The 102016-nt window shown below is 42.1% G+C and overlaps 1 protein-coding gene across 1 annotated transcript; it reads right to left on the reverse strand.

Annotated features, from left to right (window-relative positions):
- Positions 1–12277: 12277 nt before the first annotated feature.
- UMODL1 (uromodulin like 1) lies at positions 12278–78548 on the reverse strand. The gene is made up of 22 exons (XM_048865842.2): positions 78171–78548; positions 73574–73816; positions 64513–64674; positions 63994–64109; positions 62293–62485; positions 60844–60984; positions 58237–58491; positions 55642–55754; positions 52523–52742; positions 46961–47098; positions 45592–46365; positions 40121–40378; positions 39509–39621; positions 31123–31336; positions 28957–29094; positions 26726–27183; positions 25229–25371; positions 23850–24086; positions 22065–22224; positions 17597–17681; positions 16147–16348; positions 12278–15040 (listed from the first exon to the last, which is right to left on the reverse strand). The coding sequence occupies exons 1-21, from the start codon at positions 78265–78267 to the stop codon at positions 16167–16169; spliced, it is 4440 nt and encodes a 1479-aa protein (XP_048721799.2). The 5' UTR covers positions 78268–78548; the 3' UTR covers positions 12278–15040; positions 16147–16166.
- Positions 78549–102016: the final 23468 nt, after the last annotated feature.

A 102016-nucleotide genomic window follows, 5' to 3' on the forward strand; every position in this document is an offset into this window, starting at 1 on the left:
TTGATTAAATGTGTGACTGAATTCCTTGGGGTAGAATTGTATGTCTCCTGCTCTGTTTTACCCGCATTCTGTCATATATTTCATGTTATGGCAGTCTCAGCTGATGACCCAGCACATGTTCATTTTAAGAACACTTTCACTGCAGATTTGACAAAACTCAAAGAAGGTACCAATGTGAGATTTCTAAAGACAGCTACAGCACTCGACCCAAGGTTTAAGAATCTGAAGTGCCTTCTAAAATCGGAGAGGGACAAGGTGTGGAGCATGCTTTCAGAAGTCTTAAAAGAGCAACACTCCAATGCAGAAACTATAGAACCCGAACCACCAAAATAGAAAATCAACCTTCTGCTGGTGGCATCTGACTCAGACACTGAAAATGGACATGTGTCAGTCTGCACTGCTTTGGATCATTATCGAGCAGAACCTGTCATCAGCATGGACACATGTCCTCTGGAATGGTGGTTGAAGCATGAAGGGACATATGAATCTTTAGCACATCTGGCACATAAATATCTTGTGATGCTGGCTACAACAGTGCCATGCGAATGCCTCTTGTCACTTTCAGGTGACATTTTAAACAAGAAGCAGGAAGCATTAGCTCCAGCAAATGTAAACAAACTTGTTTATCTGAGCAGTTAGCTGAACAAGAAGTAGGTCTGAGTGAATTTGTAGGCTCTAAAGTTTTACATTGTTTTATTTTTGAATGCAGTTATTTTTGTACATAATTCTATATTTGTAAGTTCAACTTTCATGATAAAGAGATTGCACTACAGTACTTGTGTTAGGTGAGTTGAAAAATGCTATTTATTTTGTTTTTTACAGTGTAAATATTTGTAATAAAAAATAATATAAAGTGACCACTGTGCACTTTGCATTCTGTGTTGTAATTGAAATCAATATATTTGAAAATGTAGAAAACATCCAAAAATATTTAAATACCTGGTATTATATTATTGTTTAACAGCTTAATCACAATTAATTTTTTTAATCACTTGACAGCTCTAATTAGGATCAATTTCATCAGGCTCCGCCAACTTGAATTCATCTAACTTATCTAAATATTCTTTAACTTGTTCTCTCTATATTGTGGCTTGTTCTTTCCCCCTTGTTGTTAATATTAATTGTATTGAGTATTTGGTCACCATTAACTATTTTAGTGAAGTCTGAAGCAAAATAGTCATTAAACACCTGAGTCATATTGATGTCATCAGGTATTGGCTCTCTTTCCCTGCCAAGTAGAGGGCCTACACTTTCCTTAGTCTTTCTCTTGCTCCTAATGTATTTAAAGAATCTCTTATTACCTTTTATGTGCCTTGCTACGCATAACTCCTTTTTTGCCTTAGCCTTTCTGATTTTGTACTTATATGCTTGTGTTATTCATTGTATTCCTCCTTAGCAATTCGTCCATTCTCCTGGGTATTGTTAATATGTCACAAAGAACAGTTTTACACCCCACACATACACTTAGAGAAATAGGGAGGGGGTTTCTGGTAAAGCCCTACCTAAAGTTTGGAAGTGCTCTCAAAAGTCACTGCCGTTGATATGGGGCCATATTCTCTGGTACATTGGGACAGCTTTGTGCTGATCTCTGTGCACAGCTTCCCTCAAGCCAATTAATTGGTCTGGTAGAGTATTCTCTCTGCTTAGACTATTTCCAAATATGAAATATAAGAGTAGTTCCCAGAATTACACTTGCTACTTAGCTCCCCTGCCAATTTTCATAGGTTCCCCACATTTTCCTGTTTTTCCCAATGTGTTTTTTTCTTCCATTCTGTTATACAAAAGACCCATGCTGCCAGGGGAAATGGTGAAACTGTGTGTATACACAGGGCTGTCAAATGCACCAAGTAAACAATCTCAGAATTAGAAAATTCATTTTACTTCTCATCTCCTCCAATTCTGATACTCTTAAGTGCTACTTGTAGCAAGAGTAGGCAAAAAGATCATCAAACAGAAGTGATTTTTAAATTGATGCTGTCCCTTGACAGATCAGATTGAGAGGGATAATGAATGAGAGGTTATTTTTCTCTGTAAATTAATAAAGCCTTACTCAGTAAGTAGGAGAAAGGTGAAAACCATTCTGCTGGTAAATGTTCACCACTGCATCTCTGGCACAATATAGACAGGGCTGGTAGAGCATTGTTGATGCCCTATGCAATGTTCAATAGCCTGTGGGGAAATGCACGAAACTTGAACCTGGGTACGCAGGGTTCTGGGTGGGCAGCACTTCCACACCACCACAGGGCAGCCTTGGTCAGTGCACCATATATCCTGTGAGATCAGTCACTGTGGGAAGTGCCACCCACAGCAGAGATGACTAGCAGCTCCTCTCACAACTTCCAAGTGACCCAGACCTACCATTTAAGTCTGGAGGGAGCACAAGCAAATTGTCTGTGCAACAGGGCAGATCTCCGACCTGCTGCTGAGACAGACCCTGCCTCATCTCTGGTTTCTGTTTCCTTGCTTGTTCCTGGGTATTGACTCAAGATTGACTGTTGGCTCCAGTTCCTGGCAATTGACCAGGGCTAGACCCATGGCTCTGGCCCCGGCTATTGACTCCACTTTGATCTTCTCCCACCCAACCGTCTATGTCTCTAACCTCTGCACCTGACCACTCATGCTCTGGTCCCTGACAGCATTGGAAAGATTCATATTCTGACAGCATTCCTGCCTACAATACCTATGTTATTTCCAGAAGTGATAAACTTCATGGCCATGGAAATATTTTATCTAGAAGAGGAGCACTTCTTTGGAGAAAAAAAAGAGGACAGGGTGATCTACTAAAAGTACTCACACTGCTACTTTTCTCCATAATATATCAGGTTATGTTGCATCACTTCAATTCAGGGCTTCCCGATGTGCAGTTCCTTATCACACCCAGGGGATTTCTTCACCCACCACGATTATTTTTAAAAACCCACTTACCAGGCAGTGCCATCTAATTACCTTACGTGCCTCAATACTTATGTTGGCTTCATCACTACAGTTGCTGAGCATCAGCTGATAAGAAGAAAGTAATGTGGGTATTACAAGTACCAGGGATTTATCACTGTCTCTAGAACATTTACATTTCCCATCTCCATTTTTTCCTTATCCATCTCCAAATGTTCTACCTACTTCCCACCCCTTTTTCCTTCCATTAGCACAGCTGGCAGCCTGCAGAGCATTGGTCATGAGAAGTAGTTTTATTAACTGTATAAAACTTTTTCTGTCTCTGTTTCTCCTTTTCTTTGGTTTTGAAAACGTTTCAGAGTGAAGTTCATGTTCATGAAAGATGCTGGACTGACAGCTCTGCTACTGTAGCTCCTCTGTGCACTCTACAGATGTCCATCTATTGAACAGGCAGGCACAGTTTAAGCTTCCCCACATTACCCTTCCTAGGTACCTGAGAAGCCAGCAGTCTAAGGGTATGTCTACACTACGGAATAAGGTCGAATATATAGAAGTCGGTTTTTTAGAAATCTGTTTTATATATTCGAGTGTGTGTGTACTCACAGAAAATGCTCTAAGTGCATTAAGTGCATTAACTCGGCGGAGCGCTTCCACAGTACCGAGGCTAGAGTCGACTTCCGGAGCATTGCACTGTGGGTAGCTATCCCACAGTTCCCGCAGTCTCCGCTGCCCATTGGAATTCTGGGTTGAGATCCCAATGCCTGATGGGGCTAAAACATTGTCGCGGGTGGTTCTGGGTACATATCGTCAGGCCCCCGTTCCCTCCCTCCCTCCGTGAAAGGAAGGGCAGACAATCGTTTCGCGCCTTTTTTCCTGAGTTACCTGTGCAGACGCCATACCATGGCAAGCATGGAGCCCACTCAGGTAACCGTCACCCTATGACTCCTGGGTGCTGGCAGACGCGGTTCGGCATTGCTACACAGTAGCAGCAACCCCTTGCCTTGTGGCAGCAGACGGTACAGTACGACTGGTAGCCGTCATCATCATGTCCGAGGTGCTCCTGGCCACGTCGGCTGGGAGCACCTGGACAGACATGGGCGCAGGGACTAAATTTGGAGTGACTTGACCAGGTCATTCTCTTTAGTCCTGCAGTCAGTCCTAGTGAACCGTCTTATGGTGAGCAGGCAGGCAATACGGATTGCTAGCAGTCGTACTGCACCATCTTCTGCCAGGCAGGCAAGAGATGAGGATTGCTAGCAGTCGTATTGTACCATCTTCTGCCAGGCAGGCAAGAGATGAGGATTGCTAGCAGTTGTATTGTACCATCTTCTGCCAGGCAGGCAAGAGATGAGGATTGCTAGCAGTTGTATTGTACCATCTTCTGCCAGGCAGCCATGAGATGTGGATGGCATGCAGTCCTTCTGCACTGTCTGCTGCCAGCCAAAGATGTAAAAGATAGATGGAGTGGATCAAAACAAGAAATAGACCAGATTTGTTTTGTACTCATTTGCTTCCCCCCCTCCCCTGTCTAGGGGACTCATTCCTCTAGGTCACACTGAAGTCACTCACAGAGAAGGTGCAGCGAGGTAAATCTAGCCATGTATCAATCAGAGGCCAGGCTAACCTCCTTGTTCCAATAAGAACAATAACTTAGGTGCACCATTTCTTATTGGAACCCTCCGTGAAGTCCTGCCTGAAATACTCCTTGATGTAAAGACACCCCCTTTGTTTTAGCTCCCTGAAGCCAACCCTGTAAGTCGTGTCGTCAGTCGCCCCTCCCTCCGTCAGAGCAATGGCAGACAATCGTTCCGCGCCTTTTTTCTGTGCAGACGCCATACCAAGGCAAGCATGGAGGCCGCTCAGCTCACTTTGGCTATTAGGAGCACATTAAACACCACACGCATTATCCAGCAGTATATGCAGCACCGGAGCCTGGCAAAGCGATACCGGGCGAGGAGGCGACGTCAGCACGGTCACGTGAGTGATCAGGACATGGACACAGATTTCTCTGAAAGCATGGGCCCTGCCAATGCATGCATCATGGTGCTAATGGGGCAGGTTCATGCTGTGGAATGCCGATTCTGGGCTCGGGAAACAAGCACAGACTGGTGGGACCGCATAGTGTTGCAGGTCTGGGATGATTCCCAGTGGCTGCGAAACTTTCGCATGCGTAGGGGCACTTTCATGGAACTTTGTGACTTGCTTTCCCCTGCCCTGAAGCGCGTGAATACCAAGATGAGAGCAGCCCTCACAGTTGAGAAGCGAGTGGCGATAGCCCTGTGGAAGCTTGCAACGCCAGACAGCTACCGGTCAGTTGGGAATCAATTTGGAGTGGGCAAATCTACTGTGGGGGCTGCTGTGGTGCAAGTAGCCCACGCAATCAAAGATCTGCTGATATCAAGGGTAGTGACCCTGGGAAATGTGCAGGTCATAGTGGATGGCTTTGCTGCAATGGGATTCTCTAACTGTGGTGGGGCCATACACTAAAGCCATATCCCTATCTTGGCATGGGAGCACCAAGCCGCCGAGTACATAAACCGCAAGGGGTACTTTTCAATAGTGCTGCAAGCTCTGGTGGATCACAAGGGACATTTCACCAACATCAACGTGGGATGGCCGGGAAAGGTACATGACGCTCGCATCTTCAGGAACTCTGGTCTGTTTCAAAAGCTGCAGGAAGGGACTTTATTCCCAGACCAGAAAATAACTGTTGGGGATGTTGAAATGCCTATATGTATCCTTGGGGACCCAGCCTACCCCTTAATGCCATGGCTCATGAAGCCGTACACAGGCAGCCTGGATAGTAGTCAGGAGATGTTCAACTACAGGCTGAGCAAGTGCAGAATGGTGGTAGAATGTGCATTTGGACGTTTAAAGGCGCGCTGACGCAGTTTACTGACTCGCTTAGACCTCAGCGAAACCAATATTCCCACTGTTATTACTGCTTGCTGTGTGCTCCACAATATCTGTGAGAGTAAGGGGGAGACGTTTATGGTGGGGTGGGAGGTTGAGGCAAATCGCCTGGCTTCTGGTTACGCGCAGCCAGACACCAGGGCGGTTAGAAGAGCACAGGAGGGCGTGGTATGCATCAGAGAAGCTTTGAAAACCAGTTTCATGACTGGCCAGGCTACGGTGTGAAAGTTCTGTTTGTTTCTCCTTGATGAAACCCCCCGCCCCTTGGTTCACTCTCCTTCCCTGTAAGCTAACCACCCGCCCCTCCTCCCGTCAATCACCGCTTGCAGAGGCAATAAAGTCATTGTTGCTTCACATTCATGCATTCTTTATTCATTCATCACACAAATAGGGGGATGACTACCAAGGTAGCCCAGGAGGGGTGGTGGAGGAGGAAAGGAAAATGCCACACAGCACTTTAAGCACAGCACTTTAAAAGTTTACAACTTTAAAATTTATTGAATGACAGCCTTCTTTTTTTTTGGGCAATCCTCTGTGGTGGGGTGGCTGGTTGGCCGGAGGCCCCCCCACCGCGTTCTTGGGCGTCTGGGTGTGGAGGCTATGGAACTTGGGGAGGAGGGCGGTTGGTTACTCAGGGGCTGCAGTGGCAGTCTGTGCTCCAGCTGCCTTTGCTGCAGCTCAACCATACACTGGAGCATACTGGTTTGGTCTGCCAGCAGCCTCAGCATTGAATCCTGCCTCCTCTCATCACGCTGCCGCCACATTTGAGCTTCAGCCCTCTCTTCAGCCCGCCACTTACTCTCTTCAGCCCGCCACTTACTCTCTTCAGCCCGCCACCTCTCCTCCCGGTCATTTTGTGCTTTCCTGCACTCTGATATTATTTGCCTCCACACATTCGTCTGTGCTCTGTCAGTGTGGGAGGACAGCATGAGCTCGGAGAACATTTCATCGCGAGTGTGTTTTTTTTTCTTTCTAAGCTTCACTAGCCTCTGGGAAGGAGAAGATCCTGTGATCATTGAAACACATGCAACTGGTGGAGAAAAAAAAAAGGGACAGCGGTATTTAAAAAGACACATTTTATAAAACAGTGGCTACACTCTTTCAGGGTAATCCTTGCTGTTAACATTACATACATAGCACATGTGCTTTAGTTACAAGGTCGCATTTTGCCTCCCCCCACCGCGTGGCTACCCCCTCAACCCTCCCCCCTCCCTGTGGCTAACAGCGGGGAACATTTCTGTTTAGCCACAGGCAAACAGCCCAGCAGGAATGGGCTCCTCTGAGTGTCCCCTGAAGAAAAGCACTCTATTTCAACCAGGTGACCATGAATTATATCTCACTCTCCTGAGGATAACACAGAGAGATAAAGAACGGATGTTGTTTGAATGCCAGCAAACATACACTGCAATGCTTTGTTCTACAATGATTCCCGAGTACATGTTACTGGCCTGGAGTGGTAAAGTGTCCTACCATTAAGGACACAATAAGGCTGCCCTCCCCAGAAACCTTTTGCAAAGGCTTTAGGAGTACATCTAGGAGAACCGCGAATGCCAGGGCAAAGTAGTCCTTTCACATGCTTGCTTTTAAACCATGTATAGTATTTTAAAAGGTACATTCACCAGAGGTCCCTTCTCCGCCTGCTGGGTCCAGGAGGCAGCCTTGGGTGGGTTCGGGGGGTACTGGCTCCAGGTCCAGGGTGAGAAACAGTTCCTGGCTGTCGGGAAAACCGGTTTCTCCACTTGCTTGCTGTGAGCTATCTACAACCTCATCATCATCATCTTCTTTGTCCCCAAAACCTGCTTCCGTATTGCCTCCATCTCCATTGAAGGAGTCAAACAACACAGCTGGGGTAGTGGTGGCTGAACCCCCTAAAATGGCATGCAGCTCATCATAGAAGCGGCATGTTTGGGGCTCTGACCCGGAGCGGCCGTTCGCCTCTCTGGTTTTCCGGTAGGCTTGCCTCAGCTCCTTCAGTTTCATGCGGCACTGCTTCGGGTCCCTGTTATGGCCTCTGTCCTTCATGCCCTGGGAGATTTTGACAAAGGTTTTGGCATTTCGAAAACTGGAACGGAGTTCTGATAGCACGGATTCCTCTCCCCAAACAGCGATCAGATCCCGTACCTCCCGTTCGGTCCATGCTGGAGCTCTTTTGCGATTCTGGGACTCCATCATGGTCACCTGTGCTGATGAGCTCTGCATGGTCACCTGCAGCTTGCCACGCTGGCCAAACAGGAAATGAGATTTAAAAGTTCACGGTTCTTTTCCTGTCTACCTGGCCAGTGCATCTGAGTTGAGAGTGCTGTCCAGAGCGGTCACAATGGAGCACTCTGGGATAGCTCCCGGAGGCCAATACCATCGAATTGTGTCCACAGTACCCCAAATTCGAGCCGGCAACGTCGATTTAAGTTCTAATCCACTTGTCAGGGGTGGAGTAAGGAAATCAATTTTAAGAGCCCTTTAAGTCGAAATAAAGGGCTTCATTGTGTGGACGGGTGCAGGTTTACATCGATTTAACGCTGCTAAATTCGACCTAAAGTCCTAGTGTAGACCAGGGCTAAGAGGGTAAGTCAGTCTCCATTCCTATCTAATTCATTGCCTTTCTGCTGAGACTTCTAGTAAAGGAGCCAGAAGGTGCTTTCCGAGATAGGTTGATCTGTTCACTAGGCACGTGAACCTAAAAGGTTCTAATTACGTTCCACTCCCACTGACTCCATAGGAGTTTAAGGTGCTTAGCACCTGATAGGATCAGGCCTTAGGAACTAGAGTGACACCACTAACTCATTTCACAGTGGAGCTGATTGAATAATGAAGAACAGATTTACAAATATGTGTGAATAAATGAGCCAACATTTTGTCCTCCTGCTATTTGTGGGTTCACATCATTCGTTACTTGCATATATTCAGATGATTGCTTGTTTCAAATCCCAAAGTTTTCAGGAATTTTAGCACAAATTATTAGTTTGAAAATTCATACTACAAGTGTATTATTGGCTCCTTGTCATTCATTATCCTCCTGTTTTAAAGATTCAGTCATCCAATCAGGGCGCAGAAATAATGCCATGTGACTTTTACCATCACTAGAAGTTATGACTGAGAAGGCATTTACGTGAAAAGCACCCAGATTTCTGAGACACTCAGCTTTCTGTTGGATGGGCAAGGAACTAAAGGGTGCATCAGATGGGAAAGCCCCGATGTTTTCAATAGACTGGCCACTTTGCACAACACGGCAACCTGATAAGTCCTGATACGAAACATATGACAGCCAGAGGGAAGGGAGTTGGAAGTTGGCCACGGAGACCTACTGAGAGCATGAGCACAGAGAGGAGGAATGAGGAGGTCCTGTTATGATCATGACAAAAGAGGAAGTAGAAGAAGAGTGTCTATAAAGGAGAAGGGTTGGTAAGTGCTGTTCCTCTTCGTTGAGTGTGCGATTTGGTTTTATGGCTGAGTACAGCCCTCACAGACAGATCCCCTGCATAATACAATTGTCTGTACAACCAAACCAACCATTAGGTGGCTCTTTTACTCTAAGCTTGTGACGAGAATGTATTTTGCATCCTTTGTTTAATGTTTTAAGATCAATTACAGTAAAACTTTTTGAGTCTCTCTACTTTGTTTTCCTTCCCAGCAAAGAAGGGAATTTTCCAGACAGACATTTAAAAAACAGCTCAAATCTCATATTTTCATTGACAGGTCTGTTTTTTATTATTTCAACTATTCTCTATGCCCACAAGGTTGGCAATAACTTCTTGTCCTTAGAATACACTATTAATGTGCATATGCAAAATGGCACACTGATTGTACATCAAAACTTGCTATGTCCATCATTTCCAATAAAAATGGACTATTTAGACATACATACAGCTGACTCAAATATTTTCCTAGGACAAAATTTAAGATGTCAAATCAAAACTCCTCAGTGTTATTTCTATATGGGTTTCCGCCATAGTTCTAATAGGCCTCATAGAATGCCCTACTAACAGGAAAAAAAAGGTGGACAAAATCCAAACTGCATCAAAGAGGCAGCTAGCAGCTCTGCTTTTTGCAGGAGCTGTTCTTGAACAGAAACTGATATTAGTTCTGACTTGTATGGCAGTGAAGTGGATAATTGACCATAGGGATCTAAGATGAGACCATCAATTTCACTGCATCACTGGGTAACACCTGGATTTAAGTTGACAAAGACAAAAGGGCAGTGCAGGAACCTACTGTAACACCCCACTTAATTTCCCAACCAAATAGTCGTATGTGCCATAGCACAAGAGGGAGATTGAAGAAGAAGAAGAAGAAGAATGCATTGACAAGAGATCAAATACTAACAATTGAAATTTAGTGAAGATTAAAAAGTGTTGTGCAAAGAGACAGTAGAAGTCATGACCTCCCGGCAGTGCGGGGGATGCAGTTGGGCCCAACTGTTGTGCGGGAATGGAAAGGAGGTGGGAGGGTCCTTATGCCTTTCCCTGCCCTTGGACACTCAGGGCCTGATCCAGTGACACCAAAGCAGAGTGACACTGATTTCAATAGTCTTTGGATGAGCCTTTTACAGAGCAGCAGGGAAAACTATCTGGCCCTACAGCTTTTTCAGCGGGTGTATTAAAATAATTACACATAGGTGAGAGAAACCCAGTGATGACTTGATAGGAGATGGACTGATGGACAAGGAGCTGCCCGTGTCTCTATCATATCCAGTCTACTAATAAAGAAGAGTAGGGCAAAGTGAACCCCTTTAGCTGGTTGAAAAGAATCTATAAAAAAGCCTGCAGAGACTTTTGAGGCTTCTCGCCTTGCAAATCTCAGCATGGATGATTTTGGGAACTTGCTGTAACTTCTGCCTCAAAAACTCCACCTGCCCTCAGGACTCAGTCGGTTGGCAAGAGAGTGGAGGAAGATGAGACATATTTCCACTCTGCCATACCATTGGTTGATCCACACATTCAGCGAAGCACCTACTGCCAGACTACAGTGCAAGGGTATTATTGAATCTGCTTGTCAGTAGACAATCCACTTGTGACCCACTTGATCCAACCTGGCAGAGTGGATGCATGGGGCTTTATAGGGATGTCCTGAGGCACATTAGTTCTACAAAGGGTGATATGTGGGGTCTCTACCGAGAGTCAGTAGCCCACTGCTTGTTATGATCATTGCAAAATTTATTTATGGGTAATATTTAAGGAGTTATAGATCTATACTGAATATTACATTCTCAAAACCTTTGGAGCGGAGCCAGGTAATGAGGAGGTACAGTCAGAGGGTAACAGACACTTATCTCGCTGTCTGGTCAGTGTGTGTATTGTCCACTTCACAATGGGGGTCTATTTGACTACTGAGCCACAAGCTAATCAAGACTGTGAAATCTACAAGAGATGGCAAAATCCACAGGAAGGAGCAATCAGCAGGAGGGTGTCCAGTTTATGAACAAAGATCAAAGGATTGTTTTGCTATACCTGGGGTAGCAAAAGAGACACCCAGGATCCTTTACCTAGGATACAAGTGGGCAAAATGTTTCATCTCATGTAGGAGGGATCACAGCCAGGCCCGGCTGTGAAGACTTTGGGTGAGCTTTGCCCTATAAGACATGAAAGTGCCTAGTTAAATAAGTCTAGGTTCTAGAATACATGTTATGACTTTATTTTATATGTAACCATTTGTTTCCAATACTTATACTTGCTACTGCTTGAATCTCTATTCTTTGTTAAATACACTTACATACGTCCATAGCGAATTGAAGTATAAGTGCTGTGTGGTAAGCAGAGCAGTGATTGAGGTGAAACTAGTAAGCTGGGCTGTACTGCTTCTCTGGGAGCAGAACATCTGTGAATCCTGTGAGTGTCCAGTGGACCTGGAGCTGGACACTCGAGAGAGAAGCTGAGAAGGTTCAAGGTTGGAGCGTGCCTGTTGCTACCTGTAAAGAGAGAGCGGCGCCTGCAGAGGCCTAGTGGGGAGGGCTTGCGTTGCCCGTGGCTGGTGGCATTGGGAAACTGACCCCTGGCAGTCATAGACAAGCTTTCCTCACACTCAGGGCAGGTGGTAATGAAGTGCCTCACAACCCTGGGTACCCTCAGGATGCGTCACAACTCTACCTCACTGTCTTTGACTCTGTGAAAATCCTAACACATAAAACAAAGGTTTTGTGCCTCTCTCATATAGTATTGAAGATATACCCCCTTCAGAAGTCTGGGCATGTAATAATTTGCAATTGCAATACGTATTTGCATTATATCACAAGTCACATATTTTGGCTTGATACTCATTAAACTGATGTTTGAGCAGCTGTTCAGAAACAGTCAGGAAGAAGTTGGTTCAATAAAAAGATATTACCTCACCCACCCTGTGTCCCTGATACCCTGGGACCTACACGACTGCAGGTAGACTGCATACAACTTACATTGCCACATTCACTCAACACACTGCTTCAGGACATTCTGCAATTCTTAATTTGTGACCAAGTCATTACATTAAAAAAAACCAGAAATAAGCTTAGCCCTTGCATTTATTAAGTCATCAAAACAGGCTACATAATATCTGATTTGTGTCTGTTCACAACAATAGTTTCCATTCAGCATGCTAAATATCAAATGCAAGTTATCCCATTTCATTAAAAACTGTGGGCTAGATCCTCCACAGCTGTAAATCAGCATAGCTCCACTGAAGTCAAAAGCTGATGCTCTGGCCCTGAAATTTGAGAGCAGTTTAGGATGCGAATACTACAAACTTTAAAAAATATTTATATTAAAATAGTTTCCTCTTTCACTATGTGCCCAAGGCAAATACAGTGTGATGCTCAGAGCAAATTTACTAAGAATAAAGAAACTTCTATAAGATGAAAAGTTAGTGGTACGTTCATCAAACTAAGATTCCAAAACATTGCATCTTCACTGCCCCATCATCAGCCAAGGCAGTGTTTTAAACTAGGATCTAACTTGCTGTTGAAACTGATACACAGACGACAATTCAGTAATTGAATTACTGTAGGTGCTACAGTAGGTGCTAACTATATATGGAAAACAATCTGTTCCACCTTGCATTTTGCTGTGAGGCTGGGAGTTCCTTTCCTAGACCTGAGGAACAGCTCAGTGTGGCTCGAAAGCATGTCTCTCTCACCAATAGACAGAGGTCCAATTAAAGATATTACCTCAACCACCTTGTCTCTCTACAATTCACTCATGATTTATGGAATGATGATACAAAGGAGATTTGCATGCTTTGTAAGACATCTTGGGTCAAAAGCAGAGATAATTTACTTTAAGTGATCCTTAGATTTTAGAACCAGAATGGGAGCATTATGATCATCTAGTCTGGCATCTGGCATAACACAGGTCATAGAACCTCACCCTGTAATCTCTGCATGGAGCAAACATTGGATTCAGAATTCATTGGATTCATTGTGACTATGTCCACCATAATCGATCAAAGCAAATGTGTGACACAGGTACCGTTAACTAAAATCACTCCACAAGTAACATTTCTTAAACAATCCAAATGCAAAGTTACCATCATTATTAGTTACAAGTTATTATGCTGCATCTCTCTCCATGTTGTGGAAACATCTGTAAAGTCAGGGATTGAGGCCGTTGAGGGAAGATCATGTCATGATGGCTCCTGAAGAAGTCACTTGCCATGGAGAAGGGATTGGACTAAAGCATTTGAGAGACATATTGTACCTCTGCACAAATGCCCTAGCCTTCTACAGGTGACCCAAGATCCCGCTCATTTCCCCACTATTCTTAGGTCTCCTGGGGTTTGGAAGGCCAAGGTGTTTGCCAGCACTTTGCAGGGAAATCATCATGCTTTCCACAAGATGGGTAGCAGGAACTTGCAACTTGCAACTTGATGATTACTATACGCTGGCTAGCATACATATATATGATGTTGATAATACTACCCACCATCTATGTTCCAAGCATTTAAGTACACATATTATTAAGGATGAACATAGCAGTTATATATCCCAAACAGGCTTGTACCTAATCCTGTTCACTTATGCTAAGGATTCCATAACACTTTACATTAGCTGCAGTAAGCTTTGGCTAACTAGATAGGAAAACTGTCAGTATCAGGACATATATTGTTTCCTCATAGCAACAAACCTATTCGTCCTAACACAGATTTATGAGATGTCCTCATGCCCCTTAGTACCTGGAATGCATGCACCCAGAACAAAGGTAAGAGTGAATCATAACCTGGAATGCATGGGTTCAGAAAGAAAAAAAATAGAGGCATACACCAGGGTATCAGAAACAAGCAAGGTTAATTGAATCCAGTTTCAGGTGATGTACATAGTATCTTTTACTGGTAAACAAGTAGGAATGTACCTTCACAGAGCACACCTTCTGTGTAAGGTGAATGCACAGGACTGCTCTTCAGAGTCTGACATCTTATAGAATCTTTTTTCTGTATGACATTAATAACCTGACTTACTTTGGCTATTTGGTCTCTTGAGTATATTTCATAACAAACCAAAATGTGGTCAAGCAATTGATTATACAGTTTATCAAACTCATCACATTTCTTGGCCCAGTGCTTATTTTTCCTTACACGGGGATGATCTAAGCCTTTCTTTTTTAAGTTTCCTTCTCCACCTTAGAAAATAGGGGGTTTCAGTGCAGCAGGAAAGAAATCAATCCAATGCAGGAGAGCATGAGATAACAACAACAGAAGAAAATACAGTGATCAAAATGTTTAAAAGGATATTTCCTAATTGACCATGAAAACAAAAATGGAAGAGCTGAACTGCAAGTGGCCGAGAGAGATTTTTAAGCAGGAGAATCTTGGACATAGCTGGAACTGGAACAACTGAGCTGGGAGAGAAAAGAGAGAAGTTCTATTCATAAATATTTTGAAGAGAGAAAATAGTGGTACACTTGCTGTGAAATGGGAATAAGAGGAGCGGTATGCTGTTTCTTGGCCTTGGGTCCCAGTTTATCCAGCTGAGAACTGAACTGCTGCCTCATACAATGGAGTACCCAATCAAATATCCTGCAATTGTACTACATGTAGAAGATCACAGCCACTTAAAATGCAGCTCTACCATATAGTTTTTGTGTTGTAATTAGACTGCTTTGGTGAGTAACAGACAGCAAAAAAGAGATCAGGAGGAATATAATCATATTTTGTAGAGATTGTTAACTTTGGGGATTCAATGTTGCAACAGATCATGAGAGATATGAGAGATAATGGGAGCAAAATGATGTGCGAAGAAAAACCATTGCTATCTGTGTGTTGAGACGAGTTCCAGCTAGAAGACAAGAACAGAGAAATCATGCTGGAGAGGTGGGATCAGTAGTCTTCAGAAAAAGTTAATATATAAGTGGCAAAGAACTGTTTAGTTGTCTTAGCTTCCAGAAGGGAGCTATTAGACAGTGTACTGCTGAGAGTATACTAGGCTGTTTATATATACATATTATGAATCTGAATCACATTTACACCAAGGCCTTGTTACACTTGCCAGAGGCCTTGGTGTAAATGAGAATCAAGCCCTATAATTGATGGAGTTCAGCAACAGAATATGGCACACAGAGAATCTCAGGCCACGCCCCCTTTCCTGCTAGGGTGACCAGATATCCCAATTTTATAGGGGTAGTCTCAATATTCGCGCCTTTGTCTTATATAGGTTCCAGAGGAACAGCCGTGTTAGTCTGTATTCGCAAAAAGAAAAGGAGTACTTGTGGCACCTTAGAGACTAACCAATTTATTTGAGCATGCATCTGATGAAGTGAGCTGTAGCTCACGAAAGCTCATGCTCAAATAAATTGGTTAGTCTCTAAGGTGCCACAAGTACTCCTTTTCTTTTTGTCTTATATAGGTGCCTATTACCCCCCACCCCCGTCCTGATTTTTCACACTGTCACCCTGTTTCCTCCCCCCAAGCCTGCACCTTAATCCAATCACAGGGAGGCAACCAAAGGACCCCACTCCCCAGCTGGAGCACCGGAGCGGGGCAAGCCCCAGACCCTGCTTCCCAGCTGGAGCTCGAGGGCCGGATTAAAATGTCTGGAGGGCTGGATGTGGCCCCCGGGCCGTAGTTTGCCCACCCCTGTGCTATGAGGCCATGTAAGAAGATAAGGGGAAGCAACACACCTGTCCCCAGTACAGCCATGTAGGACCTACTTGGATCATGACTCTGGTGCAGGAAGGAAACACAGGAGCTGCATGCTCCATACTCCCCTTGATCCACAGTTGCAAGGGGATGGGAAGTTTCCTATTGGCTATCTAATTACTGTCCACATCACTAAACTAAAAAATGCTTCAAGTTATTGAAGACAAATTTGTAAGCATTTCACAGTTTCCATTTTAGGAAGGGCTGAGCGGTTTAAAACTTGATTGATCACGGTTTAGTACTTACATGTGATAAATTGGAAATATTTAATCATAGAACACTTGGTAGTTAAAGTTGTCAGACTTGATTTTGAAGTTGTATCTCCCCGTCTTTCGTTGGTATTGGAAAACCAAAAGGGCCGCCGCTCCCAGCACAAAAACAAACACAGCAATGACAATAAGGATGATGAACCCTACTCCTAGCACAGGTGCCTTCTCACTTTTGGCATCTAGAGAAAGAACAAGGGAAAGGTTTGAATCCCTGGAATCTGTTCATACATTAAGAAGCCAACTGAGTGTTACAATCTTGCATGCAATTTAGGATGCATCAAGTAGCCCAACGCAGTGGTAAGAGCACGGGACTCTGATACATTGATTCGGTCCTCTTGGAAGGGTTATTCTCATGGCAATGTCTGTGAGTTAGAGCAAATCCTGACTTTAGATACTTGTGCAGAACCACTACTGACTGTGATAGGATAAATGTACTCAAATTGGTATGGAGGATGTGGCTCTAGGCATTTTCTGTTAAAATAATAATAGTGATATATACATTTCTGAGCTACTGCCCTAGCTTCAGCATAACCCTGTAGGCAGAATGTTCTTTGATTTTAGTCCTGTCGTTCATGTGCAGTAATTAAGCATATTTGTAAAATGAATATGTTTACATCATGTGAGATACAATTCATATTACTGGGGGGCAAGTACTAGTTAATGCCATGACGGGCAATAACTGCACTTAAAAAGAACATTCAGCGTCATGTTCAGATGGGGTGTAGAGTAGTGAGCAAGGTCTAGCTTGTACACCAACTCCTCCCTGCTTCCCCCCCCCCCCCCCACCCCCGGCACTCAGTCTCCATTTGATTGACTTTTGGCCACCCCACCCATTTCTAAGGGATCTAATTAGCCAAGGAACCAGAAGAGGTGTAAATTAGACTGATCTCCACCCTAGTTTACACCTTATTCCAGTTCTTCAATATGTAAATTGTGCCAACTTTTCCTCCTTTACAGCATCAATAAAGTGGGTGGAAGGGAGCATAACAGACCTAACTTATATCACCTTACATAGCACATCTCTGAATTTGACCCTCAGGGCTTAACATATTGTGCTCTAGAAGGAATCTAGTCGAAGCACTGTACAAAAGCTGATTGCAGTATAAGACTTGAGCAGACTCAGAACATTGCCGTTCAAATGCCCATTACTCTGTGCAATTAATTCCACCTCCTCACTAGCACAAAAAGAGTTGCACAGAACATGCCCCCACCCCCACCAGTGTATGACCATTGCTGCATCGCAACAAGCAGAGACTGGCCCATAAGATACCAGTCATTGCTACCCAGCTTCAACTGACCATCCCATTTCTCAGCCAAGGGGGTTTATGCCGTACAAGGAAGGTTTTCAAGTTCACCCATCAGTAAAACAGAATCTGTTAAATAATTAGCTTGGGTAACTTTTTTGTAGCCATCTACTCATTACTCACCAGTGGCTCTGCACAAAGGCCCCCAGGATGATCTGTGTGTGGCAATAATTTCACCACTTTTCAGGGATCGAATATCTCGGCAGCTCTGTAACAATTACAAAACCCTGATCATTTATAATATAAACTTATGTAATATATATGAAGTCTTGTAATGACTCCTCTAAAGAACGAGGAATTTTTGCTGATTTAGTGAAGGCAGTACCCAGGACCAGAGCTTTTTTTTATTTCCCAACGCTAACCTTTGGTACATTATAACAAACCGAAAAAGATCAGGGAACAGTACCGGGAAAAAGTATCCGCTTATCAGAACACTGAAAAGAAACCTCTGTGAACAGACCCTTGGGACAAAGCTAGTTGTGTTGAGTCTATTTAAAAAAAAAAGGCTACAGGAGAATGTCTACCAAAATTTTCTTTAAGCAATACAGTGTGTGTACGACTAAGTTTTCTCCAGCACTCTTAGGGCATGTAAGAAGGATCTGCAAAATAAGCCAAAGCACACTACACGGCCTTCAGCATCCTTTCTTAACAGCGTTCCTCATTATATTATTATTAACGAGTATTATTATTATTATTATTATGAATCATAATAATTTGTATTGTGTTGCCACCTGAAGGCCTCAGTCAGGATCAGTGCTCCATTGTGTTTACATGTAATAAGACGATCCCTCTCCTGAAAAGTTTACAGTTTAGTTTGAAGCAAGATGCAACCTGTGAACTTAATAAACAAAAAGGAAGAAATGGACAGTAGGGGTAAGTAAGGGCTTGTTTACATGGGACAGTTTTACCAGTTATACTGGTACAACTAGATCACTATAGTTATACTGGCATAACTCCACTTATTGGTACGCTTATTCCAGTATAACAGTAGCTTTCTCCTGCCTACCTTGAAACCTTTCCAAAGCCACATAAATGAAACAAACAAACACCAAAAAGCCACTCTTGTTCTAGAATTAGAGTATCCACATGGGTTGTTGTACAGGAATAACTACATCAGTTTAAATTCACATCTTAGCAACAGGTATAACTTTCCTGTGTAGACAAGCCCTAAAATAAGAACATGTGGTTACATAGGTAGCTATTGTGCAATTTCATGGTTCCAAATCATTGTAATATTTTTTGTTCCGATTTGTTATTGTGCTGCTGGCTGTGCCTGATGTTACTGTCCTGACTTTGTCCTACAACGTTTTTCTCCCAAACTACTCTTTTCTGTTCCAGATTTAAGAGAGCCAAGACTCATCTACCAAAAAACTGGGGAGCGACAAGGACAGATGAAAGAACAGGTGAGTTCCAATCTTTTGGGCAATAATCCAGGCCTCAGATCAGCTCTGAAGCGAGCAAATGTTTATGGAGGCAGAAGGTAGGTCAAGTTTGAGGCTATAGTGAGCCTTCACTTTCATGCTTCCCTAACTCGTGCTCTCACTTAAGTCATGTTGTATTAGATGACGTCTTGCTATCCAGCCCACATAAGGAGCAGCACTGGAATAGGGCAGGGACCAATCCTGGACTCAGAGTCACAGTTGAATCCTTGCTTTTCCCTTGCTCCATGGGGCGCTTACCCTTTTCCTGTCATAGCTCTATTCCCCTGGGTGCCAGCTGACGCATGGTGGGGGAAGAGCCCAGGCTTCACATGCTCCCCGCCCACCTGCTTGTGGCAGCTGCTCTTCCTCGCTGCACAGGGCCTGGAGATATGGAGCCCAACAGAGGAGAAAGAGGGCTCCTTATTCCCCTCACTCCCGTGGAGGGACATGCAGCCAGGCTGACAAATAATCCCACAATAAAGCAGATTGGAGCGCAGGACTGGGTCTCCAATAGTAGTGAGCTGTAGCTCACGAAAGCTCATGCTCAAATAAATTGGTTAGTCTCTAAGGTGCCACAAGTCCTCCTTTTCTTTTTGCGAATACAGACTAACACGGCTGTTACTCTGAAACCTGTCAATTTCCCAGTGGCTCTTTGTGACCCTTCATCCACCCTCACTCTGGCATTCCGAGTGGTTCCCAGTGCCCTAAGCACTCTCTGGGCATCCCCAGTGGTTTTCAAGTGCCTGTCACATCACTGTTCTACTTTCTTGAGGGCTTCACTCCCCCAACAACTCCTCTGGTTTCCCAAAAGTTCCTCTCACTGGATTTGCCGGATGTCTTCTAGTGCCTTCTGTGCTTATCATTTTAATTTAAATCCAATAAAAATATACTAAACTCACTACATTTTCATACGGGATACATTTTGTTTGGGATAAGGGATGATACAGTTTTCCTCTTTAAATTAATAAAGTTTCTAAATCCTAGAAGAAAGATGTAAAAGGGGTCCAAGTGATTAATTGCTGTATCGTGCTAGACATTAATTTAGAATCAGCTACAAACTGGGGCCTAATTTTGATCTCACTTGCAAACCAGGAGCAACTCCAGTGAATTCAACGAAATTACATCAGCATAAAACCAGTGTAAATGAGATCAGAATATGGTCCTCAATTAACATACTCTCTACCCCAATCTATATAATTAAAGATGTTAAAATCAGATCTATCACTATTCCTTGTAGCTTCTACTAGACCCTTGCTCAGCGCATTGATGTTAACTTTTACTCTTTGTTTGTAGTCCTTTAGCCAATTTTCTATGCGTGCGATAGTGCTCATATTCAAGCCAATGTAAACTAAATATGCAAGTAATATTTTGAGAGGCATTGGACTGAATGCTTTGCTAAATCAAGATACATTACATCTACTGCATTCTTTTTATGCATTAACTCTGCAATGGGATTAAGAAAAAAACAGCCATACCAATTAGAGATGGAGACATTCTATTAGGTCATCTAGTACATCCATACCCAGTACTTTAAACTGGACCTGTCTGTGTCTCAGTTCATTAGATTGCCTGTTATACTAAACACAGGATATTACAGAAACAAAGAAGCTGAAGACAGAAGAAAGCTAGTTCATCTTCTAGTCCATCCATCGTTGGCCAATGCAGGATTGTTCTCTACACTGCATTTTTAAGGCTTTGCCCAGCCTAGTTTGTCTGGCATTACCTGTGCTTTATAAAGGCACACAGTGCTAAAGACATTGGGTTGAGAATTGGGAGACCTGGTTCTATTTCAGGCTCTGCTGCTGACCAGCTGTGTGACCTTGGGCAAGTCATATTCTCCCTCTGTGCCTTTGCTTCCTCTCTGTAAAATGGGGACGGTGACATGTACTCCTTGTGGGACACTGAGATCCAGGAATGAAACATGCTCTATTCTAGCTAAGTATGTTTGTCTTACGTTCATGCTCCTTGATGCTCATGATTCCATTGTCCTCTAGATGTTGGTCCAAATTCAGTCCTGGTATGAATAGATGCAACTTTGCCTTCATCATCTTAGTGTTTGTTCAATTATGTTATTAGGAATTGAAGTTATATGGTTTGAATACTTACTTAAATATGGGTTTTGCGGTACTTTAAACATTCAAAATTATATTAGTGTCAAACCTAGAGCCCTCCTTCCATCTGTCACTCAAATTTCCTGTTCCTCTTTTTCTTTTTCCCTGGACAAAGCTCTGTAACCTGAGACAGGAAAAGGTTTTCTTGCTCCTGCTATCCATTTCTGATCTTCTAGGAGGGGTCATTTGATTTATACTGGGACCAAGTTGAGCAATTTACAGAAGGAGGGAACTATTAAATAATGGACAAATACCTAATGAAAACATTGTGTCACCACAGAGAAGATCTTTAGCCAAAAAAAAAAAAAAAAGAAAAGAAAATCCTTTTATCTACAATAAAAAGAGAGCCCTAATTTATCTTGTCTTCACAAGCAACATATTATAAGTGCAGTTCACATACCTGGAACTAAAAAGAGATAATGTGATCATCTTTGAATGTAGTCAGAAGACAATATCATGGGTGCCCAACTTTACCAGATACGGTTCACTACATTTTTTTAAGTGCTTTTGGAAAGGTGCTGGGTTGACAGCCCTAGAAACCAGGGAACTTGGGCAACAACAGTATAAGTTTCCTCACACTGTTCCTAAACCATGATCAGGGAAAATAATCACTGGGCAAGAAAAGATAGAGCGGTCTCCTTGATAATTCCAACTTTGGCTTTTCTGATGAGACTGCATCCTTACCAGCTAGTTGACCGTTTTTTATTCTGTGGAACCTGTCCACTAGGATTTGTATTGAGATCACCTGCTCCTTTCACAAAGGCCATCAGATGGTACTTTTTTTCCAGTCACCCCCAGAGCCATCCGATTTTTTATTTATTTTCCATGCTTCAGCTGAAGCATAGGGAATGGAAAGAGAAATAAAGACTGAGGCTTACTTGTGGCTATATTATTTCCCCACTTCACACTGCTGCAAGTTGAAAAATGAAGGAAAATGGAGAAGAGAAGTTTACAGGATACCATCACCTTTCGGAAACATATTATCCCTTCATTTTCCAGTTAGAGCACTGCTTGTCATATGTCACATAGAAAGTTAAATTTAAGGAGCAAACCCCTTACCGTCCTACAGGTGCTTTCAGGAGTTTCCACACAAATACGAATTTTGCAATGTAGGTAAACCACAGGGTGGTTGATAAAGGAAAAGATTTTCAGCTTCAACTGAGCTTTTCTTGAATTTCCATTTTCAATCATGGTGGTGTAGGTCTCTGGGACTGGGCAGCTAAAAGAGAATAGGAAGACACACAAAATAACTAAAGCTATAGATGTTATACCCCAGGAACGGCACCTTGTAGTTCCGTTTATAAGCGTCAGCCGAAAATCCTTATCTAGGTATTCCATAGAGTGTTCTCCAGCACAGACACGGGTGCAGTGTGGCTTGTCCCTAGGATAGAACACCACTGCACACAAAAGCCTGGGTAGCTAAGTACACTGGAGATTCAGAGGTGAGTATTTAGTGAGATTCTTCAACTTCAGCATTGGAGAAAAAACAAACTGAAGTCTGAGATGACTGAAGCCCAAAGATGAACTTGGTGTCACACAACACTGACTATTTTACACACAATACAGTAGTTTGACAAAGTAAACTGAAGACCAGTCATGCCCAGAGCACCATTTGAGACGGGTTCAAATGTCCTGCTACAGGTAAGAATTAATTCTGACTTTTGGAAGGGTGATGCTGGTGAAGGAATCCCATTCTTCAGAAATTAAATAGGGTTTTTTAGTATTTTCTTTTCAGCTCCGAAAGTGAGGTTCTACTTTAAAAGCTGTCTTTGTAATCATATATCATAGGTTCTCCATTGTTATTGCCTCTCCACTATTTCCATATCAGATGGGCCTAAGTTACTATTAAATATTTTCATTCAAACTGCCACCCCTCCAAAATGAACCTGGACTTTGAGGGTACATCTCCTCTGTAATAAAAGACCCACGGCATGGCCAAGGCTGGCCCAAGTCAGATGACTTGGGCTGGCAGGGCTCAGGCTGCAGGGCTAAAAATGGCACTGTAGACATTCGGGCTTGGACTGGAGTCCAGATGCTGAAAGCTCAGAAGGCAGGTGAATCTCAGAGCCTGGGATCCAGCCCGAGCCCAAATGTCAATGCTTCTATTTTTAGCCCTGCAGCTGGAGCCCTACAAGGCCAAATCAACTTAGTTGAGCTCTGAGACTCAGTGCCGCAGGATTTTTATTGCAGTGTAGATATACCCTGAGTGTCACCTAGAGCTCTCTCCTCCTTTCTCATGTGCCTCACCAGTAACAAAGGTACTGCAAGCCAGGTGAGTTCCTCGGTTTCACTTATTCAACCACTGTCTTCAAATTATGTCCTAGTAGCCTATTCTGCTTTACAAATCAGGCTACCATACTCTGCTTCATAAGAAGATTCTGGGTGTTCTTCAAGGATCACCCCATATAGAGCATATAGCAATAATCTAACTTCAAGGCCGTAAAGGCATGCATGCCTTTGGTAATGGCTGCATCAGAAAGAAATGGCTGCACATAGATTTTTTTTTTTTTAAAAAAAGCACATGCACTGTTGACTACCAAAGCCACGTACGCCTCCAGGACCAATCAGAAATCAAAGAGTAGACCTACACTGAATATCTCCTTTACAAATATTAGGGGGAGGCAACAGCCCCCCCGCCCCCCAGACTCTCTTTTAGAATGTCTGAAGTTAAGTATTTGGCTTTGAAAAGAACAAGGACTCCTTGAGGGCATGTAAAAAGTACAATAAAAAAAATAGGGTATTAATAGCCATCTTTGGCTCATGGAAAGGTTCCTCAAGCTCAGGGACTACATTGCTAGACAGCTTGCACATGCCTATGTCACTTCTAACATGTGTGTACTGTACCTGTTGTTAATAAAAGCAAATGATAGAGGATCCACTGGATTACTAGATGGAGTTGCCCAGCACTCAGTGATGACCACCTTGAGCTTGCTGTCTCCTTTTTGAATTCCCACCTCAATCAGTATATCATCACTGGCAGAGACACTGAAATTTTTGGGGATTGAAGAGTTTCCAACAAACAAATGCATCTCAGTTATAAAATATCCAGATCCATGTAAATCCTCAAAAAAGGTATAAACCCTGAAAAGACAATAAGCCGCTTTTAAAGATCATAGATTTGATTATAGTGTTTTTAACTGGTCACATATACAATTACCGTTTCTCTAGCACATGTGCACTACAGTAGTGAGGAAAAATCTGCAGTCCAGCATATTGTTAGGATTTCAAGAGGAAAGGGTGGTTGCTTGCTGCAATCCAGGCCCTTAGGGTAGTATGGAAGAAGGCATGGAGAAGACTCTGGGAGGCTACAAAGGTGGAAGTTACTGCAGTATGAGCAGACAGCGTAGTGATGACAGTGATTTAAAGTGGGAACAGGAGTATACCGCCAAAGCGCCGAACAAGAAGCTTGAGCCTGATGCAGAAAACAAGAGGAAGCCAGTGAAGAGATTTGAAGAGGGAGTGATGGGGTCAGAACAGTAAATGAGCACGACTTTTTGATGCAGCTTTTTGGACACACTGCAAGAGAGTGGGCATGGGGGGAGGGGAGAATCATGGAGGCCAGATGAGGTGATTGAAGTAATCAAGGCAAGAGATGACCAAGGTCCAGATGAGCAGTTTTGTTGTAGGAATGGAGAGGAAAGGATGGGTTTTGGAGCTGTACAGGAAAGAAAGTGAGAGGATTTGGTGACGGCCTGGGTGTGGTGAAAAGAAAGAGAGAAGTGGTCCATCTGAGGAAGGGATGCGGCTCATTGGCAAGACAATGTGAAGAAGTCTGGGCTGTCATTTCTTGTGCGCTGCCCATTCTATAGATATAAACAGAGGATCTCACTCTATAGTGCTGGTAACCTGGAGCCTTCCGCAAGAACGAAATTTGCATTACATATTTTCAAAGGTCATCAAGTAAGTTGGTGGATTTTAAAAATCATCATCATCTTCATCATAATGCATAGTGATTACACAGCAGTGTACATTCATTCATTCCCAGAGGCAGTTATTTTGCTGATGGGGAATACGACTTGCCCACGACCACACAACCAGTGACACAGCTGGGATTGCAGCACAGGAATTTCTGATTCCCAAACTTGTGCACATGCCACTAGAATACACCTTAGAAGACTACATTTCCCGCCCCCCACTCCATCCACACACATACACACACACACACACACACACACACAGAACGCCATACATTAGAACTGGAAGTCAGGTGAGTTTTTATTTACCCTTCTGCATCGTATCCAGATGAAGTCAAGAGATCATTCTGAAACACACAATGGATTGGACTGACAATCTTCAAGTTGTGGATAACTCGCTGAGAGGAGATGTCATTCTGAAGTATTGTTTTCACAATAGTGTTGGTCTTATTCTGGAACAGAAAAAGGAGAGAGAGATACTTTATCAACCTTTATGTTTCAGAGAACACCTTAGTCCCACTAGTCAGCTACCTCTGGTAATTTTAAGTAATACCTCAGGAATTCTGTATACAACTGGCCAATAAAACCCAAACCATCAGCATCTACTAGCTTTGTCATTGTGGGGCTAGCAAATGAAAACAAGTTTGCTGTTCTCATCTTAGTACGTATTGTTCACTGGTCCATAAAACATCCATACCATTTGTATGACCAGGGCTTTTTATTCCACATTGTCCCCTGTCTAGACCAGTGGTTCTCAAACTTATTTGATCAGGCCCCATTTCTTTGGGTCTGTAGTCGTTTATTCCCCCCTCCCAAGTACATATACCACCACCAGGATCTGAAGGCAGAGCAGAGAGCAGCGGCTGTTGGCCGGGTGCCCAGCCCTGAAGGCAGAGCAGAGAGCAACAGCAGCACAGAAGTACGGGTGGCAATGTGAAAAATGATAGCTATCACTTTTCACAGCAGATTTACCTCCCGATTGCCGCCCTTACTTCTGCACTGCTGCTGTCACCCTGGGGCAGACAGCTGCAGATCTGCCACCCCAGTGCTAACAGCCAGAGCCCCACTGCCTCCAGGTGAGGGATTGGGGGGGAGGAGAGGGGATGGGAGGGGAAGGAGAGCCTGAGCCCAGGCGGTGGGGCTTCAGCTGTCAGCCCGGGGGCGGTGGGCCTCTGGCTGTGCCCTTTATACCCACCTCCACAGCTGTGCACAGCCCTTCTACACTAGTCCCACCTCCTGGGGCTGAGAGCCACAGATCTTCAAAAATAAATAAATAAATACATACTTAAAAACACACAGCTCACGCTTCCCTTGACACCTTCCCACGCCTCCCTTGGGAGGCCCGCCCCATAGTTTGAGAACAACTGAGTCTAGACCAATCAGTTCAGTCTTGCTTGGGTTACTTATGCATTTACATATTACATTAAACTTATTTCATTCAGACCCCAAATTTTAAATATGCCACAGCTCTGTGTACTGGCAGTGAGAAGTTAACAGAAGAAACGGGAGGGAACAACACTGCAGGCTGTTGGACCCCCAAAGGCTAGCAAATGGGTTTGATTGTGGGGGGTGCAATGAGGGTTTTGGTGTTGAGGACACAATCTTTACTTCCCACCTCCTTACTCCCCAGGTCAAAGTGGAGGTGATTTTACTTTGGGAATTGAAAGTGGGATTGAATTCTTTGTTCACCATTTCAGGAAACACCTGGCAGCAACAGACTGTGCCCCCAAGCCCAATCGCTGCCACTGCACTCTCCAGTGACAAGTACATTCGCCAGGTGTTTCTTCATCTGTTCAGGTGACTTACACTTTGTACTTCAGTTCCACATTCGTTCCACGCTGTCCACAGCACCACACGAGTGTCGTTGCTGAAGCGCACGTTGCAGTGAGGCTCCCCAAGATAGAGTGCAGATTCTGGGATAGATTCCTGCTGCAGAAATATCTTCTGAATGGCAATGACAATCTTCTCAATCTCACAGAACACTCTCACTGCATCCTTTAAGGATACCCCATGGGAAGATTTAGTGAGTGGCGAGGTAGTGACGTGTGGCGAGCTACGGGCATTCAACACAGATGCTGTGGAAGCACGTGGCATTGCGGTGCTAGAAAACATAGCATCCTCTTTAGCTTTGGTTTTAGCAGCAGATGAATCCTCTGTAGCAGGTGAAGACACATGAGCTGAAGTATGTGGACGTGTAACAGGTAAAGCTGTGCTGCCTACCTGTTTGCCATGTGCAGTGGTAGGACCATGGCTAAGAAGAAATGCTATGGAGCAACAAAAATAAAGGGATTGTAAATTACAGCTTCAAATCTGATTTCTTAAGAATAGTCAAATAAAAAAAACCCTTATCAGGAAACTTTCAATCACTGGTAGAAGAACTGCTGCTCTTCTTTCTTAACTGGTCATGGGTAATTACCTCAAAATACACTATTGCTTTTTTCTTAATTAAAAATAAAGACACCGGCAAGAAAAGACCAAAGATTCCATTTCTTTCTGGCTGCAATAATTTACACACTCACAATGTGTGTGTGTTCCCAGTGTCTCTTGGGGGCCAGATTTTCAAAATAGCTCACCTCCCATTTAGGCATCAGAATAAGTGGCCATAAGGGTAACAATAGGAGCTACTGGATGCAGAACACTTTTGAAAATCAGGCCCTTATTTTTGTCCCTAAATGAGAGCTGAGCTCTTTGTAAAATGTGGCTCCAGCTGTGAGTGCTGGGCACATGAATATCTGACCCTGGCCTGAGTTTTTTGGAGAATCTGGTTCTTGTTGCCCTGCAGCACAATAGTATTACAGCAGGTAGGTACTGTCTATAGATGTATGTAAGGAGCTTTACTGAGGAAGTTAGCAAATGTATGTCAGTAGGAGTTTTTTACTGGGGATAGGGAGGGATGAAAGAGAAGGAAACTGGGGGAGGTAGGAGGGGGATAGTCTGGGTACTGAACACAAAACTCCTTTCCCTCAGCCCCTTTTCTATCACAGGTTTTTGGGTTACCTGTTAGATTGCCCTATGATACTTTAATGATACCCACAGCCCTACTCTGCACCCATCTTTGATTTTAGAGGGAACCAACGTAATGATCTACATTCACATAACTAATACTGGATTTGTTTTGAATAGTGTGGATCCTATTATGCAATATTTTACTGAATTATATGCATGAATAGCATGCATTTGCCAATCCAAATTTTTTAAAAAATATATTTTCTAGGAAACCATCTTCATGTCTTCTGAGAATGTCCTAAATTGAAAAATTACTGATCTCATGGCAGGAAAAAGGATCCGGGAGCTCTTTCAGAAATGTCTTTCCCAAATCCTTATAATCACAGTGCTAAGAAAATGTCCTGATTTACTGAAACCTAACAAAGATAGGCATGTATTTACAATAGTTGAGATTTCAGCCAATACACAGAGTTCATCACTATGGTTACAAAAACAAATACAATCCATAGAAAAGTGGTTCAAAAGAACTGAAAGACCTGTTTTAGGTGAACAAATAAATTATTTGAGGAAAGGTGCCAGGAGTTGGATGCATTAACTAAAGACAAATCAATGAGTTATAACATCAGTATTTATCCATACTATAACTCATAACATAAACTGCTTCCACTCTGATTTAGTCTCTTATCTTCTATCTCTGATGTCCCTTCTATTACTCCTTATGAAAGAAAATAACTGGTACTCTCAACAATTCCATTTACCTTTAAGGGGGAAAATGAGAAAAGAGAAATCATTGCTAAAAGAAAAAAAATAAAAGAATGAACTGGGCCCATTAACTGTTCATACAGTAAACTTTTATGATAAAGCAAAAGTATAATAAATGCAATTAAATATAACAGAAATATGCAAAATACACTAAAATATACATATTTTTCAGTAGCATGTGGTCGAACACATTGAGCCAAAGTCATCCCTAGTATACCTCCATGGACCGCAGTGCAGTTCCAGCAGAAGTGGATGTAACTAAATGATTTTATGAAGACTCCATCATTATAATTTAAAATAAATCACTAGGTAATGAAAAACAATATTGCCTTCACAGTTTCTCCCAGGTCTCTCTGAATCGAGATCAGCAAATCCTTCATTACAGCTGCATTGATAGCTCCCATATGTGTTGTGGCATGATGCATCCGAGGAACAGTCATCTTCTTCTCTTTCACACTCATCATAATCTGTTGGGGTTTGGAGTTTTGGGTTTTTTATTAAAAAAAAAAAGAGAGAGAGAGCATTACTGGCATTGTGATTATTCCTTAACTGGAACTACCATCATGGTACCCAGGACACTAGTTCTCATTGCCAGCATCATGGCACCAACATGCGTGTTGTTTATCTGGGAGATTGTAACACACACAGTCCGGAAGCTGCTGATGCTAGCAGAGCAAGAATACTCAGTGCGTGGAAGGTCAGAATTAGCAAGAGCCTCCAGTGGCATTGCTGGCAGCTGATAATGGGAGGGCAGATCCCCTCAACCCCTTCCCCTCGGCACACCCAATTAATTCTCCCATCCCCCAAAACTGATAGCTGTCACAAGGGACTACTCCCAAACAGACTCTTCCATCCTACAGATTCAACACTCTTAAGAGGGAAGAGGGTGGTTGGTAATTTAAAGAATATTTGGAGCTGGTTGAAAAACAGGCCACAAAGTTTGGGAAAGTTTCATCAAATTGTTTTTCCATTCTTCGGCCAAAATTTAGAATTTCAAGGACAAATATTTGTTACAAATTTCAATTTTTGTACAGGTTCTACTCAGGATTGTGCATAAATGGAAACAGGCACAGGTGGGTTTCAAATTTCCCACTTGTTACTCTCACTAATCTGCATACTAACCACACCCCTAGAGGTGGCTCGTGTTAACTCTGTCCCTGAAACCCCTCAGACTAATGCCAGTTTCAGGGGGCATATATATCCCTGTCCTCACTGACGTGCTACCATGATATGGGCATTCTTTTATTATTAATGAGACACGTGTTGCTGGTTGTGGTGAAGGTGGAGAAAATGCACCTCCATGTGGTCAACAGCATGGATTTCTGTGCCTTATGTAAATCAGACTCTGTGCCATAGGAGAACATGTATTTTGTTTTTACATGCAGGAGATTCAAAACGAGTGTTCACAACCAAAAATGGGCACTAAAAATCCAAATAGATATAGAAATATCCAACCTGCACTCAGCTTTTGTAGACTTGCAGTGCACTACTTTCAGAGAAGAAACATTAAGGGCCATCTACCGCAGTGTGCAGATTGAAATGTAGCTGAGAGTATCAGAACTGTGGAATAGCTGAAGACCATTATGAACAACTCAATAAGAGTGTGTAGGCAGAACATATCTCAGTAAGAACCAGAGTTGGAGAAGGATGTCTTTAGGAAGGAGCAAAGAAAGTTACAAGAGACTGTGGTTCATTTATTCTAACCAAATGAAAGATGGGGGCAAAGAATAACAGATTGACCTTTTCTAATTACTTTGGGGCAGATTTTGCCACTTCTACTCACATGAGTAGCACTTTACTCCTCAAGTAGTCCCACTGAAATGTGAGTAAGTCTGCTAGAATCTGTCCCTTAGAAAACAATAACCTGATGAACGCTATGTAGCATGGCTTTATAAAGGACACAGAATGTCTGGCAAAATCGATAGCCTTCTTTGATTAAACGATTGTAAGTGTGGCAGGCAAGGAGAATGTACCAGATGGAATAAATCTATTTTAGTAAAGTTTTCCATACTGTCCTGCCTGCAATTCTAATTGAGAGGTTAGAACAACATTATTTGGATAAGCACGTTGTGGTGTAGATACAAAACTTGCTGATGTGTCATCAACAGAAGGATTAGAAATGATTTTATACAGAGACATCAATTTGAGGAGCTGTATAAAAAAGGATTCTACTGCAGTCAGTCAATGTACCAGTTTTATTTATCTTCTTTATCAATGATCTGTAAGAAGAAGGAAACTGTACAATAACTAGTGGTCCTAGTTAAACCAAACTGAGGGTCTACATCTGAGCCCTGCTACACCACACATCTCACTGTATCTTTTGAAGTTCTCTGAAAGAGCTCATGGGATGAACTGGCAGAAGTGCTAAGGAAAAGATCATGGGTTTTCATCCAGCACTTTCATAGAAGCTGTACTCTCAAAATCACAAACAAAATGACAGGTTTTATCCTGTTGCTAGTTTTGAAAAATTACAGTGATATAAAACTGCACCTTACCACGTATGGAGATGCTGTTGTTGTCAACTGTAAAATAGGAACTATTTTTAAAGACATCCTGAAAATCTGTGGAAAGGTGGTGGATATCCAAGTCTTTTGCAGTCAGTAAATCGAAACCTACCACTATGCTTCCATTAGTAACACTGGTTATCAGCATTTTTATCAAACCAAGATCCATTTCCTGAAGAAACTTAAGAGGCAGAGATTTCCGTACCTGTGATCAAAATATAATGCATGTGAACATGGGCAGAAGTATGAATTAAATTACATGCTGTGAAGATGACTCAGAATGCCCAAACATTACGCATAACTACCGTGCTTCATGTTCAGGACAGTGACAGCAGAAAATGGGCTTTTATTTAACTACTGAATTTTCTGAATACCACTGTTTGGCTTAAATATGTATTTAACGGTGAATATAAAACACAGGAATGATTCAGCTCAGGGCATACACAGGAGGAGATAGGCGTAGATATTGACAGGGGTCCCTGGTAACACTTAGCCTGCCAAGGAGAGAGATTCCATTGGTGCAATTCAGCCTCATTATTCCCTCCATCATGGGGCTTTTAAGGAGCCAGTGCAGCCCAATACTAAGAGGCTTTGGCTATGGAGGCAGCATGGGCAGAGTGGACTCAGGATGCCCAGATTCTGTGCATCTCTGCAGCAGTATCTGCCAACAATCTCCTCTGGAACCTCAACCCTATCTTATAGCTGCTCCTGCAGCACAAATCCTACGTGAATGTAGCAGCCATACCACCCCCTGCCCTCCCCCAGGGTGGATCTCCACAGAGGGCAAGCCTGGTAAGTTCCTCTGTGTATTACGAGTAAATCTGGCCTCCATCTGTACCCAATGATCAAATCAAAGGGGAAATAGAAAAACAGTTTCTCATGCTTTCAGGGTCTCCACGCAACCTCAGCCAAACTCAAAAATGTTTCACAGGAGTCTTCCATGGGGAGACTTGCACTGTCGCTGCAGATCCTAACTGCCAGCTGGACACATGTCCCAGGCTCCCACATTTCCCTGACAGCCTCGTGGCCAGGCCCGAAAATAACTAAAACAATCTGAAAGTGAATATTTAGCCTCAGAGAACTACAATTAGGGCAGTTGATCATGACTAATGATAATAAACACTTAATCGATATGCAGATGTTCTGGAATTTATATTGGACTGAAAAGAGCCTTTCCCAGTGACTATTGAACCTCCCCAATCACTAGGCTATAGCAACAATCTTTTGTACTACTTTGGATAGAAGGATGGTCTCGTCTCCACAGGACTGGAATTCATAGTTCTACTTCTGGCTGTGCCGCTGATTTGGATGCATGTGTTTGGACAAGCTGTTCCGCCTTTCTGTGCCTTAGCTTCCCTAGATATACCACGCAGGATAATACTGGCCTGTCTCTCAAGCTCTAGATAGGCTATGAGGCTGAAAATTAAATAACTTTGAATAGCACATTGAGATCACTGGATGGAAAGCACTACGTAAACGCAATGTGTTACTACTGATATTACCACATGGTTAAAGAGTTTAAACACCAGTAACAAGAGAGAGCAGACAATACATCCTATTTATTTCCTCTACTAATTTAGATGCAAACTGAGATGACCCATCCCAACCATGCTGCGTTCCAGAGGAGAAGCCTACAACAATAATACAGAGTTTCTGAGAGAGGCCGTAAGTTTTGTGCTGAGGAAAACTGGTAAAACTACTATCCATCACATAACTTTAAATACAATGATATGAAAGTCAGCTAGTTTGATAACATTTTATGTATCTGTCAGATTTAAAACCATGCACAATATATGTGCAAAGGATGTGCAGAACAAATATGGGAGAGAAATACTGTACACTGTTGACACAGCCTTATCTCTCTTTAAAGTTTGACTGCTGAGTACACTGCTGTTTCTATCTGCCTGTCAGACACTTCTAATATGCCACCAGTGTAATATCTAGATGCACTGAATTTTTCCATAAAGGACTCTGTTCTCCTCTTGTCCTTGCTTCAGAAGCTGCTCGGAGTATCCCTGGTGTTTCTTTTCCCCTCCTGTATTCTTTTCTGGTTTTGACCATCACTTGCTTTGTCATGTCTGAATTCAGACTGTGAGCTCTCAGTGGCACTTATTTGTGTCGGTGAATCCTAGGATATTTTTCACATTTGGAAATAGACAACTTACACCGAAATTTTCAAACCTGGATACCTAAAATTAGGCTTCGCATTCCACAGTAAGGTACCTTGTAATAATCAGTTCTCTATTGTTATTATTTATTTCACAGTAGCAAATGTGGAAAGAAGCTCATAGCCCCACTGTGCTAGGTGCTGTGCAAACAGAGCGAGACACAGTCCCTAATTCAATGAGCTTACACTCTAAGACAACAAGACAGACAAATGCCGAGACAAACCTAAGACATGCACTGTCCTCCTGACGTACGTACATCACTCCCATTAGCTTCAAATGAGAATGCCAAGAGGAGGAAATATCCCAAGTTGTAGAACTTGAGATTTCATTGCTTCAGAGGGGTGATTACCCTGCTTGTGCACATCTACTCCTGCTAGCTCTCCTCAAGCTAGCACGAGTATGACTAGCAATGTAGCTGCAGTAGCACGAGTAGTGGCCGTGGAGGTATGGCTGAGTTGTGCTGACTACTGAACTACCAGTTTCAGGTGGGATTGTACTTGGCATGGTTAAGCCAAGCCTCTGCTGCTACTGTCTATGCAACCATGGCTGCACTACTATTTAGAATCATGCTAACTCGAGTATGTGTGTGTAAGCAAGGGAATCACCCCTCTAACTCATAGTGTAGACAGTCTCAAAATAATAATTCTTGCCCTTTGCTTGCAAGATCCTCTATTTAAATTCCCTCATTCCTATATCATAGAATCATAGAACTGGAAGGGACCTCGAGAGGTCATCTAGTCCAGTCCCCTGCACTCATGGCAGGACTAAGTATTATCTAGTCGGTCCCTGACAGGTGTTTGTCTAACCTGCTCTTAAAAACCTCCAATGATGGAGATTCCACAACCTCCCTAGGCAATTTGTTCCAGAGTTTAACTACTCTGACAGTTAGGAAGTTTTTCCTAATGTTCAGCCTAAACCTCCCTTGCTGCAATTTAAGCCCATTGCTTCTTGTCCTATTCTCAGAGGTTAAGAAGAACAATTTTTCCTCCCTTCTCCTTGTAACAACCTTTTACATACTTAAAAACTGTTATCATGTCCCCTCTCAAGCCTTCTCTTTTCCAGATTAAACAAACTCAATTTTTTCAATTTTCCCTCATAGGTCATGTTTTCTACACCTTCAATCAATTTGTCCACATCCTTCCTGAAATGTGGCGCCCAGAACTGGACACAATACTCCAGTTGAGGCCTAATCAGCGTGGAGTAGAGCAAAAGAATTACTTCTCGTGTCTTGCTTACACCACTCCTGCTAATACATCCCAGAATGATGTTCACTTTTTTTGCAACAGTGTTACACTGATGGCTCATATTTAGCTTGTGGTCCACTATGACCCCCAGATCCCTTTCTGCAGTTCTCCTTCCAAAGCAGTCATTTCCCATTTTGTATGTGTGCAACTGATTGTTCCTTCCTAAGTGGAGTACTTCGCATTTGTCCTTATTGAATTTCATCCTATTTACTTCAGACCATTCTCCAGTTTGTCCAGATCATTTTGAATTTTAATCCAATCCTCCAAAGCACTTGCAACCCCTCCCATCTTGGTATCGTCGGCAAACTTTATAAGTGTACTCTCTATGCCATTATCTAAATCATTGATGAAGATATTGAACAGAATTGGACCCAGAACTGATCCCTGCAGGACCCCACTCATTATGTCCTTCCAGCATGACTATGAACCATTGATAACTAACCACTTTTGCACCCACCTTATGGTAGCTCCATCTAGGCTGCATTTCCCTAGTTTGTTTATGAGAAGGTCATGCGAGACAGTATCAAAAGCCTTACTAAGGTCAAGATATACCACATCTACCACTTCCCTTCTATCCACAAGACTTGTTACTCTGTCAAAGAAAGCTATCAGGTTGGCTTGACACAATTTGTTCTCAAATCGTATCAAACCATCAAGCTCTCAAGTGAGCAGCATTTCATAGATCAATGTTTACGAGGTAGACAAAGAGCAGCTTTGCTATTTTCAGGCTATTTCTCCATTATGGGCTATATTGGGAAAGGCACGGCTACGAGTAAGTGGTTCAGGACAGCCACAATTCCTTCCCCACTCCCCCTTGCTCCTGGGCCAGGGGAGTAAACTGACATATTTTACAGGGTGCAGCTTCTCCCCTCCCATTGGTCCAGCTCTGCTCTCCAATGCATTAAGGGTAGAGACAGGATTCACCCATTCCCCACCTACTCGCTCTTGGAAGGAATATCCAGGGTGCCACACCAGACCTGGACTCAAAATCCAAGAAACTTTTACTTGGCCAAACAGTGGGGTGGGGCCTTTCTGCCCTTTACTTTGAAACATCATGAAAGATAAGGCAAAAATCTAGCCTTAAGTTTTCATCTTTCATAATTGTTCTCTGAATTACAGTAATTATGTCTGCAATCTTCCCTTGGACTTTCCTCAGCATTCACCAATATTCCCTTCTCACAGTTAGCTTTGTTTTGTGGACTCCATTTTAATGGAGGTTTTATTTTAATTTTATTTTATTTTATTCAGAGCTAAGCACCAGGAAAACATCATGGTTATGTTCACATTATAGTTAGCCACATCACAGTTAGCCACTAGGTGACACTATTGGCCTCGCTCTTCAGGTTACTGCATGATTTAACAATGCCCTACCATTAAAATAATACATGATAAAAGCGGGAGGCAGAGGGAGCGCCATGGTATATGAAATGAAAGGACATTTCTTTCTCTGACTTTTTAAAGGAAATAATTATATTAAAAAGGAAAATCCATCCCTCTACTTTGAGGTTTTACTACCAGAAAATAAATCTAGCTATACCACATTCAGTCTTCTTAGCATATGCACAACATGCTTCAAGTGGCATGCAAACAGATTCATCACTGAATTTGGTCTGCTGGTTAGATCAGGTTACGAAGGAAACACCAGGAACTCCTAAACAGAACAGGTAAAGGATATGCCTACACTGCGAGTGAAGGTGTCACTGTAGCATGGGTAGGCATATCCATGATACCTGCGGTAGCTAGATTAAAGCTAACAATAGTCGCATAGATGTGGTGGCATAGGATTCAGCACAGGCTAGCTATCCAAGTAATAGCCTCTGGGGAACCTGGGTATGTACGGGGTCAGCTAGCCCACCCTGAAGTGCATGCCACTGTGTTTTCACTACTTTTGTTACCTGTGCTACAATTACACCTTCCCTTGCAGTATAGTACATTGAAAGGTAAAAAGCAAAAGGCACATTACTGTCAAAAGGAGAGTTACAAGAGAGGAGGAAAACACTGGCAAAACTAACAGCTACAACATGAGATGGGAACCCCCTTTGGTAAAGCAAGAAAACCAGGAGGGAGATAAACCCAAAGTTAAGAAGCAGCCCTCATGGAGGAGCCCAGGGAAGCCACGCTGAAATGCTAGTGAAATTAAAGGAGCCTCAGTAACATGGCTGGAGGTCTGGTGCTGTTGAGGGGTAAGAGACAGAAATAGGTTCAGAGTGGAGGAGCTGTCTGTGTGGATGGCAGTAGTAATTTCTGAAGGGTACTGGTTAGAGATAATAGCCACCCTGCCAATAGATCCAGGGCAAAATGCCAGCAATACATGAAATAGCTAATCTGGGCACTTCTAGACACATACGTAGGGAGTCCTGTTGAGCAGGGAAGAATTAGAATTGCAACAAAACCTTGGAGACTGATAATAAAATGAGTAAGAGGCTATTTTAACAGAATAGGCTATTGTATTTAGGATGGCGGGTACCAATCCTTCCCACCTCTTACTCTGCCCCCACACCCCTGCTGTCCTCACCGACTGCATTTTATGATGGGGCCAACTGGAAGAAAAGTGCAACCAAGTCCAGCACTAATAGACTTGAGTCCATGTCACCCAGACCACCCCCGCAACTGCCACTAACTGCCATCCTTCTTGGTAGTCTCAACAGAGAGGCTGAGGAACGTACCCAGAGACAGAATGACCCTCTCACTCCCAAGGACAGTTCCTCCAAGCCAGGCTTAAGGTGTGTAACACTGGCAGCCCCAGCTGAGCACCCCCCAGGGCCAAAGGTCACTCTACATCACCCTGCCTCTGTTTTTCCCCTCTTCAGGGTCCTTTAAGAACACACTCAGTTCAAATAATCCCCTCCTGAGGGCCAATTTATTGTGTACTTAGGGTGCAGACTGGCTCACTAGGCCCCAACCCCAGTTCAGCGTCTCTCTCCTGATAATTCAAAAAACCACAAACTCATAGGGTTTTCAACCCAGTTTCAGCTGGGTACAGCCCCACCTCCCTGAGGGACTATATTTAATCTTCCCAGCACTGCCTTCTCCACTTTTCTTCCAGTTGGCCCCTTCCGACTGGGCCTTTGCATCGTCTCCCCCTCCCAGGCCAGGCCTCCCTGCCTGGAGAGTTTTACTCACTCTCTCCTGCTTCTTGAGCTTTCCCCCCCTGCTGACTCAAGGCCTTGCAGTTTCCTGGGCTTCAACCCTTCACTGCAACATCCTGCTCTTTTTGTACTGGCAAAGCTAACTTAAACTGGGGCCTGATCCTGCTCTTAAAATCAGTGGGACTTTTCCCATTTACTTTAATGGGATCAAGGTCTGGACCTTACATCCCGAAAAGAAAATTGTAAAGTTCTTTTTATTTTCCAGACTCTCTCTTCTTTGACAGATAGGAACACAAGAATTGTCATAAGACTCTATCAGGAGGAAGAATATTTTGCCTCGGGCAGTGGCTTATGTCTAATGGTTCACAGATGGAAGGGAAAGACTCCATAAATACCTGGCCAGTAGTATTGTTGGAAGGAACAATTATTTCCTTATTTTCACAGGTGATCAACTTAAGCCTAAAGCAGGGGTGTGACCTAGCTTACACTGTGTGTCCTAGCTTACATTGCTATCAATTTTACTTTAATTTCGCTACCTAATCTTTTTAAAGATAAACTACTTATGTTAATGATCTTCTGAAGCAGAGAAGTTGATTGTATGCTGCATGAAGATAAAATATTTCATTTTATCCATTGTAATAAAATTTGAAAGGGACAGGAACTGGGACAAGGCCTTGATCAAGGTTCTAATATCCAAAATAGCCTGAAACATATAACAATGATGAATAAGAGGGAGGTCAGTGGATACTTGCTGCATTTTTACTTTGCATGAACATGTCACTTTCATTTTACGGCTGTTGAACAAGTATTGCTAGGATGTGTCAGCCTGAGGCCTAAACAGCTTCAAGAAAGCTGTGACCCATTGACTGCACATAGGGAAGGTGTAAACTAGCAACAGTGGGAAGTTATTTTATACTTTACACATTCTCTCTCAATAAGAATTCCCCTGTATTTTCATGCTGCGTAGAGCATTCTTCACTTTCTATCCTGAACTCTTCCTGAGCATGGTTAAACTGTTGCCACTTTGCATCCCAGAGATGGCTGTTTTTCAGGGATACTTAAAGTGTTTTGCTGTCTTTGGATGAAAAGCTCTAGAATGGTCAATCACGAATTTATCAGTGTCAGTATTAATCTCCCAAACAACGTTTCAGTAATGCACACTGGTGAGAGGAGACAGACAGCTGGAATATGTCCAATGGTTTTCCAGTGTAAAGGGACCTGTGTGTTTGTTGAATAAATGCCAAAAGGAACAACAAAGACAAACAATTGATGGATTAGCCAAAAAATAAGAAAAGGAGGGTGGCACCTCCAAAGGAAGTCCCTCTGAATTACAAGACTGTTAAAGGAGATAAATAGATCTTCCAAGGTAGTTTGGTATTCTGTGCCCTAATTAAATGTGATATTAAAGCTGACTTAATAAAGGGAGGGGGAAATAGGCTGTAAAATTAGGGGATATGAAACAGGATAATAATAAAAATCAGTACTATATCAGACATGTGTGTATCTGAGAAAGGACAACAACAGAATTAATTTGCACTGATATAGTGCCTTGCAGTCCAAAGATCTCTAAGTGCTTCAACAACATTCATTAGCCCCTCAAAACTTGCCTATGAGTTAAGTCTGCTTGATTATCCCCATGTAACTGATGGGGAAATTGAGGCACAGAGAGCCAGGAATAAACTCCCAAACTTTTGATTCCTGGGCTCATGCTCTAACCACTGCACCATGCTTCCTTTTTTTTTCTAATGTAATCAATAGGTCTCAATTCATTTCGGTATATGGGGATACATATATGGTACAGAACCATCATTGGCCAATCATATTCCTCATTTTATGAAGCCCATTTACAAATAATGACCATTTTAAATCAACTTACTTCACCAAGAAACAGCTGTATAAAATTACGATACTGTTCACTACTTGCATTGCTCAAGCCTGCAGTATATTTCATATTTGTTATTCTTACTGATCCATTCAGTTTTTGAACAGCTGCAAAATCAGAAAACAGTTATTTAGAAGAATGTGATCCACAGACCAGTGGTGTTCTGAAGAAAGCTGTCTGGCACATGGCATAGGTACTCCTCCTAGTTTCTACCTGCTGAATCGGGTCAAACTAACGTAAATAGTTTCCCAGTATTACTTTCCCACAGAAGCAACTCCTGTAATTGCTACAGAGATGTCCCATGCCTATGAATGGGAAGGGAGGAGATCCACAAGACATGATTTATATCAATGGTACCACTCCAGTGCCAGCCTCAAGCGTTGACTTCATACCACTGTTAAATTTGCAGTCATTGTCAGCCCATTGTTTTCTACCTGACCACACATCCAACAGCTGCCACTAAATCATCCTTAGTATGTCCACCAAACCCTGTCCTGGCCATGCGTTCTCTTATAAATAGAAGTCCATTTCCCCCATTGACTTCAGTGGCATTAAGAGCTGACCCTTTAAGAAGCAATCATAAGAGTTGTTTCTAAATGAAATTACCAGTCTTTACTTTCTGGCGTGCTGGTTTACTTTCCTTCCCACAGACTTTTGTCACGATTTCAACGGTGTACAAGATCCCAGGTTCTAGCCCTGACACTGTCAGACTCGTGCTCTCAGTTTGAGCCTCCCATATTAGCTGTTTTTCCTGAAGCAGTAGAAATCGGAAAGCAGGATTCAGTGCAGAATCTGTGGACCAGGTTACATGAAAGCTGATGCTAGTCACATTGGAGAAAATAATCCTTTGAGCTGGGACAGGTACTGGGAAGAAAAGAAATCATCATCAATCAAACCTCTGGGATAAGCAGGGAAAGTACCACATTTATCTTAGAACTAGCGATTGAAGCAGGCGTTCTCGACCCCACAATGATTCTGATGCAGAAGGAATGCCTTTAAAATTAAATGATAGATTATTGGAATTTAAGCATTTTTACTCAGTGTGTCTGCTGCAGTTTGTCTTGCAGCCTTGGAATGGATTCTAGAAAGTATCTGACTTGAATGACCATTACTTAGGTAATTTTCAATATTAAAATATCTGCATGTAAATTTTAACAAATAAAACAAGTCTAATATTAGCTAAAGCCTGTACTGATAGCAGGCTAAGCAAGATTAGATAAGGAGAGTATTTGGATGGGTAAACTCCAGGGCAGAGATGTTGCACCAGGGAGATGCTATGGGACCCTTGACACACAGAGCAGGGGGGGTGGGTTCCTCAAAAACCCTGTACTTCCTGCCTCAAGCCAGCAGATGCTGTTATGATGTTTCCTCTTCTCAGTCACGGTAGCTAGCAGCAGGCCCTTGGCTGTCCCCTTTCTCAGCTTTCATTATCTTCAGAGGAGGCAGCAAGGACAGGAGAAGCAGCCATCCAGCCAACATCCTGTGTGCTGTGCTAGGCAGCTTCACAAAGCACAAAGCTTCACGAAGGGACTCAGGAGAGGGGGCTGGGGGCAGAGCTGGCCTTACCATGAGGCAAACTGAGGCGGCCTGCTCAGGTGCCAGACTGTGGGCGGGGGGGGCGCCACTAGGACCCAGAGTGTAGAAAATTGTGTCTGCTGCTGGGGCATATGTATTCTCTCCGCTCTAGATGCACAGAGATGGTGGAGTGCTGTGCTGGAGGAAGGAGGGCACAAGAGATATAACAGGCAGGCAGGAGAAAAGGTGAGAGGGAATAACAGAAAGCAGCAGGAGCTGCAGGGAGAGAGAGGAGGAGGAGTCTCTTATGTAACTCTCTTGCACCCCCAGGAGCCTGGACTGATTAACACGAGTTTCTCAGGGAGCTTCCTGTTTCCTGCTGCTTCCCTGAACCCACTTGAGGAGAACAGGCAGTCAACTGAAGCAGTAGGAGCCAGTTAGGCCCTTAAGATGCTGATATCTTCCCTCACTCAGGCTCTGCTACCAGCCTGCTTATTTGTCCCCTTCACTTGAGTGTTGAGAGCCACTATAGCTGGCACAGAACAGCAGTCATGAGTGAAAGAAGAAAACGCCCCTCTGGGGCAGCATTCAGAAAAAGAAAGAAAGCAAAGGAAGCTTTTCTATCTAAGCAGGAAGGAGCTCTCCTGAGATACATAGACACAAATGTTCATGGTGAGCCTTCCAGCCCCAGTGAGGATGTGAGTGGTAAGGAGATGCCTGATCTTCCAGTTAGTCAGAGTGCATGTGACCTGGCAGCTACTGCAGCATCCATATCTCCATCTCAGATGGATGTAACCATGCACAATCCTGAAGAAAAGTGTAGATCAGAGAAGAGTGTGATGGAGGCGCAAGAAACAGCTGCTGCTGAGTTTAGTTCCTTAAGTCTAGATGATCCAGGACTGTGGACCCACTTGAGCAGTAGCCTGAGTGACTTCCTTGTAGTGCATGGGACACAGCAAGTGAAAAACTTCATGTTCCCCAAAGACAATGAAAATAGAAGTTTCTATCCAACACATTACTGGTGTGAAATCCCCAATGGTGACAAAGCGGAGAGGCCATGGCTTATGTCAGGGGTCCCCAATGCGGTGCCCGCGGGTGCAATGGCGCCCGCCAGGGCAGTTGTGTGCGCCCGCAGGACACTGCACCACCAAAATGCCACCGCCGAGTGCGGCCACTGGAGAACCGCCCGCTGAAATGCCACCGAGAAATGCATTTCTGCGGCGATGCTTCTTTTCACTGCCACTTTTCGGCAGCATTTTGGCGGCAGGGTCTCTGGCAACCGCCCAAGCCTTCTGGGAATAGAAATGTGCTATTCCCACAGAAAGGTTGGGGACCACTGGCTTACGTACCCAAAAACCCAGAATGCTGCATACTGGTTTTGTTGCAAACTCTTCCAGTCTAATGTTCCAGCCACGTTGGGTTCTACAGGAACAAAGGACTGGAAAAATCTGGCTAGAAATCTGGCATGCCATGAGAAGGCAGCAAATCACCAGAGAGCATTCCATAGGTGGAATGAGCTTGAGATGAGACTAAGGTTAAAGGCCACCATAGATAATCAGCATCAAGAGAAGACTGCATCAGAGTCTCTTTACTGGCAAAATGTTCTGAAAAGGCTAATTGCCATTGTGATAATGCTTGCTACCCAAAACCTAGCACTGCGTGGCACTTCAGATCAGCTGCATGTGCCAAACAATGGAAACTTCCTTAAAATTGTGGAGCTGATGGCTGAGTTTGATGCTGTACTCCAGGAACATCTAAGAAGAGTCACCACCCAAGAAATGTACACACACCACTACCTTGGAAAAACAATTCAAAATGAGATCATACAGTTACTGGCAACAAAAGTCAAACAGAAGATTGTGGCTTATCTGAAGTCAGCAAGATATTACTCTGTTATTCTGGACTGCACACCTGACATCAGCCATACGGAACAAATTACGTTAATGGTGCAGTTTGTAACAACAACAGAACCCAGTGAAAAGGCCCCTGCAATGGTGATTGTCAGAGAGCATTTTCTAGAATTTATTGACATTGATACTACAGGAGCTGGTATGACAAATGTGCTTCTTATAAAGCTGAATGATACGGGAATTGCGATAGCTGACATGAGAGGTCAGGGCTACGATAATGGTGCCAACATGAGAGGAAAGAACAGAGGAGTGCAGACACGAATCCATGAGTTAAACCCTCGAGCTTTTTTTGTCCCATGCAGTTCTCATTCATTGAGCTTGGTGGTCAGTGATCCAGCATCAGCTTCTAGTGAGGCTGCTGAATTTTTTAATGTAATTCAAAGCATCTGTGTATTTTTCTTTGCATCAACTCATCGATGGCAAATTTTGAAGCAACATCTGTGAACATCCTCTCTGACACTGAAACCACTTAGTGCCACACGATGGGAAAGTCGAGTGGAGGCGATAAAGCCTAACAAACACCAAACTGGGAAGATAGATGATGCCATAGTTGCCATTATGGAGGATAATGCTATGACAGGAACTGTTTGCGGGAGAACAGTGGCAGAGGGAAATGGAATCACCAGAAACATACATAACTTCAAATTTCTGTGCGGCTTAGTGTTTTGACATGACATACTGTTTGAAATAAATGCTGTAAGCAAGAGACTCCAAAGTGTTGACCTTGATATATCTGGAGCAATGGAAGAACTGGACAAAGCAAAGTCATACCTACAGTCTTACCGGTCAGATGAGAGATTTCAAAATGTTCTGAAGAGTGCACAGAAGTTGGCAGAGGAACTTCACACTGAAGCTATTTTCCCACCCATTCAAGAATACAAGAGTCACCAAAGAAGATGACATTTTGATTACAAGGCATGGGATAATCCCATAAGAGACCCCAAACAACAATTCAAAGTTGAATTCTTTAACCAGGTGCTAGATTGTGCAATACAGTCAGTTGAAGAACGTTTCATGCAGCTCAAGGAACACATCAGTATATTTGGGATGTTGTATGATATTTCAGAACTCCTCACTATACCTGAAGAAGGCCTACACCAGCAATGCAGGACACTAGAGACAGTATTGACATATGATGACATGCGTGATATTGATACGAGTGATTTAGGTGATGAACTGAAAGCCCTTTCAAGATACATTTCAGCAGGATCAATTCCAAAGGCTGCTCTGGAATATATGTGCACAAATAAGATGACCACCCTCTTTTCAAATGCTTTTGTTGCTCTGAGCATACTTTTAACATTTCCTGTAACAGTTGCCAGTGGAGAACGCAGCTTCTCCAAGCTGATGTTAATAAAAACATGTCTACGCTCCACAATGACACAGGAGAGGCTGGTTGGCCTTGCAACCATCTTAATAGAACATGAGCTGGCCCAGACTGTGGACCTTCAGCAGGAAGCAGTTCAAATCTTTGCAACCAAGAAGGAATGGAAAGCACGACTTTGATTATTCAAACAGATAAAAATGTCAGTGTTTACTATGCAGACAAGAAAAGTTACATTTGCTGTTCAGGCGTTTGAAAGTTAAGTGTTACTTAAAATTTATGAACAAGGCATTTTAAGTTGTTAGTTCTCCTTTATTGGGGTAGGTAGCAGAGCAGTACCGTGAGAGGGTAGAACAGGAAGAAGGCAGAATTGAGACCTTTCAAAGTTTTGGCCCAAGAGAGGGAGCATGGGGGATTCATTTGAGCTCCCTGCCTCAGGTGCCAAAATGTTGTGGGCCGGCCCTGGCTGGTGGTGGTAAGTGGCAGAAGGGATGAGGGGATTCAAGAGAGCAGAGAGAGGCGAGGGTGGGACCCCAGGAACGAGTGGGAGAGAGTTTCCAAGAGATAAAATGAGGCCCAAGGAGGTAGGTGGAAAGGTGGAAAATTCATAAGAACCATTGTAGTACATCTCCCCAGATCCAAACAGATCATGCCTCCTCATTGCCCTAAATCACTCTTCATTAGAAGTCTTCATAAAGTTGCTCTCAGATCTCCACACACTTCCGCTCTTTGCTGGGGTTTTCAGGAGTCCGGCTGACCCTTGCCTGACTGGCAACTTTTAGGGAAGTACAAGATCAGACCATCTCTCGCCACCCACCAAGTTATACAGACCCCTCAACCTGTGGGTAGCCTACCTTCTCCTGTGCCAGGGAAAAACTCCCTCAGCTGGCAAAGGGACTTTAATAGTCTTTGTAGGCTGCAGCCTACAAGTGTCATAGCAAGAGAGAGGATCCCTCCCCAGATCATTGAGGCCTAAGAGGTTTATCATAATGTTAAATGGAGCAACATTTAAGGTGTTACATGAATCACCTCACTGTTTTTGAGGACAACTTCTAAAGTGTTACAAATCGATGAAACTACATTACTATCAAAACATTGGAAGGTTCGGTTATTTTGGCAATGCTCTGACATGCTTATTTAGAAAATTGCACCTAAGAATAAAGCCAAGCCTACAAGAAAATATATAGTTCAAAAAGACAAACTAAATTTTGGTCAATCCCATCCCATACCCAAATACATACACAACTACGCATTTTTCAGAACCCTGACTTCTTTCTTCTTGTGAACAATTACCAAGCATCCAGGATAGTGCTGTGATGCATACTTACTACAGTCTGTGGTCGGGAAAGTAGTTGCACTGAAAGCTGGTGGTGAGAAGTCAGGGGAAACAGGTGGCACTGAGGATGATTCTTTAGGAGATGTCTCAAACCAAGAGTTGCTAACTTTTCTGATCTCTTCATGTACATCAAGGGTGGAATTTATGGTATAAATTGTAGGGTTTTCTGTAGTAGGCAGGGATGTACTGGAGCCATCCTGAGAACTTGCTTCAGGAACCTGGAGAGGTACGTGGGTCTCTCCAATAGATTTATTTCTCACAACAGCAGAAGTTGTATTTGAAACCATATATAATATGGGCAATGGTGAAGTGTGCCGCTCTTGACTGGTTGCATCCATGGATGCATTGGTAACAGTAGTCAGTGGCTGTGGTGCAGCAGTTAAAGTCTCTTCCATAGAGTTTTCAAGTGATGCACTTACATCTTTCCATTGTTCTGTCACCACGACTAGTGTTTTGATGGTTGTTGGACCCTCCGTACCAATTGTCCTATTATTTCTTTCAAATCCAATTGATGATATCATGCCTTGTCTCTGAGTTACTGGAGGACTGCTGATGGAAGAATGACTGCTTGATGCTTGTGTGCCACTTGATGGTAGCAGAGTAGGTATATTTAATGTGGTACTCCTCTTGGAGCTGAGAGTAGTCATTGTTCTTATTTCAGTGATTGCTGGTGAAGCATGCAGTCCAGTACTTGTTTCAGGTGGTATTTCTGTCCCGCCTGATTCATATAGGGGCATTGTTTCAGTAACTGGGTTCACAATTTCACCTGTAACAACATTGTTATGACACTGAAATGGACGTTCAAACCAAAGGAATAAAACATTAGAACATTCCCTATTTTATTTTAAAATCTATCAGATCATTTTAGTGACATGTAAGTAAGACGTGTGTATTTCGTTAACACATTTTACCCAATAAGCTACTCAAAACAGGATCTGGTAGTGTGGTTTACTGCTCTGCCTTGCTACACAAGAGAAGCAGATTCAATTCCTGGTCTCCCTTTCTTCTGGTCAGCAGGACATGGATCACCACTGAGAAGAGCACTTAGCTCCTGGGATGCACAGGAACTCATTACTCAAAAGCCACCCTTCTGGCTGATTAAGGAGTGATACTGAGAGGTTCCAAAGGGAGACCTACCCAGTTCTCCCTTCCTGGGAAGGATGGTGGTCACAATGCAGGCCCTTGAGCATAGGAGACGGTACACTGTATGCTCCTAGGGCAAGGACCTTGCCTTATAGACATGTGTAAAGTACTGTGCACACATTCTGCACTATATAAACGATAGATGACAATAAAAATAAAGTGGAGGTGGCAAAATGACGTGTTCCAGCTTTTCCTGAAAAAAGAAACTAAATGCTCACCTTCACAGTTTCTCCCAGGTCGAGATGGATTGGTATCCATGGTTGTCTTACATCTGCACATGTATGATCCCATTAAATTGATACACTCTGCATACATACAGCAGTCATTCTCTGAACGAGATGCACATTCGTCCCAGTCTGTAATGCCAAAACCAAAGTGTCAGTAAAACAATCTCTTTTCTGGCTGAATTGAGTTATAACTACAAATAATCACAAAATACTCTTGCGCTTATTTATATAGTTCTCTGTCCTCACAGTTTATCTGAGATCCCAGGTTTGAGTGACTCAGAACATTGTCTGATCTTGATATCCTTGCAGATCAAAATTTTTTTAAATGGGTGTCCTAGTCAGGAAAAGATTTTTGTAAAGGGGATTATTTAGATTTTTGTCATAGATTTAAAACAAGACATACTGTAAGCTTGAACCAGAGAAAGTTGGTTGGGCATTAGAAAATACAATGTGTATTTACACCAGAGAAACAAGTTACTCTGGAGCATACACTCCACTGAATTCAGTTTACTACATCTCATGAGATTTCATGTACCAATGAAGTTACAACCCACGGATGCCTCTGGACCAGCAAGTCCACTGGAAATTTACTAAGGTTTAAACAGAATTTGGATCCAAATTTTTCTTATTTGGAAGAAGTGATGCCCACAGGGAACAGTCTTGAACTTTTGGAGGAGGAAGTTCTAAGGGTGAAAACTCCCATTCTTTAAAAAAAAATGTGTTCTTTGTAAAAGCAATAGCATAAAATCTAGTGTCATAGCTGAAACCCTTTTAGGCAGTCTCAGGAGAGAGACCATGGTTTGGGTATGTAAGAAAATGCTTAAATGTAAGGGCGCCCTGCTATGGTAAAGTGGAAAACGCTTCCACCACCACTGCCAGTGCTATGTATGTGGCTCAATACAAGACTTAATTCTCCAGGGCACTCTCTCTGGATCTTTCATGAACACTTAGACCCCAATCCATCAAACCCATAAACATGTGATTAACTTTACATATGTAAGTCGTCCCATTAAGTTCAATGTGATTACTCATACATGTTAAATTACTCTCATGGCTAAATCTTTACAGGATCAGAGCACTAGTTCACTTGGAAAAAAGACTATACTGAAAATGTAATCCCAGCTACAAATCACTCTGACCAAAGGACTGGAAAATTGAGTTGTTCAACGTAACATCTTAGGCTATGTCCACACTGGCAACTGAATGACAAAACTTTTGCCTTTCAGAGGTGTTCAGAAAACACCCCCACCCCACCCCAGCCCGAAAGATAAAAGTTTTGCCAATGACAAGCGCCCGTGTGAACAGCTCTTTGTCGGCCGCTCATTTGGGATGGAAGTTTTTTGTCGGCAGGAGAGTCGACAAACAGCGGCTACACTGAGCACCTTTTAGAAACACGCCTGTAGCAACACAGCCATGGCGCTAAAAGCTGTGTAGTGTAGACATAGCCTTAGGCTCCTGTTCTGAAAATGTACCGATATTCATTACTGTGATTTTTTTTTCTATAACAAAGGAAACTCCTATTCTAGGAATAGAAGAGGAAAAGTGCATGTGCACACATGCATTTGTCTTTGTGCCTGAGCACATGCTTCATTTAGTACTGCCCACCTAAGTAACGTTTTATTTCTCTCTCTTTCAGACTCATGAGCTAATTGCCATATTTTATTTATCCAAAGTCCACATCCATTTTTAAGTTGAAACCAACCCCACTGATAGGGTGCCATGATTTATCACACCATGAGGAATGCAAGAACTTCAGTAATGTTTTACCAAGGCATGGGCCCACTTGACTTTTGATAGAGTTTTATGCTGTTAGGAGGATGTTTCAGCTCTAATTATAAAATAATTTACACATTTCATTACTTGTGAAGATTTTCACTGAGGTTTTCCTGCCATTTTGCTGAGTGTGCCCCCTGTACACCAGTTCCCTTACCCCTCAAGACTGAGAGCCTTATAAGTGATGGTCACATAACCACCATCCTATACCAGAAACCTACTGACCACTATACTTACCTACATGCCTCCAGCTTCCATCCAGGACACACCACACGATCCATTGTTTACAGCCAAGCTCTACGATACAACTGCATTTGCTCCAATCCCTCAGACAGAGACAAACATCTACAAGATCTCTGTCAAGCGTTCTTGAAACTACAATACCCACCTGCTGAAGTGAAGAAACAGATTGACAGAGCCAGAAGAATACCCAGAAGTCACCTACTCCAGGACAGGCTCAACAAAGAAAGTATCAGAACGCCACTAGCCATCACCTTCAGCCCCCAACTAAAACCTCTCCAACGCATCATCAAGGATCTACAACCTATCCTGAAGGACAACCCATCACTCTCACAGATCTTGGGAGACAGGCCAGTCCTCGCTTACAGACAGTCCCCCAACCTGAAGCAAATACTCACCAGCAACCATACACCACACAACAAAAACACTAACCCAGGAACCTATCCTTGCAACAAAGCCCATTGCCAACTCTGTCCACGTATCTATTCAAGGGACACCATCATAGGACCTAATCACATCAGTCACACCATCAGAGGCTCGTTCACCTGCACATCTACCAATGTGATATATGCCATCATGTGCCAGCAATGCCCCTCTGCCATGTACATTGTTCAAACCGGACAATCTCTACGCAAAAGAATAAATGGACACAAATCAGACGTCAAGAATTATAATGTTCAAAAACCAGTCGGAGAACACGTCAACCTCCCTGGTCACTCAATTTCAGACCTAAAAGTCACAATTCTCCAACAAAAAAACTTCAAAAACAGACTCCAATGAGAAACTGCAGAACTGGAATTAATTTGCAAACTGGACACCATTAAATTAGGCTAGAATAAAGACTGGGAGTGGATGGGTCATTACACAAAGTAAAAACTATTTCCCCTTGTTTATTTTTCCCCTACTGTTACTCACACCTTCTTGTCAACTGTTGGAAATGGGCCATCCTGATTATCACTACAAAAGTTTTTTTTCTCCTGATGATAATAGCCCACCTTAATTGATTAGTTTTATTACAGTTGGTATGGCAACACCCATTTTTTCATGTTCTCTGTGTATATATATCTTCCTACTGTATTTTCCACTGCATGCGTCCGATGAAGTGGGTTTTAGCCCATGAAAGCTTATGCCCAAATAAATTTGTTAGTCTCTAAGGTCCCACAAGTACTCCTCGTTCTTTTTGCTGATACAGACTAACACGGCTACCACTCTGAAACCTTATTCCATGAGGTAACAGTTACAGCAGCTAAATTCTTTGTCCTGTGCTGATTGGCTGTTTGTGCCACCCTCGCCCACCCCATCCCCAGTCTTTTCAGATCAGCATCATTCCACCTGCTCTCCATACTTCCCTCCTCCCTTTCCTCCCATGCCATTATCCCTTACTTCAATGTCCCTTCTCCCTTCCTTAGGGCTTGTCTACACTTGAAATAGCAATTCAGTGTAGACACTCACAGCAACAACAGGAGGGGTTCTCCGATCAGCGCAGTTATTCCATCTCCCTGAGAGGCAATAGCTAGGTTGATGGAAGAATTCTTCTGCTGACCTCGTGCTGTCTACCCCAGGGGTTAGGTCACTTTAACTATGTTGTTCAGGGGTCTGGCTTTTTAACATCCTGGGAGACGTCGCTGGGTTGACTTAATTTTTGAGCGTAGACTTGGCCTTAGTCTTTTCATCCAGCTAATCCTTATCCCACTCAAACAATTATAAAAATAATTCTTTCCAGGCCCCCACTTTGTTCACTTGCTGGTATGTTACATTTGCCTATGTAAGGTACATACATATTGTATTCTTTATCTATCTTGTCTGTTTAGATTGTCAGCTCTTCGGGGTAGGGCCTGTCTACTACTCCAATTGTACAATGCCTAGGACAATGAGATCCCATTCTCGGTTAGTCTATTAGACACTACCACAGTAGACATAATAGATAATGATAATATATGACCCCAAAGAAAGATGTTTATTGCCCCAGTACTTTCAGCTATATTAGCTCTCCTGGTTTTTTCAGCTTGCTGTTTTAGGGATGGATTCTCTGGTCTGCCAAGTTCACTTTGTGTCAAATCAAGCCCTTATCCTTAGCTAATGTAAAACAGTGTAGATTCATTCATAGAAATGGAGCTATACTGATTATACCAGCTGAAGATATGGCCATGCTATCCAGGAATCGTTAGAAGATGCAGTTTTGATACAGCTGGAAAGCCTGATATACAAATCTTTCCCTGTGTTTTCAGCTTTATTGTGTGCGTTTCATTTTCAGAAATTATTGATAAACGAATGTTTGTTCAGAGTTAAGAAACATATAAGCCATTTTCTAGCTATACAGGAGAGTGGAGCAGTTGTCTGTGCCATTCCGGGGAATTGCTGCTGGGTAAGAATGTTACTTGAACTCTACTGGATTTTTGAATTAAAACATTTTAGAACTTTTGCCCTCCCCCACCCCTTCATGCTCAAAATTCCCGTATAATGTACGTGCAGCAAGGGGCGAACACTCCAATGATGTATTTTGGCACATATCATTATCACTTTGCAAGATTGTATCTGATGGAAGTTTGATCAATATATGCTTCAGCTACAGTTTAAAGAACAGGCGGACTTGTGGCACCTTAGCGATGAACACATTTATTAGAGCATAAGCTTTATTAGAGCATAATAAATGTGTTCATCTCTAAGGTGCCACAAATCCTCCTGTTCTTTTTGCGTATACAGACTAACACAGATGCTACTCTGAAACCAGCTACAGTTTGTCTCTTCATTAGTTCCATCCACCCAGATCGGGAAGTTGGAAGGGGGCTTTTCTTGACTGTGCTAAATAAGCTTTCATAGGACACGTTATTCAGAGACCCAACCACCGATTTTGCTGCCTTTGGCAGCTGTCTGAACTGTGGTTGGCTCTGTTCGTTTTGAAACCTGATGCCAGAACCATCTGATTAGAAAAAATAGTGGGTACTGTAGATCTAAAGAGGACCTACTGCAACATAAATTCCATGCACAGTTCCTTAGCTCATTTCACTGGGATGACATCAGGTAATTCCTCTGGCTGGACTTTTATCACAGAAATGTTGCATTGCATTTTTTAAAATCTGGACCAAACACAACAGCAGCAGCCTTGAATATACAGTATTCCAGAGGGGATGTGTCTTTCACATACCAAGTAAATCCACACACTATCCTCAGCTACCCACTAGATGGCAACCTCCTAGTATCCCACAAAGCGGAGGAGGAAGGGAGAGAGGGAGTGGGGAAACTGGCTAATCCAGGCTCCATTCATTCCCACATCAGGACCCTGACAGCATAAATGGAGGGAAGGATGCCCACAGAGGCCCACCATCCTTTCTCCCTAGCCACTTGAGCCAAGGGGCAAAGAGTTACAAGAGGCCCGTTCTAGTTCTAAGCCTGCGAAGGGAGGTCTGATTTCTCTATTTTCCTTACAATACTACTGTGTCACCTTAACACTGTACCTTATTTCTGTGTAAAGTACTTTTGACAAAGAATCTAAATGCTATCGCAGGTTATGAAAATACTACTTTTTTCAAAAAGATCCACCTTCTACTGAGGTGCTCTGCTGATCAACCAAAAACACTGAGCTTCTATACAGAGAAGAAAGCATAGGAGCGAATGTGGACACGTCTGTTGGAAACTCGGGATCCTGTACGATGATTCTAAGCCTCACAATGATACTTCCAGCTTTCAGGGACTCAATTTGCACCTTCAGCTTCCCAGTTTTGTATAATATAGAAATATTTGGTGGAAATGAATTTTCAATCTGAAAAAAGTGAGAGAAATGTTGATAATACAATAAGAACACAATTAAAGCAGCACATTACAAATTTTTAACATGTATGCTGTCTATCTTCATATTCTATATATAACACTTATAGAAAAACATCATCCAGTCTGTGATATCAATCAGCAAAAACCAAGCAATTCAGCTGAGTCTAATACACTCACAACACAGTGGAAGGCCATAACATGAATTAAGAACAGAGAATCAATACATTTTGAATATCTGGAGTGTCCAGGAAGAGATTTTCAAAGCTATAATATCTACCTTTCTCTGTGTAAGTGCCCTGGCTGTCAAGCACTGATGGGTTTCTGAAGACTAATTCTCATTTACTTTAGCACCCCTTTTTGCACCACTCTGACACCGTAAAGGAGTTTTAATTTGGGAGTGAATGTAATTTATACCCACCTTAAGGCCTATTTGCTCTGCCAGAGCAGTGCAAAGGGCCACGTGTAAATGAGAATGAAGTTCTAAAAGATTTGATATGTGGTAATAAGAGTGGAGATGGGTCAATTAGCATTTCAGCTTCTGGGCCAACTCCTCAGCTCCAATGAGGTATGAAATAGCTTCAATCCTGGTCTAGGTGGCCAGCTAGGGATTCCCCTGGCATAGGGTAATGCCAGGGTGCCTGTGGGCCAGCATAGCCAGAATCCATAACCAACCTCCTTTGTTCCCCCAAGAGTAAGGACCAGGTCACAGGCATGCTGGGGAGAAGGAGAGGTTGGAGCATTCTATGATAAACTACTGGACTGATCCCAGTTAGAGCAGCTCTGAGATGGTCTAAAATACATCTGAGGTCAAGTCAGCCCCCAGCAGGTGCTAGGATCAGGGAGTGCAGAGGTAGCATAAATCCAGCTTCCTATTCTTTCCCTGAGTTCTGTACTGAGCCCTCTGAACCCAAGGATAGGAGCCATTCTCTGCTATGAAACTGAACTACAGTAAAAGAAATGTAAAGCTCCTACGTGATTTAGAAGCCTAAGTCTCATTTCCAGAAGTCACTCAGGTGCTTAGGAGCCTAAGTCTCATTGATTCATTGACTTTTAGTGAGATTAAGGCACCTAAGTGACTTTTGAAAAGGGGACTTGGGCACTTCCGAAAAATGTCTTGTCAAATGGACAATGATGCTACAGATCAAACTGAGCCCTGGCTCAAATGAGCAGAATTCCACTGACTTCATTAGCCTTGAACTCACTTGCGCGAGGCCTAAATGTGTCCCAGTGACTTCATGTCCTAAACTTTTGATGCCAATATGGTACAATTTTAGAGCTCTCATCTGCTGCTTTGTCCCTAATTCACCTGTTCAATTCCATGTGACCTGACTGAAACCCTCACAGGCTGCAGTTTATCTGAAACACACAATCCCAACCCAAGTGCAATGGAATCCAATTACAAAGAAATCTGAGACTAGGACAAGACAAAACTGACTTTTTAAAAAATGGATAGCTTATATAAATCAGTTTTATTTGAATGAATTGACTGAAAGACAACACAACAAATATATTATGCTTTCCCAGCAATGAGCTAAGTGGATGCGTATTCTGAGCCAATGGAGTTACCGGAGGGATGAATCTAGTGCACTAATGTCAGTGTTAGAGTGTGCTAAACTTAGCAGTTTTGCCTTGTGGGTGCTTGAGCAGAATTTTTTCCAGGTTTCAGCCTTTGATTTCTGCATGATCCTGAACATTTTTACTTTGAGTTTACAATGTGAGGTTAGGGTGCAGGTGGTGGGAAGGAGGCCAGGGAGATCTCAGAGACCAGTGCCAGTCTATGGACCAGTTATTGAGAAACACTGGACTAGATGATCTAGTGGTCTCTTCTAGCCTTAAACTCTATGACTGTGTAAGAAAGCATAAAGCAGGTAAGGTTTGCTCAAACTGAGCTAAGTTTCACTCAAAACGTTCACAAATCTGAGCAAACTATCTGACTGGTCTGAGTTCTGATTTTCCAGTGGCTTCAGATGGTGTTGAAAATATTTTGCTGTTTGAGTCAGATAGACAGATTCGCAAAAATGCCCCTCTACCACAGGGGTGGAGTATTCATGGCCACAGAAACCTACGTCTTGCACCTATGCAAGCAATTACCCATTTTGCATGAGCAAATGTCCATTTAGGTAAGCAAATGTACCTGTTGTGTCTTCCTTTGAAAATGTGGTCCTGTATGTCCAATCTTTTTGTTGTCAGTCTTTTTTGAACTTTAGAGGGGACTTGGGCCCATCTGTACATATAGTTTGGGGAAATTCTGGGCTTGGATTTAGATCTGAACTTCACAGTGAGGTCCCATCTCTATAAGACGGAACTACAACAGAATACCCTATCTGAAACTCCCCACACTTTGTGGAAGTTCATGTCTGGAACCAAACTCAGGCCTATTTATTTTGTAATTCATGACTGATGAATTGACAGCACCTTAGATTCATGGCATGCAGTATGTGAATATCTAATGAGGTATTAGAAGCAATCCTGACCCAACCTCCTCTGCTTAAAGGAGAAAGAGCTTGGAGAATAGGTGAAAAATTGCTGAAAACATAACACAAAGAAACCCAGGCCACACGTGCATTTCAAAGATCCATTAAAAATCCTCAGATCAACTTGCAGCAAATTCCTTATCAATATAAAAATCTGAAGTAGAGAAGACTCTTCTGCATCACTGTTTTTCCTTCACTCTTCTGTAAGGCAAAACTGCCATTGACTTCAGTGGTAACCAGGTCAGGGCCCTGATTTGCTTTTTTATTTTGCAAACTCCTTTTATTTCAATTGTAAGTGAAGGTCCAAAGAAATGGCCTGAGGATTTTTACCAGACTTTGTAAATGTGTACAAGCTTCTCAGAGACATTAAGTAAATCCCAAGTTTAAAACAATTACACACATATATTTTAGTGTTACCTCTCTGAGCAACAGGCTTGAAAACTCTTGATATTCTGAGCTACTCGTGTTGTGGAAATGTTCAGTGAAGCTATAGTTTAGGATCTTTATTGTAACACCAAATATCTGGGCATCTATAAGACACAATATTAAAATATGGATAAAGGAGAAGAGGAAATGATTTGATCAAAACTGATGTACCTGAATCAAAACCTCAGATTTGGGTTCAGGGGCAAACTGAAACACTGAATACCAGAAGTGGAACCTTGATGGTGTAAATTAGCGTAGCTTCATTGAAGTCAATGGAGCGCCTCTGATTTACAACAGCTGAGGATCTGGCCTGAATCTGAACACTCTGAAGTTTGGGAAAGTTTAGATTTTGACCCCTAATATTTAGGAGTTTTCAAATCTGTTTTGTAGTCACCCATTATATATGAAGTTTGATCTAGCATTTGTATCCAAGTATTTCTTTTAGACCCATCTATCCCGCAAATTAGTGAAAATCTGTGTAGAAAGTAATGATGCGGAATGGGCATGGGGGTGATAGAAAAGAAAATATAATTGGAGAAATACTTAGTGCTGAAGGTGAGATTCTCTGTCCAATAACCTAGTACTAGTATGAAGTAAATGGACCACTATATTTCTAAGGTGTTAACGCTAAACCAAACAACTAGAGCCAGTTTTCTGTTACTGATCTTCTAAAGATAGAGACAAGCACTTAGAAATTCTCCAATGTGTTTTTAAATCCAGGTCTGGGTTCCTATCAGGTCATCACAACTTGTCATTGGAAATTATGTTGCATGGTATTAACAGCATTCCTAAAATGAAGATTAAAAAAAGGTACATATAATTTCCACTGCCTAACAAACAATAATGGCTTTCATGTATAGTGTATTATCTGAAATCAGCAGCTTGAGAGCCTGTAGCAACTGCTTTACCCTGTAACATAGATAAGATAGGTTTCAGAGGAACAGCCGTGTTAGTCTGTATTCGCAAAAAGAAAAGGAGTACTTGTGGCACCTTAGAGACTAACCAATTTATTTGAGCATGAGCTTTCGTGAGCTACAGCTCACTTCATCAGCTGTAGCTCACGAAAGCTCATGCTCAAATAAATTGGTTAGTCTCTAAGGTGCCACAAGTACTCCTTTTCTTTTTATAGATAAGATAGATACTTTCAGTCTACAGCTAAGACCTTTTTCTTTTTTTGGTGGCTTTACCTTCATATCTGACTGATGTACCTATATTTCCTCAGTCACTATAACCTCTATTTTCTCCTCCAAAAGAGATAAGAGAGGTAGCTCCTTACAGAGTCAAACCATTGTCATTTCTTAGCTGACTAAAGGGAAGAATCCTACAAAAAAGTGACTAGCAACATCCTCACAATGGCTGTAACTAAATATTTTACTTAGAACAGGTTGGGACATTTCTGATTAAATTTTCTCTTTTGTTGAAACCCAAATGTTTTTCAGAGACATTTGACAAAGTTTTTTTTCTGGGAAGGTTTCTGAGGTCCAGGGCTCTCTGATACTTATAACCAGAATGAGAAGAATCAAAAACCTGACCTTTTCAACATACTTCCACTTTGTTTCTAAAGGTTTTGTCCTCATTACAATATGAAACGAAAACAAATTCTGAAACTTTGGAAGGCCTCATGAAACAGAATTGTTGACCTCTGGCCAGCTCTGATTTTTTCTGACGGATTTAAGAGGCCATGTGGGATCTCAGGAAATAATTTTAGACCAAAGGAACAGCAAAACTTTAGTAGACCCATAGTCCACCTAATATCCTATGTAAAAAAATGGCCAGTGTTGGATACTTCAGAGCCAGGTATAACACCCACATGATGATGCAGCTAATTATGCAGTGCTCTACCATGGGGGAAATTTCTCCTTCACCCCAGCTAGGGACCAGTTTATGTCTTGGATTGTGAGGCTCATTAACTCATATAACTGTAAATACTGACCTCATTTAAACAAAGAAATTGTATCTTGTTAAAATTTAGGAGGGCGTTTGGTGCAGGTGAAAGCAGAGGGGGAAGCAGCATTGGCTGAGTGGATGGAACTAGTTGTAATATAGCAGAGCCTCTGCAAGCTTCTTTATACAGCTCTTGTCCATGTACTTCAATCCTGATCTGTTGCGCACTAGCTCACCAAAATCTGGCCTTCACTCAAGCAGGTGTGTCAGTTATAATATTCTCAGAGAGCCTCTGATTTATACCTATGTAAATCACTTCACTTCCTTGTTCCTCTCTCAACTCAGCTCTAAATCAGACAAAAGCAGGACCTCCCCTGCAATTTATCTTGACTGGAAAAAAAGGGTAGTGCAGCAATGGCAGCTGCCTGCATGGGCAACACCACATTCTAGATTAGATTTATGTCTCTAATCGCCTGACTCAGGAAGCAAGTGCTTCCCTTTACCAGCTGCGTAACAAAAGAGCCACACAGCTCCACACAACCCCTGCTGGCTGGTTATCTGAATTACACTAGCATTGGGGTAAGGGGAAGAGAGCATGAGTGAGTGGAAGAAAGCTGAAGGTGGGGTCTTGAAGGCATCATGGGGAATCCTCACAGGATAGAGATGTGGTGAGAAATGCAACATTTCTAAGGTGATATTTACCGGTTTTGACATTTCGATAGGAGATAATGTTCTTTCCACAAGCTTCATAGCTGATCTTCACTGTGTATTTTATACCTGCTTCCAGCCCAGACACATCCCTTTTCATTTCTGTAGTCTCCATACTTGTGATCAACTCTTTGCCCTTGTACACTTGTACTTGGAATGTGTGGTTCAGAGTAGAATATACACTCCAAGATACTTCAAAACTGCTGCTGGTAACGCTGACGATTCGGTGGTTTTCAATTGAAAACAGATCTATGGTAGCACAGGAGAGCATCATCAAAAGTGAAAGGAATCTTTTTTCTAAGAGATGATGTACTCCAAATCCATTATACACATATATGGTTTTGATCAATAGAGTGAAATTGCTCATTGCAAAATAAACGACCAGATTCTGCCATTTTTACACTGAGTAGTATCCTACTCCACAAGTAGCCCCACTGGTGCCATTAGCTATACATTTACAATTTGTTTTCCGTTTTTTGCCTCCAGGATTTGTGACTGATCTATATAAATACAGATACCTGTCCAGTAAAACACTGGCTTGAATGACTGATGTAAATGCAATCTCAGTGGTAACTACTCATGGAGTAGAATACCACTCAACTTGATTCAGAGTAACAGCCGTGTTAGTCTGTAACCGCAAAAAGAAAAGGAGTACTTGTGGCACCTTAGAGACTAACCAATTTATTTGAGCAGCGAAAGCTTATGCTCAAATAAATTGGTTAGTCTCTAAGGTGCCACAAGTACTCCTTTTCTTTTCACTCAACTTGAATAAGGGTTGCAGAATTAGGAATCAATAACTGCATTCAATACCTTTGGAATAATTATCATATGTATTATATCCATACATGCAGTGTTATTGTAGCCATTTTGGTCCCAGGATATTAGGGAGAAAAAGTGGGTGAGGTAATATCCTTCACTGGACCAACTTCAAGCTTACAAAGGACCTGAAGAAGAGCTCTGTGTAAACCCAAAAGTTTGTCTCTCTTGCCAACAGAAGTTGGTCCAATAAAAGATATTACCTCACCCACCTTGTCTCAATATATGCATGTATTCTTTATTTATTTTATACTTTGCTCTCCCAATGCACTTCCTCAGCCAAATGCTACCCATCTGGGCAGTGTAAATTAGAACAAAGCTTGGGATTCTAGTTTTCATGCAGACACTCAACACAGAATGGAAGACTGGCATCAGTCAGTCACAATTTCAGTTCTTTTTATACTGATTGAACTTCCTAAGGAAAAGGGAATCAAAGGTTTTTTCAAACCAAACAATGTGGGTGCCTGTTTCAATGGAAGGGACTTGTTCCCAATCATTCAAGCCAATGGCCCATCAAACAGATATTTTTACAAATCCTAGAGGCATAACACCTACTGCTCTAAAATGACTGATTTAATTTCTGCCACTTTATGTTAAATTGCAAGTGGAGGACAAATATGAGGGTCAAAGTCATAATAACTGATAGTCTCAATGAACTAGACAAAAGGTCACTTCTTAAAACTTTCCCCTCTGCAAAGAAAAAGAGGGGGGAGATTGTTAATGGGATTGCGATCCTGCTCAAGTGAAGGAATTAAACTGGGTAATAGAAAGGCTAAGCTATTGGGGGTCATTCCTAGTACTATCCCTCAGCTGGAACTCTAGACACTGTAACTCAAACAGCCTTCAGGACAGAGGGGATTGAATTGGTGATGAACTTAAAATCAAGCAATATTAATTAGCATCCAAGGTTACTTATAGCATTCTGAATCAGTAGATTTATTAGCTGTTGATTTACTTATAGCGACAGAACTATTGCTTGTACTAACTGGATCGCGTGGTGAACTTGGAGTAGAGTATATCATATTAAGGAAGAAAGGGCATTGTTAAGCAATTAGACATTCTTAGCCAAACAAATCCAAATTAAACATCATCCACATTTTCAACAGCTCATAGGACTAAATCAGTGCACTGTAAGTAATATAAGTGGAAACACAAATCACTAAATTTGCTAAGGCCCTGATCCTACAGACACTAACCGACGTGTTTAGCTTTAAGCACATGAGTAGTCCCATTGAAGTCAGTGGGATCTAAGCACGTTTAAATTCTTTTCTGAATTGTGCCATAAGGAATAATTTCACCCATCACTGATTTGCAGCTATGTCTGACTGGTACATAGCAACCGTTTAACAGCCTAAGGTTAACATTACACAACAGTTGAGGACCGTAACAAATACTGTACGCAGTTGAAACTGCAAATGGACTTTAAGTATGCAGAATATACTTCCACATATTTGTATTTCCTGAGGACCCTGTGGATATGTATTGATAATGCATGACTGGATCAAAGAAGTTATCGCAGGTTGAAGCTGAAGCTTTGGCAGATGGATTTGGGAGCTTTTTGGCAATTGGCTAGGTATTGTGGGATAAAGTACATGGTTGGTTTTGCTAAAACAATCAGCAGTAAAACAGTTAACAGGCAGATCCTATGCCATCTTCCACTCCCAACTCCATCATAAAGGGCAGAGAGCACATTGTGCTCCAGAACTCCTTTGCTGGCACACAGCCCTTTAAAGTAGATGAGAGAACATTCCTCAGACTTCTGAAAATCAGGCCCATGTTTCCTACCTTTAAATTCTTTCTGTGGCTGGCTAGAATTCCCGTCCACATGTTCGCGTTCACAGGTGCAGTTATAATAACCTTCCAAATTTATGCAAAGCTCTGATCTGGAACAAGCATTGAGTTCAGCGTGGGAACATTCATTTACATCTAAGGAGAGGAACACAGTTTTTAGGACAGAACTTACAAGTATCTTGAAAGTAGCACAGGTAAGGCCAGACTATGTACACAATTACAGTAATGTAAATCCATCCGAGTTACTCTGGATTTGCACCAACACAATTGAGATCAAAATCTGGCCAGCAAGCAATTTCAAAGCACTTACTGTAGAAAGAATGATTTGCTATTCTCAAAGCTAATGGCACAATCAAGCAATTGCATATGTAAATTATGGAAAGAAGTTTGACTTTCAAAGTCGTTCATGGACTGGGACCAACCCAGTGTCAGTTTTATGCATTTTAAAAGGATGTTAGTTTCCTCAGTGCTGCTCCTCTGTTCTGTCTCCCCACCAAGAGAGTTCATCCCACAACCACCCTCTCCATGAAGTCCCTGTCACTCTTACCCCTTTCAGCTTGTTGCCTTGAAAGAAAAATATGTATCTTATTATTACCTCTCCCAGCCCCTGCATTTTGGCCACAGAGAGGAGTGTGGGAATGCCACTTGGGACTGCAGTGTTACCACCTCCCTTGAACCAGCTTTGATCCAATTACAACTCTCCCATAATTTATTTTTAAGATATGATTTTTAAAATTATGTTAACTTTCTTACTATTCTAGGGCATGAGCCAAAACCCACTGAAGTCAATGGGAGTCTTTCCCTTGACTTCAGAGGGAGTTGGATTGAGTCTTTAAAGCATTATTTTTCAAATTGCGTTTTTAGGCCAAGTAGTGTTTCGTACTACATTTTTGGAGTTTCAAATCTTCAAATACTTAAACTGCAATGTTTTGGTAGATAGATCAGATCTAGGTGACTCTAAGAAAGTGGTCTAAATACAGGGGCTCATATACCACAGGGATGTGTGCACGCCAAATATCTAGGCAGATCATATTCTTATTTGATCATCCAAGTTATCTGCAGTAGCACTTGCAACAGGTTTCCAAAATACAAAGCAGTCTTGATTTCAAAGGGCCCCATGAAAGTTTTCATTAAGACTATTACCTGTTTAAAATGCTTACTACTATGCCACAAATTCAGGCATGCTTTTCTTTTAAGTCTAAAGATATGCTACCTTATGAAAGTGTATTTCTTCTCAAGTGACCAAGGGAATCCCCCACCAAAATGCAGATTTCTAAATAACTACGAATTAGAAACTTCATTTGCCACAGAGTGGGTATCTTAGACACCCAAATGTTCAAAGTTTCACTTTATATTTCCCATGGTCAATGGCAAGCCATAGGGCTAAAATTCTGAGTGACTGAAAAAGTTTCCCCGAGAGACAGAACCATAAAAAATAAAAACCTTGAACATCTATGTTGATAACTTCATACACACGCTTCACAATGTCTTTCAACAAAGAAGAAACTTTCATTAGTGGAGCTGGCTGATGTAATCCAATCAGAACCTGAGATGTTAATGTCCCAGCATATGTTTCTGCCTGAGTAGTCTGGATATGGTACACTGAGGAATTTAAAGGCCATAATGCACCAGTCATCTGTAAAAGAGGGGAATAAACTTTTATATCTGATTTGTTTAGCAATACAGCTATACACCAATGAGGTATAACCTATCCAGCGATTATCATACTAAAAAAAACTAATACTTAACCGAACAAAACAAAACAAAACAAGCATTCATTCAGAATTCAACAACAGGAAAAACAAGCAGTATTTTAGTTTGAATTTGTGTAGAGTGAACATTTCTGTTTCTCTTATTGCATAGAAAAGGACGCAGTGTGATAACTGCTAGACTAATGAAGGAGTTGAAATCTTTGTCAGACTTAAAAGCTTTGCCAGGAACACATAAGAAAAGGAAGGTCTGGTTGTTATTGACAGGTCCTTTTTGAGTGTAGTACTTAAATAACAGAGGCTCAATAACAAAATACTTATTACAGGCAGAGCTGATAGCACTGCCTATTATTAAAAGGACCCAACACTTCCCTTATAAGCAACTGAAAACAGAGTCTTATGACTTTACCAAAATTCAGCACTTGGGCTGAAATTTTCCACACTGGGTGTCTGCCTCAGGATGATTTTTTTTAAATGTTTCTGCCAGAATGGTTCAGCTGTTTCCAAGGATGAGGCTAGAGGGAAAAACATTGTTCTAAAACGTTAAGAAAATTTTAACAACCTTTTCTTTGAGAAGTCGTGCTGCCCCCTTGCTTTGCAGCAGGGACTTGAAATTTAGCAATGTGGTGATTTTTGCATCAGGGATGCCTTTTGTTCCTCCTATGAAAATCCACCCAAATTTGAACAAGTTATAAGTCTCTTAAAAATCTGTTTGTACATGCTCAGTAGAGACTTGCTTGAGCTTAGCAGCCAAAACATCAGAAAATTCCATATGCACTGGGCATGCTCCAGTCCCTCACAGCTCCTAGTGAGGACCAGACTGCACATGCACCATCCTAACAAAGTGACTGAGCTTGTTCATTGGAACTTTCCCTCTAACAGCAGCTGCTGTTTACTCCTGGAGTTAAACTATCAACATTTGCGGGAGTCCGAATCTGATTTATATCTAGATCCCAGTTTCACAAATGGCCCTTGTTTCCAGAATGAGTCAAACCAAAACCCCAGATCTGAAAACACCCAACTTTGGAGTTCTTTAAATCCAGATCTAAATTGTATCTCTCAAGTCCATCTCTGCTTTTAAGTGGGGCTTAGAGGCAGAGCAGATGTCACTGGAGTAGAAGGAAAATTAGATCTTATAGCATAAGAACTTTGAACTCCCTTTCAGTGTCTTAAGAAATGTCAAAGGAAGCTGTGAAATTGCTGCTACTTGACATATGCAAGAGTAAAACTGGCATTCACCTATTGAGAATGCTTTAGGAAAAATTAAATCTATCCTGCTATAATACTGGGGAGTGGCTGGATAATAAGGTCCTGCCCAACACCAAGAACCCTTCCAGCCCAATGTAGCTTGGCTGTGTTGGTATTGAGTATCAATGTCGATGCAATGAGAGAAACAAGAACGCAAGAGCTTTCGGTTCTTTGTATCTATACGTACCATGGAGTGCAAAAGGCGTGAATGATTCAAAAGTCTTAGATCCACTCTGCTTAATTCATTAAAATCCATTTTCACAAGGACTGACACATTATACCAATATTTTTTCAGGTTTCTCTCTGAAATTGAACAAATTAAAATATAAAAGCATTTGGGGTCTGATTCAGAACAAATTCGAGTCAATAGAAAGGCTCCCATTGAATGCAGTGGGCTTTGATTCAGTATCTGTGAATGTACCATATACAGCTATCACAAACCAAGGTATTTCTCATGTAATCCAGATGACAGAACTAGCCAGGGGGAAGAATTAGAGCAAGAAAGTTCCACCAGATCTTTAAAGCCAGTTGTCAGGGGCTCACAGATTCAATATTGAAACCAATCATCCTTGAATTGATGGAAATCAGATTAATGTATTATGTTATGAAGATACACAATAACAATTGCTTTGTTTGTCCTCATCTTCAGCAGAAAAAGTAAGGCTTACTTCTTTTGGAGGGAGTTGAGAATTTGTCAACAGCATACCTTCTGGTATAGGATCCACACAGCCTGCTCCTTTGGATGAGTTACAGCATTTTTTAAGTCCTGGACAGTCAGTATCAAGTGTGCATGAATAGTTTAATGAATCCATTTCTTCCTCTGGACAAACACCAGGTCTTGAGGCAAATTCATTGGATCTGTTCAATGCTGTGTAATAAAAACATTTAACAGCAAAATTGCATGTGATATTTGGTTTCTTTAACATTGTGATATTGAATCTAAGGGATACATCTCCTCATAGTCCTGGGTGAGGGTCTCTTCTTGGGGTTTTCCTGAGGAAAGGGGGGGAGAATAGCAATTTAAGACAAGAAGTGTTCTGTAAAAAATTGTCAACATCATCAACATTTTCTGATTTTTGTGATTTTTTCCATGACATTTTTATCAACATTTTGAGTTAATAGAAAAGACAGGTTGCAATAAATGGAAAAAAAAAAAACTTCGCGTAAAATGTGGAAAATGGAACATTTCCAGCAAAACAGAAATAACTTGGAAATTTTCATGAGGTCACTTTCCAGTTTTTTGACCAGCTGTAGTCCAAACAGAATGAAATGTAAGGGTCAATAAACAGCAAAAAGCTGAGACATTCTGGGTTTTACCCCCACCAGCTCCTTCAGTTTTTATAATCTAAAATATTACACAGGGATGGAAATGGGGGGTTTCATGGGGATAAATTCTGCTCTCAGTTACACCACTGCCATGCAACTGAAAGCTATAGGGTTACATACTAAGAAAGGAGAGCAGAATTCAGCCCATGATTTGTAACCTGACAGTGTTTATTTAATTTCTGGGAATTACATGAGGTTGCTATCCTAAAACAGATTTAGCCAAGAAGAGGGTGACTAAGGAAGAATATTACCACTTCCTAAGTAAAATGCACATAATTTTCCTGGCTTCATGCCAACAGTTGGTTCCAATCTGAGGAAGACTGAAAATATTTTCTATGATTTAATATCAGGCTTCTCCGAGCCTTCCCTTCATACACTCCTGTCAGACATAGGCCCAGCTGCTGTTCATCTCCACTCGTCTTTCCGTGTGGGTCCTATGGTTTCTCTTCTTCTCCATTCACTGTGCCCAGTGTTTTTTGGTCTCATTAAGTCCCATTCTGCTGAGTGGACAATTTTCTTCAGCCAAGAGGAAAATGAAAATGATTCTTGTGATTGTAGCCAAAGGTGTTGCAGTGATAAAAAATACATTCACCATAACTGAACTTCTCTGGAATTAAATGGACACTGCCAATTTTTAATGGGGTTTTGATTTCTCATATCCCAGTGTGCTGATTAAAAGTAAAATTTTGATTTTTCTGTCAAGTGTGCTGTAATATTGAATGAGATCTTGTGTCTCCACTAAATATACTCCTTTAACAGGCTAGTGAGCTTTATTAATCAAGATTTAAAGTGAACATGTGTAACCTACAGGTGGGTGGGTGTTACAGGTCCCCCTCTGTGTTAATCCACAGAGGACAGGAGCCTAACCACAGCTAAGGAGACATGGCTTTTTAGCTCAAGCTGCAGCAGCTCAGACTTTTTGGTCTGGAGGACCTCAGTTCCACCCCCAGTGTGTTGGTGCTGGTGTCCATCATACATGAGCAAAATTACATATTCATAATTTGCAGCCCGGTTTCTGCAACTGGCTGTGCAGCCATAATAATTGCTTAAAGATATTACCAACTAAGGCCATGTCTACACTAGTGAACTTACAGCAGCACAGCTGTGCCGATGCAGCTGCACCACTGTAAGATCGCTCACGTAGCCGCTCTGTGCCAACAGAAGAGAGCTCTCTCATCGACGTAACAAAACCACCTCAACAAGCCGCGGTAGCTCTCCCGCCGACCTAGTGCTGTGCACACTACCACTTCTGCGGGTGAAACTTATATTTTTTTCCACACCCCTGAGCAACATACATTTTGCCAATATAGGGGACAGTGCAGACATGGTCTTAGACTTCAAACTGGTCTTTGTACATTCAGTTACTTACACCATCCAAGTAACCAGCATGCAAGTTATTTGCGCATGCGGTTTTGAAGATTTGAGCCCAGCATACTTTAGACTTTTTTAACTGTATTTTGTTTTGAATATGTACAAAATCAAATATTTAGGTGTTTTAGTAGAGCTGTATGCAACCTGGCACAGAGCTACATAGACTTAGTTCTATAGTTTGCTCCAAAAGGGTTGGCAGGGAACCAACTTTTGACATTTCAATTGAAAGTTAGTTTTCAACAAAGATGAACCCCAGCAGCCCTACTCCCTCAACAAATATTGGGCTGCTTTAGCTCATGTTTCTTCAGAGAGTGCCCTGGGAGTTTTGCAAGGGAGGGGCAGATATTTTGGAGAGAGCCTGGCTCAGAGGAGACAGGTTCACCATCTTGAGAGAAAGGATTGGTTAAAACACCATATTGGGACTCATGAGCTACACAGCTAACTCCCAGCTCTGCCACAGACGTCCCGTGTAATCATGGACAAAGCACTTCAGGTCCCCATCTGTGAAAGTGGAGCCTTTCTTTCACCTTTTTCTGCCTGGTCTATTTGGATTGTAAGCTCTTTGAAGCAGGGACTCTCTCTCTCAGTGTATTTGTACAGAAAGTAACACAATAGGTCCCCCAGTCAAAGTTGGGGACTGGCCCTTGGTCGGCCACCTCCCAAGCACCTCCTCTTGGGCAGACACAGCTTCCCAGCATTGGGTCTCTTTCCCCTCTTCCATGCCGTTTGTGAACTTTACCCAGTCTTTTTTGTGGCTAACACCATGCCACACCCAGAGCTGGCTTAATAACAGAAACAGTCCAAAAACAGTCTTCAGCACTCCCCAGAATAAATCCCTGCACCACAACCCAAAAGTTCATACTCCTGTCTAGCTCTTCTACCACATGCAGAGATCTTCCCATGTTTCCGTCTGCTTCCTTGACAAAATGTCACTCCGAGCCTTTCCTAGCAGGAGCTCAACCTTCTAGCTCTGGCTTCCTTCTCCTGCCAATGTCTCCCCTGTTCAGAGGGAGAAAACAGCATATTACACTGCTCTCCCCTCTGACAGCTCCTCCTGAGTGGCTGAGAGATAGAGGACACGCAGCCCTGCCCCACCCTACACTACAGAATTCCTTGATCCCACACCTTTAAAGAAACAGTGTCCTGGGTTTTCCCCATCCAACTATTAACTCCCCAGGACTGCTTCTTCTCTTCTGGCTTTGACCATTTCCTGCACCTTTGCTCACTCCAGTGTTCCAGGAACATGGTCTTCAGGCTCCCTATGAGCCTAACAGGCCAAAACACCCCTTTACAGGGACTTATTGTGCTATATGCTACCATATTACAAATAATAATAATAAGCTTCCCAATTCTGCAGACTACCACAAGCCAATGTTTATTGAACTTTTCTGAGCTTGGACTCAGAATTATGAACCAATCAAATCCTGAAACCAAGGCTCATTTTAAAAAAGTCTGAGGTTCAATACAGCTATTTCACACAGTTCTTTTTTTAGCATGTGAAACTGCAGCATAAACCATTAATGAGTCATGGGCAAGCGATGGGAATGCCACTGAGTTCTGGCTGAAAGCCATAGCATCCATTAATCTAGAATCTAAAGGTCATAATTTTTATATCAGCAGAGAAACAAAGATGGACTCACATCACATTTCTGTCTAATCATATAAGACACATTTGAAAATCAATTTATTCTCTCTACTGTAAGTATCATGGGAACAGTCACCCAGAACTAAGCGATCTGCAAAACAACATCATACTATCTGGGAGCAAACCAATGGTCTCCTGTCAGTAGAATTTCAGATAGTCTTTTCTTCTTCTATAACTTTACACAAATACTAAAGTAGAAATGCTGTTTCCATTGCCTAGCAACCAAAAGCTTAGTTACAAGCTTATTGCATATAATAACCACAATTCCTAGTTAGGCAGGAGAATCCTCTGGGATAGAGATGCTAAGGGACATGATTAGCTCAATATTAACCTCTCTCTGTCTCTCTACCTGATCAGGACTCATAATATACAGCTTTCTCCAAAACTTTCCTTACCATATCATCCTGAGCTGGCTTGAGGTTGCGATATAGCATAAGATCAAAGTACTGCGACTGTCACAGGGACCCAAATGTGAACTAACAGAGACAGGTTTCAGAGGAGCAGCCGTGTTAGGCTGTATCCGCAAAAAGAACAGGAGGACTTGTGGCACCTTAGAGACTAACCAATTTATTTGAGCATAAGCTTTCGTGAGCTACAGCTAACAGAGACAGATGATTATAGGCAGGGCTGCTGGCATCATGTATTATTAAAGTTGCCAACACTTTCAAAGACCCTGTGTTTTCAGTTACTTATGATTTTGCCATACTTTAACCATTTGGGATGAAATTTTCATACCAGGTGTCTGCCTGAGGCTGATTTGTTTTGTTTTGTTTTTTGCAGGGTAGGGAATTTTAGCCAGAATAGATCAGTAACTCCTGAGAATGAGGTTAGGGGAAAATACGTTGTTTTGCCCATGTTAAAAAATTCTGGCAACATTTTCTTTGAGAAGGACTAGCACCTCCATGCTTTGGAGCAGGGACTTGACATTTGCCAGGGGGGCCTTTGTGTCAGCGATGTGCCTTTTGACATCCCCGGGACAAGCTCAAATTTGGCCAAGTTGTAAGCCCCTGGGGAAAAAATGCACTTTGCACATGTTCACTAGAGACTTGTAGAGAGTCCCAGCTAGTGTCTCTGAAGGTTCCATCTGCACAGAGCATGCTCCAGCACAGGGCTGTGCAGGACTTTCCCTGCAATTGCTACTCTAGGCTGCTATGGGCCATGCCAGGTCAACCTTCCTGCTCTGTCCAGTGCTTTCCGTGACACCCCACCCCAGTCCTCCAAGCCACATGGAGGAGAAAGCTGCCTGATGCAAATCCAGAGGGACAAGAGCCAGACCAGGGTGGAATGAGAAGATTAGATAAGGAGCCTGGGGGGAAACTAGGACTGGAGTTTGGGGGAGGATGGGAAGGGAATTGGGGCCTGAGGACGGGGAATGGTTCTGGCTGAGCAAGGAGACTGGTACTGGGAGCCAGGGAGGTGGAAGTCTGCTGCAATCTTAAAAATCAGAAAGGTTGTCTATGCAATCTTAATGCGGCCCCTTTGTGCATATTTATCTATTATGATACAGTCTTTAATTATGTGATCTGATACTATTTTTCCACAGGACTCCTGCCTCAGTCAGTGCACAGAGTGGATAGTGCTCACTCACTTCATGAGCCGCTGTTCAGTATTTTCTTCTACCCTCATCGTTCAATGTGTGGCCTATTTACTGCATACTATTTACACTCTGCTCTGAAGACAGAACTATTGATTTCCTCAGGGGCTTGTCTATGGCGCTCATTACTATAGCATGAGGGCATCACAAATATTAATTCATTTTCTTTTGCAACACCCTTGTGAGGTGGGTGGGCTAGTAATATCTCCATTTTACAAATGGGAAACTTAAGTCACAAAGAGATTAAGGTCGAAAGTATCCACTCTTTTTGGGTGCCCAATTTGAGAGGCCTAGGACCTGATTTTTCAGCATATGTAGCATTAGACACCACTTCTTATGTTCAAAGTGCAGCTCCCATTGACTACAGTTGCAGCTGTGAGTATTCAGCTCTTCTGTAAATCAGATCCCAGGGTCTCAAGTCAAACACCCAGAAAATAAGGAACACACTGTTAGTGACGACCTTTGAAAAGTCTTAAGTGGCTTGCTCAGCACCTCATGGGAACTCTGCAGCACAGGAAGGGATAGAATCCAATTCTTCAGGGCAACATTCAACTGCTTGAACCATGAAACTATCCTTTCCCTTCCCACACTCCCCTGCCTTGTTCAATATACACCTTCCAACTTCTACAACAAATAAAGCAGAAGTCCAACAGACAACAGTTTCTTTTACTACACAACTCTGATTCCTCCCCAGAGCTGGTCCATCTTGTGTACTAAATGAGGCAGGGGTCCTGCGGAAAGAATAGTAAGTGATCATGTAATTAAAGACTCTTTTCTAACTCATACCCACAAGGGAGCTAAACATAGATTGCACAAGCAACTTTCATTCTGGCATTTCCTAACTTCTGAGTTCTTGACTTTGCAACCATATTAATGTTCTTTTAACATCTTTTCTTGCGTGTATAATATTGTCACAAAGGTGCAATTAACATTCAAAGGAGCTACTGAAGAAACCATACCAGTCATGTACTCCTAACCCTGCTCTCCACCCAAGTGTTCATAGAATCATAGAATCATAGAATATCTGGGTTGGAAGGGACCTCAGGAGGTCATCTAGTCCAACCCCCTGCTCAAAGCAGGACCAATCCCCAATCTGCCCAAAGCAGATCCCTAAATGGCCCCCTCAAGGATTGAACTCACAACCCTGGGTTTAGCAGGCCAATGCTCAAACCACTGAGCTATCCCTCCCCCCCAACAGAGAAAAGCCCCTAGGCCTGCCTTCCCAGGCAGAGGGATTTGATTGCTTATAAAAAGTAAAGGTGGGAAAATGGACAGGAATAGGTTGCACTCCAAGGCTAAGCACATAGAGAAAGCCACTGTGGATAACATGAGGGAAAAAACAATAGTCCAATGGCATGCAGTGCAGTAATTCCAGCAGTTCCAAATGTCCTCCTTTCATCATTTATTTAAGCGTTTGTCTAGACAGTGCATTACAATTCATGGAATTTATGACTAATGTCCTGAAAAGCACAGTAAGATGCCTGAATAATCTAATGCTAGAAATCATCTAGAAATTATGCAAATTCTTTAGCTTGTTAAAATACTCCCAAATTAATTTAAAAAGAATAGTCAAAATTATAGCATGCCATAAGCAAACATTTCCAGAGTATAGGTGTGCTAATTAATGGCATGGTGCTAATTAAAGGTTGGTTTGAGAACTGTATAACTAAACAGTGCAGGCAATTTCCATATATTTCAATATTGGTTTTGTTTTTAAAATTAAGTATATCATGGTAGATGTTGTTTGCACTAACACTGCTGCATCTGAACTGTTAGTTAAAGAAGCTTTTTGTTTTAAAAATATACATTAATTGCACAGGATATTTTTCAAAAGAGACTAGCGATTTTTGAATTTTTGAATGTCCAACTGAGGCTCTTTAAAAGGGCCTGATTTTCAGAAATGTGCATCCATCCCAAAACAGAGGCACCCAAAAACCACTAGTCACTTTTCAAACTCTTGGCCAAAATTAATTTTTGTTGGTTTGTGCTATATAAATAAATATCAACTATCCTCACTGCTACTCCGCCATGCCATTATTTGGTTAATTTTTTACACTGTAGAAGTGGTTCTTGAAGGAGGGATTTGATCTACAGTAGTTTTCCACCAACCTGATGTTTCTGCCTGGAAATTTTGTATAACCAACAGTAGTTTTCCACCAGCCCGAAGATACTGTCTGGAAATATTACAGTCTGTGGCCAAATTCTGCATTGATTTACACCCAGTACAAAAGACTGAAGTCAACAGAATTGCATGAAGGAATAAGTCAGGGAAGAATTTGTGTCTCACTATGCTTTTTTTCCCTTAGATTATTTTGAGAAAAAGGTGGGTTAAACACAGAGACCACTTTTATGTTCCAGTTATTTCAACTGAAATCTTACATTGCCAAAAAGAGTGATTTAATAAGCAATAAATGATCGACAACTTGCATAAACCGTTTGCAGTGCATGATATGGGATGGATTTTCAAATGCACCTCAGTGACTTAGAGCATAAGGGCTTATGTACACAAGAAAGTATAGTATAACCTGAATCATCTTTTAAACCAATATAGTTAAACCAGTGCAAAAGGCTGTGTGGACACATTTCAGTATTAAAGTGGCTTATTTCCATTTAATTAACTTAAAGTCAATTAGGAACAGGTTAATTAAACGGAAATAAGCCACTTTCATCACCAAAATTAGTGCCCACACAAACTTTTGCACTGGTTTAACGATATAGGAAAGCCACACCTTAAGTTATACCAGTACTTTCTTGTGCCTTTGAAGTCCCACTGAAAGCCAATGATACTTGGGCTCTCAAGTCACGGAGGTATGTCTACACTGCAGCTGGGAGCATGCTTCCTAGCCTGGCTAGACAGACACGCGCTCTCTCTCTTTGATCTAGCATGTTAAAAATAGCATTGTGGATGTTATGGCATAGGCATCGGCTTGGGCTAGCCACCTGAGTAAAAGCCCACCCAGATACCTGGGGTCCATACGCAGGTAGCTAGCCCCTGCTGCAAAGTCTGCACTGCTATTTTTAGCACACTAACTCAACCCCTGTTAGTGCACATCTGTCTTCCTGAGCTGGGAGGCTGCAATGTAGACATACCCTTAAGTACTTCTGAAAATCCCACCCACTGTCTCTAAGGAACTCAATGTATCTGTAACCTTCGGGAGTTTTTTAAAACATGGATTTATTGTTGACAACAAGCGGCCCTGTGCAAAACGTTCAACGTGGTCTGACGGCAGGTGAAACATATCAGATTTGGAGTTTTGTTACAAACCAGAAAGTCAGATCAGATTCAGTGAAAGGTTCACTGCATTTTCCAACTTTTCAAGCAAACCTGGGACAACTTGTGGATTCATGAAGGAGTCATGACAGCAGGCAGCTGCTGCATAAGTTTTCCTTTGAATTTTTAGGTTCATTTGAACTCAAAATTCAAAGCACAACTTGAAGAGGGCCGGGAATTGCCATGGCTCCAAATTCAAGCAAATATTAAAATAAGTCCTCGTGAAATTAAACCGGCATGTTTCCAGCAGTCCTGACTGATAGCCCTGTAAAATGAAGTCATACACAGAACAGGTACAGCACCAAGCAATGACTGTGCAAGCTACTCCACACTGCTCTACTAATGTGCACCAACCCTGACACATACAAAGACAAGCTGTATACGTGGCAAAGTAATGCATTTCCAAAATGGACATTTTGAACCAAATTTACCGATGACCTACTGATGCAACTCAGCGGTTGCAATGGACTGGCACCAGCAGTGAACTTGGCCTTTTGAGTCAAAATCTACAATCACCTAACAAAAGGAATATTTATTTAAATAATTATTCTAATACTTACATAAAGTGCAATAGAACCCAACTTGTTCATACCCTTCACAGCAATCTGTAAAATTCATAATCTCAGGGACTTCAATGATGTGATACTGAGTTTTATAAGACGTCTTAGGACAAACCATCCACGGAATCCATCCTCCACAAGAAGTGTGTTTCTCATATGACTTTTGGTAGGCAGCCATTTTAGACACAGTTTTAGTCACGCTATAGTTGCACAGATGGTAGCCTAGCAAGGAGAGGCCTTTTTCTAAAAAATAGAAAAAATTAAAAAATCAGGGTTAGCTGCTAGCATTACAGAATGAGTTTCCTTCAGTGTTTAGATGTAAACTGGGTTATGATATAAGAAAAAAGAGCCATTTAATGAATGATTGATTCTCAGAAAGGCCATTATTAGAAAGAATGTTACTGGAGAAAGTGGACAGGTGAAGTTTGCTGATGGCAATTAGTAGTGGGAGTTTTTTTGGTTAGTAAAAACTATGCAGTTTGTGAGAAGCTCCAGATAAACATAAATGCCTTGAGAGATTGGGCAGAACAATAGCAATATAACTTGAATAAATGTTATGGACATTAACAAAATTAGTCTAAAATTCACATGTGAGCTAAGGGACTCAGAACATCTTTGATTTTTCTGAGGAAAAAGACAAAGTTCATAGTGTCTGGAAACGTAGAAATCAGAAGTGGGAGAAGCTCATTAGGTTTTTTATTTTTCCCTTGTGTGCTTCATCCCATCTTATTTTCAGTGCCTCAACAACATCCTTTGAAAGACTATACTAGAAGACAAGAGCATGGTGACCCCACAACGTTTGCAGACATCTTTCCGCTGACAAGCATTCCCAGAAGACCATGTCACTGGACTTTCCATTTTACCCTTCTAATTTTTTAGTGGCTCATCAATATAAATCCTATGAATCAGACCTCAGCTGTTATAAATTTGCAGAGCTCCACTGATTTTAGTGAAGCTATGCCAATTTATACTGAGGGTGAAAATCTGACCCTATGTCTTTTGAGACCTGAAATCAGTTTAGATGAGGGTAAATTTAACAGGGCCTCCATAAAGCCATGTGTTAAATTAAGCCTCAAATCTCTGCTTCTTAAGCCCTGACCTTGATCTTAGCAGTCATCTTCAAAATCTTAAACAGGCCTGCTGTAGAAGGAAAACAACAGAGATGAGCTAGCATGGATTAATGGGAGGTTGTTGATGAATTGCATTTGATGTGGGATTCACAAAAAGAAAGATTACAGATCATGACAAGTTTTCCTTAATGACACAACCCAAAATTTGCTCCCAATTAGAGGGACAGATAACTTGAGAGAGAAGTATTTTGTTTTTATGCTGTCTCAAGTAAAGGCTTAGTGGTGATGCTTGGCTAAAGTCTTTGTTTTATTAAAGTAGAAGTTATGACCGATACAATTATAATGTGTGTCAGTGTATTATAGATCACTTTATAAAAGAGGATCTTTTCAGTCCTCAATCCTGAAAAACCCTTATGTGTGTGCTTGCCTTTACTCTCAATGGGACTACTCGTGTGAGTAAAGTGCTGCACATTCAGAAATGCTGGCAGCATCAGGGCCTTCCTACGGATGGAATTGGTATTTATAGTATTTTCAGCGGACTTATTTCAGATTATGAGAAAACAGTTTTAAACATTCAAATACTTAATTTGATAATAAAATCAACTGACTTATCTGAAAAGCTTAATGGGTGAATCCCAATCACGTGCAACAAAATGAAAGTATCAAGAGGGGTCATTAAAAAAAGGTAGACTAGCAAGGCAAATGAAATATAGTATTTAATTAGAGTAAAATTGTAAGTAATTTTATTTAGGGTTGTATGATAGGCAACATGATTTCCTCTTGAGCTTTTATAAAAATGGGAGGGGTGACGTTTGGAAATGTGAAAAGAATAATCAGATAAATACATTTATACTGGTATAACTTTACACACAGAGAAAGATGGAAGGGGCTTTTAATAAGTTAAATGTGAAGTGGATACAGAAATCAAAGTGTGGTGGGGCTGCACCTTTCAGGGCTCTCAGAGAACTGTGGTCAGCCAAACAGAAGCATGCAATCAAAATATGTACAGTACAAATGACTCAGAGATGACAAAAAAATAGATAAACTAATTCAGTGTAAAAATTTTAGATGCTGGTCCTTATACATCACATTTTCAAACACACACACACACCCCAAAAAACATGCTCACCACATTTGTAAGCAAACGGTACCCTGTATTTGTGCGCACATAAATGTGTAATTGAAAATTTGGTGGGTTCATTTTTAAGAGGTCTGTTTGGAAAGCTGGAACTGAGGGCCAGATCCTCAGCTAGTGTAAGTCAGTGTATATACACAGAATTCAATGGAGCACCATTGACTTACATCCATGAAGGATCTGGCCACAGACCACTTGTCTGATTGTGAGCAATTCATTTAATCTCTCTCTCTGCCTCAGTTCTCCAGCTATAAAACAGGGATAATGCTACCTGACTCGGGTGTTGTGAGCATAAAATAATTATGGCATTCAGACTTTACTGGGATGGAGGAGGCCATACATATAGATGGAGTCTGCTCCTCGGTTTCATAGATCAAAATTGTGATGTTCAAGAATTGCAGTGTTACAATTTAAAATGTTAGGATTGTGTGGGCTGTTCTGCATGCCCCCAGCCACCCTCATCACCATGACAACAGTGCTCAGATCTCACTGCCATGAGTGTGGTATAAGAACCTGAACAGAACAGCACAATGAGATAAGAGGAAGGTTAAAGATATATGTCCTCACATCCAGAGCTGAAAAGACAGTCTAAAGATATCATTACAAATCTAAAGCTTCCAGGGCAACCAAAACCAGTTTGGGATTTGTAGCAACATTCAACATATATACTGATATGAAATCTAGAAAGTAAAATGGTACAGATGTTTGAAAACCAAGTGAAAGTATATAATTAAAAAGCACTGATGTCAGGCCAGATGTATGCAATTCAATTTTATGGCTATTTCACTAGGCATGGGATGAAACTGCCAGAGCCAAGAAAGCAGGTTTGAGGGATTCCCATGAGAGTGTAGAAAGATGCACTTCTAAAGAGACCGAACCAAAGCTAACAGAAGCAAGCACAGTTCCAGCTTCTCTTTCTCTGAAGCTAGATCAGGCCCACAGTGCAGTCTAATTTAAAATAACGCTTGTTACTATGAGAGCTCAGTTCTCTGGGGACAGCAGTTTCTCCTGAGCACTGTGGCTTAGCACAATTTGGTCTGTTCAGCAAATTGGCATTCTTTGCTCATTAGCTCCCAATCAGCAGGAATTAAAGTGTACGGGATGTGTTTCTGCCAACTCACGATTGAAATTACTAGCAAAGCACATAATCATCTGAAGTTACTTCTGTTACATTAGATCTGTCATCTTTGAGCATTTCAGTTTTCATTTTAGCAATCTCAAGCATGGGCAGGCAAAGTACGAAGCTCTTATACTAAAGGAACAACAACAAAAGCAGCAATGTGACTATTTTATTATAAGAGGTGAGCTGCATTGGTTAGTCAGTATTCAGCTCAGACTCTGAATTAGGAATAGGCTGTGTTTTGATTTCATGATCAAGACCAATCAGGCCTGGTATATGGGATCATGGTCAAATTTACCGGTGCCAAAAACTTCTGAGTTGTTCATGCTAGATTTTCATCCGAAATTGTGGAAAACTCACAAGATCAACTGTTGTCATGTTGGGCTGAAATTTGCAAGAATGCTTGAGATCAAAAGCCAACCATGAACTAGAGACAAAGTCCTTAATTGCTTTGATGTGACCTACAATTAAACCCATGTGGGTGGGTCCTAATCCAGGGGATTCAAACAACTGCTCTGTCCTCCAAAATTTGAAAAGATTTGAATGAAAGGTTCTGTTTTCTAGGCTCTCATATCTGAAAACCTCAAACATTTTTTTGAAGCAAGCACAAAAAGATCTCTGTATCTTCAGCCTTTCCCCCCTTCTGTAGGGGGATTTTTTAAAATGTGATTTTTGGTAGGGTTATTGAGGAAAAATCCATGATTAAGAAATGGGTTATATATTTTGGCTGAGAATTTCAAAGCCACCGAGGCAATTTTTAAAAAATAAACAACAAAACCCCAGCCAAAAATTAAAAGCTGTTCAAATCTAAATAAATAATAAATTAGTCTAGAAATTAAGAGTAAACTAGGAATTAAAACTGGTGCTCCAAAGCCAGAAATTTTCATGGTCACTTAGTTGGATTATTCCCATTCACAGCCGATAACTGAGGGTGAGAGTTAAAGATGTGCCATCTATACTCTCGCCTTTGCCACCTCATACATCTCTAGAAGTTTGCTAGTTTTAATTTGTAGATACTCCTCAAGACAAGGAAAAGGATTTTTCATTAAAATCGGCACATGACTAAGCATAAAGCTGCAGTTCGAACCTCTCTTTTCTGGCTAAAGGGAAATGACAGGTTTTCTTAATTGGGGGATTCTTATGTGGTCAATGAGACAAAGCTGGGTTTCTATAGAGCAGAAACAATCACTGGTTCATTTAGCATAAAGGGACATCTCATCATATCCAAACTAAAATACCCAACATTTCTCAGCTTCATCGTGCATTACTCACCTGTAAAGACATTTCCTTTCCCTTGCCCTGTGGCTGTCCAGAGAATGAAGACAGAAATAACAATGATCCTGGTCATTGTACCAGCAAAGATTGGCATCACTCTTCTTATTTCTTTGTTCCCAGGGAACAAAAACCCAGTTGTTATTACATCCAGATTTTTGGAATAAGGAAAAACTTTCCTCTGTTTTTCTCCTTTGCAAATGGGTGATGACAACTGGCTTCTGAACAAAGAGAAAATCCAATGGGTATTTCACCTCTGTAGTCTCATTAATGCTTTCCCCATGGAACCCTTGCATCTCAATTACCGAGCCTACCAGTGCACATCTTGAACCATCCAATGTAGTCATTTACCAAACAAGATATTAGAAAAACTGCTGCACTGGTCCACGTCTTTCCTTCTCAGCACTAACCCCCTTCTGTGCCTTGAACATCAGACAGACAGGAACCAGATCTCACACACTTGACTCTACCTCAGCATTCATTTTAAAGCCAATTTTGATTCTGGCCAAATCAGAGCTGATGTTATATTATAGTTCACACCTGGAAATTATTGGCCTCCGAGATTCTGCTTCTTGAAGTCAAAGTGATTAAAAATAACTGGATATGTTAAAATAATGCTTCCCTCCTAACTTTAAGCTTCCTCCCTGGCTGCTTTTAGTGCCTCCCTCATTTTGTTGTGACCCCACTGTCACGCATGTTGCTGGCCGAGTGAGAGCTAGAATAGGGCTGGGCAGCGATAGGGCAGGATCAGGTTATATATAATGAAATTTGGGCATCCAGAACCCCTTTCTTTTCACCATCTAAAACAGGAATGTAAATTGCAAAGACAAATGTATCCACACCCTTCAAACACAGGGTGCACATTTCAACGTGCAAGCACAGAAATTGTTCTCTCTCTTTTATTGCAAAACAAAAACAAAAAAACCCCACAAATCCTCACTAATGAAATGTTATAACTGAGATTTCAGAATGAAGCCTGGAAAGTTAGTTATGGTATGCCTACACCACACAAATATATTAATACATAAATACAGTAGAACACCAGAGTTACGAACACCAGAGTTACCAACTGACCGGTCAACCACACACTTCATTTGGAACTAGAAGTACATAATCATATACCAGCAGAGGGGGGTGGGGGAAGCAAACGCCATACAGTGCTGTGTAAACTACTAAAAAAATAAAGGGAGAGTTTAAAAAAAAGATTTGACAAGGTAAGGTGTTTCTTTGCTTCTTTCATTTTAATTAAGATGATTAAAAGCCGCATTTTTCTTCTGCATACTAAAGTTTCAAAGCTGCATTAAGTCAATGTTCAGTTAACTATTTAAAGAACAACCATAATGTTTTGTTCAGCGCTACAAACATTTCAGAGTTCCGAACAACTTCCATTCCCAAGGTGTTCGTAACTCTGACATTCTACTGTAAAGTCATATAGCAATAGTACCAATTACTACCAGTGCGAAAGAGAACCAGGTAAAGTTTCTATGGTGACCACAATTGTGAATTTTCCAATTTGTGTGTGTTTAAGATCTCAGCCACAACAATGCAACCATACATCTTTGAACAATTACCTTGTTAGACCACTCAAGCTAAATCGGTTTAGGCCTCCAGGTAACACGCAGAGGCAATGAGTGATCCAATAAGTAATTTATTTCCCTCTGACTCAGTACTGAGCCAGAGCTCCAGCATAGTATTGAGGAAACCTAGCTGCTGTTGGCTCTACTCATTTGTTTTGATGCATGAGATTTAAAAACTTAGAGCAGGTTGGGAAAAAAATTCCCTAGAAAATTGAGACCAAAATGAAAAAAATTCATTTTCATCTAAACTTCCCACTAAAAATTTTGTTTTTTTCGTGGAAACTCAAATATAAAAAAAAAAATTCAGCCCCAAAACAATCTTTTGAGTTGGAAATGCTGACACAGTGTCTCATGGGAGTCGTAGTTTGGGTGCATCATGCTCCCATTCTTCTCTGTAGGCCAGGCTCCCTAGTTGGGCAACGGCTCCCATGATGCACTATGGTGTCTCCTCTTAGAGATGGGAGAATTATGAGAATCCCTCAGCACCATGCAGCATGGTCGTCTGGCCAGGAAGCCCAGCCCACAGAGGAAAAAGAGGATGCAACTGAACTACAACTTCCATGAGGCACCCTAAGCATAATTTCCAAATAGAAATATTTTGGGATTGGGGTGTTCATTTTTTCACTAAAAAGCCAACATTTCCCGCTGAAAGTAGACTCTTCGTGAAAAAATTTTGTTTTGCCAAAAGCTCAACTTTCTGTCAAAAAAATGTTGACAGAAAAATTATAACTAATCCTAATAGAACTTAAGTCCTGACTTACGGTCATTAAAAACTCCATAGTACTTTTGGAAGAACAGAGAATGTTCTATGCAATGTCCTGTAAAGATTCAAATGTAGGTAATTACATTCTGCCAACCTATATTTCCACTGTGGTTTCAAGTACATGTGGTATTCCTCACTTACTAACCTAGACTGTTGTATAGTGTTACTTTAAAACAGCCACAGTATTCCAGAGTTGGCTGCATAACAACTGTCACCTTATCCATCTCTGACTTCTGAACCTAGAATTTCTGTAGCTAAAGCACGAGCCTCTGTATCTTGCAGTAGAGAACTAATGCTCCCAATTCTGAAAAACTTAGGCACATGCTTGAATTTATGCTCTGTTCTCCTTTGCTCAGCAACAATTCCCAGGGCTTCCTTTTAGACTCTTCCTTCTCCTTCCCTAGAGGAAAAACAGCATCTATAGGCCCTCCTATCTTTCTTAAGAGGCCTACTTAAGCCACTTGACTGCAAGTCATGTGACCTTGTTGTTTTTCACCACCTGCGGAGGCTAGCTAATTGTGTCACAGCTGAGGCCAAGGTCCACCTCCCCATAAAGATCCAGCCACTCTGTGACAGCATGTAATGCTTCCTGGGGGGTAACTCAGGGTTGTGAGGCACTTCAGTATCACCTGCCCTATGTGTGAGGAAGTCTTGTCAGCACCTGCCAGGGATCAGCTCCCCAATTCCACCAACACAAGCACTCCCCTCTAAGTGTTGCAGGACCTGCTTTCATTCTACAGGTTAGCAACAGGCACGCTCCAATCCTCAAGCTCTCTACGTGTCTCCCTGGAGTGTCCAGTCTCTGACCCACTGGACACTCTCAGTATTTGCTGATTCACTGCTCCCAGGGGAGCAGTACATTCCAGCTTATCAGTTCCATCTCAGATCACCACTCTACCAAACACACACGGCACTGAGATTTGCTTATAATGAAATCAAGAATAAGTTTAACAACTCACAGAGATTCAAAGTAATAGCAAGAAGTAGTATTGGAAACAGATGGTTACATATAAAAGAAAGGTTTCAGAGTAGCAGCCATGTTAGTCTGTATCCGCAAAAAGAACAGGAGTACTTGTGGCACCTTAGAGACTAACAAATTTATTTGAGCATAAGCTTTCGTGAGCTACAGACTAACGTGGCTGCTACTCTGAAACCTGTCATTATGCAACGCACTGAATTTAGCCGTATGGAGTGGAAATCCATCAACTTCATGAAAAACTCGTACAGAGGCATGCATCCGATGAAGTGAGCTGTAGCTCACGGAAGCTTATGCTCAAATAAATGTGATAGTCTCTAAGGTGCCACAAGTCCTCCTTTTCTTTTATATAAAAGAATGTCATAACACTCATTCAAGAGCTGAGACTTAATTAATGAGATACTCTCAAGTCTCACAGAGTTTGGCTCACGCAAAATCCTTGCAGCACTTTTCAGTCAGGCTTCGCTGTGATCCTCCTTTCATGAAAGTAAGGCCTGTTCTATGCTACAAAGTTAGGTCAGTGTAAGTTGCCTTGCGTCAATCTATTGATGCATGTGTCTATACTCAAATTTGCCTCCTGCCAACATAAGCACCCTGTTACGGCAACGCAGTAACACCACCTCCCTGAGTGGCACTGAGTGATGGTCGATGAACTGTGGTTGACGCAGTGTGAGTGTATACACTCTGTTACCTGTGTCAACCCTGTCAGTCCTTCAGTAGCTCTCCCACAATGTTTGACAACTGACGGCTCTGATCACAGTTGTGAACTCCACTGCCCCGGGGTCAGAGAAATAGAAAGACACACCACACCTTTTAAAACTCCCGTGTATTTTTGAAGAGCCTTTTCCTGATTGCCCAGCCCAGTGAGCACGCCTAGCAGCTCTCCATTGTTGTGTGAATTGTAGCTGACGATGCTGGCTACATGCTTCAGATGAGCTCCTGACTGGAGTAGACAGGAGATACTGGATCTCCTGGGCCTGTGGGGAGAAGAGGTTGTGCAAGTACAACAATGGATGAGTCATAGAAATGTGGACATCAATAAGCAGATTGCATGGGGGAATCAGGAGAAGGGCTAGAACAGGGACCAGCAGCAGGGCTGCGTGAAAGTGAAGGAATTGTGTCAGGCATACTAGAAGGCCAGGGAGGCCAACAGTCGAACTGGTGGTGAGCTGCAGACCTGCCCCTTTTACAATGAGATTCATGCCATACTTGGAGGAGACGCCATGAGCACCTGGCAGAGTATTATACATACCTCCCAGAAGCTCAAGGCACAAACACCTGCCATGAACACTGAGGAGGAGGAAAATGGAGTTCCATAAGCCAGGACTCCACCGCAGTCTGGTCAGTCCTGGCAGCTGAGTATGGGAGAGCCTGATGCAGGGGAAGGAACATCAGGTAAGTGTGTGAATGTTTAAATGTACAGATGGTGCCTGACCCCACCTTAGCAGGACACAGGTATAGATTTTTCATCAATGTGCTCAACTAGAAGAAGTAGAGTACAACAAACAGAGGTATTGGTGTAATCTGCTTTTCATTCCCCTGCAGGGTAAGCGGAGCAGTTTGTTTACCTACACAGGGATGTACCTTGAAATCCTCCTGAGAGATCTCAACGAAACTTCCATGGAGGCACTCTGTAATCCTCACCTGAAGATTTCTAGGGATGGCAGCCTTATTTCCTCCTTTGTGCTAGGACACTTTCCCACACCATTCTGTGATGACTTTGGCAGGCACTTTTGCAGTAAACAAGTTAGTGGCATATAGGCCCAGGTGGCTTCAGGACACCAGCAGCAGCTGTGGTCTCTGTGCCTTTGTTACCCTCCGGAGTGAGATATCAACTGAAATTGCCACCGCCTATGGAAAATGGTGCCAGTATTCAGCACCATTGCCTTATGCTCGTATTCATAGAAACAGGGGCTTAAACTGTATTGTTTCATGCAGCTGAACAACTCCTTCCTCATTCTCCCCCTCCTCTCCTGCCTCTGGTGGGCCAGACTCACCATGGCTTGGACTGGAGAACAGTACTGCGTGCTCCAAAGCTGAAGTTTCAATAAGCATCTCTTGTTTAAAACTTTGGGGAGAACAAGGGAAGGATGTTCTGAAACTTCACATCTGCTTTCCATTATGACCATAAATCCAATGATACATCTGTGTGTTTCAGCTGTAGCTGCTGTGGCCTTGAGGGATTCCCCTCCACACACACTGAATGCCAAACTATGATAAGGAGGAGAAAGAGGAAGAGGACTCAGGAGGACATGTCCTCCGATATCTCACAAGGCAGTGCTGCATCTGACAGTGAACAGAGGGCCTGGATGGTGAACATTTCAGTCAGCCCAGATAGGGCAAATGCAGACAGGAGAAAGACCCAGGAGTTCCAGAGGAATAGGAGTGGGAGATGCACCAAGATATAATGGGGCTTCTCCAACAGCAAACACAGATGCTGCAGACTGTGGTTGACCTACAGGTTCAATAAGCAGAGGCTCGCCACCCTTTGCAGTCAGTGGAGAACTCCATTTTAGCACCTCCCTGCATCCCACAACAATCAATGGGGCATCGGGGCCACATTCCTACTCCTATCTCTCCACACAGGGTGATAGTTACAAATCACAAATTCACATACACTGACCTGTGAAAGCCATGGTTGGCGTTTATATATAGCTGAAACAGACATGAATGTTCTTCCCCCTTGTTAAGTTCTGTTCCATTCATTTATTTCAGAAGTTTCTATTGTATTTGTTTTTCAATTGCAGAGAGGATTTTTGCACTGGTTTTGGTATGCACTAAAATCTGTTTTGTTGGAAAATAATTCATCGTTATGATGTCACAATGTACGCTGCAGAATGCTTAGCACTGCTGAAAACACCCACTACTGTTCTTGTGCAGAGCTCCAGAGCTCATAGGATCAGTGACAAACACGGCGTAATAATTATAATGTACAGAGAGCACCACAAAATGAATAGGTGCATTAACAGTGTTATATCATAGCTGTACAGCAAGCGCCACGCCATTCCCTACAGCCCCCAGAACTTTAGGACCACAGCCCACCACACCACATTACTGTGGCCCATGGTTAAAGTGCTTTTTCAAGGCATGGTGAGAAAGTCCTGCCCACACAGTGAAATAATAGTGTTACAAACTGGTCACACAAAGACAACCACATACCAGCCGAAGCCTCTGCCAAGAGTGACACATGTTTAGCTGCCATGGTTACACACACCATGTTTAGAGCCAGCAACTGTTCACAAACTTAGTTAATAGTTCTAGTGCAGACAGGAACTAAAGCTAAACATCTAGTTTTCCCAAATACCTCCAGGACCCTCTACTGTCCAGAAGCCCCATGTCATGAACATACGGCCAGAGGCAGCAATACTTTAGCCCCGCTTCTGCACCAGGGAATCCTCCTGCAACCTCTTCAAGTTAAACCTGTCTTTTCCCTGCAGCTCAGTGGGGGACTGTGTTCTCTTTCCCTCTCCCTACTCAGAAACTCTCCTTTCCACTGCTGCACCCTTCACTTCATGAATGCCGCAGCCTTGCTGCCTCCTCTCCCTGACATTGTTTCAGCATTGCCAGCTCTCCTGTATTTGGTGGTTTTCTTAAAGCCCCAGCTCCTGGAGTTATGTGATTTCAGCAGGCTCTCTGGATTCATTGTGTGAAAAAGTAAGTTTCTAGCCCTTCAGGGTTGTGGGGGGGAAAGCTTAAAAATTTGATCCCTAAAGGGTCCAAAACCAGAAAGTGAATGGAGAGAACTCCCACATTATTATTTTTTAAATCTTTTCATTTTTAAGCCAATCTAATGTCTTTTGAACACTTGGGGTTGACAATACTGGTGCTGGAGTCTTCTGTTTTCCCTCTCACACCTGTCCTGGGAGCACCCTGGTCCTTACTGTCCCTACTATTGCTGAGTCCCTTCTTCCCTCTCTCCACTACTTCCTGTTCCTCTTTGCAACAGCTCCACTTACTAACCCATTTCCCTTGCCTGTTCCCCTCTGCCCCGCCTCTTACCCTGACTCCTCTCGAGCTATTTTAGACCCCCGCACCAAGCACCTCCCTCCCTTCACCTTGTCCCTTTTCCCACCCCCCACTCCCAACTGGTGTAAACACCAAGGAATGATAATTATTTAGACCAATATAATGGGGTAACAGGACAAAACTAAGAAAGAGAAATAACTGTCAGGAAACCCTTTCCAACAATCGAGTCTGTTAGGCTGTGGGATGACATTTAAAAATTAGCCGGCAAAAAGAACTAGCGTGTACTTTAGGGAATAATCATAAATTGGCAGAGAAATGGTCAAATAGCTCTTTTCCCATCTCTGGCTTCTCAATTCTATTTTTAGTTTAATATCACACAGCTCCAGTGAGAAGCCAAAACTAGTAGAGGAACCTGTTTTCATCAAGAGCGGCCTGATATTATTCAGTGATAAATATGTTTGAATTTACCAGATATATTTGGCTGCAGCAGTAGGATGGCATCCTGCACCAGTGAGGTCAATTTGAATTTTCTTATTTACTTCAAGGGGAGCAGCATCAGACCCTTAGCAGGAAGTAGTGGATTTTTTTATTCTTTGCAGGGTCACTCACAAGAGCATAATGCTACCAAATATGATCTATAATAATCAAAGTTAACATCTGAAAAATTAAACCTTTCTCCTTTCGTAAGCCAGGTATAGAAGGAAGATGATATGTGCTTATTTTTAATATACAATACCGCTTTACCTCCCTGTGGCCTTAAAAAAGCCAGAGGTAAACGAAGGCTAACACTGTATTCCCACACATACCATTACTCACCACAGCGGGGTCAAATGCTGGAGTGACTTATATGCTCTGCAGCTCCATTTACTTTAATAAGATAGTACAGGATGCATATCATTGCAAAATCGGGCCCAACTTTTTAATGCACATTATTACTATCAGACCTTTGGGGTCATTCCTCTGTAGTGTAACTCCACTGAAGTCAACAGACTTACACCAGAGATGAATGTGCTCGGTAAATCTTGCTAGTTGATATAAATAAGCTGATCTTCTACAAATAAACTTCCTGCAGTAAAAAAAATAATCATTCCTATCATTCAAGATTCAGACCTGCTCCATTTCCTTTCCTGTTTCAGAAAATCAATTTTCATAACTGGCATCTTTGCCTAATTTCATAAGCAGTGAAATGTAAGTTTCCAGAATCCTTCTTCACACTCATTCCCCAGAGCTAGGGCACTAGCTTGGGACTTGGGAGATCTGTGTTCATTTCCCACCTCTGCCACAGACATACTGTGTGACCTTGGGCCAAGTCTATGCTAGACCTTTTGCCTGTGTAGTAATGTCATTTAGGGGTGTGATTTGTTTGCAACATTTCAATACCAACAGAAGCCCTTGTTATACTGGCATTAAAGTGCTTTTGCTGGTATACTTTAGTTTGTTCGGGGAACCAGTATAAGTTATAGTGGCAAAAGCACTGTGTCTACGCTACGATGGATGGTTTGCTGGTATAGTTATACTGGCAAACCTTTTCTAGTGTGGATCTGGCCTTAGTCCTGTTGTGCCTCAGCTCCCCATGTGTAAAATGAGGATAATACCACTGACCTACCTGACTGGAGTGTTGTGAGGATATGTATATTAGAAATTTTGAGGCACTCGGATACTACAGAAATGGGACTGAAGTGACTGACAGACAGACAGTGATATACCCAGAAAAGTCCCCACATATAGAACAGTCTCTTACTGTATTAAATTACTTGCTCTTTTTTTAAACCAAACCACGTTTCCATGGGCAAGTTGTTTTGTTTTTCCTCTAATATGCACAGCTGTATAAAAATGATTCATGAGGATAAAAGTTCTTATTGGTAGCAGCAGAAAAAAAATCCCATGAGTCAGGAGCAGGTCATGCTGAACATCTGACTGATCTTATCTCTCTGAGTGTACCAAAATTGTGTAATTTGGAGGTCATCAAAGTGCTCATTTTCTGTAGTTCTTTGATGGAACAATCCTGCTTAAAATGCAGACCTTACAAAACCAAAAACTATTGCTCAGACCTCCCACTATATTTAGGAAATACTGCTAGAAAGAAGCAGACATCCTTTTGAAAAGGTCTTATACATGAAATAGTGCTGTTATTTTTTTGTTTGCTCTCGATAAAAAACAACAGCGTTCTCAATAGGAAAGCAATCAGAGGGACGGATCTTAAACATAAAAAAGAAGCTTACAAGAAGTGGAAGGTTGGACATATGACCAGGGAAGAGTATAAAAATATTGCTAGGGCATGTAGGAATGTTATCAGGAGGGCCAAATCGCACCTGGAGCTGCAGCTAGCCAGAGATGTCAAGAGTAACAAGAAGGGTTTCTTCAGGTATGTTGGCAACAAGAAGAAAGCCAAGGAATGTGTGGGCCCCTTACTGAATGAGGGAGGCAAACTAGTGACAGAGGATGTGGAAAAAGCTAATGTACTCAATGCTTTTTTTGCCTCTGTTTTCACTAACAAGGTCAGCTCCCAGACTGCTACGCTGGGCATCACAAAATGGGGAAGAGATGGCCAGCCCTCTGTGGAGATAGAGGTGGTTAGGGACTATTTAGAAAAGCTGGACGTGCACAAGTCCATGGGGCCGGACGAGTTGCATCCGAGAGTGCTGAAGGAACTGGCGGCTGTGATTGCAGAGCCATTGGCCATTATCTTTGAAAACTCGTGGCGAACCGGGGAAGTCCCGGATGACTGGAAAAAGGCTAATGTAGTGCCAATCTTTAAAAAAGGGAAGAAGGAGGATCCTGGGAACTACAGGCCAGTCAGCCTCACTTCAGTCCCTGGAAAAATCATGGAGCAGGTCCTCAAAGAATCAATCCTGAAGCACTTGCATGAGAGGAAAGTGATCAGGAACAGCCAGCATGGATTCACCAAGGGAAGGTCATGCCTGACTAATCTAATCGCCTTCTATGATGAGATTACTGGTTCTGTGGATGAAGGGAAAGCAATGGATGTATTGTTTCTTGACTTTAGCAAAGCTTTTGACACGGTCTCCCACAGTATTCTTGTCAGCAAGTTAAGGAAGTATGGGCTGGATGAATGCACTACAAGGTGGGTAGAAAGCTGGCTAGATTGTCGGGCTCAACGGGTAGTGATCAATGGCTCCATGTCTAGTTGGCAGCCGGTATCAAGTGGAGTGCCCCAAGGGTCGGTCCTGGGGCCGGTTTTGTTCAATATCTTCATAAATGATCTGGAGGATGGTGTGGATTGCACTCTCAGCAAATTTGCGGATGATACTAAACTGGGAGGAGTGGTAGATACACTGGAGGGGAGGGATAGGATACAGAAGGACCTAGACAAATTGGAGGATTGGGCCAAAAGAAATCTGATGAGGTTCAATAAGGATAAGTGCAGGGTCCTGCACTTAGGACGGAAGAACCCAATGCACAGCTACAGACTAGGGACCGAATGGCTAGGCAGCAGTTCTGCGGAAAAGGACCTAGGGGTGACAGTGGACGAGAAGCTGGATATGAGTCAGCAGTGTGCCCTTGTTGCCAAGAAGGCCAATGGCATTTTGGGATGTATAAGTAGGGGCATAGCGAGCAGATCGAGGGACGTGATCGTTCCCCTCTATTCGACATTGGTGAGGCCTCATCTGGAGTACTGTGTCCAGTTTTGGGCCCCACACTTCAAGAAGGATGTGGATAAATTGGAGAGAGTCCAGCGAAGGGCAACAAAAATGATTAGGGGTCTGGAACATATGAGTTATGAGGAGAGGCTGAGGGAGCTGGGATTGTTTAGCCTGCAGAAGAGAAGAATGAGGGGGGATTTGATAGCTGTTTTCAACTACCTGAAAGGGGGTTCCAAAGAGGATGGCTCTAGACTGTTCTCAATGGTATCAGATGACAGAACGAGGAGTAATGGTCTCAAGTTACAGTGGGGGAGGTTTAGATTGGATATTAGGAAAAACTTTTTCACTATGAGGGTGGTGAAACACTGGAATGCGTTACCTAGGGAGGTGGTAGAATCTCCTTCCTTAGAGGTTTTTAAGGTCAGGCTTGACAAAGCCCTGGCTGGGATGATTTAACTGGGAATTGGTCCTGCTTTGAGCAGGGGGTTGGACTAGATGACCTTCTGGGGTCCCTTCCAACCCTTATATTCTATGATTCTATGATTCTATGACAGAGCCTGCCTGCCGCTGTGCAGGTTCACTAGTGAGGCAAGAGGGCACAAGAGTGGCTTCTCTCCTTGCTCTGCCCCTACCATTATGCAGGACCAGATTCTAATTTAGGGCTTGATTCAGCAAACTATTTAAGCATGTGCCTAAGTTTAAATACACATGTACTTGATGTCAATGAGGCTACTTACATGCTTAAAGTTAGGCAGGTGCTTAAATACCTTGCTGAATCAGGGTCTTGGTGCTCAAGAATGGAGGACCCTTCCAAATGGCAACAGGAACATGGCAGCTAGGGGACGTGGTCAAACTACTGCTGTGCCATAGTCTCTAACACATGCTGGCTAAGGGTACATGCTGCTCCTTTTCAAGGAGTGTTCAGCCCACTTCTTGTCCTCCTAACCTGCCCCATTGAATCCTGCCCTGACCATTAAGATATAAGAAGCAAAGTATGCAACAACCAGACTTTGTGATTCCCCTCCACTCAGCGTTGGTCAATTGGCCCTAGTTTACAACTAAGGAATGTCTTAATAATAAAATAAATAAAGCAAGCTTAACACGTGAGGAATTTTTTTTAATTGCAGAAAATGTTCTATATTATAGAGCTTAGGGATTTTTTCAAAATCCCTTTATGTTCAGACTGTCCCAAGCTGAAAGGTCTTTATCTATTCAAAAAGCTTTAATACCAAACTGTTTACCAAGAAAATGTTTTCTGTGTGCTCTAGTAACAGTGTCAATAAATGACAGACAGACTTATAAAGAAGGATCATCCTGAATCTGCAGCACTGGATGGAGGTAAGCACATTAAGGCTGGGTCAAATTCCGATCTCCTCACTCACTTCTTACTCATGCCAACAGCCCAGTTAGCTTCAGGAAGGGTTTGCCTGAGTAATGACTAAGGACAACAGGATTTGTCCCAGTGCTTCTGAGGGTTAGAAGGAAACCAGCACAGCTTTTCCAGTAGTAGTTTCAGAGAATTAATTGGATCAATTTACAGGAAAGAATGTAGAAGGGTGTCTTTTTCTAACACCTTGGCATTGTAACCCTACCAGACAAAGACTGGATTGGTAGTGTACCACGGAGGGAGGGTTTTTCTAATAAAAATGAAACAACCAAACAAAGTCCCTCAGCTGCAAGAAAAGAGAGAAGTAAATTGCATCCCTCCCCTCAAAAAAATCAGACAAAGCTACAAACAGAAACTTACTTCTTTGTGTAAATTTGAACAGATTGAGAATTTGCCAGTAGCTCCATGGTTCTCATTTCTGGATCTGAAAGACTGATTTTTCTTTAATTTACAAAAAGCATTTGGATCCTCGATCATATTTGTTTATAATTTTTTTTTAATTACACTCATTTTCAGATTCAGATTACATAATTAGAATGGAAAAGCCAAACACTTTGTGGCTTCTCTGCTCCTCGCCCTGCACCCCTCTAAAGTTTACATTAATCCACTTTGTGAACCACAGCAGTAGGGGTTCCCAGAGGGCCAAAACTGAGTAATTCAGACTTGCTCAGAAGGTACTACCAAGTTAAAACTCATCATGAGTAACTCTGCCATAGGCTTTTAGAGGCCGTGTTCTGATTCTGGATATTTACATATATGGATTTTTCCACTCTTTCATTCTGCCACCAGATGACCTCTGTAATATGAAGGGTCCATTGACTTCAAAGCATTTAAAAAAAAAAAAAAAGCTCCTAATTACACAACCACATTCCAGCCTGTGAGCAGGATTCATTTCACCAGGTATCTGAGAACAGATTTCAAATAGGGACCATTTTCAATTAGGTAACGGAACAGCACACATCCTACTAATTGTAGCCTATAGACGTCATACAAAATGTACACTTTGCATTACTTCCAGCAACAAGGAAGGGGGGAGGGATAGCTCAGTGGTTTGAGCATTGGCCTGCTAAACCTAGGGTTGACAGCTCAATCCTTGAGGGGGCCATTTAGGGATCTGGGGCAAAAATTGGGGATTGGTCCTGCTTTGAACAGGGGGTTGGACTAGATGACCTCCTGAGGTCCCTTCCAACCCTGATATTCTATGATTCTGTGAAGAAGCTGCCATTGGCATACACGGCACTGGAACATTATTTTCATGCTAGTGTGGGTGAACTATCCTTCTGTCTCAACACAATCTACTCTGTACTCATATTTCCACTTCTGATGCCAGGAAAGCTGTGTGGCTGTCTCCACACCCTCTGCTACACAGAGCCATTGCCTGAGCTAGGTAGCACCCCCTGGCTCTCCAGATCCCCAGGCAAATAAAATCTATCCCAGTTCCCAAAAGCATGAACTACTGACACTAAAAATAGCAGTTTCTCTATGATACTAGAGTGTTGAAATGAGATGTTTAAAAACACTAAATACTGGTTTGGAATGACACCCTGTATTGCATCATGGGTGGGTACCCCATAAAAGAAACATAGGAAAGTACCAAATGAAATGGACAGTAGGACTTTCCTTGAGTTGCCTATGACACATACTTGACCAAGAAAAAAGAGAAGCAATGAGACATGCATGGGAAGAAAGTGATGCTCTTTCTGAAGTTGGACACTTAGAAGCACATTTTTACCAGGATCTCAAACCAGCTTCTAAGTATTCTGATGTAAGAAAAGATGAGGCAATAATTAATAGAATGTGCATTTTTATTTATTATTTATTTAGATTTACAGAACACAAACACAACTGAAAGAATTTCAGTTACTTTGTATTTTTTAAAAACTCTCATTTTTTGGTTAGAGATCACCCTTCACTAGAGCAGTTGCTACTGGAGAAACTTTCTGTGTTTCCTTCCATGCTGATCTTATATAGGGGAAAAACTCCCCATCAAAATTATTCTCTTTGAAATCCCTCCTTAAAACCTAATACCTGCTTCTGGTTAAATAGGCACATTTGTCTGTTTTCTCTATCCTGTCTGAGACCTAGTTTGCAAGCTCTCTGGAGCAGGGACTATCTTCTTTTTAAATTGCTCATACAGTGCCTAGCACAATGGGGCCCAGATCTTAGACCCTACCATAAGAGAACAATAATAACACCAGGTGACTCTCTAGATCCCAGTATACATTTCAGTACATACAATATTCCAAAGGACCTGATAAGAATTTTATACCAAAGCACACTTCATCTTTGTAATTAGTTTCTAACAATCTATAGACAATCATAGTTTGTATATTTTGATCAACAAAGTCTTACATATGTTACAGTACAAGTGATAAGAGCTGAAAGATTTTTAAAAAATCCAGTGTACTTTTACTTCCTTATGCTGGGTTTCCCATTCTGCATTTCTCTCAGCTTGAACAATAAAAATGGATTAGTCAGTATCACTTTTGCTTACAGTTTGTTTCTTGTCAATATCACTGCCAAGTTCAGATGCAATAGCACAATATAAATACTCCCGGGAGACCTTGATTTGGCTCAAAAAAGTGTTAATATTCAAAATAAAAGTAATCGAATGATATTGGTCTTCAGTTATCAAAGTTTTTTTTTAAATAAATGCTAAATTTCAGCCTTGATTGTAGTCCTAAAACATTACAAGTCACTGCCTTGACTAACAGCTTGAGATAAGGAAGAACCAACTCTGGAATGAGGTAGAAGAGACAGGAAGGAGGGGAATAAAATAAAATAAAAGTAATGGTCTGAGTTTCATTCTTGGACAATCATGTGCAGTCAGTGAGAGTAGAAATGGTTCACTGTGCCTTGTGTTATGTGACTGGGTTTTTGTAAACTCTCTTTAAACCTTTTCTCTACCAGTACCATTCAAGCCTCTGCCTCTAACAAGCCTTTGTATGCACAGTAAAAAGGGAGGTCCCACAGCTCCTTATTAACTTGTTTATTCTTTCCAGTCTTCTGCATTAAAGATAACTCATGTTACACTAATAGTAGTTATGAAAACAGTCAAATTTATTTTGTTTTGACATTCTTAAGGAGCAATATAAAGTGTTTCTCTTTAAAGGGGCATTTGAAAGGTAAACAGTTTGATGTTTGAAATATTTGTCTATGCCTGTAAAAAAATAGAAATCACTGTTCTATAGTTATGTTTCAATAGAAGAGGGCAGTATAAGAAATCTGCAATTCAGCCTGAAAGTTAATAACCTAATTTGCTTATTTGGGTGAATTGTTCATTTCACTTGCTGGAGCAGAAGTGCAAATTTGAATCCTTTTATATTTTTAGACCTCAAAAGAAAAAGGCTGCTTTTGAAATCTCAGTGGGCTGATCCTGCAATCTATTATTATTCTCTGCTTTCTAAATTCTTGTTTTCAAATTTTGGTGTCTACTCATGCTGTTATTAGCACCTTCTTTTGGAGATAAAAGGCAAAAATTCAGCTACACTACATGGCCTTTGCTTGTATGGAAGAGGGAATGAGACAGTTACCATGCAAACAAACAAAAAACAGAACGAACTCTGACTTGCTCCCCTGAGCTCATCAGCAGCTAAACTTGAATTTGATCAGCTCTCCTATCAACAGCAAGATTCAGTGTAACAGAATTTACCATAAAAGGAAAAGTGGGGTTTTACTGTTATCAAATGGATTAAACAAAACAAAGCACATCACTATTGGAAGCATTTCATTGTAGGATTCGTGTAATTTTTTAAAATACATACTATGCCCACTGTGGCAGTCATCAGAATGGCTCTGCATTTTTTTATATCATGATTATCTATATTCAGCCACTGCAAGGACTGTTTCCAGTACTAAACTATATATTCTCAATAAATGTTGCAGGAATTCTCTGAATGTAAATGAAGGCAAACATGCCAAAGGTACAGCCCAAGGAACCAACAAGGCCCTTGTCTGTCTCTCGCTAATATATCCAGGGGAAAGACAAAGCTGTTCAATTAAAGAGTTTCATTATTGTTGAATTCACCAGAAACCGGGCCCCAATCTTCAGCTGAGAGCACAGGCAGACTGTTGTTGTTCAATGGAGCTTTGCACAGGTGCAGCAGTCCATCTGTGTGCAGTCAGCTGCAGAATTGGGGCCTTCACATTTGTCTCTCAAGGAAGACATATGTACAAACAAATACTACTTGTAAACTTTTGCTTATTTTTACATGAATGTATGTAAATACTAAACGCTACAATATGTTGGGATATACTAGTAGAATTCTTAATATATGTTGACTGAAAGGTAGAAGCTCACTGTGATCCATTTGAAGATATGGAAACTGAAAAGGGGTATTTAAAATAAATAAGATAAAGAAATTTTACAGTAACAAACATTTAGGGGAAGTTCAAAACAAACTTCAACTAAAAATAATTTTGGGAAAATATATCTTTCAACAAATAGATAGGGAAACATAAGCCATGATTACAGAAGTGGGAACAGAAAAGGTACTGAATTTACTCGAACCGACAAAGGCATAATGAGACCCACAGTTTGGAAGATGAAGCTAGTCAAAGTTCAGGCAAAAGTAAGGCAATTTTTTTAAGTGAGGGTAATTAATCATTAGAACAATTTACCTAGGGTTGTGGTGGCTTCTCCATCACTTGAAGTCTTTAACTCAAGACTAGGTATTTTTCTGAAAGATATGCTCTAGCTCAACCAGAAGTTATGGGCTTGATGTACAAATTATTCTGAGAGCTTCTGTGGCCTGTGTTATGCAGGAGACCAGACTATCATAATGGTCCCTTCCTGCCTTAAAATGTATGAACCCACCCCAAACACAGAAATGAAGGCAGGTAACAGAGAGAGGATGAAGTGATTTTCAAATATTTTCCTTTAAATATAAATGTATTTGTCATATTTAAATCTACACAAAGGTCTGTTAATGATTTGGGATCATAAACAATATTTTAAATGCTAAAGCTTTGCTGTTCACATTAAAAGGTTACTGTGTCTCTGCAGTTGCATACCATAATTGCAGTCAGCTGGCAGGTGGTGATGTGACAAGGTTGAGCCTAGTTTTTGATGAAGGTACACTGTAGTGTCTGCTGATCTGTGCTGGTACACTGTCAGGTGGAACGTCCTCAGTGGTGGAAAGTCAACTTTGGCAGGGGGTGTAACACTGGGGAAAAAGTAACCACAATACCCACTCCATCAAGGGGCCTACAGCTTGATAGTGCAGCTAAAAAATGAGCCACTAATTGGTGTAGGGGTGGGTCCCAGGCACCTAACATGTATGCTGATTCAATGCATCCTTGGGCATCCTCTGCCAGCAGGGTTCCTGCAGATACACAATTGTAACTTAAAACTGCCATCCTTGCTGAAGCATGATAGTGAATCTCCCTTTGGGATTGGAGCTGCCCCCATTGGCACAGGGGATGACACAGAACTTGGTACAGGGGCAAATCAAACCCAAGAGCTACCATTTTCTCATAAATTGAAGAAGTATGAGGTAAAAAGACAAACAACTGGAAGGAAGTAGGAGAAAAACCAGGAGGGAAAATATAGAAGAGGAAGGAAGGAAGGGAAGGAATAGACAAACTCCATGTTGCTAGAAATAGCATTTGTCAATCACATATGATATGTAATGTCTCAAAAAGAGCCAATTAAGGCAATGGGAAAGGCGGAAACAATAACAAAGGGCTGAATCATCTAACCTAATATAGAGAACACTGAAAGAGAAAAGGGAAGACAAGATAAAATTATTTTGGACATTAAAATGATTCCAGATTGAATCCATCTTTCAAGAATATTTCAGAGGGTCAACTCCAGCTCTACCCACAGAATTTCTGATTCACCAGCTTATTCCAATTTCACGCTGATGTATCTTCACTGAATGACTGGAGCAAAACCAGTACAGAACTGGGTAATGCAGTGGAGAATCAGGCCCATGTATCTGATATGAACACCTTCAGAAAATGTAGCTCATTGAGACATTTATTTCTTCTTTCTTTCTTCTCTTTCTTCTGAATCAGCTGCAGCATGAACAGAAAAGGTTTTGGTACTGGATTCTATTAGATCCTAAGCAGTTTCCAACATTCCCCTTTCCCAGGCTCTAACTTAAAATATGTCAATAGCCAGGTCTGCTCTTCTGCAGCTTTTGCACTTCAAAACTAATCTACACACAATATTCTACATATGTCAGCCAAAGACAACACACTGTTCCTCAAGGACTATTTCATCATCTCTGAAGGGTAATTTATCATGTCATGGCTGGATTAATTTCAGAAATTCCTCTAATTGTACCACTTCCAGATTAGCATTATATATGTAAAAGGAGAGACTGCAGGTTAGCTCTCACCACACTCTACATTCTACAGGTTTGCAGCAGTTATGAAGTAATGTTATGCAGCCAGAGGAAAAAGTTTCCAGTCCAGAGAACATTTATATATTCCTAAAACTTCTGCAGTCCAGATCTGAATTAGAAAATATCCAACTACACAAACAAAAAATCACACCCAGACAGATGGATAATTAGAATATTTATAGGGATATATCAAACAACAAATTTGATAGACTGTAGACTCTTAGGGCACATTTATCTCCAGTGCAAGTTAGAGCTGCCACGGGGCAGATCTAATTTATGCCAGCTACAGCAGTCTCCCCGGAGACCTTTCTGCCAGTACACCTCACACTCCAACCTTGCCTGCAGTCAGCTCCAACATACCCCCTGTGCTGGTAGAGCCTTTGAGTGGCTGGTGTAAAACAGAATCTGCTTGAGTTACAAGCCTGTGAAGGTGAGCTATGTGGCACTATGGGAAGGGTCTACTCTAAAGCCTCTGCAGGGCAGCATTCCAGGATGTTCCATGGCAGTTGGGATAAGGAAAACTGTGTAAAAAGTCAATTTGTGAGGAGCCTGGAGACCAAAATTGTGTAATTTAAATAAATAACTTTTAACATTTGAATTTAAGACCAAAACCACTTGTCCTGAGCATATGCTGCTGTTTTCAAATAAGTATTCTGGTTATCCTCGTAGCACATGGTCCAGTGCTATTATCCCTGCCAGCATCACTAATGTGGTGAAATTTTAGGCAGCTATTTCAAATTCTACCTCTTCACATACTGTAAGTGGCCCCCAAAAATGTGTGATATATGCTGAAAAATCATTATTAATGTGTGCGTGTCTGGTAGCACCCTCTATGCCTCATGCAGATTATTTATATTGGGAGCACATATAATCTCTGGGGGTATGTGCATGTGTATTACTGCCAAGGTCCAGGGGGAATGAAGGGGAAAGTTTTAGACCAGGAGTGAGCAAACTTTTTGGCTCGAGGGCCACATCGGGGTGCAAAATGGTATGGAGGGCCGGGTAGGGAAGTCTGTGCCTCCGCAAACAGCCTGGCCCCCACCCCCCTCCCACTTCTTGCCCCCTGACCGCTCCCCTCAAAACCCCTGACCACCCCCTCCCGGGACCCCCCACCCCTAACTGCCCCCCCACCCCTATCCAACCCCCTCCCCGCTCCCTGTCCCATGACTGCCCCGCCCCCTATCCACACCCCCGCCCCCTAAGAGGCCCCCCACCCCATCCAACCCCCACCCTACTCCTTGTCCCCTGACCGCCCTCTCCCAGGACCCCTGTCCCTAACTGCCCCCCCAGGACCCCACCCCCATCCAATCCCCCCTGCTCCCTGCCCCCCCCCCGGGAACCTCCAACCCCCCCTGCTCCCTGTCTCCTGACCACCCCCCCTCCCCCGGAACCTCCGCCCCATCCAACCGCCCCGACTACCCCCTGGGACCTCCTGCCCCTTATCCAACTCCCCTCCCCCCCCCCATCATGCTGCTCAGAGCGGCAGGACAGGCTTATTGGAAAGCCTGGGAGGTGGGTGGGTGCAAGTCGCCTGGCTGCGGGGGAGGAGGGACAGTGAGGGCTAGCCTCCCCAGCCAGGAGCTCAGGGGCTTGGCAGGACAGTCCCGCGGGCCGGATGTGGCCTGCAGGTTGTAGTTTGCCCACCTGTTTTAGATGCACAAAAATGCAGATCATGGCACCAATCCTGTCTCAAACACCCTTACACAGCTCCTTTTGGAGAGGACTTACAATGTAGTCTCTGTACAAGTGTTTAGGGAGTCAGAATTGGGACAGGTTTCAGAGGAGCAGCCGTGTTAGTCTGTACTCACACAAAAGAAAAGGAGTACTCTAAGGTGCCACAAGTACTCCTTCAGAATTGGGACAGAAAATTTACATCTTGTACTCCCCATTTTTGTGTGTGGGTTTCCTGGTGTATTTCTGGTTTTCTATATTCAAGTACCAAACAAAATAATTTGTCCAGTGTACTGAAGAAATTAGGCCGGTGACATACAGAAAAAACGATCAATAATTAGGCATCTCAGTTATTTTTGCTATACTACTTGAATTTTCCACTTAATAACAATTAACACATTGGACTAAATACTCAGCTGACAGTGAGACTGCACAGGTTTCATAGTTGCAGAATCTGACTTGTTGTTACAGAGCAGTATTTCTGCAGTAGCCCCATTGCGGCAAGCTTCAGTTCCTGATGTTTTCACTGTCGTACTTTTATGTAGACCAGGCAAGTACTGTCTAAACTTGTAATCAATCTTTTAAAAATAACTACTTTGTAGTCTTCATACTAAAACATAATCTATGAAGTGAGTGAATGGTAAAACAACATCTTCAATAACCATGGTACATATGTAGCATGGTGAGTTTATATGAGCTGTGAAACTTTAAATAAAAATGACAAAATACTTCTGACATTATTTGGTAATAAATTAACTAAAAACACACACAGGTATTTTTGTGTGTAATGCTATAAGGAAAAACCATGATTTAACTGCATTTTTTCTAACACATGTATTCCTTATTTGATGAGAAGTTATCATAAATCACTTTCACTGAATATTCTGACACAATCGTTCCAGAAAAAAAATTATTTTGGCTTTCTAGGGGTAAAGCACTGCATCACATTCCACACTTTTCAGTATATTAACCTCATTCAAACAAATGCATTTGCTACATTCCTGAGAATTGTTATCCACTTCTGTGTACTCTCTGACACCAAAATGCTTTTGAGACCAAAATGTATGGTTGATATTAAGGAATGATGAAGATGTCTCATTGACTGTTTAAATATTCCGCAACACTAATAGCTCTTTGGAGCTTTCTCAGATCCACTTATATAAACCTTCTAGAACAGAGATGGACAAACTATGACCTGCGGGCCACATCCAGCCCACGGGACCGTCCTGCCTGGCCCCTGAGGCTAGCCCCTGGCCCCTCCCCCGCTGTTCCCCCTCTCCTGCAGTCATGCCGCCTCGCAGTCAGCGGGGCTGCAAGCTCCAGCCGCTCTGAGCGACATGGTAAGGGGGCGGCGGTGGCACGCACGGTGATGGGAGAGTTGAGTAGGGGGTCCCGAGGGGCAGTCAGGGGACAGGGAGCAGTTGGATGGGGTGGAGGTTCTGGGGTGGTTGGGGAACAGGGGGGCTGGATAGGGCATGGGAGTCCCGGGAGGCCTGTCGGGGGCTGGGGGGTGGATAGGGGCCAGGGGACAGTCAGGGAACAGGGAGCGGGGGGATTGGATAGCAGGTGGGATCCTGGGGGGAGGGAGTTGGGGCAGGGGTCCTGGGAGGGGGCGGTCAAGGGGCAAGGAGCAGGGGAGTTGGATGGGTGGGGGTTCTGAGGGGAGCAGTCAGGGGGTGGGAAGTGGGAGGGGGTGGATAGGGGGCAGGGGCCAGGCTGTTGGGGAGGCACAGCCTTCCCTACCGGCCCTCCATACAGTTTCACACCCCGATGTGTCCCTCGGGCCAAAAAATTTGCCCACCCCTGTTCTAGAGAATTGAGGCTCCACTAGCAGTAGTTTCTGCCAAGAAATGTAATCTCCAAAGTCTTGTTTACAGGAAAATAAACGTAATTACTGTACTAAAGTCAAGATTCTGATGAATCTATCTTTCTTGAAAGTGAGTTTTTTGAATGTCAGGTAAAGTTAATCTAAAGTATCTGAGAGCTACTTATTTATAATCAGTATAAACTCTGAATGAGATGCCAGTGCCTCCTCATCTTGCTTTCCGTTTACTCACTCTCATTTATAGTTATGCTATGCTAGCAATTTATTTTTGTCTTTTTACTTTGCTTTTTCTATATTTCAATGTACTATATGTGCTTGCTCTAAAACAAAGAGCCAAGATTTACACATTTGTATCTGGAAAATACATGCCACAATTTATTTTTTATTGTCTTTATTATTACGCTTATACTACAACCAAAATACCTTGGGCCTTATTTTCCTAAGAGCTCAGAAACCAAACTCCAGCTGACATTAATCAGGGCTGTGGGAATTGACCACTTAAGACAATTAGGCCTTATCGCTGTACTGTGACAAGACAGAATTTTGTATCTGAATTATGTTTGTATTTTTTTCTGAAACAATTAAAATCTTTTTAAAAACCTCTCTGCATTCATTACAATAGTTATACAGTGAGGAAAAGATGCAGTTTTCTATAACTAGTAATTATTTGTTTTCTGTTCATGGCATGCATGTACCTAAGTTTTCTAAAATAATTTCTTCTGTATCTTTGTCTTCTAAATGAAATTGTTACCTTTTTCAAAGGCTAGATTTGAACTTGCTATTTAAAGTTTTCTGTTATAGAATCATAGAAATGTAAGAGTGGAACAAACCTTGATAGGTCATCTAGTCCAGTCCCCTGCACTGAGGCAGAACTAATTATTATCAAGATCGTCCCTGACAGGTGTTTGCCTAACCTGTTCTTAAAAACCTATCATGACAGATATTCCACAAACTCCCTAATAATTTGTTCCAATGCTTAACTATATTTACAGTTAGAAAGTTTTCCCCAATGCCTAACATAAATCTCCCTTGCTACAATTTAAGTCCACTACTTCTTGTCCTGTCCACAGTGGTTAATGAGAACAATTTATCACCCTCCTCTTTGTAACAAACTTTCTCATACTTGTAGACTGTTTTGTCCCCCACTCCATCTTTTCCAGATTAAACACACTCATTTTTTTCAATCTTTCCAATGGTCTGAAATTAATAGGATAAAATTCAATAAGGACAAAGGCAAATTTCAGACCATTTTTCCAGTTTGTCAAGATTATTTTGAATTCTAATCCTGTCCTCCAAAGCGCTTGCAATCTCTCCCACGTTGGTATCATCCACAGACTTTATAAGTGTACTCTCTATGCCATTATCCAAACCATTTATGAAGATATTGAATAAAACCAGACACAGGACAGATCCCTGAAGGACCCCACTCAATATGCCCTTCCAGCTTGACTGTGAACCATTGATAACTACTCTGAGTACACTTTTCCAACCAGTTGTGCAGCCACCTTATGGTAGATTCAACTAGACTATATTTCCCTAGTTTCCTTATGCAGTCATGTGAGACAGTATCAAAAGCCTTACTGAAGCTGAGATATGTCACATCTACTGATTCTCCCTATCCACAAGGCTTGTTGCCCTGTCAATAAAGACTATTGGGTTGGTTTGACATTATTTGTTCTTTGCAAATCTATGTTGACTGTTTCTTATCACCTTATTTTTTTTTCTA

Source organism: Caretta caretta, chromosome 1, assembly GCF_965140235.1.
Source record: "Caretta caretta isolate rCarCar2 chromosome 1, rCarCar1.hap1, whole genome shotgun sequence".
Taxonomy (NCBI): Eukaryota; Metazoa; Chordata; order Testudines; family Cheloniidae; genus Caretta; species Caretta caretta.

What these genes read in the sequence shown, in the direction of transcription:
- UMODL1 (XM_048865842.2), bottom strand. Translation starts at nt 78,267, where the DNA reads ATGCCAATCTTTGCTGGTACAATGACCAGGATCATTGTTATTTCTGTC. An exon ending in TGGGTTCTATTGCACTTTAT is followed by an intron (nt 64,675 to 73,573) that starts GTAAGTATTAGA and finishes TTTATTACACAG; the next exon opens with CATTGAACAGATCCAATGAA. An exon ending in ACGCCAGAAAGTAAAGACTG is followed by an intron (nt 39,622 to 40,120) that starts GTAATTTCATTT and finishes CTGATTTTGCAG; the next exon opens with CTGTTCAAAAACTGAATGGA.